Here is a 132,477-nt window from a genome sequence, read left to right as displayed (position 1 = left end):
CCATAACATACAAGTACAAGGTGAAGCAGCAAATGCTGATGTAGAAGATGCAGCAAGTTATCCAGAAGATCTGGCTAAGATCACTGATGAAGGTGCCTACACTAAACAACAGAGTTTCAATGTAGATGAAACAGGCTTCTATTGGAGAAGATGCCATCTAGGACTTTCATAGCCAGAGAGGAGAAGTCAATGCCTCATTGAACATTCTGAAAATCCTAGGGCCCTTAAGAATTATGCTAAATTTACACTGTGCTCTGTGAATTGAGTGACAAAAATCTGGATGACAGCACATCTGTTTATATTGTGGTTTACTGAATATTTTAGGCTCACTGTTGAGACCTGCTTAGAAAAAAATTTTCTTAAAAATATTATTGCTCATTGACAGTGCACATAGTCACCCAGATATATTATAATATAATCAAATGAAATGCATTTGAGGTGGAAGATGAGGATGGGTAAACTCATAGCTAGGATAGGCGTTTAACAGACAGCACGCTTTAGCATTCTGTATGTAGACTGGAGAATGATGATAGGAAAGAGTCACTCCTATGAAGATGAAGAGACCTCAGGAAGGAGGCTAAGTGTTATTAATAGGAGGTGAGAAAGATGACTTAAATGGCAGGAGGATGAGATGGGGGACCAAAGTTCTGAGAACATAAAATTGTTATTCCTAGACAGCCCAGTATTCTGACATAGAATATAAAGAAACCTATATCGAAGTTCTCCTACTCTGTCTCTGCACCATTGAAACTATTCCTACCAAAATATTTATTTTTTTCTGCATATAAATTATTACATTCATGGTAGCCCCTGCCATCAGTAATAAACCGCAGCTAACCACCATTACTTTTGACTAAATTCCCCATACTTACATGCTTTAAGTTTTCTTGCCTCCTCCACAATCTACTTGTGGGAATAGTGACTTTTAAAATTCGATTTGTGACTTGCCTTTATCTTACTTGTTAATTGTTTTTTTCTTAAAATTATAGACATAAAACTAGATACTTAGAAGGCATTTAGTTTGTGTGTGTGTGTGTTTTACTAAAAGCGAGACTTATAGTTCCGCTTTTCTCTGAGCAATGATCAAGTAGGTCTTTGTTGGACCATCTCTACTGAATGGAATGGGTTCCCTCCTCCTGAGGTGGAGGCTGCCCATTCTACTGTTGTCTGGCTTTAGTTACTAGAGAGTTGTTGACCTGAAATCTGTTTTGCTCATCTACTCATTTTCCCCCTTAGTTCTACTCTGAAACAATATGAAAGAAATCTACTCCTTCAATGTGGCAGCTCTTTAAAGATTTGAAAAGCGTTTGTTTTTTATTAGCTATTTGTCTAAACCTTCTTTCTCTTTACTCCAACACTGCCCAATAGAACTTTCTGCGATGATGGAAATATTCTTTACCTGTGCTGTCTAATCAATAGCCATTAGCTCCGTGTGGCTATTGAACATTTGCAATGTAGTTAGTGAGACTAAGGGACTGAATTTTAAAATTTATTTAATTTTAGTTAATTTAAATTTGAATAGCCAGATAGGTGAATGGCTACTTTGTTAGTACAGCTTTAAACTCTCTGGGAGTTAGTACATTGTCATGTGGCTATCTTCTTGGCTGCTTGAAAAATCTTATCCAATATGGTAAAAATGTATAACTATGCCTTGGATCTGTCTAGAGGCCAGTCTCACATGGGTATAACTAGGAAAAGCACAAATGCAATCCCCAAAGCCCTGATGAATAATGTCAGTTTTTACTTAAGGTTTCTTAGAAGGGGTAGAAGATGAGGGTTATATCTCTCATTCCGTATCTCCAAAATAGAATTTTTTTAAAAGTCCTCATTTAGTCTCTCCCTGAAGTCCCTCTCCCTAGTGGCTCCCATAGTGGTTAGCAAGTCTCCCTTCTCTTTTCCCCTCTTACTCAAAAACATCTTTCCTCCTCCTCTTTGAGCCATACTTCTCCATTCACTTTGAGCACCACCGTTTGCTCTCTTCTGCTTTAAGAAAGAGTTCTTAGGTATGCTATTGCTTCTCCACTTTCCTTTCCCTTTCATTATCTCTGTTCAGTAAAACCAAGAAGCATTTTCTGGACCCACCCTTCTTGGGAGTGATAAGGGCTAGAGGGTTGTAAATACTTACAAAATATTTATAATTTTTTCCTTTCTCACATAATTCCCAACCTCCTTCTAGAAGTCCTCTCATCTTTGCAGAAGAATCTTTATTTAAGCCTTCCTTTGCAGAACAATCTCTAATGTCTTCTTTTCATTCCAGATCAACACTTGACAAATCTTAAAGCTACTTCTACACAGTTCCTTTATCCATTTTTCTTTGTTTTGGTTTTTCATCTTTTGCTTCTATGTTATTTTTAGTAGGTTTGTCATCTCTTTGCCAGTCTTCTAGGCATAAATAGGCTGTATCCACTAAGGGGGCAGCATTTATTTCCCACTGCTGTCACCCAGGGCCTCATCCTCCCTTGATTCCCTCTTTGATTCACCATTTTTTGTCCATACTCACTTCCCTTTATTGTCTATTCTCATCTTTTCCTTATCCATATATGTGTGTGTGTGTTTGTATACACACATATATATTATTTATTTGAGATGAGGTCTTACTGTTTTGCCCAGGCTGGAGTGCAGTAGTACGACCGTAGCTCACTGCAGCCTCGAACTACTGGGCTCAAGTGATCCTCCCACCTCAGCTTCCCAAGTAGCTGGGATGATAGGTGCACACCACCACTCCCAGCTAAATTAAAAAAAAAAGCTTTTTAGAAATTGGGTCTTGCTATGTTGCCCAGGCTGGTCTTGAACTCCTGGCCTCAAGTGATCCTCCTGCCTTAGCCTCCCAAAGTTTTGGGATTATAGGTATGAGCCACTGCGCCTGCCCTTATCCATCTTTTTAATGAAATTCACTATTTTAAAAAAGATCATTTCTGGGGTCTCAGTTTTTCCAGAGGATTGCATGTAAGTCTCTGTACTGTGACTTAAAACTGTGTGTGTAGCATTGACTTCTCATGGATTGGAGGCCATGGTTTCAGGGAGCAAAATATCCTCTCATGTAAGAGTTTCCCAGCCTTGGTACTGTTAATGTTTGAGGGGATAATCCTTTGTTGTGGGGGGCTGTCCTGTACATTGTAGGATGTTTAGCAGCTATCCACTAGATGCCAGTGTTACACCTCAGGTGTGACAACCAAAAATGTCATCAGACCTTGCCAAATGTTCCTGGAGGACAAAATCTGCCCCACCCCCACCCATGTTGACAACTACTGTGCTAGAATTTTGGCTTTTTGAAATTGATTAGATGGTTATACTTTCTCACCCCACCTGCTGATTTGTTTGCTTAGCCTGGGTTTTGGAAGTGTGGTCTTTGACTTACTTGGTAGGAGGTAGCCTTTTAAAATTGTAGGTTCCTGAGCTCATTGTATACCTGGAGGTGGAATCCAGAGATCTGATTTTTACAAGACACTACCCTACCACCCACAACTGGGTAATTCTTATACCCTAGGCTTGACCCTCTTGTGGCATAGCTGCAGAATTAGCCACATTTTTTTTCCTGTAAGTCTTCCTGGTGCTCCAGCTTTGCTTCCGCTCTTGGCCCCATATGCCAACACAAATAAGGAGGCCTTAGGTTACCAGGACAACTGGAGCACAGGAAACTGTAAAGGCTCAATGCTCCCACAGGCATCACGGATTGTGGCTGTGCTGGCTTGCTTTCTCCTTAGGGACTCAGTCATACTTCCTATTTCCCATGCCCCAAACTACCCAGACTGGCAGATACCTGGGCCTGAGCCACAGACCCTGATTTTGCAGACCTGATTGTAGAATATGGAATGGGTAGGATGAGAAGTGGTGAAGGAAGCTTTCCTTCTAGCATTGATATTTCATGTCACTTCCGTGTTAACTGAATTTTGTAATGGTGAGAATTAGATTTCTCTGAGAGTTGGTTAGATTGTAAGCTTTACAGTCAGAATGCTTCTATTTATTTATATTATTTATACCTGCTTCATTGGACCTTGAGTCTTGCATGTTTTGGCATCCCCAGCTAAATATCTTCACAATTTTCTTTGGGCCAAAAGGTTTAGCAATCTACTTCTGATACACTGGGAGCAGCTAATGTTTAGCAAGAAAAGAATATTTACCAAATAATGAATTTAGGTTCTATTTACACTTCATTGAGGAAGATCATAAGGCTTGATTAAGTCCCTTGAAAGCTATGAATAAATGAAAATCTTGTACTTAGTTGCTTGAAAATGTTGAATTGATCCAAAGTTGGAGCAGGCCACCTCCATGGAACATTCATGGCAGGCCAGAGCAAGAGAGAATAGTAGAATATAAGGTAGGCTTGGTAGCTCTCTTCAAACAGTGGAAGCGCTGTCGTGGTGGAGAAGGGATTAGGTTTACTTGGTTTAGCTCCAGAAGGTGGAATAAGAACGTTTCTTTAGATAACAGTGATAGGGGGACAAATTTTGGCTTGATAAGGAAGAATTTTTGAATAATTGGAGAACCTCAAATTGGAATAAGCTAAATTGTTATTGTTTATATAGAGGTTAGGTGACCATTTGCACAAGGGTTGGATGAGATTTTGGATATTAAATTGGGATTAACCTGTAAGGAAAGGCAGACAAATTTAGCAAAATCAATTTACCCTTTCTGTTAATATGATTCTGTGGCAACTATTGAAGTCATTCTTTTTTTTTAGGCATCTCTACCATGTTTACCCCCTCAAGTCATTGAATATTAGAGTGGGTAGTAAGGTCTTTAGAGATTTCTCAAACTTTTTTCCTTAGCCCTCTGGAGATTGCTCAAGAATGCCTTAGAAGTGGCTGAGAGGGGTCACAAGAAAGATAGTTGGGACTCTGAGCCTTTTACCCATGCTTCACCCAGAACAATCTTGCCTTTATTTGTTTTACAAATTAGATTTCCTTGAAGATTTTTTTTTTCCAGAAAAAAAGGATTCTGGTGGAAGAAAAAGTTAAAGGCTCTGATATTCCAAGATCTGCATTTTAATGACAAGGAAACTGACTTATGGAATAGGAAAGTGTCTTGTCAAAGGTCACACAGCTAGTAAGTTTCAGAGTTGCGATTCAAATCTAGCTCTTCTAATTTATTTCTTCCACTCTATTAGTCTATCTTCTTATAATTCAGTACAAGTTTCTCTCCATTTCACTGGCTGCCACTGTAATCCAAAATCTTATTTCTTCAGATCTACTATTCTGTATTGACCATTCACCTGGTCTCCTTGCTATCTAATCTCATCTTCTTCTGGTATATATTATATATAGTATTGCCATTTTATTCTTCTTGAAACATTGTCTTCATCATGAGATTTCCCTGTTCAAGAACCTTCTCCATATTGGCCATAAGAACTTTTCAGGTTGACACTGTTAGCATTCTTTAGGATCCTCATTGTTCAGCTGAATATGAACCCAAATCCATTCTATTATGGGGTAATTAGTGGGCTATATAATAGTGAGATTAACTGAGTCCCCCCTCCACTCCTAGTGTACAGTTTTAATCAGGTGTGATGAGAAGATATAAGGGAAATAGAAAATCATAGCCCATAAAAAGCAAGTTGCATAATACTATATATAATGTAATCCTATTTATATCATATGTATGCATTTTTAAAAACAAGAATGAGAGGTATAGAAATTGTCTGAAAGAAAACACATCGAACAGTTAACAGACATTAACTCTGATGAGAGGAGTTGAGAAAGGATGGGAGGTAGGGGAGGAAGGGGGACTTAAAATATTTATTTCTCCTCTGAGGAGAAGCCTCACAGGAGGGAAGGGAAACCTAAGGAACCAGACCAGGCTTGGAACTGACAGATAGAGAAGGTCTTGGTAGCAAGAACTGCTCAACTGTCTTGCCTGGCTCCACTGCTAACCATTTGTTTGGTTCTACATCATTCTACTAAAGAAATAAGTAAAACCCCAGCAGATAATTTGATTGGTAAAGCTTAAATCAAGTGCCATCCATAGCTCTATTGATACAGAGAGAAAGGATCTGAGGGAAGGAGCCCCTAGGGATCCCCTTGGCTTCTTTTGTGAGAGGGCAAACATTTGGTTTTACTGTTCCAACAAGACTGCACAGAGGGGGAGAGTTAATTGACTGAAAGGACATTAGAGTACTTTGGGAAAGGGGACATGGATGCTCGGGGTTAAAAATGACAAATATCCAGGTCACTGATCTATTTCTCCCCTTTACTTCTTATCCATAGCTTGATCCTAAGCCCAATCCAGGGCCTCTGGTGTGATTTCAACACTGGAGATTGAGAGGCAATGAGTTGAGGGGATAGGGGAGAGGAGCAGTTTAAGTTGGGGCAGGTAGAGAGGGTAGTTAGCAGGTTTTACCTTTGCTTTGTCCCCTCCCTATGCTTACACAGAAAGTCTTCTCAGTGCCTGACAGTTAAAAGTGATCATAATAAACACTTATAAATTAAGTGAAAATAAAAATATTATTTATCTGGTTGTTCTAACAACCTGCTTCTCTGATGGTGGACCCTTTCCTCCCTGTGTCGTATGGAAGGTCCAGGCCTTAATCAGATTATGTACTAGAAGTGTTCTATTTTCCCACAATGGAGATTCTTCACTTTTGAATCATTAACCTTATGATAAAAAATGATTTATTTCAATTCTTATCATAGCTTGGTCTAATTTTTCAAAATTTAACTTAAGTCAATCATGAGAAGTATGCAAATTCACCCTAACTCCAGTAGATTGGAAAATAAATTCCCTAACTGCCATTTCCACTGGATAGAGCACCCATTCCTCTGGTATGGTTCCAGAAGGCTGATGGAGCAAGGACAATCCCATTTTACCAATGGACTGATTAACCTCTGTAATGATTTGTTGGCCAGCCAGTATTGATAACTAAAAAGACTTTAAAATAATTCCTTAGTTGTTCCAGAATAATTATCTTTTCAGCTTTGTTGAAATATAATTTACATTCAAGGAGATGAACCCATTTTAAATGTACAATTCACTGAGTTTTGACAGATGTAAGTACTTGCGTTATCATCTTCCCAATCAAGATATAGAAAACCTCTGTCACTCCCTCCTCTGAATTTCCATACTACCCTTTGGAGTCACTCTCCCCCAATTCCAACTCAGATATCCACTGATCTGGTTTCTATCTCTGTAGATTTGTTTTGCCAATTGTAGAATTTCATATAAATGGAGTCACAGAGTATGTGTACTGTGTTTGCCTTCCCTAATTCAGCATATTTTAAAAAATATTCATGTTTTGTGTATGTAGTTTGTCATTTTTTTTATTAATGAGCAGTATTTCATTGTATGGATATACCACATTTGTTTATGCATCTGTTGGTAGACATTTGGGCTGTTTTCCAGTTTTTGAAAGTTGTTGTGAACATTAGCATACAAATCTTTTTGTGGACATGTTTGTATTTTTCTTGGATGAATACCTAGGAGTGAAATCTTAGGTCCTATTTTAAGTGAATATTTTACTTGATAAAGAAAAAAACTGCCAAACTGTTTTCCAAAGTGCACAATTTTACACTTATCAGCATTGCATGAGAATTCTAGTTGCTCTGCATCTTCGTCAGTACTTGGTATTGTCAGTTTCTTAAACAATCATTCTAGTAGGTGTGCAGTGGTGTCTTCTGGTTTTAATTTCCATTTTCCTAATGGTTAATGTTAATGAAGCATCTTTTCATGTACTTATTTGTCATTGGAAGCTCATATTTGATGAAGTCTATTCAAATCACTTGCCCATTTAAAAAATTGTAATCTTTGGCTTCTTGTTTTTGAGTTTTAAGAGTTCTTTATTTTATGGATACAAATCCTTCGTAAGTATATGAATTTAAAATATTTCCCCCCAGTTGGTGTCTTGCCTTTTTATTTTCTGTATGATGTCTTTAAAAAAATTTTTTTTTCCTTTTTTTTTAAACTTATACTTTAGTGGATGCAAATATGGTGTCTTTTGAAGAGCAGAAGTTTTTTTTTTTTGAGACAGAGTCTCACTCTGTTGCCCGGGCTGGAGTGCTCTGGTGTCAACTTAGCTCACAGCAACCTCAAACTCCTGGGCTCAAGCAATCCATCTGCCTGAGCCTCCCGAGTAGCTGGGACTATGGGCATGCGCCACCATGCCCGGCTAATTTTTTCTATATATATTTTTAGTTGTCCCACTAATTTCTTTCTATTTTTAGTACAGACGGTGTCTCACTCTTGCTCAGGCTGGTCTCGAACTCCTGACCTCAAGCGATCCACCTGCTTCGGCCTCCCAGAGTGCTAGGATTACAGGTGTGAACCACTGCTCCTGGCTGGCTAAGAGCAGAAGTTTTAAATTTTGGTGAAGTCTAATTTTTTACTTTTTTCTTGTATGGCTAGTGATTTTGTGTCTTACATAAGAAATCTTTTTTTTTTTTTTGAGACAAAGTCTCACTCTGTTGCCCGGGCTGGAGTGCTCTGGTGTCAGCTTAGCTCACAGCAACCTCAAACTCCTGGGCTCAAGAGATCCTCCTGCCTCAGCCTCCCGAGTAGCTGGGACTACAGGCATGAGCCACCATGCCCGGCTAATTTTTTCTATATATATTTTTAGCTGTCCCCATCATTTCTTTCTATTTTTAGTAGAGACGGAGTCTCGCTCTTGCTCAGGCTGGTCTCGAACTCCTGAGCTCAAACGATCCGCCCGCCTCGGCCTCCCATAGTGCTGGGATTACAGGCATGAGCCACCGTGCCCGGCCTAAGAAATCTTTGCTTACACCAACATCACGAAGATTTTCTCCTACATTTTCTCCTATAAAAGTTTTATAGTTTTAGCTTTTACATTTAGATCTTTTTATGCTTATGATCCATTTTGATCACCTCCTTAACTTTGTTCTCTCAGCACAACAGACACAGTAGGAAAGGAAGAATCCGCAATAAAGATGACTACCTCTCTCAATAGCAGATTGTAGGATAAAAATATTAAACTTTTGTTCTGTGTATTGTTATGTTCATCTAATATTTAAATAAGAATTAACTGTTTATTAGTAAAATATTTATCAGTCATCTACTGTGAGTCAGCCATGGGAGATACAGTAATGAAAAGACTAAATAATGTCCTTACTCCTTGTTCCTGGGTTGTGTTTTAGTGAGCATCTGTTGTATTAATATATACAGTAAAGTCAAGAAAATGTTATTGCCTATATCTGATTTCTCAAATCTTCAATTGAAAGGAGAATTTTAGATTGTTAGTAATTTACTTAATATTATTATATGATAGAGTGTGAACCTCTTTCCACAAAGGGTCACTGATCTGCAGACCAAAGGGACTCTTGGGCTGCATACAGCCAACTATGATGTAGTGTCAGTTGTGGAATGGCAGTACAAGATGGAGAACCATATCAAATGATCTCTTGCTCCTATTAGTATTGAGATATAATGATCAGACTTAATGCTGTATTTTTTGGTTTAAGCAAAATAGTTTGTTTTTGTCTCCAGTTCTATTTTTGATTTTTTTTCTTTCCAAAAGAGTTAACTGACACTGTCTTTACAGAACTCTTAGATCTCTTTTCTGATAGCCAGGGGACCAGATATCTTCTATAACTAACCATTCGTATGTTCCTTAAAACCAGTCATACTTTATTTGTGTTGATGGTAATACAATTCTTCAAGTTGCTTCAAGTATCAGTAATAAGTTCTATTTACTATTAACATTTATAAACTAATACTAATATTAAATAACCATATAATAAATGGTGTTACGTCTGAGAAGAATGATATCACTATGGCCTAGTCTTGGAATGATGAGTAGGATTTAAGTAGGTCCAAATAAAGAGGGCAGATTAATTTGGATTAATGGATTTCAGGAAGGAGAGATTAAAACATCAGCAAATATTGCCAATCATGATGTGGTCCTTTGTCATCTGCCCATAGCAGATATCATTAAATGCATTATAGCATTCTTTCTTTCTGAGCCTGCACAGAGCCTGGTAAGACTAGAACTAGATAATAGGAAAAGAAATGTAGACATGAAATGGGAGATTTTGAAGGAGACACCAGTGAGACTGTATCGAAATGTCTGATGCTGCAGGTCAAGATGCGTTTCCCACGTGCAACAGGGAAACCCTTGGTGCAGAAACTGTGAAGGGTTTCTGTTGCAACTGTGCTGAATATTCAGGCATCTGAGTGGTGTGTTAGGCATCACAACCACACTCAGAAAAATAGTGCTGGGGAAGATGGTGTACTTCGTTCTGCCAGAGGGTGTCACTCAGGCTATTTCCAAGCTGAGAGAGACCCAGCACAGAAGTGGACCATGATTGTCAGCAGACTAAGCAGCAAACAGGGGCAAAGGAACATTGGCCTGGAGATCTAAGAAGCTGGAGGACCACTTGCTGAAGGGCTCCAACTCTTTCCTGCTGCTACGAAATCCCCTCACCTTGCACATCCAGATCCAAATCAGGTAGAGAAGTAGGAAAGGGGTGGCTGTCTGAGAGACTAAGCAATTTTCATTCAAGAAAGTTTGAGCAACACCTAAAAAGACTGTTTAAGTGAGAAGATCAGACCATGTTAACCTGGTTTGGAGGCTTATGAAGGATGTGGTATAGGCAACTGTGAAGATGTACAAGACCTTCATGTGAGTAGAGGGTGCCAGTCAGCTCACCCACCACCTTTGGCAAGGTAATGCAAGACCGAATGGGGACTGATGCAGGCCTGTGTACCTGTTTCCAAGAGGGGCTGACTGGACTCATCTAAGTTAGGGTAGGAACCAGAGGCATGTGGCCTAGCTGAGCAGGTAGCTCAGTGCCTTAGCTGCAAGGGAACTTCTTGCTCATGTGTACCTGGCCTGGCACCACCAGGGTCCCTGCACTGGCTGCAGCCATTGCCAAGGAAGAGCCATATTGTTGAAATGCATCCACTATACCTGGCCCTGTCAAACCTGTCAGACAGATTCTTGTGGTCTGCTGTTTTCATTGGCAGCCACCTTTTAACTCTCCTTATCCTGAGGAGCCCGACCCATCTGGATTTTGTTATTTATTCACTTTTTCTCATTCATCCTAATATTAATTGAGAGTCTGTTATGCCATACACTGTGCTAGGCACTGGGGATACAGGATTTTGTAGAGATAAGGGAATAAACACACATAAATATAATTAAGTTCGAATAATATTAAGTTTGAGAACTATTACTGAGAATGTACAGAGTATTCTTGAAGTACACATTTTAGGGGGGGACATAGTCTGTAAAGGAATTAGTGATGTTTATGCTGTGAGCTGAGAATGATTTTTAGGTGATCAGGTGAAAGGTGGGAAGAATGTTTCCCAGGAAAGGCAGAGGGAACAACATATGCAAAGGTGAGAGAGATGAAAGGAACGCAAGAACTTCTGTGTGTCTGAAGCACGGAGAGTGGGGAGGAGGGTTGTGATGTGAGATGAGGCTGAAGGGAGGCAGGGGCCAGATTATGGAGTGCCTTGAAATCCAGGACAAGGTGTTTGTATTCATCCTAATGACAATGGGAATTCATTCAAGGGTCTAAGAGGAGTGATTTTGCCAGCATTGCATTTTTTAAAAAGAATTTTTAAAAATTTAATACAGTTTAAATCAGCATGTCTGGTTTGTTTTAGCTCCTTCACTGGCAACCTTGGGCAGGGACTGCTTCAGTTTCTCTGCCTTCTTAACCAGCATTGCATTTTGAATGTTTTATAGAAAGTGAATTGGAGTGAATCAACACTAGATGCTGGGAGACAAGTTAAGGGGCTGTTACATCGATCCAAGTGAAGGATGATGGTGATTTGGACTGCGTAGGGAAGAAGCAGTGGAGAAGTGGATGGATTTGAAGCATATTTTGGAGGTATATCCAGCAAGGCTTGGATGTGGGGAATGAGGGGGGAATTCAAGGATGACTGAGGTTTTTGGTTTGAACATCTAGGTGGATGGTGATGTCCTTTACTGAGTAAAAGAATATTGGAGTGGGAAGATATTTTGGAGGAAAGTCATGTGTCTGGTTTTGGATGTTGAGTTTGAAGTGCCTGCAAGACCATCAAGTAAAGAGATCCTGTGGGCAATTGGATATATGATTTTAGAGCTGGCAGAAATGGACTGGTGATTCATTCTTGGCATATAGAAATTGGTTATTGTAGCGATGGGTATAGGTGTAATTGTAGAAAGAAAGTTGAATGGAGAAAAAAATCTAGAATAGATCTCCGAGGAACATAAGTCAACCCAAGGGCAGGTAGATAAGGAAGAGTCCATAAGAGACTGAGAAAGAGCTGCCATTGTGGTTGGAAGAGACTTGGACAGTGTGAGGTCACAGAAGGTGTCCCACTATAGTCAGCTGTGGAGAAGTGTCAGAGTTTTTGGCTGTACTCCTGGTGGTGCTACAGTCACCTGTAATATTTTATGGAGTGGGTGGGCTAGAGAGGATCAGAGGAGCTCACCCGGTGCTCCCAGCCTACCCTAAGTGTCTCTCTAATAACACAGCAGCCTTCTGCCTATCAAATCTGAAGAAAATCTGGACTCCAGGAAGTAGCAGGGGTTCAGAGGAAGGAGAAGGTACCACACAGGTGTATTACCTTCAAGGATCTGCCTTTAGCCTGGTGAGGTTTGGTAGGATCAGAGTGAATCCCAATCTGTGGACCTGAACCATCCCACAAATTTTGTTGCCTTCTTGTCACTTTCTAGAAGCTGGTCCTCACCCTTTTTCTGTGTTTGCCCTTATCTTTGCACCTCTGATTCTCTTGCCCAATTGATTGCCCTTGGCTCTTGATCTTGGTTTAGTTTGGCTAGCATTCCTTTTCAGAGGAGTAATTTCCATGCACAAATATTTATAATAACCCCTCTTCTTGGCTGGCAAGCCCTGGGACCTGTGTCTGTATTCACTTTTCTAATAAGCAGGCACCACAGAGCACTGCCCAGCTTTATAGGCCTCGATACTGGGTAGATGCTTCCTGTCCCCCTGCTGGAGGTGTTAGTGGCTCTGAGTTGGAAGTTCTGTTCTCCTCAGCCATCTCCTGCTCTCCCTCTGTTTTGCTTGCCCAAAGCATTTTATTAGGTTAATGTTAAGGCTTACTGAAGCTTGGCCAAAAATTATCCCAAAATTGCTGTCTTCTTATTCCAAAAGTCTATGATCTCTGTGTTCTGTGTATTGAGTCTGAGGGATGCTTCTACCTCTTAGCTTACTTCAGGGCCTATGATTAACATACTCTGAGTCTAAATAATGAATCTGCAGCCCAATGGTGGCTTGTAATTTCTGTATGAGAGAAGCTTAAGGGCAGAAATCTGATTAGGAGGGGAGGGAGGCAATGATATTTTCCTTGAAGTTGAGTCCACAAGAGTAATGTGATTAGCTGGCTAGGACTGATCACCAGAAAAATAAAAAAACAAAGATGTGATTAATAAAAATGTGTACTTCGTTCATATAAATGAGTTTTATAAATTTTTTTTTACTTTGTCCAATTATTGCATTTACTTAGTTTCTTCCTTCCCCAAACAAGGTATGACACAATTAACCTGAGAATTTGAAACACATGTTTTGCTGACTGTTTTCTATTTACATATTATTTTTATTTGGTTTGCTTTTTGTGGAGGGGGGAAGGAGTTCACTGCCATCGGTGCCAACAACTCTTCCTTAAATCTTCTGAGCAATCTTTTCCTTGGTGACTTGTACTGCAAAATTCTAATCATGACTGTTGTGCAATATCAAAATACCTTATATATGTAACAACAACAGTACACATGCCCACACCCAGTGAAAGAAGGCCATTTTTTACTGGCAGTTATGTACATTGAGGTGATAGGTGAGGCCATGATTATGGATGAACTCACCAAGGAAATGAGTCTGGAAAAAAGAATGCAAAAATCTCAGGACTAGAGCCCACGTTCAGAGGAGGAAGAGGATTATCATGGTAACATATCAGTTGGACACTGAGACAGAAGGATGACTAGGTGTATGAGCTGTTGTAGAAGCCATGGTAAGGCTTTTAAGAGGGAAGTGACAGTCAGTAGTGTCAAATGTGATTGAGGTGTAACTGGAGGAACTTACTGTCATCTGTGAACTAACAACTTCCTTGTGTTCTTCCTCTTCTAGATCATTTATAATCTATTCCATAAGTATTTATTGAGCTGAATACTAACTGTGGTGGAGTTGTATAAAAGAACTATAGAGTTGTGTTTTAAAGTTATGTGTCTGTTTTTTTCCTTCTCCGCTGGGGTGCTGAGATCAGAATTAAAGTTATACGTATTTATAAACAAATACACTGGTAATTTATACATAAAATTCTATCAATTTTTACAATATTTGTTAAATGGAAACTACAGACCAATTTCAGTGACATTTAAAAAAACTTTTTTGTTATTCTTTCATCCATGTGGTACCTTTTAAAAAATGTTTACATAATTTCTTATTAAAAAAGTAATACATAATTATTGAAAAGTACAGATTACATATAAATATATATATATAAATTCTAACTCTTATTGCCCCCAGAAGATAACCACTTTTAACATTTTGATTTATGTTGTGTCAGGTTCCTGCTATGTATTTGTATGTGTACATGTATGTATTTTTAATGAAAGTAAGCTTGTTCCATACATTTTTCAACCTTCTGTTTTCACTTAATGAAGTATGGTGAACAATCTTTGAATATCATCCATCTCTGGAACAATGTTTAATGGGCTGCTTGGATTTTAATGTACGAGTGTAACATAATTATACAGTGCCCTATTAATAGAAATTTAGATCTTTCCTAATTTGTTATTATTATAAGTAGGACTGTGATGAATATCTTTGAGGCTTAATCTATGATTGTTTTCTTCAGCTAAATTCTTGAAGTGGGATTGATGGGCTAATGGTAAAACTGTTTTAAAGGTTTTTGATAGCGATTGCCAAGCTGCTCTCTAAAGTTGTACTGAGTTGTACTCTCATTAGCAGCATATGAGGGTAGCATTTTCCTGCACATTTGCTAACATTAGGTATGATTATTTCCAAAAATCTTTTTTTATAGGTGAAAAAAACAGGCCTTCATTTTTATTTTAATTTTATAGCCACTTCTATAAATATATATTGCTTGGTGGCAAAAACTTACTCTTTGAAGATAAATTTTACTGAAACAGGCAAAAATTATTCTAAGTTGGTTGAATGAAGTGAATGGTTAATCTGGGTCGTATTGTTTTTGACCAAATGTTGATGTGACTGTGAAGGGGTCACCTCCCAGTTCTGCCATACACGGTGTGCCTTGTCAATAGCAGGTGAACCCTGCACATCCTCTTGCTCTCCCAGAGAAGCCTCTTAGGCCTGGCACATCTAAGAGGCCAGCTCTCCTTCCCTTCTAAAGCCCACAGCCCCCTCCCATGTGAAACTTGAGAATTGCTTCTTGCCACTCCTGGGTCCTAGGAGACTCAGCCTTCAGCACCCTGCTTCCCCGAGGAAGCACGTGCGACCCTCCTTGAGAGGCTGACTGCTGGGGCTCTGGACAGGGCAGGCTGGACAGACCCCTTGCTGCATGAGCCAATAGGCAGATTAAGTGTGCTTTTAGGGGCACCAGCAAAGCTGGGGCACCAAATAGAATTGGAGGAAAATATTTTGATATATTTTTAAAAACTTAGAAGTAATTACTATGGAAAGAAATCTGAATTTATTGTACTTCTTTGCACTTACATTTTAGTTTAGGATTAATCTGGGGGGGGGGTAGAGGGGTACCATAATCTTTTCAGTATTCTATTTTTTATACAGGTCCATTCTCCTCTTTGACTCATCCCACATTTTAAGCATGTGCTTGTCCTTGTCAGCAGCCCCCTCCCCATATTGTCCTGAGGACTGGGAAGCAGGAAATCCATAATGCTCTTCTCTCTCTGTTTTCCTCAAACTCATTTTCTCTCTTGTGTGTTTTTGGGAGAAGAGGCAAATCAGTTGTCTCTTTACTCTGTTTAACTCAGTCTGGACTCACAGTGATAGCAGTGAACTTTGAACTAGGCAATTTTTGAGTCAGGGTCTTTGCTTTCAATACAGTAAACTCATTTTTGGTTTAGCTGCCAGATTTAAGGTCTAGCCAGGAAAACAGAAATCTCTCTAAGTATTTAAAAACAGAGGGAAGTTAATACAGAGAATTAGCTAGCTGTCAAAGCAATGGAAGACCTGAGAAGCTACTCAAGGCAAGGTGAGGCAATTCAAGGGAAGATTAACAACAGCAGGAATCGTCTATCATTCCAGGCTGAAAGCAGGAGAGGAAGCCCAGGAGCCAGGATAATTTAGCATCTGGAACTTTGGAGGATCTGTTCTAGAGAAGGGGAAGCCAAAGAGCTTCTGTCCAGGTGCTGGCCAAGGCTGAGAGAAGGGGAAGAGATACTCTGGCTTCTCTCTCTCTTTCTCTCTTTTTTTCTTTTCTTACACCAACAAAGGAAAGGCAAATCTGGCTTCTCTCTTCCTCCTGCCTTCCAGTCTTCTGCCAGTGCTTCCTGTTGTCTGAACTCAGCAGGGGAGTCTCACATGGAGCTAGGACTCTGCCAGGCTCAGCGCCAGCCAGTGGAATGGGAAGCACAGCCATTTATGACTTCACATCATCGCCCTACCACGTGAGCTTGCTTTTGTGGGTGGATTGGGCAGGGAACTATATTTTGACTTCACTTTGTATCCCCTAAAGGCCCCTCAATAAATATTTCTTATGTTGACCCGAATTGAACAGTTTCTTTTCCTTGATCATGTATCAATGATCAGCTTCTCTTATTAGAGTTTTCAATGAAGAGATGAAAAATTTGAAAACCTTTACACAATGTTATGAAAACAAATTCATTTTTTTAAAAAAATTTTTTTACCTTTCCAGAAAATAGCCTCAAACTGCTGATGGTGGGATCTAGTTCACTTTTGGATATGCAAGACCCCTAATAGTTACTGTAGTAATTGACATTTACATAATGCTTTTCAATATACAAGGTACTTTTACATTTATTTTTGTTGTAAATAGGTTTTAATCTGGGGATCCTGGAATCTGTTTACTTTACCTCTGTCAGGTTAGTTCAAAGCCTAGATTTGCTTTTTTTTTCTTTTTTAGATATTTCGCATTACATTTATCATGTACTTTAAAAAGCCTAGATTTGAAAGAAAAAACATTAGTGTTCTTATCTTGTTTTCCTCTGAACCACAAATGATGGAAAAACTTCTTTGACCTTTTTGTTAGACAGTTTACCTCAGTAAACTGTTGATGGGAGATGTTCTCAGCTGTCACTTGGTGGTAGAGGCTGGCATCACATTACTCTTGGTGACCTAGCAGGTGTTTGAGGACAATGACTGACTCATCTACTCATATGGAGTCTTTGCAGTCATATAGATCATGCCTGTGGTTTTAAAATATTCTCATTTACATAAACATCTCGGTTGTTTGTTTTTAAATTATCATCCAGGAAGAGCCTAAGTCAGGTTTACAGTTCATCTTTGGTGTTTGGTCAAGATTTGCTTTGTGGAAAATCAAAATATTAATAATTTCATTTATTCTTGGACCAGAGATACCCCAACCAATCTTACCTTTGTTTTTATGACATTATACATGAAAGTATCTAAATCATGTTTCGTGGGGTTATTTTTTCTTCTGGTGCCTGTTTCTCATGTTCTAGTTCTAACTCTTCTTTAAACCTACTAATCTTGGATTACACTTTCTGTAATAAATACTTCATTATTATCTTTTGGTCCCAAATTACTGGTTTTCAGAACAGCCCTCTTAGCTCTGATGTCACCATTCTGCCCTCTGATGTTTTTAATCTCCATGATGCAGCTATGAGGGATTCATCGTGTGGGTTTATATATTCAAGGAAATCCCATCTTTCCCTTTGAGGTCCCATTGCCTTCCTTTAAGACATTTAAAATATCCAAACACCCTATATCAATATTATATATTTTTATACCTTCTTGTTTGATTAATATTAATTTTTAATTAAAAATTCTGAATAGGTAATACTTGCACACATGTTACAAAATGATAAATAGTGAAAAAAAACTCCTCTCCTGTCTTGTACCTCAGATACTTTGTTTCCCTTCAGGGACATAATCAATGTTACTATTTTCTAGTCCAACTTTTACATTTTAAGGTATAATCAATTTTCTGGCTCCTTCTTCCAACTCCCTCAATTATTAATCATACTTACTACATAGTAGGATGTATCATGGCATAATAATGAAAAATAAGTTGAATATACAAAAGTATTCAAGCAATCAGAGACTGCTTAGGATTATAACATTACATTTAGAAAACTGGTGTCTGGCATGGACTGCTTCTAGGTGTACAGAAGTCCCTAGATGTTGGGCTTTCCTTACATGAATTTTCTTTGCCTGCCCAAATACCCACTCCTTTCTCTCACATTATTGTACAAACAATGGACTGTTTGTTTGTAATAATAATGAACTGTTTGTTCAACCTTTCTGTTTGCTTTCTCTTAGCCCAAGTCTTGTTAGTCTGGGATTCTTTGGCCCCTTTGAGGGTTTCCAGATGATCCATGGGTACCTGAAACGAAACGTAAAATTTTGTGTAATATGTATATGTGCCTTTTTTTTTAATGGGAAGAAAGTATACATGGCTTTCGTTTGATGTTCTATCCCTAGTCTATCTCTGCCTTCTTTATTCTGTCTGAACCTGCAACTCCTGGTCCTTTCTCTCACTCAAAAGATGACTTTGCCTGCTCACCTAGGAATGTAGTTGAATTCCTTATTGTATATAATCTTCCTTTCATTTCAGTATATTGTAGACAATATAGAGTAGAATTTTTTCTATTGCCCTGGAATTGGTGACTAGGGTCCAAAGCTGAGGACAAGGAAGTGGTAAGTACCATACACTCTAGAGACAGTTGCTAATAAGTGGGGTCCAACACCTTCTCCAGGGCTTACAAAGAGCAGAACTGGCTCTGCTACTTCTGACCACTAACCAACCGCAACCCATACCTTACCACCCCACCTCCGTTGCCAGTTTATATAAGATAAAAGATGACTTAAGGGAGGGAGTCATGGACCTAGCAGAGAGTACTTTCCCCTCCTTTCTACCAAGTGATAGAGGGGACCATATTCGCCTACAATTCCAAGCCGTGGCTTAAGAGGACAGGGGATGAGCTCTGCATTGGAACTGAGACTGGAGTTTTAAAAGCAGATTAGACTGAATTTTTATTTTTATTTTTAATTTTTTTTCTTTTTGGACTGAGGGTTTTTTTTTTTTTTTTTTTGAGACAGAGTCTCGCTCTGTTGCCTGGGCTAGAGTGAGTGCCATGGTGTCAGCCTAGCTCACAGCAACCTCAAACTCCTGGGCTCAAGCGATCCTCCTGCCTCAGCCTCCCGATTAGCTGGGACTACAGGCATGCGCCACCATGCCCTGCTAATTTTTTCTGTATATATTTTTAGTTGGCCAGATAATTTCTTTCTATTTTTAGTAGAGACAGAGTCTCGCTCTTGCCCAGGCTGGTCTTGAACTCCTGACCTCGAGCGATCCACCTGCCTCGGCCTCCCAGATGGACTGAGCTTTTAGATGATCAAAAGGGAGGAGAGAGTGTTATGGACTCTGTCCATGACGTTGTGAAGAGATAAAAAGGAGACGTTTTTCATGCCACAGGTGAAGACTGATAGGGTGGGAGGTTATGTTTGTAGCCTACCAGGTTCAATGCACAGCAGATACATTAAATTTACCTATCACTATATCCATCTGTTGTCCCATCTTTCCTTCAGCTTCAGAGGAATTATTTCTTTTTCCTTGAAAGTGAATCCCTTCATCTGTACTCTTGTTTATCTACTGAGAAAACATTTATTTGACATCTAAAATGTCTTACTTGTGTTGAGGTACAAAGATAAAGCAGGCTAAAATTCCTTCTCATGGAATACACAATCTAGTGAGGTAGGTAGAAAAGACCTTCTTTAAAACCAATGTATTAAATTAAGGATTATGAAAAGTGGGAAAGCCTCAAAGAAGAATAGTTAGAAAGCAAGGGAAGAGAAGACTTTCATGATGATGGGAAACCCATGGGTGTTGAGAAACGTGGCTCACTTAGGGAACTACAAAGAGTTCTGTGTGTTCAGAAGGCATATGTGGCTGCAGAGGAGTCTGGAGAGGAAGGCAGAGCCAGATCCTGGTGGTCTTATTCTCTGTCCTGTAGGCTCATGGCTCTTAACAACAGTAGTACCTCCCCCAGGGGGCATTTGGAAATGTGTGGGGCATGTTTGGTTGCTATAGTGATAAGAGTTGGGTGCTACTGGCATTTTAGTAGTTGGGGGTGATGGATGCTAGACTCTGCAATGTGAGAACAGTTTCATATAATTAAGAATGTAGTCCATGAGGGAGGGAATTTTATCTTTATACCTTGACACTGGAACTACATTTTAGATGTCATAAATGTCCTGAATTCTGCATGATTTATATATCCTGAGTTCTGAACAATCTTTGAGTGTTCCACGAAACAGTTGTGTAGGGTGTTATGTAGAAATAAATCTGGTCTGTTATTACTTATCTTAACACTGGTGTTTAATCTAGTATCTTTCTTTATGAAATTGCTTCTGGTATCCTCTTTAATCCTAATTTACTCATTCCTTATAATTAGGTGGAAGCATCTGGGTGTTTCCTTGTCTTCTATCACAGTCACATCTAACCATTTACGTACTGAAATGTCTACTTTTTATAAGTTATTGTCTTTTTATTTCTCTCTTATATTACAGTTAGGACTTTTATTGCTGTTTTGAAATTATGTGTATAGATAGGTTTCATTATCTATGAATTTCAGTTTAGATTAGTAAAGGTGTTGTTACAAAATATTTGGTAGAAGGAAGACTTAGATTTGATAAGATTGAGGGTCACTATGGAGCCATTGATTTTCAGTGTTATTTTAAGCTACAGAGCTCAAACATTTTTGCTCATGAGCTCCTTAAAATAATAATCCACTAACATAGTTTTGAGTTGGAATCTAACATTTATTACCATGAGTTAATAGGAGCTAAAAGATCTTAATCATTTTATAAGTTGAAATAAGCTCCAGATTGACTGTAATCATAATAAATATTTCATGATGATTTGATAAAGCAGATTTTTCACTATCTTATTGAATAAAGCACACCAACTATGAAATAAGTTACTTAATTTTTTTATCCATGGATTTTATTCAGTGTATCTAAAATTTTTTGGTGGCTTGTTAAACTTTTCAGTTACATTTTTTTCCTGCTTGTTTTATTTTTTATTTTTCATTGACACATAATAATTATACATATTTATGGGGTACAATGTGATGCTTTGATATATGGATACAATGTGTAATGATCAAATTAAGGTAACTAGCGTATCCATCACCTCAAACATTTATCATTTCTTTGTGGTGAGAACATTAAAAATCCTCTCTCCTAGCTATTTTCAAATATAATATTGTTAACTGTAGTCACCCTACTGTGTAGTGAAACATCAGAACTTATTGCTCTTATCTAACTATAACTTCTTACCCATTGACTAACCTCACCTCATCCTCCCATCCCCCAAGCCTTCCCAGCCTCTAGTAACTACTATTCTACTCTCTACCTCTATGAGATAATTTTTTTAGAGTACACAAATGAGTGAGATCATACAGTATTTGTCTTTCTGTGTCTGTTTTATTTCACTTAACACAATGTTCTCCAAGATTATCCATGTTGCTGCAAATGACATGATTTCATTCTTTTAAATAGCTGAATGGGCCAGGCGAGGTGGCTCACGCCTGTAATCCCAGCACTCTGGGAGGCCAAGGCAGGCGGATCGTTTGAGCTCAGGAGTTCGAGACCAGCCTGAGCAAGAGCGAGACCCCGTCTCTACTAAAAATAGAAAGAAATGATTTGGACAACTAAAAATATATATAGAAAAAATTAGCCGGGCATGGTGGCTCATGCCTGTAGTCCCAGCTACTTGGGAGGCTGAGGCAGGAGGATCTCTTGAGCCCAGGAGTTTGAGGTTGCTGTGAGCAAGGCTGACGCCACAGCACTCACTCTAGCCGGGCAACAAAGCAAGACTCTGTCTCAATAAATAAATAAATAAATAAATAAATAAATAGCTGAATGGTATTCCATTGTGTAAATATTCCACATTTTCTTTATCCATTCCTCCACTGATGGACACTTAGGTTGATTCCGTATCTTGGTTATTATGAATAGTGCTGCAATCAAAATAGGGGTGCAGATGTCTCTTTGACATACTGATTTCATTTCCTTTGGATAGATAAATTCCCAGTAGTGGGATTACTGGATCATATGGTAGTTCTATTATATTATAGAACAGAGAAAATTATATTTGAGACTTTATGCTATCAGATGCTCCCAAGAGGTGGTAAGTAACTACTGGGGTTGGTAATGGCAAAGAGCTGTAATGGGAACATAGGGAAGCAGTATATGTACCTAGGAAGATAGGCCCATGTGAGAGAGCAGAAGAGACCACTGAGACCTTCCTGGACATTTGAAGGCCTGGATGGAGCAGACAGGTGAAATATGGTTCACCTGGAGCTTGAATCATCAAGAAAATAAATGTACATAGTTGCTTCTCTTGACAATTCTTAAATTACTCTCTTATGAATAATTGGCTCTCTATGAAGCAATTTCCATTGGAAAACTTTTTTTGGACTGTTTTCACAAAGCTGATATTTCTGGCCCTCAGAGTATGGTACCAGTTCACCTTTTAGAACACATATCTAGACAGGTGATTTGGAAGCTGGGATCTGATTTGAAAATATTTTAAATTTAAAACCTTTTTAACTTACAAAAGAAAGAGATGTGTGAATTCAAAGTAAAATCCCTTAACCCTTTAAACAATCATAGCAGCCCTCGGAGGCTGTTGAATATTTATGAGGAGGTTAACTGGACTCCAGGTCTAGAATCATACTGTGCACTGCCACGTGGTGGGGAGGATAGAAGGGAGCGGAGGGGAACGGGTCCTTCCATAGTTTTCAGGATTCTGAAAACTGTTTCAGATTCTGTCTCTCCCTCACTGGGGCTAAAAGAAATAATCTAGAATTTAAATAAAGTCTTTCTTTTCTTTTTATATACTTGTCTATGTTCCTCTTTTTACATTGCCTTCTCCTTTTCCCATTGAAATGTGTCATTTAAAATTATCTTTTCTAGGCCGGGTGCAGTGGCTCACGCCTGTAATCCTAGCCCTCTGGGAGGCCGAGGCTGGTGGATCGCCTGAGCGAGACCCTGTCTCTACTAAAAATAGAAATAAATTATCTGGACAACTAAAAATATATATAGAAAAAATTAGCTGGGCATGGTGGCGCATGCCTGTAGTCCCAGCTACTCGGGAGGCTGAGGCAGGAGGATCGCTTAAGCCCAGGAGTCTGAGGTTGCTGTGAGCTAGGCTGATACCACGGCACTCACTCTAGCCCGGGCAACAAAGTGAGACTCTGTCTCAAAAAAAAAAAATTATCTTTTCTGCCTTATTTGATCTTACTTTCTGTGGCTATTCTCTGCCCTCTGTTAGCACATTCTTGTGGACCTGTCTGTCTTGTGTGCAGGTGACAATCACATGTTGTCAAAGCCCTATTCTGCTGGTCAGGTCAACAGAGAGAAGACTGGAAGATATTTTGTTTCTCTGGAATCCTGTAGGCCTGGGAAGCATGTCTGGTGTAGAACAAACCTGAAGGTCCTGATTTAGCTGTGGAATACGGTCAGTTATAAAACCGTTCAGTGCTGTCAGTTTGGGGCATCAGAGCCTGTCATGGAGAAGATTAGCATGGGCCTGAATCCTATGGTGGTCTCAAAACTCAGCTAGGGTCTTGAGGCTCCTTTGAGCTGAGTGTCACTGGGGTTAGGATTTCTTTCCACTAAGGAACAGGGCAGCTTGGAAACCACAGCAGCTTCTAGCAGCTGGTTAAAAATTTGATGCTCTGCAGTTTATTTCTGGATCAGAAATGAGGTGTTTGGGCCGACCCTGTCCAGCAGAAATTAGAAGTGGTATCTGTCTACGGAGCAGTAGGAGGCCATAACAACCCTACAGAGAGAAAGATTGATCCTAGCTGGGTGCTGTGTAGGCCAACAGAGTCTGTAGATTTCCCAAGCTTTGTATGTGTGGCAGCAGGGTCACCAAATATAAACAGTGATAACATCGATCATTGGACATATAGATAACCAAAGATCTTATTTATCTAATATTTTCAGATTCCCCCTCAAAATTAAAAAGCAAAAAACAAAACCTCTCGTTGGATGTTAAAAAAAAAAACTTCATTAGGGGATTTTTATCTCCCCACTCCTTCCCACTTTCTAGTATAAGTGGCCACTTGGAAGGAAGAGGGAAGGGGTAAGATGCTTGAATGTTTAATCCCTACATAATGAAGAATCATCCTTCATATTCAGAATAATGACATCTTGTACCTGAACTTGTCTGGGAGTCTGGGTAACAGTGATGGCTGGTCCTCACTGGGGTCTGCAAGTGTTCCAGAGAGACTCATTTGGGTTATTGGTGGCCATTACACTGTAAGCACAGCTTTATACAGTAAGTTCCATGAGTTAGCAGAATATCTGTAAAGAGCTCCACCTTAGGGACCAGGAAGCCTGGATTTTAGTCTCTGTTATACAATTAAAAAGCAGAGGGGTTGGGGAAGAGGGGCAGGGAAGGAAGCTATATGACTTCCTTCTCTGGGACTCAATTTTCAATTATCTTTAAATGAGAGAATTGAACAATATGTTTATAAGACTCCTCCTAGCCTTGCCATTCTGTAATTCTCTCAGAGATTTTGTCATTTTGGATTTGTCTTATAAAACCGTGTGCAGTTGCTTTAAAAAGCAATTATTTGGTTGACTTGGTCTAAAGCCTTTTTCAGGTTGTCCTGTCACCCTTTTGACTGTTCCAACCTTCTCCGCCTTGCCCATATAGGATGAAATTCTTTTTCACTCACAGCGTTGGAAGCCTGGAACTCGAGTTACCATCTCACAGTGTTGAAGATGTCTTAAGGCTTCCATTTCTACAGGGCTCGAGACAAGAGACATTGTCAGAGGCAGCCTCTGCACATTAGAGGGATTCCAACTGTATGTTCCGCAAAGGTAAGAGCTGTGTCATTTGGCTTTCTTTGTGTTCACCACCACAGCTTGTGCAAGGCAGCCAGTGTTCGATAAATAAATATCGTGCGGAAGGATAAAATGGCATTGCTCTTAATTTCCTCCCCAAAACCACTAGGTGTCGCCTTCATCTCAAAGAAACTATGGCCCTCCTCGCTCTACACTCCCACCCGCCTCCAGAACTCAAGGAGCGCTCTTAGCTTCTTGGCACTGTGTTTTCTGAAGAAGTGGCTTGAAGAGGGAGAGGAGCTGTGGCTGTCAGCACAGGGAGGAGAATGGGCTGATGTGCATGTCCTTTATGACAGTTGGAGAAAAGTCCCCAAGGTCCCATAGCAAGTCTCTCCAGCAACCATGATATCATCCCTCACAAGCTGTTCCTCAGGCTCAGATTGGCACTCCAGACGTGGGGTGCCTGGGGTGCACTTTCTATCTAGGTTGGAAGCTTGGGAGTGGGGTGGAACCCAAGTGGGGTCCAATGGGCTCCCATTGCTGGGGGCTATGTTCTGCTTAGTCAGTCCATAAGCTTTGATCGGGTGCTAGCCTCTGCTGTGCAGGGAGACAAAAGAAAGAAGAGACCCTGAGCAGATGGTGTGGTGGAGGCCGGGTGGGGTGTGGTGGGCCTCTGAGGACGAGGGAAGGGCACAAGAGGGGGCATGGAGACAAGGAGAATGGGAGGGTTGAGTCCCAGGGAAGAAGGAGCCTCATGGACTGTATAAGGACTCACGAAAATGGAACATGGGAGCCCCTTGTTGGAGGGACCTGCCCAGCGAACAGGCATGTCTTCCTGGCGGAGTGAGAGGTCTCTGGCAGTTAGGAGGGTGGTGTGGTTCACTAGGTGGGGGACTGGAGAGGATACCAAATGGGGATTTCTGACTGCTTCCTGGAGACTGGAGCCATTGAGGCACTCTGAGAGTTAAGAGAGGGGACCCTAAGAAGAGCAGGATAAGCCAGGGGGAGAAGACAAGCCCCGGGGGCGCAGGAACGTGTGCGATGGAAAGAGAGCGGCGGGTGGCCCAGGGGCTTGGGGGGGACGGGGGCAGGCCCTCCCAGCGAGGGAACGCCCGGGAACCTCGCCGGCCCGCGAGGCCCTTGCGCGGAGCCCCCAAGCGTTCACTGGGGTGGGTCTGAGGTCCCTGGGCGCCCGGCTGGGGGTGGGGGGAGACAGCAGGCGCCGGAGGGTGGGGCCGGGAGGGGGAGGAGGAGGGGCGGCGCGGGCGGGGGCGGGGGCGGGCGGCCTGCCCGGGGAGTCACACTCGGCCGCCGCCGGCGCAGCGAGCGGAGACTGGCCGGGCCGAGGCGACCTGACCCGGACGAGCGGCGCGCGCGGGGGCCCAGGCGGGGGGCGGGAGGAAGCGCCGGGCAGCGCCGGCCGCCGGGCCCAGGAGAAGCGGAGCGGAGAGGAGCGGGGACACGGGCGGGGCCGCCGCAGCTCCGGATGGGACCAGCGCCCGGGGCCCGTTAGTCCAAGCAGGAGCTTCGGGAGAAGCCTTCACAGGGAGATTTACCCCTGCCTTCCCTCCCCTCCGGCCCAGGCCTCGCTTCGCTCCCCGCCAGCCCATGGTCCCAGTCCTTCCGCGGCGCGGGCACCCTCCCACCTTACCCCCCTTGGGCCTATTTTCCCCAGTTCCCTGCCCACCCAGCCTCTTCAGCTGCGAGGTTCCCCCTGGCCGTTTCTTTGTATCAGCCTCCCCCCCGCCCCCACCCCATCCCAGCCTCAGATCCCCTTTTCCTTCTAAGCTTTGAATTCACCAGGCTACTCCACCTCTCACTGTCCCCATCACGGCGCAGGCCCCCTTGGTCCCTCCCTTCTCCTGCCACCCTGCTCTCAGTCTGCAGCCCTTGCCCTAGGCTGGAAGCCCACTCCTTACCCACCAGGCGTCCTCCCATCTGCCCCTCCTCTCCCTGGTCCCCAGCATTTCTGTATCCCAGCCTACTTAGCTTATCCCGACGCTCTCCCTGGCCCTCCTCCCCAGGCGCCAGGTTGGGTGGTGCTTGTGCCTCCCCTGCAGGCCAGAGCAGCCCCTGGTTCTGGGGGCAGAGGGGTTGCTGCTTTATCCCCATGGCACTGCCATCACTCCTGCTGTTGGTGGCAGCCCTGGCAGGTGGGGTGCGTCCTCCCGGGGCGCGGAACCTGACGCTGGCGGTGGTGCTGCCAGAACACAACCTGAGCTATGCCTGGGCCTGGCCACGGGTCGGTCCTGCTGTGGCACTAGCTGTGGAGGCGCTGGGCCGGGCACTGCCCGTGGACCTGCGGTTTGTCAGCTCTGAACTAGATGGCGCCTGCTCTGAGTACCTGGCACCGCTGCGCGCTGTGGACCTCAAGCTGTACCATGACCCTGACCTTCTGTTGGGCCCTGGCTGCGTGTACCCTGCTGCCTCTGTGGCCCGCTTTGCCTCACACTGGCGCCTTCCCCTGCTGACTGCGGGCGCTGTGGCCTCTGGTTTTGCAGCTAAGAATGAGCATTATCGTACCCTGGTTCGCACTGGCCCCTCTGCTCCCAAGCTGGGTGAGTTTGTAGTGACACTACACGGCCACTTCAATTGGACTGCCCGTGCTGCCTTGCTGTATCTGGATGCTCGCACAGATGACCGGCCTCACTACTTCACCATCGAGGGCGTCTTTGAGGCCCTGCAGGGCAGCAACCTCAGTGTGCAGCACCAGGTGTATGCCCGCGAGCCAGGGGGCCCTGAGCAGGCCACCCACTTCATCCGGGCCAACGGGCGCAGTGAGTGTGGCCCGGGCTATTTTAGGGTCAGGGGAGGAGGGTTGCAGTGTCCCTGGAACTAGGCATTGAGGAGCTGTGTGTGGTGGTTGGGATCAAGAAGCACATGTGGACAGAGCACCGATGAGGGGGCCAGGGCTTTAAGAGGGGAGCTTGTGGACAGCCTAGGCAGGTGTGAGCAAGGAAGAAGAGTGCCGGGCAGGTGAAGCTTGTATGGGAGGAATGTGGGGGGTGGATATTGAGTTTGGGGAGCAATGTGAGTGCCCTGGAGGAGTAAATGTGCTTGATGGCCACTCTGACATGTGCACCTGTGAGCAGATCTGCCTCCCAGACTGGGCACCAAGACCCCTCAGTGGTGTAAAAATAGCGAGGACTCCATAAAGGGGCTCAAGGCTCAGCAGATTTGGTGAAAAAAGACAGGTAGAGCTCACGCTGAGAAATTCTGAGCAATCAGTGTCTTTGAGCCCAGGAAAAGGGCAGGAAAGAGTTGGGTGGGGGTTGAGGAGGGCTGGATGAGGAGCAGTGAGCAGGGCTCTGGGGGAAGGAAGGGACTTGAGAGTGACAGCTCCTTTCCTCAGGGGTCTGGAATCAGGCTCTGACTCCTGCCAGATGGTTCATATGGCCCCAGGGTACTAATGATATGGATTTCAAGGGACAGGGCTGGGGAGCATCTGCTGGGGGGTTGATAAGTTAGGGCACTCTCTTTCTTGCTAAAGAGGGAAATGCAGATGATTCAGAGAGGGGGCTGTTGGGGGCCTTGGATACTTTCTCAGGGTGCTCTGTCATGTACCTGCTCCCAGTTGTGTATATCTGCGGCCCTCTGGAGATGCTGCATGAGATCCTGCTTCAGGCTCAGAGGGAGAATCTGACCAATGGGGATTATGTCTTCTTTTACCTGGATGTCTTTGGGGAGAGTCTCCGTGCGGGCCCCACACGCTCTACAGGCCGGCCCTGGCAGGACAATCGCACCCAGGAACAGGCCCAGGCCCTCAGAGAGGCCTTTCAGGTATCATTTGAGCCAATTCTGAAGGAGGAGGGGGAAGAAGTGGTTCGTTGGAGATTTGCTGTCTCTCACAAGAACCCACAGAAACCCCAGGAATTGTGAGCTATAGGAGCGAAATGAACAGAGGCTTTCCGTGTCTAGTATCACTCTTTCTTACTTCCTCACCATCGTGACTCTTAGTGAGTCTGCTGCCAAGATGGACTTTGGCTACCTCCAAAGATCCTAGTAACACTGACTTTCCTAAGTGCCAGTATTAGGCTATACTTTAGGGAGGACAGCTAAGGAAATGATCTGATCCTAGTCCCTGGGTGGGCTTCCACCTTTCTGGAAAGGCGAGGCATAATTGTGGTATAGTTAAAGTTCAAGAAAGGATATGATCACATATCCCGCAACACACACTGAGAACTTTAGTGGTACAGAGGAGGAAGAGCCAAAGTGGGCTGGGTTTAAGGGAGGCTTTTATAAAGCAAGAGAAACTTTAAAGATATATGTCATATTCATAGTCAGAGTGGGAGAGGGCATCCAGGCAGCCTGAGCAAAAAAAAAAAACCAGATAGGAATGGGCACATTGGGTAGACCAAGAAGATACAGACCTGACAAGACAAAAGGTTTACTTAAAACAGATATAGGAAATAAAGTTACAAAGGTATAATCAGATTAAGGAAAGCCCTAAACCCTAAAACACTAGGACTTGAATTTTGGGGTCCTGGAAATATTTCTGTGAAGATAAATATACAGTAGTGACAGAATTCAGGTTGGATTAGAAGAGGGGGAGACTAGAGGCAGTGAGACCAACTGTAACAGGTTAGAAAGGAGTGCGGTGTTATGGCTTGAACTAGGGTGATCATAGCAGGAATGGAAAGAAATGGATTTGAGAAAATTTGTGCGGAAGGTTGGCATGACTCTGTTCATTTCACTCCTTTGCTCAAAACTTTCAATGATTTGTTGCCTTCTGCAGGCTGTTCTCAACCCATTTTTCCAGTCTCACCTCCTAGTGCCCTCATGATGAGTACTGCAGCTCAATATCCCTCTCTCAGACCCCCACCCCTGGGCCTTCCTGCCCCCATGATTTTGTGCTCTTTCTCCATTTGCCTGGTGTGCTCTATCTTCCCTCAACCCAAACCTCTGCCTCTCAAAATCATACCCATGAATCATTCCCTGATTCCCCACCACTTTTTCACTAACTCGTAGTACATAGTGTTTCCTACTTATTTATCCTTATTCCTCCTTTTTTCCAAAAAGAATTTGAGGTAGCTTATGGGATAACCTTAAAGCCCTTTAAACCCTGAGATTCTTTGGTTCTAAGTAGACAAGTATAAGAGCTGGACCTGGGTGGCCATTCTTCTCCGATGAGTAAGGTTTTATGTGGCTGTGATTATATATTTGGTTGTGACTGACGAGTGTGTGTCTGGCTGTGAATGACATGTCTGTTTGCATGCTTGAGTATGAGTCTGTGACTGTCACACTTGAATCTGGGGAGTGGGACAGGTTTTGTTTATGCTATAACTTTCTCCTAAAACAAGCTTCTCCCCTTTGTCTAGCTGTATAATGCTTCCATATTCTTTAAGACAGACCAGTTATTTTCCTTTCTAGGAAACAATTCATGAATCCCCAGGTGGGACTGAGTTTCCTACTATTGTGCTTCACTCTGTCTACCATAGAACTAACCATATTATTTAGTCAGTGTTTGATTCGTTTAAAGACTGACTCATTCCATTAGTATTTACTGAACACCTATTACATCCCAGTCACTATGCTAGGTACTGGCGTATGGTGGAGAACATAACAGGTATAGTCCCTGCCTTTTTGGAGTTTACATTTAGTAGGATAGACAGACAAACAAATAAGCAAAAAGTACCAGTATAGGAACACATGGTGGTAAGTGTTATGTAAAAAGAAAAAAGAACGAAAAGAATAGAGAAGAATGGAGTGGTATGAGAAGAGAATAACAAGGAGCCTGTACTTTAGCTAGTGTGGTCGGGGAAGATCTGTGACCCTCCCAGATGGGAGAACTCCATAACCTTCCGGTCTGTGTTTTTTTTTTTTTTTTTTTACGGACAGGGTCTCGCTCTGTCACCTACGTTGGAGTGCAGTGGTGCGATCATAACTCACTGCAGCCTTGAATGCCTGGGCTCAGGCGATGCTCCCACCTCAGCCTCCTGAGTAGCTGGGACTATGGGTGCACATCACCACACCTGGCTAATTTTTAAAAAAAATTTTGTAGAGAGGATCTCACTATGTTGCCCAGGCTGGTCTCAAACTCCTGGCCTCAAGAGATCCTCCTGCCTTGGCTTCCCAAAGTGCTGGTCTGTATTCTTTTTGTGGAAGAAAAACCTCTCTTTCTTCTGTGAGAATTCCTGCCAGCCAATGGTCCCCAGCATTTAGGGTAGCGGGAAGAGGGGTCTAGTTAGCCAATAATCAATTATATCCATAACTCTCAGTCCCCTCCTCACTTTAGAAAAATAAAGAGGGAGATTTTGCTACAACACAAGGGAAGGGAACTAGGCAGTCAGGAATATGCAGAGGGGCAAACCAAGGCTTTTGAGGGGGTGGGGATGAGGGGTGATGAGGTGTCCCCTGGCAAAGATACACTCATCCTTTCCCAATGCTGAAGCGGGGCGGAGGCTGAGGGAAGTTGGGTGGTCAGTTTCAGCCAAGGGTGAGAGAGCAGAGAGCCCTTCTCCCAGAGATACTTGGCCTTCTGGGGTCCCAGACCAGGCCAGCCTAGAAAAAGTGGCAGGACAGGCGAGGAGGCTTTGACACAGCTGCCCAAAGCTTTCCCAGGAGGTGTCATGCTCAAGGAAAAGGTCCCAGCTCATACTGGATACCAGCTACTGGGGGGTGAGGGCTCTGACATCAAGTATGTTGGTAGGATTTTCCTCTCCCATTCAACGGTAGCTGCTCGAGGGCAGGGATCATGTTCATCTTTGTATTCCACATGTCTAGCATATAGTAGGCGTTTAATACATATTTGTTAAATTCAATTAAGGTGTGTGTTGGGGAGAGCAGGGATAGGACTAGGAATTCTAGGAATTCGTCTAGACAGAAGTACAGCTGGCAGGTACTGTAAACCAAGTGATCAACCAGGATAGGGAAGAAAAACAGATAGAGTGGAACTAAATAAGCAAATGACCAGGCTCCGAGGATCCAGAGGCCCAGACTGGGCAATTGAGGGTTAGAAACTACAGGGTAAGAAATGCAGGCAGAGGTCACAACCTAGGTGACCAGCACGAGATTGTGTTACAGACAGGGAACACCACCAGCAAGAATGGAAGAAAGCACTGACCGAAGGGCTGTGTCAGGCAGACTCTGTTCTTGGAGACCATTCGTTGTCCATTTAGGCCACTGTTGACAGCACCTCCTGCTGTGGCCGGAGCAGGTCTCAGAGTGGGTGGGCCCACAGGCAGAGGCAGGCGCCTCCTGCCAGAACACAGTTTGTAGGTACATTCCTGGCTTCCACTCACCGCTGCACCCATTTTTGGCAGACTTTGCTTGTTTTTTTTCCACCAAGGGTCCACTATGAAATGGGACACGATACCTACCGTCACCTCTGTAGCCCCTGAGCAAGCACAGAAACTGTTTGGAGGTTTTTAAATTTTTTTGTACTGTAGCTAGTAACCACAGCAAAAACAGGCTAACATAGCGGTTTTCAAAGTGTGGTCTTAGGATCCTGGAGGCCCCTGAAATCCTTTTAGGGGGGCCACAAGGTCAAAACTATTTAAAAAATAGTACTAAGATGTTATCTGCCTTTGTCACTCCTGTTCTTCCGTAACTGTGCAGTGGAGTTTTCCAGATGCCACATGATGTGTGATGATGTCATCACTCCAACAGCTATGGAGGCATGTTTGTGTATTCTTGTGTTTTCAAAATTTATCAGTTTTAATTTCTAAGATGGTAGATAGCGATAGATATAATCCACATAAACCAAAATTCTTTGGGGTCTTCAATAATTTTTAAGAATGTAAAAGGAATCTGAGACCAAAACGTTTGATAACTGCTAGCCTAGCAAACCAAACAACCTAGAGAATTACTGTGTTTAAAAAAGTGCCCAAAAGCTACCATCAGTCTTTATTGACATATAAGTTGTGTTCAACCTGATCCTTTTCAGCTCTTTGCTGACTTTTTACATTGTTGTCAGCAGTGTCCTACCACTCTATTTTTCTTTTATTTTTGGAACAGGTGCTACTGCGTGAACCCTTCCAACCCTTTCCTCAGCCCCTCTCTCCTTTTCTCTTTTGCCTGAGAGTGGGAGAATATTAGAATCAGGCATCCAAATGCTTTAGTAAGAATAATTACATCTTGAAGCGAACTCCAGTCTAATATAATGAATGCATTTTAGAAATTGACTTCATTATTTCCTACCTGGAATGAATTGATATACAGGAGATCATATGTGATGTATCTAGTACAGTTTACCTCTATGGGTCCACACTACTTTCTATGATAAGAATGAGCAAAACTGATAGAAATGACTAGATTTCAATCTATCACTTCACAGTCATGTGTCACAGAATATACTGAACTGAAGTCTTTACCTGAAGTTGTGATGCCAGTTTCCTGTCCAAGCAGAGGCTGGTCTCAATGACTGTGTGGCCTGAGGCAGAGGCAGAGGCTGGGAGGTCCAGCAGCTAAGGAAGGGGAGACACATGTGGCCAATGGGAGCTGAGCAGGCACTTCTGGGAGACAGGCACACGCTGACTCGTGCACCAGTGAGATGCATACATGGCAGAACCCCATGTGTCATTTGCTTATCTATGAAATGTATATGGGCATGTGACACTGTGTTTGTGACACACGTCTGCTACTTAGTAAGCAGGACAGTGCTGCTTTATGGAAGCTGTTCCACACGTGTTAAATGAATGAGCTCATAGCTTTTTGCCAGTGGAATCCCTGTCTGAGTATTTCCCGTTGTCAACAGGGCCTGCAGTCTCCTTAATTCACTGGGTGGACACACTGTGTTTAAGTGGCCCAAATGAAAATGTCAACATTTTACTGGTAATATTAACAGTGATGACACCTCAGAGAGGAGCTGTTGATGAGTGTTGTCCTTGATAGTGAACAGGAACCCAGGAAGGATGGGACAGAGGAGCTGTGAGAGTTGTTGCGGCCTGGTGGATGGCTGGTGGTGCCAGGGAGTTCAGGGAGAGGATGGGCTGGGTTTGGGGATGGACTTGGCTTCATCTGTTATTCTACTATTTCCCCATCTGCACCTTCCCAGAACCAGGCCTATCTGCCTTTCAGGAGGAGTGCCACTCCCTCTCCCCAGAGGTATTAAACACACACACACACACACACACACACACACACACACACACACACACACACGTGCAACCTTCACACTCCCATGCGTATATTTTATATCATGTGTATTTTACCAAGTTCCCCTATTCTGCCTTCTCTCTTCCCCTAATGCCCGTCTTGAATCCTGTTCACTCTTCTCCATGTGCTGCTGGTACAGACTGTATTGGTGATCACATATCGAGAACCCCCAAATCCTGAGTATCAGGAATTCCAGAATCGTCTGCTGATAAGAGCCCGGGAAGATTTTGGTGTGGAGCTGGCCCCCTCCCTGGTAAGTAGATCTCTCTCTCCCCTCATGTCAGGCCAGGCTTTGAGGAAGGGTACCACTCTGGAGGCTGACGGCTGCCATCCAGGGTATTCCCTTCTGCCCTAAGGAGCAGTTAGGTAGGGATGGCACTTTGTGAATCACAGGAGGGAAGAAAGTAAACCAGAAGAGAGGAGAGGTAGACGGAGACCCCAGAGATGGGAAAAGGGGGCTGGGGAAGGGGCCTCGAGGATGTGTGGAGAGCACTGCTGAAGTTGCCACCCCCAGATGAACCTCATCGCTGGCTGCTTCTATGATGGAATCCTGCTATATGCGGAAGTCCTGAATGAGACAATACAGGAAGGAGGCACCCGAGAAGATGGACTTCGAATTGTGGAGAAGATGCAGGGACGAAGATACCACGGTAATGAAGGGGGCAGATGTCAGGCTCAGGAGTGGAGTGGGCAGAAGAGGCAATGCCAGGGCCAGCAGGGAGAGTGAGTAGGGGTCAGCGAACATGGCAGAAGCGTGCACACCTCAAGAACGGGGGCAGGGCCAGGCTGAGGTAGCTGGAGGGGATGGGGAGATAGGAGAGGAGCCCAGAGTAGAGCTTAAAGCAAGGGGTGCTCTTTTCTGTCTTAGGTGTAACTGGACTGGTTGTTATGGACAAGAACAATGACCGAGAGACTGATTTTGTCCTGTGGGCCATGGGAGACCTGGATTCTGGGGACTTTCAGGTGATGGGGGAGGAGGCAGGGAAGAACATGTCGCCCTGCAAAATCCAGCTTTCAGGGGTTCAGTGGGGGCAGAATCAAAGGTACTAGAGAAGGGACTTACTTGCTCTGCCAGAGCTGCATCCTGGCTGGGTGGTAGGCTGGGGAGAAAAGCAGCAAAATAGCTGGGGTCTCAGGGGAGACAGGTGGGAGCAGGCCTGTGGGCCCAGTTTTCTGCTTCCTCACAGCCTGCAGCCCACTACTCAGGAGCCGAGAAGCAGATTTGGTGGACAGGACGGCCTATTCCCTGGGTGAAGGGGGCCCCCCCCTTGGACAATCCCCCCTGTGCCTTTGACTTGGACGACCCATCCTGTGATAAAAGTGGGTGTGTGCAGGGACTGGGAGCAGTCCTTCCTCCCTCAGTCTCCAGTCTCTGCCCCTCACTGACCGCCACTCTTAGTCATCTTTTTACCTTTACGTCTACACCCCTCCCTCCTTCTCACCCTCAAGACCTATTACTCCCTGCACCTGTGCATCCCCCTCCTCAGTCTTACAGCCCCCCTACAGTCTTTCTCAGGGTCTCTCTCTCCCCTTCAGCTCCACTTTCAACCCTGGCAATTGTGGCTCTTGGCACAGGAATCACCTTCATCATGTTTGGTGTTTCCAGCTTCCTAATTTTCCGGTGAGTTCTAGGATTTCCACTGACCTTCTCTCCACCTGCCCATTGCCACGCAGCCTGTGGTCGAGGCCAGATGGGCCCATAATATGGGGTAGGGGTAGCAGGTCTCTTAATTTGGTGGTTATCTCCTAGATTTAATGGCATCTTCCTCTCTAGCCTTTCTCTTTAGCTGTCTTTTAGCCAAGGTGTGTGTTCCACTTTTGCTTCTAGACTGAATATACTAACTAGTGTTTTTGAGTAGGGTTAAGGTCAAAGGTGAATTTTCCATGAATACCCCCATTTTAAAAAAGAACTTTCACCTTCACCCTCTCTGTAAGTGAACATAGGGCACATTCCAGATATGTAGAGAATGCATCCTTATCTTCCAGTCCTTTCTCTCTGGTGTAACAAGTACAGGTTTAAGAGCTTCAGGGAAGCCCCTGCAACCCCAATGTTGGCTTGGGGGTGGCAGGATTGGGCTTGCCAGTCAACTGAGGTGTGCAGTCCTTACAGAAAACTGATGCTGGAGAAGGAGCTGGCCAGCATGTTGTGGCGCATTCGCTGGGAAGAACTGCAGTTTGGCAACTCTGAGCGTTATCATAAAGGTGCAGGCAGTCGCCTCACACTGTCACTGGTGAGCCCTTGTCTCAGCTGTCCCCCTGCCTCCCTCTGAGTTCCTGTCCTTTCTTACCCTGGACCTTTCCCAGCACATTGGCCTGTAATGATAGCCCTGCACCACCACCATCATCTAATGTTCCTTTCATCCTTCCGCCTCCATGTTGCCCTTGGCCCCAGCGGGGATCCAGTTACGGCTCGCTCATGACAGCCCATGGGAAATACCAGATCTTTGCCAACACCGGTCACTTCAAGGTGAACAGTCATCTGCTTGTTCTGGTCCCCACCATTTCATCCTGTCTCATCCCCATCTGCCAGCTCTGCCCCTGAACCTCTGCCCCTCAGCACCCCCCTCTATGCCCCACTGAGCTCCTGGATGCTTCCACAGTTCTGCAGTATTGCCTAGCACCTGGAAACTTCTTCTGATGTTCATTTTCCTTTCCCCTTTCACTCCTACCATCAGGGAAATGTTGTCGCCATCAAACATGTGAATAAGAAGCGCATTGAGCTGACCCGACAGGTTCTGTTTGAACTAAAACATGTACGTAATGGAGTCTGGATTGAGGGCGAGGGGTGAACAGCCATGGGGAAGAGGAGAGGGAAAGACTGTAGAATAGTAAAATTGCCTAGGAGGGCAAGGGGATTATTTATAGATGATTTTAAGTTGTAGGTGCAACTAAAAGTCCTCTTATGTAGTTGTAGGTTTCTGTATCTAGTTTTTAACTCTTTCAGTTCTCTTGTCCTTCCCATTTTCTGCTAGATGAGAGATGTCCAGTTCAACCATCTCACTCGCTTCATTGGAGCCTGCATAGACCCTCCCAACATTTGCATCATCACTGAGTATTGTCCTCGTGGGAGTTTACAGGTGAGGGACAGGTGCAGATTATGGCAGGGGTGGGGAGGATAGGCCCAAAGTTACACTGACTCTATGCCAGGTGACAGCTAATGGGACTAGGACAGATGATCTATTCCGTGTCCCTTACCAGGATATTCTAGAAAATGACAGCATCAACTTGGACTGGATGTTTCGTTATTCACTCATTAATGACCTTGTTAAGGTGAGTCTTCCCACTCCTTAAGAGTTCACCTGCTTTAGAATGCCTGTTATTCTGTCTTTGCTTGTGATTTCTTTCTTTCTAGTCCTCTGAAAGTCCTGTTCTCTCCATCTCCCCTCATTCCCATGGTTGGGTAATAATGGGTAAACAAGGGGTCTGCGGTTTATGATTGGGGGGAGTAAGTTTTATCTGCCATAGGAGTCCTGTAACTGTAGAGAATTTTTGTCTTCCTGCCCTAGACATCTCAGATCTCTTTCCATCATCTCTTTTACCTCTAGGAGCTCATATTAAAATCCCTTAGCAGGAAAAAAAATGAGTGGAGTCTCCAAACATATTTATCTCCTGTTTTTCCTCTCATCATTTTACCCTCTGACCAATATTTGGCATGTCTGCTTTTTTGTTCAGAAAACTGAAATTTAAACAGGAACATTTACAAGCAAAACTAAGAGAAACCAAGGAATATTGTACAAAACCTTTGGCATCTTCCAATATACTCGGTTTCAGCTATTTTCAAATGAGCCAGAGGCCCATAAATTTGTGGATCATAAAACTGAATCTTGCCTGGGTTGGACAGGGGTTTAGAAGCAAGTCTCACAGCCAGTGAGCAAGCCTAGTGCATCACCCTGTACCGTCCCTGAAGCTGGCTTGGGGTTTCTGCTAAGTTCTCATTCAGTTATTTGAAAAAAATTTTTTTGGCGAAAGTTTGCCATCAAATGAGAGATAAAATATTAGGTAAAGTCGATGGTAGTACTTAAGTAAATGTGTTATGATAAATATAAGAAAAACATGACTCTTGAGAGAACAATGTTGGAAAAGTGATTTACAACAAAGCCAGAAGCCTAATCATTTCTGTGATTTTGGAAGGCATCCTTGTGAGTTTCCACACAAGTAAATTCACAAATTTGGAGATTCCCAAAGGTTTTGTTAATACCAAAAGGAATTAAAAGGAAGAGTTCACAGAGACTAGAATTATGAAGTAAGTCCAGAGCTAAACATTTAGACAGGTGTTTTTGGTTAGGATACTGAATCTTGTATCCTTTTCTGTCCCACCTGAACTGACTTGGGTGGGCTCCAAGGGTTTCATTTTGGGAAGCACTATTCTGTCCTCTTATGACCCGTCTTATAGTCCCTAGAGGCAAAAGTTCTTTCCTCACTGGCCCCATGGGGCCAGTAGTTTCAGGCTTCTATATTGGCTTAGCAGTTGTTGCCTGCTTGTGCCCATTTTCCAGGTTTTTCTAATTTGCTGTTTTCTCTACTTTTTTTCTGGTCCAACGTCCCTTCTAGTAGATCACAGTCCTCAACTTTGACTTGCTTACCTACACATGGTTATGCATTAAAGTTTACAATTGGTTAGTCTTCCTTGGTTCTTCTAGCTACTCTAGATACTTGGGTCTTACGCCATATCTCTTCATAATCAGCAGCCAGGCATTGGAGGCTACCATGGTCATATCCTTCTTAGAGCTCATAAAAGTTCTGTTCCATTCACTACTCAGGAGCTTGACTGCCCTTTTCAGGTAATAACTGGTAGCTCCTCTTATCCCTCCTCTTAAACATTTTTCCCATCCCTGGTACCTAGGTATCAGGAAGTGATTACTCTTCTAGTCTATCTGCTTCCTTGGGTAGAAACTGCAAAGGATGCCTTCCAAAATCACCTTATTGTTGTAATGGTCCCAAGATCTTTAGCTAGCTAGCCAGTACCCATTTCATGGACAGAGGGAGTATTCTGAGCCAGATATGGTCCAGTCCCATAACTTGATCTGTATCCTGCAGGGTATGGCCTTTCTCCATAACAGCATTATTTCATCCCATGGGAGTCTCAAGTCCTCCAACTGTGTGGTGGATAGTCGTTTTGTGCTCAAAATCACAGACTATGGCCTGGCCAGCTTCCGATCAACTGCTGAACCGGAGGACAGCCACGCCCTCTATGCCAGTGAGGTCCACCCCCACAACCCACTTTTATATTGTTCCTCTGGCCCTGATCATTTCCACCTAGGGAGGGTGGGAGAGGGAGATGGAGTTGACAGTAATATGGGAATGGGCCCAGGCGGGCTTGGGGCTACCCTGTTTTGGAGACCTGGCCAGCCTGTTCTCTCTTTTCAGAGAAGCTGTGGACTGCCCCAGAACTGCTCAGTGAGAACTCCTTGCCAACCACAGGCATGCAGAAGGCTGATGTCTACAGCTTTGGGATCATCCTACAGGAGATAGCACTTCGCAGTGGTCCTTTCTACTTGGAGGGCCTGGACCTCAGCCCCAAAGGTGAGAGTCAATCCACTACCCACAGCTTTTTCTTCCTGGGGAAACCCTGTTCTTCATTGGAACCTTTTATCACCCTCAGAGATTGTCCAGAAGGTCCGAAATGGTCAGCGGCCATATTTCCGGCCAAGCATTGACCGGACCCAACTGAATGAAGAGCTAGTTTTGCTGATGGAGCGATGTTGGGCCCAAGACCCAGCTGAGCGGCCAGACTTTGGACAGATTAAGGGTTTCATTCGCCGCTTTAACAAGTGAGAGGGCACTAAGGGGCAGGGGCTCCCCAGGGATAGAAGCCTTGTCAGTCTTCAGTGGATGAAGTGGGACTGGTGGGGCCAGAGGGTGGGTTGGGCAGAAAGTCCTGGGAGTCTTTAGAATCTTGCAGCAGGTGCCATATCCTGGCCTCCCCCCAGGGAGGGTGGCACCAGCATATTGGACAACCTCCTGCTGCGCATGGAACAGTATGCCAATAACCTGGAGAAGCTGGTGGAGGAACGCACACAGGCCTATCTGGAGGAGAAGCGCAAGGCTGAGGCTCTGCTCTACCAAATCCTACCCCAGTGAGACCTTTTACCCTTCCTGAATATTCCTTTGGGATTCTGCTCTGTCTGGTTCTGCCTCATCAGGCTCCTGAGAACTCACTTCCAACCCTCAGAACCCTGCTTGCCACAGTGAGCCTGCCCAATGTAGACTACATGGTTCTCATTCTCTCAGCTGTGCTGCCTTCTTTCTGACTTCCCTTCTTCTTAGGACACTGCTCTACCATGCCCTTGCTTCAGCAAGTGTGTAAAACAGTCCCAACTTGAGACGCTTAGCTCCCACGTGCAGGGATCCCCTCACAACCCCTCCTGCACCAGACTGTAATGTCTTCCCAGCTGCTTTCCTTTTCCTCTACCAAGCTCAGCTTTCATGTTACAGCTCATCTCTGCTGCAGCCACATACCCTTTCCTCTCCCTCCTCCACTCCTACCCTCTTTCTTGGAGTTTGGCTCACACTGCACCCTTGCTTCCTAGCTCAGTGGCAGAGCAGTTAAAACGGGGAGAGACTGTACAGGCTGAGGCCTTTGACAGTGTTACCATCTACTTCAGTGACATCGTTGGCTTCACAGCATTGTCAGCAGAGAGCACCCCCATGCAGGTGAGAGCTGTGGGTGAGAGGCAGGGGTGGGATTAGGGACCTGGAGGAGCTTCACTGACAATAGGTAAAATTGGTTTGTTCAAGAGTTCCCACATCTGATGATGGCTCGTGGGTTAAGAATTCTTAGAAAGTCGGGAACAAGTCTCAGGGCCTCTGCTTTCCCATCCCTGTTAGGTGGTGACACTTCTTAATGACCTGTATACCTGCTTTGATGCCATAATTGACAACTTTGACGTCTACAAGGTGAGAGCTGGGGCTGCCCTCCTACTAAGACTGCTTTAAAACCCAGTCTCCCTGAACCCCACATACCTTACCTGCTCTCCATGGTCAGTTTTCCCTCCAGGGTCTCCAGCATCCTAGTGCTGGAGTGCACTTTGTAGACAAATGTGGCTCTGGCACCGTAAGTGTACATGCCAGTCTAATTTCTTGTGAATCCTTAGACTTCCCTAATCAGAACCTTCATAAGATTTAGCTCCTGTCTCCCTGGGGGTATAAATACAGCCTATCCATCTTTTCTTTTCAGTCCTCTCCAGACATGGAAGAATCATACAGGATGTAGGTACAGATTTAGTGGGGTAAGGGGCAAGATATGAAAAAAATATATAAAGCTTTTTCTTGAAGCCATTGAGTTGGCAGAGGGTTGGGTTTAATGTCCTTGGCTGTAAAAATGATCTGGATTTGAATATTGGCTTTGTTGTGGCCTTAGGTAAGTAACAGAATCTCTCTGAGCCTCAGTTGTTTTATCTGTAAGATGGGAATAATAGATTTGCTATATGGAAAGTGCCTAACATTGCGTTTGGCACATGGCAGGTAATGAATATCTTTTCCTATCCCTTCTTTTTGGACTTACTCTATAATCGCTGCTGTTTCTGTAACAAAGAATTCCCACAAGCCCTTTACTCAGATTCATCAATTGTTTATATTTTCCCCATTTGCTTTATTTTAAAAAATCAACCTATATAATTATTTTCTGAACCATTTGAAAAGAATAGTAAGTTTTAGGCATACTATTCCTTTATCCCTAAATACTTTGTGTGTATTCCCTAAAAACTGCACTGTGTATTTCCTAAAAACAATGCCATTCTCTTGTGTAGCTTCAGTCCCATTACCAGAACCAAGAGCCTGCCTTCTCCTCTCCAACAGTTTGGGTTGTGTGGCCCATTCCATGGGGCCTGTCTTGCCTCCTCGTCAGCTCTTCAGTTTAGCCTGTTTTCCTGCTTCCCATTTCCTGACAGCAGAGCCTATCTGTCCATGTCCTGTTGCAGACATGGTGTCCATTCATTCAGCAAAGACTTACTGAGTGTTCACCAGGTGCTGGGGTTGGGGGCAGGAGGATTTAAAGATTCCCTTGACATCTCCCTCCCCCGAGACTCTCAGGACTATGGCACTTGTTTTCTAGTCAATGTTCTGGCCTCCCAGGCTGTCAGGATGATCATGGTGGTGTCCAGCTTGTCTTCCTCTACTCTTCCCCATGCCCACTGATAAAGATAGAGGTGACTTTTTAATCCTCCTCTTAATCAGGTGGAGACGATTGGGGATGCCTACATGGTAGTATCTGGCCTCCCAGGCCGAAATGGTCAACGCCATGCGCCAGAAATCGCTCGTATGGCCCTAGCATTACTGGATGCAGTTTCTTCCTTCCGCATCCGCCACCGACCCCATGACCAGCTGAGGCTACGCATAGGGGTCCATACTGGTAAGGCTGACTCTCACCTAGCCCTAGTCTCCACCCTTCCCAGGCTCTCCCAACCAGCTTCTTCTCATAGGGCCAGTCTGTGCTGGGGTGGTTGGCCTGAAGATGCCCCGCTATTGTCTTTTTGGAGACACGGTGAATACTGCTTCTCGAATGGAGTCTAACGGTCAAGGTAAGATTGGCCTCAATTTATCCTGCCCTTTTCTTCTTTTCATAGTTCCTCCAAGTCTCTCAATTTGAGAGACCACAGTTCCTAAGTGCCCCATCCTTGGACATATTTTGGTTCTAGTGGACATGTGCTGGGAGGTCTGGGAGCCTTCTAGGGGTGGTTGGTTGGGTAAAGTGCTCTCTAATACCACCAATTCTTCTATTGCCTTTTCTTTGATTCTTCTTTCAACCCCACATCCCATCCTAGCCCTGAAGATCCATGTCTCCTCTACCACCAAGGATGCCTTGGATGAGCTAGGATGTTTCCAGCTAGAGCTTCGGGGGGATGTGGAGATGAAGGTGATGGCAGGCCATGGGGATAGGGTCATGGAAAGGGAGGACGAAAGTGATCATGGGGGGGTCAGGGAGGAAGAGAGGGAGATAAAGGTACTAACATAGAAGAATCTGAATTATGTCTACTGCCCTGCTTCCAGGGAAAAGGAAAGATGAGAACTTACTGGCTCCTAGGAGAGCGGAAAGGACCTCCTGGACTCCTGTAAACCCCACTTCTTCCCAAGTCAGACAATCTCCTGCTGCTGGTACCTGGGTGGGCAGTGGCCACCATCTCTCCACACACCGGAGATGGACATATTCACATGAGATGGAAAACATGCACCAAAAAAACCTACCTTATATGGAAGTTGTAGCCCTCTGCAGCTCAGCCTTGTACATATACCTGCCCCTCTCTGGCTTGGTCCCCTTCCTACTTACCTTCTGTAAATATCTGTATCTAAACCAGAATATTTTGGCCAAATATAAAATGACAACAAAAAATAAGTCATGGTATCATAGTCTGGATTAGGGATAACCTCAAGAAAAGGTTATGGGGTATGGACACGGTGACTCACAGAATCATTGAATTAGCAGCCTCAGGATGAGAGAGAACCCTTTATGTAAAGCCCCTTCATCAAGTACAGAGAGAATTAACTTCCTCCCCACCTCTCTAGTACAGACAGAAATAGATTCCATATGCTATATTCCACTTCCCTTCTCAACCCTTAGACAGGAGTCGTTCTCCCTGCTCCACCACCCTGCCCTCTTCCCTGACAGGCAAGGGAAGATATTTCTCCCAATTGGTGAAGATAATTCTCAGATTCATAGGGCAAAGGCTGCCCCAGAGACAAGGGCACTGGTGTTGAGAAGCTGCAGTTCTTCCGGAATGGTGTGTCCAATGTCCTGATGTTACTGACACCCTGGAGGAATGCCAGGATGAGGAGAGATTCCACCCTCCCCAAGTCAGAACAGAACAGTCTCTTCCCCGCCTTCTCCACCCCCGCCCTATTCTCAACACCCTCACACACCGGTAGCTGTGGTGCCCTCTGTATCCAGAAGGTTTCAGGCTGCTCCCAACGGTAGTCGTGAGGCTGTAAGGGATAGTACTGAGTAACTCCTCGCCTTCAGCCCTCTCTCTCAACCTCTGGGCCTGCCACTTTCCCACAGCTTGTCAAAGCCCAGCTGTGCAGTGGGGTGGGATGGGTTGTCACCTTTGTTGGGGCAGCAGGCCCTGCGTGCGCCAGCTCCCTTCGGTAGTCATGGTGTGTCACAGACTCAACCTCAAAGAGCTTCTTCGTGGGTTCTTGCTCTGCCTGCACCTCTTTACTATGCAGCAAGGGTGTCAAGGCCATTCTCCCCCAATTTTTCTCCTCCCCCATCCCCTTCCCTTTCCCTCAGTCTCTCACCAGATCTGGTGGTGCAGGAGCATCTCCAGCATGGCTTCACGCTTCCCTGTGAGAGGAAAGGGGGAAGGCAGAAGGTGGGTCTGATTAAGAAGCAGGCCCAGAAGAAACAAATTTGAGAAAAGCAAGAAAAATCTTGTGTTATTGCCCTTATATCCATCAGACAATCCACAGTCCCACCAGAAATTCCTTTCTCTCTTTTTTTCTCTAATGGACTCATTCTGGCCCTCTCATGCTTCACACCTCTAAGTGGCCGATGGGGGTTTCCTGGGGGCTGGTATGAGTCTTTCTGGGTGGTGCTGGAGGGCATGGGTGACTGTAGTTGCATGGTCAGCAGTCCCTGGTGTCCATGTCGGAAGAAATAACTCTCAGAGCCATCCTGCATCCTTGGAACTTGATCCAGGTGGTTGGTGGCTCTCTGTGGGTCCCAAGTTCAGTGACTATGATATCCCTTCTGATACTTACCCTTATCATAAACTACTCCCTCCCCTAGGAAACAGGGAAGCCTTCAAGAAAAGGGAGCAGGCCAAAACCTTAATACCTCTTCCTCCCAGTTGTGGAGGAGACACTGGCCCCGTGGCAACATTTCACAGAAAACCTTAGGTTTCCCTTTAACCTCTGAGGGTTTCCATAGCCCTCGGGCACCAGGTTCTGAGACTTGCAAAAATTCCCAGGGTGGTTGTTTCTGAGGCTCCCAATGGCAGTGGTGACTCCAGCAGGTATAATCAGGGATGAGATCTGCTGTGAGATTTCCAAACCTTGAAGGAGTGCAGGGGCTGCGCTCAGGGCCAGGGCTAGTGCCTGGACCAGGCCTAGAGGCAGGGCCAGGACCAGGACCAGAGCCAGAGCCAGGGACAGAGCCACGGCCAGGACCAGAGTCAGAGCCAGAGCCAAAGACAGAGCCATGGCCAGGACCAGAGCTGGAGCCAGGAACAGGGGCAGAGCTGGAGCCTGGAACGAGGCTAGGGATAGAATTAAGGTCAGTTGTAGTACAGGGATCCCCAGTAATACAGGAAACATGGGTGGGTTCAAAGCCAAGACTCCCATGGCCTATTTTGTGGGTAAAGCTGGGTCCCGCTTGTGGCTCCCTAATAAGACTGAGATCAGAGGGCTCCCTGAGCTCAGAACAGGGGGCTGTGGCCTGTGTAGATAATGCTCCTGCTTTGGCAGTGTTGATGGCTGCAGGGGCTTCAGCAGCTGATGCAGCCGCTGCAGCTGCTGTGGTTGCGGTTGCCAGAGCAGACCTAGGACCGTCATCTGAAGAAGGAAACGGTTCCGAAGTGGGCCCCTGACCTTCAGAGCTGGGCTCTACGTCTACAGACCTGAAAGAAAGCGAAAGCAAAAGCAAAAGCTACAAGGTTGTCAAAAGCGCAGCAGAGGAAGTCCGTTGAAGAAGAGGAAGTCCTCGTCCCCTTATGCCGGCAGCCAGAGCTGCGGCTCTCACCGCCACCGCGATCCTTCCGTAGACTCGGTCTCCATCTTCAGATCCCAGCTACCGGGTTGCCATAGAGACGGCAAACAACTCCTGGCGACTGCGCAGAACCAAGTTGGGCGGATGTGGAGGGTGAAGGTGGAGGTAGGTCCTCCGTGAGGCGGAAGTCTTAAACCTGGTGCGGTCTGGGAAGTCCGCTTTGCAGTCCGACTCCATTCTGCCTTAGTCGGGTTTTTAAAGTTCCGCTGGCCCAAGCCCTCGCCCTCCAAGCCCAAGCATGATTCTTTGCGGCTTTCTGAGGTGATTCTTTATGTGGATATGTTAGAGACAGGCACAGGGCTGTGGCATCAGACAATACCGTACTTGGTGTGTTTGTGGAGGGGCAACAGTTGCTTCCTCTTAATTTGCTTAGTTCATTCTCAAAAGGAGGGCAGGTAGTCTTTAAAAAATTTTTAAGTATGAAAATACATGAGCCAGCTTAAGAGCAAAATGATGAGACATATGGAGTAGTGAAAAGGTAGCAGCTCCCCCTCTCCGTGTGATTACTTCTCTAATAAAAGGCCTTCATGGACCACCCTCCTCCCAATCCCCCTTAGAACCTGGTTTGACCTCTGAATAAGGGCCAGGATTGAGCAGGTCTTAGACCTGGGTTTCACTTTCTTCCTACTCATTCAGGCTCATTTATACTCCTCCTTTCCTAGAAGCTTGACCTAGGTTAGACCACTTGTCATGAGGACTCAATGATCTGCTGACAAGTGCTTCTTTTTTTTTTTTCTTCTTCTTCTTCTTTTTTTTTTTTTGAGACAGAGTCTCACTCTGTTGCCCGGGCTAGAGTGAGTGCCGTGGCGTCAGCCTAGCTCACAGCAACCTCAAACTCCTGGGCTTAAGCGATCCTACTGCCTCAGCCTCCTGAGTAGCTGGGACTACAGGCATGTGCCACCATGCCCGGCTAATTTTTTCTGTATATATTTTAGTTGGCCAGATAATTTCTTTCTATTTTTAGTAGAGACGGGGTCTCGCTCTTGCTCCGGCTGGTCTCGAACTCCTGACCTCGAGCGATCCACCCGCCTCGGCCTCCCAGAGTGCTAGGATTACAGGCGTGAGCCACCGCGCCCGGCCTTCTTCTTCTTTTTTTTAGAGACAGGGTCTGGGTCTGTCACCCTGGCTGGAGAGCACTGGTGGATCACAGCCCACTGTAACCTTCAATTACTGGGCTCAAGCGATCCTCCTGTCTGAACCTCCTGAGTAGCTGGGACTACAGGCGTGCACCACTAGGCCCTGCTAATTTTTTAATTTTTTGCAGAGATAGGGTCTGGTTTTGTTGCCCAGGCTGGTGTTAAACTCCTGGCCTCAAGCAATCCTCCTGCCTCAGCCTCCCAAAGCACTGGGATTATAGGTGTGAGCCATAGTGCCAGCCAGGAGGTGCTCCTTTAACCACGGGTTGGGCCTCCTGAGGGTCTTTCACTCAGACCATATTCAAGGGGGATCATAACCCTGAATCAGTTTTCTTTCCTTTTTGTGATATACATCTTTGTATATTTAAGACAGGGATGCAAAATTGAGGAAGAGCAGGTTTATTAGCACCACAAAGTCCCTTTTTCCCTTCCCCATCCAAGCATCCAGGTCTGAGATCCTTGGTCAGTTTGTAGGTTCAACCTGGAGGCCACTGGAGTTGTCGGCCCCCAAGTACGTGAATATGCAGGTGATATACAGATTGTGCACCCAGCTTCCCATCGTTGATCACTGAAATGGAGCTTGGGGTTAGAGGGTCAGGATCACAGCAAAGGTTAAAGAATGAAGATCATACTGAGAAGTATGAATTAGAATTCATAGGTGAGGGGCCAAGAGCCATGGGTCACTCACCAAGTCGGTATCCATCTCCCAGGCCCTCAGCCTTTGCTATCTTCTTGGCCACAAGAAGTAGGTGTCCTAGAAGCTATAGGGAGAGGGGAGGGACATAGGTGGCTTCATTCATAGGAAGCAAAACCTCTAGCTGAGTTAGAGCTTCTCTCAGCCAAACTCTGCACCTGTTCTTCCCACCTGCTGGTCTTCTTCTTCAGCCTGGCTAATCCGAGGAATGGGCTTCTTAGGAATGACCAGGAAGTGCACAGGTGCCTGAGGGGCCACATCACGGAACACAAGACACTGGAAGCAATGACAAGCCAGAGGCCACCATGTTACTTCAACAGGCAGGATGGTATCTGTGAAATTCCTAAGGGGATGGGTCCTAAGGGCACCCCACCTGTTGGTCCTCATATAGAATGTCAGCTGGGAGGCTTCTGTCTAGGATCCGGGAGAAGATGGTTGGGGCTGCTCCCCCAGGAGCTGCCTGCTGGGCCTTGGCCACTTCATTCCCATCAGTCGCACCTGCAGCTCTTCGGACCTGAAGGTGGGTCACACATACCCAAGGGAGGGGATTGGCAACACCTCTTCCATGTACTTGGTTAGGGCTGGCAAAAGCTGGGCTGACAATTATTAACTTTATCCTTCTAAGAACCTATTTGTGGTTCCCACCCAGGGGAAAAGTTCCTGAATTTCAGAGCACAAGCAGCAAAGAGTAGGGTCAGATGGTACTGCGCATGGTTAGATAACAGGCAATATTACTCCCAGGATTCAGCAGTGCAATTGATTCCTGCTAACATGTATATGAAATCTAGCACTGTTCAGGGGAAAGCATCCAGAATGAGACTGTGGAGATTTAGATCTCAGTTCCTATTTTAGCACTGAATTATACCTCAGGTAACCCCCTTCTCTCAGCTTCATAAAATAGATCGTCTGCATTATCTCTTAAGATGTCTTGATGCTCCATTTACTCTCACCTTGTTAATACATTTCCACTTATTTCGTGTTTTCTGATCTTTAAGCCTTGACTGTTTTATTTAGGTATTAATGCAATTGCTCTGTTTGATACTAGCTGATCCTGCCTCTGACTGCCACATCCGACCTGACTGTGGATTTTAACTCTTGTCCCTTGTATCAGTGGAGGTAAGAGTTCAGCTAATGATCTTAGTTCCCCCAGCCCCAGGAAATTGGAGGTAGGGAAGTCCCAGTTTCCCAGGGACTCGAAGAAGGCCGATGTCAGTGTGTCACATTGGGGGAGAAAGAGACGAGATGATTTTTTCTGATCCCTAAGTCGCTTCTGGCAAGTGGGGGAGAATCAGAGGTTAACACCAGTGCTCATTAGAAGGCCAAAGGTCTGATAGGGGCAGAGGACTGGCTCACTTCCTGCAGGGGGCACCGAGGAGGCTGCCTGGAGCAGGTGCCAGGCCCGCTGGGCTTCAGGCAGGCGAAGGCAGCAACCGCTACGGTGACCTTGTCCCGACCTCCGCGCCCGGGACTGTGTAGGGCGGCGGTCATCGCTAGTTAGCTCTCCGGAGCCACCAGTTCGACCTCACCGCACAGACCCGGAGCTTGGGCAGGAGGGGCAGCGGCCACGGCCGGGCGCTCGGGCTGAGGCCCCGCGCGCTTTCGGGAGCCGGGAGGAACGCGGCCCCAGCCCTGGGGGGCGTCAGAGTCCGCGCGACCCCCTCCTTGCCCCTACGCTACTTCTCACCTGCGCCCCCCGCGACCCTGCGACCGCCACGGCTCTGCGCGCCGCGCGCAACCCAGCGGCCAGCACCACGGCTGCCGCCATCTTCCCGGAGCCGCGGGAACCTCCCGCCCGGGCCAGCACTGGGCTCCGCGGAGGGCCGGAGGCGGGCGGTCAGGCAGCCGGTGAGCAGCTGCCATTGGCTCCGCCCGCGGCCGGCGAGTCCTGTCGTCCCATTGGAGCGCGCTCGTGAGCACGATCCACCCCATTGGCTCCGCCGCCACTTTAGAGGCGAAATCTTTTCATCCCATTGGCTTCTGAAAACGCAGAGACAATTTCCACTCCATTGGTTTCTTCTAGTCAGCGTGAACGTTCTTTCCCCATTGGCCCCCTAACTATAACAGTTTCCATTGGAGGTGGGATTTTCTCCTCGTTGGATATGATGCCCAACGTTGGCTTGGCTTAGGTTTCGGCTCCCGAGTGGGTGGGGCTTTTGGTTCTAGGCTCGTCCTCTTCAGGTCTGGCTCCAACTGGTGGGCCGGGAGGAAGAGGGCGGGGCTCGGTCACCTGCTGCACAAAGGACTAAGTCATCTAGACCCTTTCACTGCATTGCTCAGGAGGAGGGCGGGATTCTGAGGGCATTCGGCGCTCCTTGGCTCCAGGAACTACCCGGGCTGGGCTAAAGGTGAACTGGGACAGAGTCATTATTTTTAACCGGTGGGATCGATGCCCAGCATTTTCTCCCCAGGGTCAGTTTCAGCCCCTTGAACATTTCGGAGGTTTTATTTGCTCTGCTGGAATATATTTCTACATAAGAAACATGGGGTCACAAAATGCTGATATACTCAGGCACTGGGTAACTTTTAGTCTAATATCACATAGAACACGTTACCACTGTATCTTTAGGGGTTTTTTTTCAGCACATGTCCTGACACATATAGGTGCTTAATAATTGTTGAATGAATAACATTTGGTGTTTCATTTCCTTTCATAATATATATTTCATATTATATTATTCTTCCACTTATCAATTTTTCATATTTTTACATAGTCTATGTAAATATACTTTGTAATGGCTGCATAATATTTCCATGAATGAGTTTATCATAGTAACCCTTCCTCTATGGTTGACTATTAGTTGAATTAGCTATAGATCAATGGTTGTCATGGTGCATATAACCAGTGTTGAGGAAATCTTTGTTTCTAGAGATAGTACAATCTCTTTTATATAGCTATATTATTGTTAGAAAGTCCTTTCTCCTCCTAAGGGCAGACATTTGATCCTGTCATTTTCCCCTAGAAGTCCAGGCTGCATTCCTTCCCTTGGAAGGACAGATGGCCTCCCTAAATGTAGGAAATGTAGAATGGCCTCTTCACTGTGCCCTAGAGGCTGCAGTTCTCTGTGTGCCTCTGGGACACTGGGAGACCCTAGAGCTGCCCTGGAGGAGGGCAACAGATAAGTGAATCTGGGATCTAGGAAGTGGGAGAAAACCAATCTGGAGGAGTTGGTGAGCATAAAGCATTTGAAGCTGCTTATTTCTTTGGGTTTTCATAGAGAGCAGGCAACACAGAGGTTATCCCTGTTTTTACAGATCCAGAAACTGTGGCTCAAAGAGGGAAAGTGACTTGCCTAGGGCTACAGAGCCTGTTAGTGTCAGAACCTCCAACTCCCCTAAGAATCATCTATGGCCTTCCTAGTCACTCCCCCATATTCACTGATTTTCACCCCTGGCCCAGTCTTCTCTACTCCAAGCACTTGTCATCACCTGCAGCTGTTCTCATCTGAAAGCTGCAATGCTCTGCAGCCTCTGACCACTGTCTCCTGTACTTCAATCCCTGCCGCTACATCTGCTGCAGGACCTCATTAGAGACTTCTATTTTTTTGACTGCTCCCTTTTTCAATCTGTCAATTGCTTCCTGGCGTTACTTTCTTTCCCTATGTGTGTGGTCTACTGCCTTCACATCTTCATGCCTTCTTTTGCCTTATTTTCCTGCTCATACTCCCTTACACCTTCCTGTATTAATCTAAATATTTTGCTTCTCTGCTCTAACTAGGTTCTCACTTTCAACTATACCTGAATCCTGAACTACCCACTGATCAGGTTGTTCTCCAACACCCTACATTAGCTTTCCCAAACCTTCACCTTTCTCTTCCTATCTCCCCTACTCCCTCCCTGGCCTTCTGACTACAGACCCTGGAATGGCCCCATCCCACTCTTATCCCCTCATTCCACATCAGCAATTGGCCTTATTGCCTACTTCAAAAGGAATATAAAAGTCATCAGAGGGGAACAAGATCCCATTCCCTGAAGCTCAGTGAAGGCACCATCGTTTCTGCCTTCCTCGTGGTCTTAGGAAGTAGTGTTTCTCCTGTCCAGGGCAAATCGCTTCACCTCTGCCTTGACCTCACCGTTTCCCTTCATCTCTGGGATCTTAACTCACCAGGCATCTCACCTCTCTATTCTGTATCCTTCAAGGTCTTTTTGTCTACCAGCCTCTTCCTCTTTTCCTTCCTAAAAAAGTGCTTCTTTAACTCCACATCTCCCTCTGGATATTGTCTGATTTCTCTCCTGCACTTTTCATCCAAACTTCTTGAAGAGACTCCTTCAGACTCACTGCTGTTTGACTTCTATCCCCCCTGTACCAGCGTGAAACTGTACTCTCTGAAGTCCCCAAGGACCTTCTAATTGCCAAACCCAATGGCTACTTTTCAGTCTTTATCTTACTGGTGTCCCAGCTGCATCTAACATTACTTCCCACTCTATTCTTCTTGAAACTTCCTCCCTTCTTGGCTTCCTTGAAGCTACTCTCCTTCTGATATCAAAACCAGCAGCTTGAATGTGGGTGTGATGGAGGCAGATGGCTGGATCCAGCTTCTCTCCTGCCCCCAGTAGGCGTTGGCTCTAAGGCATTAGGCTGTCTGTCCCCGGGCTAGGCTCTATTTGCCCCATACAGAGCCATGTCAGGTTCCAGTGACTTCCCCTTTATTGCTGATCTAGGCCAGCCTCACACAGACCTGCGCCAGTTGTTCACAGTATCTGTCCCTGGAGGAGGGAAGAGCAGAAGTGAAAGGGTCAGATATGGGGGTCAGATGTAGGGCCAGGCTGGGGGCTGCGTGGGCCAGGGAGCCCAGGGGGGCTAGGGTGGGGGCTGGGAAGGCCAGAGGGCCCCTGCCTCTGCAGGGCCTCGAAGTCAGAGTTGTGGATGATGGCTTCTCTAAGGACAGGCATCTCTGCAAAAGGCACATAGTCTGCTCCTGGAGGTGAAAACCAGTGAAGGCATGAATGTGAGGGGGTGGGAGTGGGAGGGGTGAGGGAAGGGAGTGTGGTAGTCCTGGAGGGGATGGTTGAGGATGGAGGTGCCTTCCTGCCTGGCCTTCTCACTGCAGACCCTGAATGGCCCCATCCCAGGTTGCTGCCTCACCGTGAGGCCTTCCTCCTCGCCGCCGGGTCTTGTCTGTCTCAAAGAAAGTCTCGTGTTCTTCCCAGCGCCGGTCACAGGCCACACAGAGAAAATTAGACTCAAAATATTTGCAGCAACAACCTAGGGCAAAAGGGCAGCCAAAAAAAGTATAGGAAACTGGGGCATCCCCATGGGCCAACAACATTCTCATCTCTTCCTCATCAACCACACACCCAAGTCTCTCCTACCAGCTCCCTATCATTACTCCCAAACTATTTGTATCCTGTCCCCACTCATGCCCTTTCCAATATGCCCCTTGCCCTAGAAGTTACCATGATGCTTGCAGGGATGGGACCCAGTGGCCGCGTGTTCTTCGTGGCTGTGTTTGCAGCGACATTGGGCCCTCCAGGCCTTGGGGTCGAAGGTGGCCCGTCTCCTGAGCCAGAACTCACCCACCTCCTCTGGGCATGACGGGATAAAGCAGAACATGAGGCAGCGGCACTGGCTCACACTGCAGGGCACAGATATGTCTGTGGGATTGGGGTGGGTGGTAGGGTGAGACCAGCACCTGATAGGGCCTGGCCTTCCCATGCCAACCCCTTTCCCCGTGCGACGTGTGTTGCACATGCACATGCACACACGCTTTCTCTCATACATCCCAAGATGTGACAGAGTACAGTTGTGTCTCCACACATGACAGGGGCTGGTCACTTCTCCCCTACCTGAGATAATCTTGTGCTCTCTCAACAAGTGTCCACAAAAGCATTTGGACTCATCCCCAATCCGGAAACAGTCCCATAGGTAATGAGGGCAGCGCCAGCCGATGTAGAGACCTAGGTGTGGAGGGATCGAGTAATAAGGAAAAGTGAAAAGGAAAAAAATCCTAAGCTCCCCTCAAGTGTTCTCACCTACCTCCTGCGGGGTGGGCTCACCTCTCCCCCCAGGTGTATTCATCTCCACCTGAAAATCCTCAACTCTGCCCCTTTAGACTTTTTTCCCCTCAAGATTTTCTCATTACCCCACAAGTGTCTTCAGTTCCCTTCCTACCTCACCACAGGGGACAGGGAAGATGGTTGGTCAGGTGTGCAGAAGAGGCTGGGGACTGGCTCCTAAGAAGCATGGTTACTGAAGGTGTCTGAAGAGGAGGAGGAGGTTGGGCAACCCGCTGCCAGGAGGTAGGAGGGGGGCTTCCCTCACTTTTCCAGGTTGGTACCTTCATACTTCCCTTTTGTGTTCCTGGTGCTAATGCCTTCTATGAAGCTGAGAAGTGCTGCCAGAGGTTCTCCAAGGGCCAGGAGAAAGGGATAGGTCAGAAGTCATAGGTGGTAAAGACCAAAAATTACAAGTTGCCAGGCTAAGAAGGGAGGCATGGAAGGAAGGTGAGGCTAAGAAATACCCCTGAGAGCAGGTACCAGCAAGAGGCTGGGTTCAGCAGTGAGGTCTGAAACTGTTTGGCTTCACGGCCAATTTCACCACAAGGTGCTGTGTAAATGTAGGAGGAGAACCAGACAGCACTATCCCATTCAGATTCTCTCATCCTCCATGAGAGCTGAGAGCATCCCAACTTCTGGCCAAGAATCCTGTTTAAGTCCCATGCAGTGGGACCTTCAGCTGTAGGACTCTTATTCCCACTTAAAGGTGAAATGTCACGTCCACCAAAAACCTGTTCCTGACTTGCCTGGTCTGTCTGTCTAGGCCCCTCCTCTTGCCTTCCAGACTGCCTTGTGCTACTCCTGTCACAGTACAGTGCATTATAATGCACTGTTCACTTGTATTCCCGTTAGTCTATGAACTCCTCAAGGGAAGGGTCTTCTCGTCCACATCTCTAATCCTAGCACAGGGCCTGGCATAAAACAGGTGCTGAAAGAACATAGACTGCCTAACTAAATGAATGAGCAGGTTCCTTCAAGAGGGAAGAGAGATCCAGTATTCCAGGCATAACCCTGATGTTCCATAAGAAAGATGAGAAAGATTTGGTGTCCCCTGGTCTTTGACTCTGGCCAGGGCCACCATCCACAATTCTGCGCCTCAGACTAGGCTTTCTTGTCTTACCCATGGCCTCTCAGGATGTAAATCCTGTCCAGATGTGGCGTTTGGCTTTGCTGCTTGATACCGACAGCCTGTGGCGTCAGTGTCCTATTACACCAGGGAGGCCTGGTTGAGAGGGCAGCGTAGGCAGTCACAATGGGGGTGGGCGGGAGCCAGGATTCTACTAGAGGAGTTCTGAATTCTGTCTGGAGTAGCAGGATCCGTTAAAGGAGCAGGTGATGTTCAGAGGAGAACAGGGTCAGTGCCCATAGATCAAGGCCTGCTTTGAGGGCCTGGGGCAGTCAAGTCTAAGCACTGGTGTGGGAATCAGAGCCCAGCATTCAGATGAAGACGAGAGTTTGAACAGGGAGATTGGCAACTATTCCTCAGATTCTGTTACAGGTTTCAGTGCTCTTAAAGAGGGACAGTTGGCATCTGGCAGTAGATTCCAGTGTGGGACCCTCTGCCCTGATTCTAAACTCCCTTCCTGTTATGAGTGGACAAGGACTGGCAGGGGAAAGATGTTATCTGGGATGCCATTTTTATTATGTACAACACAGTCTAATTCCATGATCACATAATCACATTTGCATGATAACATCTCTTTATGCATGGAATGTCTCCATACAACATACAGTTGTCTTTACAGGAAGGATGTCTCTGGCCTAGACCTCTCTCCTTAGCTTCAGACTCACAGGGCCAGCTGTCTACTGGACTCTTTCACCAGTATGTTTCATAAACACATGTATTACATCCAATTATTCCTTCCAAACCTGGCTCTCATCCTTTGTCCTCTGTGCATCCAACACATGCTTACCAAGCAGCTACACTGTTTTAGGCATTCAGTTAATGGCACCATCAATCAGTTATGTATGTCAGAAACCATTCTAGGCATTTCTCTCTCTTGCTTATCCTACATATCCAACGGTGCAAGGGTCAGTTTTACCTTGTTAGCATTTCTGTTCACTTCTCCCCACCTATACCCATTCACTTCTTACCTGGATTGTTCCCAGTGCCTCACAATGTATTCTTCCCATCTCCAGTCTTGTCTTTCTCTGGTCTATCCTATTGTCAGGGTGATGTTTCTTTCTTTCTTTCTTTTCTTTTTTAGACAGAATCTTGCTCTGTTGCCCTGGCTAGTGGTGTCAGCTTAGCTCACAACCACCTCAAACTCCTGGGTTCAAGCAATCCTCCTGCTTTAGCCTCCAGAGTAGCTGGGACTACAGGCGTGCGCCACCATGCCTGGCTAATTTTTTTTTTCTATTTTTAGTTGCCCGGCTAATTTCTTTCTATTTTTAGTAGAGATGGGGAGATGGGGTCTCACTCTTGCTGAGGCTGGTCTAGAACTCCTGACCTCAAGCGATCCTCCTGCCTCGGCCTCCCAGACTGCTAGGGTTACAGGCATGAGCCACCGCGCCAGGTCCAGGGTGATCTTTCAAAAACACAAATCTGTTCACGTGATTTCCTATTTGGAATCTCGTAGTGATTTTCAGTTGCCCTCAGGATATAATCCCAATTCTTTAGCTTGGCACAGAAATGCCTGCGCAATTCTGCCCTTCTAGAGCTGAGTAGCCTACTCCCCCCACCACTCTCTGCACTAGGTGTAATGCATTGGTACAGTTTCCTGTGGTGCCTTTCCCTGCCATGTCTCACCTTACCCCACTCTTTAATTGGCTACCTCTTCCTACTCATCTTACAGGTGTCAGCTGAGAAGTCATTCTTTCCAAGGCTTATTATTCCTCAAGCACTCCAGATTCAGTGCCTCCTTTTTCTGTTTTTTTCATGCAGCAGTCTGGGCTGACCTTGATTAGAGTAACTATTAGAGTGAATTATAATTGTTCTTTTACTTATTGGTATCTTTCATTAGAGTATAAATTATTTGAGGAATTTTGTCTTTGAACCCCTACCAGCACCACCGCCTCCACAGCTAGCTCAGTGCCTGGTACATACTTGGTGCTCAATAAATGTTTGTTGAATGAATAAAAGAAAAGCTTATGCTTGATATTCCTCCACACATCACATACAGTGTTAGGGATTTCTGACTCTCCAGGGACTCAAGATTCTCAATATTAGGAGGGGATCCCAAATATTTTTTATTTATTTATTTTTTTGAGACAAAGTCTCACTTTGTTGCCCAGGCTAGAGTGCTGTGGTGTCAGCCTAGCTCACAGCAACCTCAAACTCCTGGGGTCAAGCAATCCTATTGCCTCAGCCTCCCCAGTAGCTGGGACTACAGGCATGTGCCATCATGCCCGGCTAATTTTTTCTATATATATTTTTAGTTGTCCAGATAATTTCTTTATATATATAGATATATAGATAGATAGATAGATAGATAGATATTTTTTTTTTTTAGTAGAGATGGGGTCTTGCTCTTGCTCAGCCTGGTCTTGAACTCTTGAGCTCAAATGATCCTCCTGCCTCGGACTCCCAGAGTGCTAGGATTACAGGCATGAGCCACCGTGCCCGGCCCTAAATATTTTTGTTCAGGGTGAATGACACTTAAATTTCTGTATAAAACTGCTGTTTAAACAGGAAAATGAAGAAGTTCAGTTCAAAGAAGAAAAGGAAATACAGTGACCTTGAAGAGTAGGGAGTGGATAGGAGGTTCTGAGAGGGGAAATGGGGGTGTTGAACAGATCCTGCCTTTGCAAGAAAATAAGTGTAACAGAAGATGTTAGGCAAACAAAGCCATTTCAATATCTGAGTTGAGACTGAGAAACAAATGAGATCATTGTGACTTCCTTGGCTGGGGGGGGGGCGGGGCAGGGAGGAGGGTCCCTGCATGGGATTGGGGAAAGTAAATTACAGAGGAGGGATAAGGATATAGAATTACTTTGTTGTCTTTATATCTTAGGCCTTTTGACATAGCTCTGTTCCTATCATAAGGGGAAGGGGTATGAAAGACCAAAATAAATCCAGTGACATCTATTGAATTCAATCTAGAAATCCCAGAATTCTTATAGCAGCAGGTCAGGGTGGCCCTCTTCCTGAAGGTAATCCCTACAGATACGAAGTCAGTAACAGAGGCAGACATGTGCACTTACACAGTTCATCTGTATGCAGCATGCACTAACAGGACTGTCAAGACTACTAATTGTGGGCTGAGACTTGGAATCCACAAGGCCAGAGGACTTGGCTCTCCTCTTTGGTGAGGAGACCCAAAGCTTTTGGTTACCCAGCATGGGCCTGGCATGCAAGAGTGGCAGCCTTTTAATGGAGTGCCACCAAAGGGACTAAGGCCTTTGGCATGTCAGAACAGCAAGTCTCCTGGAGACTTTCCGGGGTCCAGTGTCATCTCTGCTTTAGGGTCTTGTTTAGGTATAGGCTGTCTGGGCCCTATATCTGGGGTGGGCCTGTCACTTTTCTGTTTTTAACAATTTTAGTTCAGCCACCTCTCCGTATCTGGGCTTTATATGAATACCCTCACTTTTTTGTCTGTGTCCTGGTATTCCTTGGCCCACCTGCCTGTTCCCCTTCCAGATTCCAGGCATGTGGTATTGCCATTTCCATATGGGGCAGCCATCTGTTGAATGGGCAGGTTCCCAGATCCTTTTGGATTGGAGGATGCCCATGGGCCTGTCACAGGCCTTTGAAAGGCCACCTGGGCTCACCTGTCTGGATGGCATTCAGGGCAGCATTCTTCTCCCATTGGAAAAGATGATTCACCTGCACATCAAACTCCTTTCTGTGCATTGTCTTAGCCACTGCCACCAGCTCTGCCTGCTTAGCAGGGACCACTGGGCTGACTGTGTAACCTGGGAAGGAAGGTTCTGAGTAACTAGTGGGAAGTGAGGACACCCTAAACCTAAGAGAAGGGGCCATGTCCAAGAGTAACTCAGTCTCCTCCTTCTGGGGCAGGTCAAGAACTGTGGACAGTGGTGAGGACAGGGGAAAGGGCAAGAGCAATTACAGCTAACTGCTTTCTTCCCCTTCTTCTTGCCCAGCTGGTGTCCAGGATGCACTGTGTGAGCAGTGTTGTCACTGGCATCCACTCCCTCCTCATCCTCTCTTGCATCTTCCTTCTGCTTTGCAGATGTGTCCATGTAGACCTGGGTTGAAGGGCCTGGAAGGGAGTGCTTTGGAGGGCTTTCAGATTCAGAGACCTGGGTGGACCCCCTTGACCGTGAGGCCTGATTGGAAGAAGACTCAGAGGAGAGGCCTTCCCCCAAGGCATCAGAGGAAGACACAGAGACAGGGCCTACTGATGGGGGATGAAGACTAAGGTGTTTCTCTGGGACCACTGAGATGTGACTATCCAGTGGATTCTCAAAGGTAGGGGTCTCCAAAGGGATCCCAGAGATGGAGTGTCCTAAAGAGGTCTTAGAGTTGGAAGGCTCCAGATGGGTTTCAGAAGTGTGGGTCCCTAATGGGGTCTGTGAAGGGGATGGCACCAAAGGGGATTCAGAGGTGTTCATCTCTGTTGGGGTCTGCGAAGGGAGTGGCACCAAGGGGGATTCAGAGGTGTGGGTATCTAATGGGGTGTGGGAAGGGGATGGCACCAAGGGGGATTCAGAGGTGTGGGTGTCTAATGGGGTCTGGGAAGGAGATGGCACCAAGGGGGATTCAGAGGTGTGGGTGTCTAATGGGGTCTGGGAAGGGGGTGGCACCAAGGGGGATTCAGAGGTGTGGGTATCTAATGGGGTGTGGGAAGGGGATGGCACCAAGGGGGATTCAGAGGTGTGGGTGTCTAATGGGGTCTGGGAAGGAGATGGCACCAAGGGGGATTCAGAGGTGTGGGTGTCTAATGGGGTCTGGGAAGGGGGTGGCACCAAGGGGGATTCAGAGGTGTGGGTCTCTAATGGGGTCTGGGAAGGAGATGGCACCAAAGGGGATTCAGACATATGGGGCTCCAAAGGGGTCTCAGAGATGGAAGGCTCCAAGAAGGTTTCAGAGATAGGGTCCTCCTGTAAGTCCTCAGCAGAGGGGTCCTTTGAAGAGGGGTGCTCCTCTGCATCCATGGTGGCATGAGGCTCTTCTGTGACCTCGTCTGCTTCCATCTAGTGGTAGAATAGGGCACAGGCTTCATTAGGTTGGGATTGGAGGGTAGGCATTCAGAGGAGAGCCTAGGATTCACAGGACATTATGGAATTAGGATAAGATTCTCAGTGCACCTGAGATACAAGAGGGAAACAAAATGAGCTCTGAGTCTTGGGATATGATGCCAGGAGGTTCACCCATGTGTCCAGACTTCATATTGGCATGCTGCTGTGGGTTGTTTGGGTGTTGGAGTTTAAAGACTGAAAGGCTGAAGTAGGCAGAATCCCATCAGTAGATGGTAGCAGAGAACCATGCCCCAGGAGGGAGCCCAAACAGAGCCACTTGGCCAGTCCAAGAGCAGGGTCCTTGGCATACCTTAAGACGCTGGAAGTCTGGCTGTGGAATTCCAGAGACTGGGGATACAAAGCCAAAGTTGAGGTTGGCTCCTGAGAGTGCAGGAGAATGCAATGATGCATAAGTCAGAGCCCTGTACAGAGTCTGGTTTTGTCTAGGGACCACACACATCCTCCCTTGATGATGTCATTGATGTTCAAGGCTTCAGCTACTTCTGGCTGTATGCTGATGACTCCTAAATCCATATTTCTAGTTCAGATCTTTTTCAGCTCTTGTACTTCACACTCATACCCAGTCGCCTGCTGGACATTTCTAACTGGGTCGTCCCACAGGCATCATAACAGAACATTGGGAATTATCCTAGTTGTCTCCTTTTCCCCAAGCACCCATCTTCAAATAGACACCAAGAACTGTATTTCCCATCTTCTAAATATTCCCAAAATGCATTTTCTCCTTTTGTTTACCTCCAATTTTATTCAAGTTTTTATCATCTTCGGCCTGGGTTGAGTAATAACTTTGCCCCTCCAATGCCATTCCCAGCATATTAATCCATTCCCCCTTTCTTTCATTCATTTATGTAACCTATACTTTTACAAAGAGCCTAATTATACAGTTTTGCTCAGGCACTGTGCTAAGAGCTGGACTTGGTTGAGTCTGGGAGAGAGACAGGTTAACCAACAATGACGATACAAATGAATTGATGTTGTGCTGGGGTGAGATTGGGATGCTGTGGGGAGGTGGGCATGCCTAATTTATGCTGGAAGGATATAGTCCTCCTTCCTGACCTAATCAAGATCTTTCTAAAATGCAAACCCAACACTGGCATCCCATGGCTTAAAAACATTCAGTGACTCAGCCTAAAGGATTAAGTCCAAATTTCTTGGCCCTGACATTCAGGGTCTGTCATTATTTGCAACACTGTCTGAGGATTCATTTCTGCCTTGACTTTCCCTGTTCTCTACCTTCTCCCCATGCTCCAGAGACACTAGATACATCCTTTCTTAAACTGATCAGAAGTGGAGGCTTGGGAAGGGAAGTAGAGGCAGAGGTAGGATGATGGGGAGAAAGATGACCAGAGTTGGCTAGAAGGAAAAGGGACCTGAGGGCGGCAAACCAGAGAATGGGAGGAGAGGAAGGGAAAAGAGAAGGAGAGGAGGAAAGTGGGTAGAGGGGAGGGTAAGGATGGAAAGTACAGGGGGAGGGGGTTGGACTGAGGGGTGGCAGGAGGACAGAGGTGTTAGGAGGGAGAACGGGATGGAAGTTTGGAGGGGGAGGGCCGTTGGAGAAACTACATACCTCTGGGCTTTGGCTTGGTTGTTACAAGTCCTTAGGTCAGGGTCTTGCCTTAGGATGGGAGGGAAAGTGTTGGTCCCGAAAGAGGGAAGGCTCTTGGTTGTGGAGGAGCCTCAGCTGCAGGTGCTGAGTGTTGAAAGGCCCTGCCTGAAAGTCTACTATTTGAGGGAGGGGACTTGGATATCTGCACAACTTCACAAAGGAGCTCTGGCCTGACCTGGGGAAGGGTGAAAAGGGAGAAGGACAAGCGGGTACGGGGCTGATGAAGGAGGGGCTTGACTGAAGCTTCTGGAACCCCTGCCGGGAGAGGAGGGATCCGTCACCAGAGCAACCGGGACGCCTAGTAGCGTCCAGGGCAACAGCAGTCTGGTCACCTCCCTAGCGGGTGAGGTCTCCTGAGGGGGCTGCATTGGGTCCGGAGGGTTCACTTCTGAAAAGGGGGGTTTTGCGGGATCTCCGTGAGCAAGTCTCTGGGTAGGATCTGCGGATATGTGTGGGTACGTCCGTGGGGAGTCTGGGGTTGTCAGGGTTCTGTAGGACTCCTTTGAGATATCCGTGGGGCGGTCGGCGGGGGCTGTGAGGGGGGCACTGGGGCTCCGCGCTTGGGGTGGAAGGGCAGATCTCAGGTAGCTGGGCTGGGGCGGAGTCTGTCTGTCCTCCAAGCCCAGCAGGACTAAGTTAGAGACCAATAGAATAGGACAGGGGCGGGCTTTACTGAGAGGGACCAGTCCAACCGGTCGGGGGGCGGAGCGACACACCGACGTCAGGCCGAGGCCGCCGCCGCGGGGCCTGGTTATCGCCGGTTCAGCGCAGCCCGGAGTCGCCCAGGCCTGAACTCCTACCCAGGTTCCCGGCCCCGGCCCCGGGCCCGCGAGGACACCGGAGGCCGCCCCCAGGGGGTGGGGAGCGGAGCCGCGGGTCAGCTCTGCGAGCGCCCCGCGCTGGCCTGTCCGGCCCCGCCCCCGCCCCGGGCCATGGCCCAGCCCTTGTCTCGGCCCCTCGTCCTATCCCGATCCCGGCCTTGGCCCCCGGCCCCGCCCTCGCCCCGCTCCCCCGATCGGCCCCGGCCCAGGCCTGGGTCCCAATCCAAGCTCCCCTTCCAGTTCCTGCCCCTGACCTGGCCCCCCTCCCCGACTCGGCCCCTGTTCCACTCCCTGTCACAAATCCCAGCCCAGTCCCTGTCCCAAGCCGACTCCCAGTGTTTACTTAAGGCCCTGGCTCAACCCCGGCCCTTGCTCCAGTCCCCATCACAGCCCCTGCTTCCATCCCACCCCCTGCCCTTGTTCAAGCCCCCGTACCCAGCCCAGCCCAACCCATTATCGCAGCCTTTGCCCTCATCTCTGTGTTTACCCAAGTCTCTCCCACTAGCACCCCCCGTCTCTCATACTCTGCCCCTCTCCCAGCCTAGACTCAGGTCTGGGCTCCAGCTGCCGCCAGCCCTATTGCTGCTGTTGCTGTTCTCTGTCCTTGGCCCAGGGGCTGGTGAGTGCAGAAGCAGGAAAGATTGAGGCAGGAATGGGGTTCCGGCAGGGAGGGGTGGGCTGGAGAGATATAGGAGAGGTGGGACCTGGGCAACTAGGTCACTGGGGAGCAAGTGGGGAGAAGTAGGGAGGAGAGAGGTCTTACACAACAAAGGGATTGGCAGGGTCAGAAGAGTGGTGATTGGCTTTGAGGCTCAGCAGGTGGTTAATAATTACTAGGACAGAGACTCCAAAATTTTCTTTTCTGGTGTCTATCCTGACCCCATTTTAACTCTTGCTTTCCAAGGGAAGTCTTGAGGGCTTTGCTTCTGCTCTTAGAGTTTGATGGGGGAGACATAGTCCCACACCAGAAGCCTCTTATCCAGTATGGGAAGATACAGCCTAAACCTTTGAGATATTGGGCATGCATTCAAATGAGGTTAAGAAAACAGTTTTGAAGATAACATGTAGCAAACAGATGGACATGGATTAACTGCTGTTATAATGAGTTTCTTCATGTAATGTGTCCTGTTCCAAAGAAGCTTGATTTACCTAGGAATAATTCCTGATACGTTTAGAGCAGGGGTGGAACTCAGAGGCCATTTTACAGATGGGGAAACTGAGGCTTAGCGAGGGAGCAATTTGCCCTAGGTTATACAGCTTGTAAGTAGCTGTGCTGGGGCTAGAAAAAGAGGTTTCCTAATTCCTATCCCATACTAGTGTTTTTTTTTTTTTTGTACTGCAATATATGCCTCATAGAAAAACAGGCCCAAGTAGGGAAAAGCTCAAAGCACAACATCTCTTCTTCCCTGTCTGCTCACAAGGTGGCTTTATCCACAAACTGTTCCTCATTTGCCAGGTTATCAGCCAAGGGCCACCATCCGATGAGTAAGTGACTTGGCTAGGAGAGGGAGAGGTCCAATTTTTTAATGGGTGGGATGTGGGAGGAGAATAGGGTCCTGGTCTAGGGGATGTACCATAACAATGGCCCCATCATGAAAAAATTATAGTCTTCATGGCCCCAGCCCCCAGCCACCACTGGTGAGTGGCACTCTGGCTAGGATGGAGATGTACCTGATGGAGTCTGGGCAATAATAGCTAACAGAGCAGCTTGGGGTCAGGGGTGGGTTCCATTGAGCTCTGAGGGCCTGGTTTATTATACAAACTTTAGGAGATCAATGCACATCAAAGGTCACAGCCCCTGCAGAGATGCGTGGTCACTAATGTGTCTGTGTATAACTGAGGGATCTGTGGGAATGCTGGCATATGCCACATGTGTACATGCTATGTGTTGGTGAGTGTAGTCACATGTATGTGCGTGGGGTGCATGTGTGCTGGAGTATCTTCTGAGTGCCTGTGTTATTGTGTGAAGGGGAGGGACATGTTGTGGTCCAGGCATGTTCTTCTTTAGCTCTATCTACTCCTCATACGGACAGATCCCTGAAGCTGTGAATGGGGCTGTGGGCTCTTTCTCAGAGGTGGATAGTTCCTAGGATGAAGGCAGTGTTGGGTGCCTCCCACAACATACGTAAGTAATCCATCCACCCCTAGGCAATCTCCTTGCAGGAGGGAGCCATGGGGGTGCTCAGCATTGGTTACTGCGGCTAGCAAGTTGGTCACTCAATGGAGGCAGAGCCAGTCAGGTTTTCAGTTTTGATGAGGGGCAGTCCATACTGTTGAGCCCAATTCATAGCTTCCATCCCTGCCATCATGGCTTCTTTGTTCATGAGCCCGTTGGGCAAGACTGGGCTGGCTAGGGAAGGAGAGTGACTAATTGCCATAGAGCATATAAAGCTGCAAGTTGTGAATAAAAACACAATTGCCCAGAAGCAGGTTCAGGTGCTTTGGGGAGAATTGTAATGCAGTTGGAAAAGAGTACCAAATAGGCTCAACTGCAGGCAGGGCTGCCCTCAGTGCTGTTAATGGTCAGCGCCTTGGCAATTGTGGCCTGGAGCGCAGGATGCTCTGTGACCTAATGGAGGTGCTGAGTTTTGTCTGAGGAGAGGCTGGCAGTGTTGCAGGACCATCATAGCACAGGCTGCACAAAGCTTATTGTTAACTGCGATCTCATTTCAGGAATGGAAGTTACCTCCTGGGTTTCCTAGCCCCATGCCTGATCCTTGGATCTTTTCCTTGGGTTTAGTTGACTGCAGTTGATAACCCAGGCATACCCTGCCATTCCAAAGAATGATATTTTGTTCTACCTGGTGTTGTCGCTAGCAGGGCCAGCCTCAGCCTGTGTGTGCATGTGCTTGCGTGCGTGTGTCCTTTGGGTGGTGGTAGGGAATTGCCCTAACTTCATCATAGAAATACTGGGACCTCCAAGAAACGTTCTTTTGAGGTTGGCCCAGAAGCTTTACTCATGTTTCCTCTGGACACAGCTTAGGCCCCGTTCAAATCTCACACCAAAGGCGAATGGGGCTGTGGACCCTTTTTCAAGCATCTGCCCTCAGAACTTCTTCCAGGTTCCTCCCAGAATTCTCAGCTCCTGCTCACTCCTTTTTCCCACTAGCCTATTTTGTGCCCTCTGTAGCCCCTGGCCACTTTGGGGATGTCTTAGCTAGTTCCGCAATTCTCCAGGGCCTACCATGATCCTTTGAAGCACAGAGATCTTTGTGCTTGTCTATCCATGTTTCCCAAAGATCATTCACAAGCTCTCTGAGAGTCTGCACTGAGGGACTGACCAACATTTCTCCTAACAGTAGCAATGGCTGATCAGATGACCCATCCTTGGTACCAGCTTTGAGGCGGAGCAGCCCTCCCCTAACCCCAGCAGAGGGTGCTCCAAGTTCTAATTTCTTCTAACAATAGTAGCCAGGCTGTTCAGCTCTTGGCCTTCTGCCTCCCCAGTTGTCACAGCCAGGGCTCCTAGGAAACCCATCTTCCCCACCAGTTGGTTCCATTTCCTTCATCCCTCTCAGGCTCTGTGAGCCTCTCTGGGTTCCGGGGCAGTGCTCAGCCTGCAAGGTGGCAGGTCTTCCTTGCTGACAGTTAAGACTGATCATGTGATCTGAACTTGACAGACTTGTACTTGGGTTTAAGCACGGCCTTTGAGCATGAGCACAGGCCAGTCTAGGGCCAACGGCCTCCACTTATGTAGGGCAGCTCCCTGGAGGGTGACTCCTGAGGTTGCTCCAGTTCAGTGCGGCCAACCTTAAACAGTGTTCCTCCTTCAGCAGCCTCCCTTTCCCTTTCTTTGTTATTTCAAAAACACTTCATTTTTGGAGTTATCGCTCCCATCTGCAGAAGGAGAGATTATCAGACTAGGTAAGCCTTTTGGGTATTTCCTACTTGCCTGAAAACTTCCCTCCAGGGGCTCCCCTACCCCTTGCCCCTGGTCTGTCCTGAAGCTGCTGAGTTGCCCAACTTCTCACCTGTCCTGGAGCCATCCTCCTGGGCTTCTCAGGGGCTTGTCTGAAGTCTCCAGGGCAGTCAGATTCCCCAGAGATTTACTCTGGGGACCTCACCTGCCATTTGGGCTCCTCTATCCCCATGCTGCTGAGCTACTGTGTTACCTGCACTATTATAGCAGTTTTACCCCCATGCATTTGCCTGGCTCGCTGCTGACATGACGTCTGCTCACCTGGGCTCTGCTCCTGACAATCATAATCAGGTATCTCTGCATTTCAGCGGGAGATGACCACTTCCTCCCCACCTCCCAACCTGGCCTGCTCTGAGAATATTCCCAAGTGGTTTGAGATTCCACTGGGTTACCAACTGACTGCCTCCCTGGGCCTCCCTCTGGGGAAACGCCCCCCTGGCTGCACATTCTGACCCTAGAGGGCCTGATGACTCTCCTTTCCTCCTTTCCTGGGGACTCTCATGGTGGCCTGCCAGCTCCTGTCCTTGCTTCTGCCACCCAAGCAGGCCCCTTGCAGCCTTACCACACTTTCCCCTCCCTTCTCCTGCCCTGAGCCAGCATACAGACAGCTCTTGTGAGGCTTCTGAGGGTTTTTACAGCTTCTGACCACAGGGGAACAGAAAGGGGAAGAAAATAAACAAGGAAGTCACACAGTTCCATACTGACTCCCAAGCTCCACAGGTGGAGTTCTGGCCTGCTCAGTGGCTTAGGAGTCTATGCCAACACACACACACACACACACACACCTTCCACACCTCTGTTTTGTTAGGCTTGGTAAGAGAAGACAATGGCTCCTAAGTGAGGGGCAGCTGTGAAGTCACAGAAAGGGTCCTGGTTTTGGATTTAGACAGAGCTAGGTTTGAATCCTCAGTTTGGTCTAGGTTTGAGCCTCAGTTTCCTTATCTGTAAAAAGAGGTTATTATTGTTTTTAGAAGGTCACTGCAAGGATTAGCCAGGTGATGGCCAGGGCAGCACGAGATCCAGTTGCTGGCTCAGAGACATTGTTGAGTTGGTGCTATTGCTGAGGAGACTGGCATGCCTGTTGCTTAATGGAAATGCCCTCTGTCCTGCCCTGCTCCTTTCTCTCTCTCCTGCTTCCCAGGAGGCCTTTTCCTGACTGATTACTCCACCTGCTCACCCCGCAAGCTGAGTCCTTTCCGCTCCTTTGCCAGCACCGAGCTCTTCCACTTCCATGTTCCTGAAGACACGTTCCTGGCTGTTTGGAATCTCATCATCTTCAAGGAGCAGGGGGGAACCTTTGGGGACCACTGCCCAGATCAAAGTGTGACTGTGTGAGTGCCTGAGTTAACCTCCTGACCCCCACTTCCAACCCCAGACCACTTTCCAAACTAAAGTGTGACTTTGTGAGTATCTGAATTGACCTCCTGACCCTGACCCCTGACCCTGACCCCACCCCTGTCCAGATTGAAGTGTGACTGAGTGAGGGCCATGACCTCTGCCCCCTGACCACTTCCTGACTACTGTATGACTGTGTGAGCGCCTGAGCTGACCTCTCACCCCTTACGGCCTGAACCCTAACCTGAAACCACTTTGTTGTATGTGTCAGTATAGGGAATCCACTTGTTTTACTGGTGATGAGTGACAGTTCTCCTTTCTTTTCCCCATTTCCTGCCTCCTACCCCATTGTCTGCTTTCTTCCTCTTCTAATTCTGGTCCCCCAGGTATTTCCGGTCCGGGGCACCCCCTGTCATCAATCCCCTGCACACACATTTCCCAGGGGACACAGCTGTGCCTGGGGTTTTCTCACTGACTCTCAGCTGGACACTGCCCAACCGCACCTCAGGCATCTTTAACGTCAGCAGCCCCTTACCTGGGGACTGGTTCTTGGCTGCCCACCTTCCCCAGGCCCACGGCCACATCTCTGTCAAGGTGGGTTGATGCTGCCTAGGGCAGGAGGGGCCAGAGCTGCCCTTCCATCACTGGTAAATTCCCTCCACAGGCTCCCTGGCACACCAGCTTTGTGCCAGGGTGGGCAACAGCACAGGGGTGGCTGGGGTGGGACATGGCTAGAGGCCAGCAGGTCACCTGGTGGGCCAGAGGCCACAATCTTCAGGAGGCAACTTGGGAATCTTAGGAAGACATAGTGGGCCAAGGTAAGCTGACGGGAATGTCAAGAGTTTGGAATCAGAGGCTCTGGCACTGGGAGTAGGTTCCTTCCTATGGGAATGCACAAGGGCTAATCAAGGTGGTCAGAAGCTAACTACAGACTGGTCAGATCTGCTGCACAAACCTGGAACTGGTCTAGTTTACATCTTGATTGATGATAGCTCTGAAGACTCTCTTAGGCCACAGCCCAGTCTTTAGTGCATCCGGAAGAATGCATTCCTCTTCCATCATAATTTCAGGCAGCTTCCCGCGCCCTATGGAAGACCATAAGAGAAGCCTTTTCCTATTAAAAGGAGGCTTTGGGAAGCTGGTGTTCATCCTGACTGTTGCCTCCCTTTCCTCTAAATATCAACTACCCAGGCACTGCTTTCACAGAGCAGAGGTTGTCCAAATCTGAAGGGCAAGTTCAATGGTCAAGACATTTCTCTGGTTTGGAGGGGAAGGAAATGCTATAATGTTTTCCTGCCACTCTCATGTGTTACACAGGCCAGACTCCCTCTTTGTAGTGAGGGGGTCTAGAAGTTTCCTACTCCCGTTCACCGGAGGAGAAGGAAGTTATGATGAGCTGGCCACTGTCAGAGTGGAATGGCCATGTGTGGGGTCTGTGATAAGGGTGAAGGACCAACCACGAGCAGAGCGGGGACTTAAGGCACAGGACATTGTACAACAAGAAAGCTAGTGGGGTTTGGTCATTGAGAATTGAGAGGGGCAGAAATTCCCAATCAAGTGTAGTTTTGACTCGGATATATTTCTAGGCTGAGTTCCTTGAGGGCAGGGACTCTATAACTGTGTCACACTCACCTCTTCTCCTCCTGTTTTGGCCCAGCATTCAGAGCAAGTGTTAATAGTGCCTTTGAATGGGCTGCGACACGTACAAGGACAAGTGCCTGGCACTGCTAGGGCTAAGGTAGCATCTCTAGCCCTCAGCAATAGGGCTGTTTTTCCTGAGAGTGATTTACAAGAGAACTCCTGTCAAGGCCTGGGAACCTCTGGATGAGAGCATGTTGGGAGCTTGCCTGGAAAAGGCTCTGGGTTCTAGGTAGGCCTTAGCTCCCATCAGAACTAAGGGATCTTCTGTTAGAAGGAATGCCTTCATAGGTTTTTGGCCAAATCCCAATGAGCCTGTCCCTGCTAACTCTAATTTGTTTTTTTTTTTTTTTTTTTTTTTTTGAGACAGAGTCTCACTCTTTTCCCTGGGCTAGAATGCCGTGGCATCAACCTAGCTGACAGCAACCTCGAACTCCTGGGCTCAAGCAATCCTCCTACCTCAGCCTCCCGTGTAGCTGGGACTATAGGCATGCACCACCATGCCCGGCTAATTTTTTCTCTATATATTTTTAGTTTTCCAGCTAATGTCTTTCTATTTTTTTAGTAGAGACGGGGTCTCTCTCTTGCTCAGGCTGGTCTCGAACTCCTGAGCTCAAACCATCTGCCTGCCTCGGCCTCCCAGAGTGGTAGGATTACAGGCGTGAGCCACCGTGCCCAGCCATCTAACTCTAATTCTTTATTACCTTGTAAGAGCTAATAGGGAAAATCCTTCTGAAGCCCTGCTCTAGTTATATAAAAACCATTCCCAGAGCTGGAGGAACCTGGGGCCTAGGCCTGGGCTGGGATTGTGGGAGCTGAGGCCTAGCAGGGAGTGGTCAGGGTTGCTCATGGCTGCCAGAATGGGACAATGGGGAATCAGAGGTAGCAGTACAGAGAACGGCTGCTCAAAACCTAAAGGGTGATTCAAAGTGCCCAGATCAAAGGGAGCTGGGCAGTGAGAAAAGAACGAGGCCTGACATGTCCATTTGCATCTAGATACAGCAAGTGGGGTCTGGAGGAGTGGTACTAAAACTGGAACACTAGCCAGCAGAGCTCCCCAGGGTCATGGTGAGACTACAGAGAAGAGGGCACAGTTCCCCCTTGCCCATGAGTGGCAGTGGGTCTGGACACGATGAGAGATGTAGCTCTTCAGTTAGGCCTGTTCTAGAGGTTGATGGGGTAAGGATTTTGTGTCTGGTTCTTCTAAGAATTTGATTAACTTCTGGAATCTTATACTGGCCTCTAGGCATTCTTAAGTTCTCCAGACCCTGGTTAGTTTCCCAGACTCAAGCCTTTCGGTTCATTGTCCAGAGCATTCCTCCATCTTCTCAACTTGTTTCCTCCTTGTACCATGGTTCTGACTTCCTTGAGGCTTGACAAACACAGGAAGTTATGTAGGTTCAGGGATATCCTTTGGTGCGGACTAAAGAGTCCCAGCGATAAGAAGGCAGTGCTGTTTCTAGGGCCCTCCTCAGCTTTGGGGATGAGCCTAGATCTCCCTTCAGCCCTTAGTCCTTTATGTACCTGCTTTGTGCCAGGCCTTGGGATGGGTGCTGGTGACACAGAGCAATAAGACGTGTATTACTAAGATACTGGAGATGTTTTAAGAGGGTAAAGGGGAGATGGCTAACTCAGCTTGCTAGCGTGGTGGAGGTGGTATTAGGATACTGTTAGGAAGTGGGGCCTGAGGTCGAGAAGGCAGGGAATGGCATTCCAGGTGGTGGGAGTAGCATGGGCCAAAACTTAGCAGGGGGAACTGAAGTGGTTCGGTGTGGGCCAGGTGTTGGGGTGGGTGAGGGAGGTGGAGGAGTGAGAGGAAGCCAGATGATGAAGGGCCTAGAAGTTTGAACTGTTTCCTTGTGTATATGGAGCCTTGAAAGGTTATAAAAGGGAAGTGACTTACTTGGTCCAGGCCACTCTCCTGAGTTCTAGTCCCGCACTTCCGCTAGACCCTGTGTCTGTATTACTCTCTACATATTCCTAGCACCCAGCACATAGCCTGGCGTGTGGTGGGGACTTGGCAAATTTTTATTGCCCTTCTGCCACCTTCTCAAACTCAAAGTGTCACAAACTGATCTCATTTCTTTGCCTTTCCTTGTCCCCTTGGTTCTGTCAACCACTTGCCCCCATGCCTCCATCTCGTCTTTCCTGTCCTGGAGCAGGTGTTCATTCTGAGGTGCCCAGCTGCCAGTCTTCCCTGAGGGGCTGGCTTTTGGGTTGTGGGTACCATTTGGCACCCAAATGGCTCATAGGGGGCAAGTTCTCCCAAACACTGGGGCACAGATTCTGCTTGAAGCTTTCTCTTCTGAGGTCTCAGATTTGAAAGTAAATAAAAGTAGGTAAAATAATGAAAAACAACTGCAAGGAACGCAAAGAAACAAATTGTACAGAAGAAAGGATTCTGTTGAACCCACCCCCTAGCACCAAGCATGACTCAGTATCTCAACTGAAGTGGTTAAAATCTGCTGATAGTGGCCAGGTGCGGTGGCTCACGCCTGTAATCCTAGCACTCTGGGAGGCCGAGGTGGGAGGATTGCTTGAGCTCAGGAGTTCGAGACCAGCCTGAGCAAGACTGAGACCCCGTCTCTACTAAAAATAGAAAGAAATTATCCAAACAACTAAAAATAGAAAAAATTAGCTGGGAATGGTGGCGCATGCCTGTAGTCCCAGCTACTCGGGAGGCTGAGGCAGGAGGATCGCTTGAACCCAGGAGTCTGAGGTTGCTGTGAGCTAGGCTGACACCACGGCACTCTAGCCTGGGCAACAGAGTGAGACTCTATCTCAAAAAAAAAAAAAAAAAAAAAAAAAAATCTGCTGATAGTGCTGCTTCTGCTTTCCTCCTCCTCCTAAATTATTTTATTTATATTTCAAATAGGTAATATATGTACCTGGTACAACATTGAAAGATACAAAAGGCATATGCAATGGAAAGTAAGTCTTCCTCTTCCCTTCTCCTTCCAGTCCCTAGTTGTCTTCCACAGAGTTAATTAGTGACTGGCTTTTAACTACTTCCTTATATTTCTTTCTTAAAATACTTTCTCTTCTTGGCCTTTGTGACTTTACAGAACTGTCTGGTTTTCCTCCTGCCCACTGCTCATTCCTCTCTGTCTTTTTCTGGCTTCTCCTCTGCTTGATCTGTACTTGCCGTGGCCCAATGCTTGGTCCTGGGGCAACTTCTTTTTTATTTTTCCATTCTCTTGCTTGGTGTCTCTGGCATAATAGTTTAAAATACCATCTGTAAGTTCATGCCTTTCATGAGTATTCAGCCAGCCTTAATTTCTTTGAATCTCAGGCTTTATATCCAACTGCTTACTTGACATCTCCAACTGGATGTCTAAGAAATGTCTCAAACTTAGTATGTACAAATTAAAATGAAGCTAAAAGTAAAAAAGTCTTCAATTCCCATTTCACTTCTCCCAGTCCAAGCCTCTTCTTTCTCTAGTTGTCATCCTCTCAGTAAATGACACTGTCATCCACCAATTACACAAGTTCAAAATTTAGATGTGATCCATGATTTCTCTTTATTCCTCATTTTCTCACAACCGGTCCATAAAGAGAAAGTCTTATTGACTTTACTTCTAAAGCATGCCCTGAAAGCATCTACTCCTGTCCATTTCCACTCTCAGCACTCCTTCCCCCAGCTTTCTCCTGGGCCACCACAATGGCCTTAAATGGTCTCCCTGCAATCTGTCCAGCACTCATTTACTGCCATGTTGATCGGTGCTGGCTGGCTGTGGGCAGGGGCTCTGCTGGGTCGTGGGCTGTTCCCACAGAGAAGGTATCTCCAGTCTGCAAGCCCTACCCAGAGCCTGGCACTGGCCACTCTACTTGGGCCTTTCTGAAGAAACCCAGAGCCCACACATACAAGGACATGCTAGGAATCCATCTACCTTGCCTTCCACTCCAGGATCTTTCAGACTATATCCATTTCTCACCTTTGCTCCTCCTGGTTTCTTGAGCTTCCTTGCTTTGGCCTTGTTCCTTCTGTGATGGCTGATGTTAGTTTAGCCTGTTGACTCAGTTTGGACTCTTTCATTTGGCTTCTGCCTGGGCAGCTCTTGAGGACCTGACTTCTGGTGGCCTTTCTCTGGCCCCATCACAGGGTGAAGGTCCCTATATCCACTGACTGAATACTCCCTCCACATAAAAGAGAAGGGGACTGAATGTGCACGTTATACAGTTTAAGGAAGGAGCACATCTTAACCAGATAGGTCATGTCCACTGATCCTTTGGTTAAGTCAACCATAAGCAAAACGTGGAGCCAAGTGTTTCTTCCCCTGGACTGTCTAGCCTGGAGATAGCCACCTCCTGAGTGTGAGCCCCTACCCTTGGGACTCATTCACTGCAAGATTGTTGTGGTGGTGATTCTTGCCTTGGGAGATGGGGTCAATGACATGACTTGTGAGGGTATTTCTGGTCCTTAGGGTTTGACACCAAAGATGAGGAACATTTACTTTGCATATCAGAGATGGAAGTTTCTGAGCAACTAGGTCAGCCTTCTTTAACTCAACAGCTACTTTAGCACCTGGCGTGAGTCAGCTAGTGTGCCAGGCACTGGGGATACAGGGAAGCAAAAGGCACAGACCCCTTTCCAGCCTTGTGGAGCTTGGCTGGAAGCCAGTGCCTTGGCTGGCTTATTCCATGCCTTGGGACTCAGTGGGATGTCAGGGCCTGGAATTTTTGTCCCAGAACAGGGTCTGGAGTATGTCCTGGTCAGAATAACCACATAAGTGAATAGTGGCTTCTGGTTTGTTGGGCCAGCATGAAGCCATTTGTCCAGAAGGTCAGAGAAGCCTAATTAGGAGCCCCTGCCTCCTCTAAACTGTGAGGTTTGTAGGGCTTTTATAGCTGCAAATGCTGCAGAAGGGAACAGTAACAAAAGTGCTCACTGAGGAGTGAGGAGGCTGTGTGGGCCAGGGGTGGTGTCAGCAGGGTAGAGGAGCAGGGGCCAAGGGTTTATCCAGGAGAGAAGAAGCTGGGGGAGCCGTGGTGGTTCTTCTCCACTAAGAGCAGACACACAGTCTGAGGCTGACGGAGCAGACTGTGGGGGAGCTCCCTGAGGGCAGCGTGGAGGGAGGGGAGTCAAAGATGTCGGGCTCTGGCTTCATTAAGGTCAGGGCTGCTCCCAGCTGGGCCGATTCATTTATTACATCCATCTGTGAGGTGTACACTCTGTGTTAGGCCCTGTGTGTGGAGGAACAAAAATAAAATAAGACAAGGTTAATGTTCTCAAACTGCTGATAATCTGGAGGTGGCCTGGGAGGTCATGAATGGCCCTTCATCAGGGGTGTTAAAGCACTTGGAAGGGAGCAGGGTGAGGAGTAACGGGAATTGAAGGGTCTGATTCGTGGTGGTGGTGGAGGGGGTTGGACTGGAGGCCTTGAAGGAGCTTTCCAATGCCCCTCAGAGAGCCGGTGTTCTGAATTCCTGAGGCCCTGGTGGGAGAATGGGTTGGTTTGAGTTACAGTGCTGTGGGGCTGGCCAGGAGTGCTCGGGGAGGAGGGGTTAGACTGGGGTAAGGGACAGGCGAGGCCTGTTGTCAGGAGGGCCTGGGCTTGAGTCCAAAAACAGCCAGCAGACCCTGCAGACTGAGGTAGGACAGAGGTGATCAGAAATGACTGCCCAGGCAGGAAGGACCCAGAGCTTAGACCTCGATCAGAGCAGGAGGCCAGAGGGGCTTCCTCCCTGGCCAGTCCAGCAGGTTCTGTTTGCCTTGGTTTAGCAGCACCTCTGCTGTCTCTCCTTCCGCCACTCCTGCTTTTGTCTCAGGGTCTCCAGGATGAGTGTCAGTACCTGCTTCAGCCTCAGCTGATTGTCCGGCGCTTGCTGGACGTGGCTGTGCTGGTTCCTGGCCGTCCCTCAGAGCAAACCCTCTCCCCCCACAATCGCTCAGCTCTGTACAAGTAAGTCGACTACTCCCCAAACCTGGCCCTTTCCCTCTTCCTTCTCTGGGCTTCTCAGCCTGCCTGCCTGCCTGGTCCTGCTCTCCCTCTGGCCAGACTGGACCCAGACCCCCCCAGGGTGGGTGGGATCCCTACCTCCCCCTCTCCCAGAGGGAAAGACCTGGCAAGGCCTGCTGTATCCCTGTCCCCTGCCCTCTCCGTGCCCCCTTCTTCCTAGCATTTCCCTCATTCTGGCGTTCCTCTCACCTCTGTTTTTCCTTTCTTACCCCCAACCTCTCCTCTGCCCAGGGTCTTTGTGCCCAGCTTCACATACAGGGTTTCGGCGCAGCTGGTGTGTGTGGGGGGCCATGGGGTGTCTGCCTGTCCCCTGATACTGCGCCTACGTCCCAAGGCCCCACCCCTGCACAACTCAAGCTCTGTGGCCTGTGGAAGTGCCTCGGTATGCCAGCTGGAGCTGGCACTGCCCCCCTGGGGACACTGGGTCTACGTGCGTGTGGAAGCACCATCCCGGGGCTCTGGCAGGACCATCCGCTTCCAACTGTGTGTGCGGTTGCAAGGTCAGAACCCCACATCTGCCCCAGCCACCCAGCCTGTGCAGACATCTATGGCTGGGAAGTGACAGTGACCCTCGGCCACATCCCTACAATCTCCCCTACTGTGCCCAGGCTCCATCACAGTCCCTGAAGTCCTCCCACTTGGAGCTCCAAGTCAGGGGAAGGCCTTCAGATCATTTGTTTGTACCTGACTTGGGACAACTAAAGGGCCTCATTACTTTCCTTGATTTAATCTGTTTCAGTTTCCTGGGGTAGGCAGGGACAGCCAGGACCTCTGGGACACTGTCCTTGCCAAAACCAGTGCAAGGCAGTGAGACAGCCCGTCAGTTATCTCTCCCAACAGTGTCTTCACTGCCCTTGGAGAAGGGTAGATGACCTTGGGTCCCTCCAACATGACCTAACATGAGCTGTCACCACTAGGAAACCCCTGTGACTATGGATGTCCTACACTCCCAAGGGACATTGGCTCCCCACCCTTTGCTAAATCTTGTCTGGCTTAGACCTGGGTTATGAGTCAGATCGGGGCTCTGAGGGCTGCAGACCTCAGCTCTGGTTTCCTCTGCTCACAGAATGCCCGCAGCCCAGCCTGTCCCGTGCCCTAGTCCCTGGAGCTGCCATGAACATGCCCCAGTCACTGGGCAACCAGCCACTGCCCCCAGAGCCGCCATCCCTCGGAACTCCTGTGGAAGGGCCTGGGGCCACATCCCCACCTGAGCACTGCTGGCCAGTGCGCCCGACTCTGCGCAACGAGCTGGACACCTTCTCCGTCCACTTCTACATCTTCTTTGGCCCCAGCGTGGCCCTTCCCCCGGAGCGCCCGGCTGTGTTCGCCCTGAGGCTGTTGCCAGTGCTGGACAGCGGAGGCGTCCTCAGCCTGGAGCTCCAGCTCAACGCGGTACTCTTTGTGGAGAGCTGGGAGGTGCCCTGTGGGAGAGCTTGGAGGGGAAGGTGTCAGGGGTGTGGGGGCCCTTACCTCTTCCAGGAAGCTTGTCCAGGTTACTTCCACCCATCCTGCCAATTAGCCCAGTTCCAGTCAACAAACATGCTCTGAGTATTGACTCTGCTAGGAATGGTCAAGTCAGAGCAATCTGAATTTTCCCAATTTTGTAGGCTTACCTCTCACGTATAAACGGCCTTTCTCTATGGTAGTTGTCCACTTTTTCTTGCATACCTCCTGTGATGGGGAGTTCATCACCTTTTAGGCCATGCAGTCTGTGTTTGAACAGCTCTGATTGCTAAAGACCACTTTCCCATCAACCAGTCTGAGGCCTGGTCTATGGCTTGGTGTGGTCTTTTATGGGACATGGCTCAAACTTTGTAGTGGTCCTGCTAAGTCAGGACGGAGCTGGCTCTTCAATCTGAAGATGTTCCTTATTTTTGTACTCAAATTCTTTCTCTGTTCTGGCTAAGACTGTATGTACTTTATGTCTGCTTATTACCATGCCTTTGGGCAATGACAGTGAGGTCTTGATTTGACCTTGAAACTGTAGAACCCAAATTAGAGGACAGCCTTACCCACATTCTTTCTTTCTCAGTACTCTGAGAATAGAGGCCCAGCCCCCCTGCAGCCCCTCACCCTTTCCCTGTCTGCATTCTTGTCCATTCCCATTAATGAGCATGTTTACATTCCACCTGTCTGTATGCCATGACACTTGCCACACACCTCTATTTATTCTGAAAGGTATATTGGCACATCTGCTCTGATCTTTCCCTCCAAATAGTTTGATTTTTTCCCCTTGGATCAGACTGGATATTTGGATCAGAGAACTGCATAGCTATAGGACATTTTTTTTTTGTCTTCCTCCTAGAATGACTTTCACTGAATAATATTAATACTTTGGCATATCGCTCTGGATTTGCATTAAGGGAAGTTATAAGCAAGTTGTATGAAACTCCTGTGGTTGAGGACAGAATGCATGACAACTCGCAGTGCTCCTTCAACCAGAATTTATCTGAGAACCTCCCCTTTGGATGCTGCGACTTTCCAGAGACTCTGATTAACTTTTATCTCATGTATTCACGAATCTTCCTCCTTTGCTTTGGTTTCTTAGAAGTCAGTATCAAATATATGGCCCACATTAAGGAAGACTTTATTTTCCTATCCTGATTAAGTTTCCCTCATGCATTTATTTTTATCCTGTTTTATGTATTTAATAAGCTGCCTCAAATCTTTCTTGACTGAGGTGAGCTTATGGCATCTTGTTACCTTTCTTCCTGTAGACAACCCCTTACATTCACTCTTGCTGATATCTGGTTTCTTTTAATCCCAGCCAGGCTGCCACATTTAATCTCTTGGGCATTCTGTTACCACCGTTTTGTGTCTAGGATCATTTCACCCAAGGAGGAGTGAGTTTCTTTACACTCCTCCTGCCTTCACGTCCAAGTGAAGATGATGGGAAACCTGACAATTACTTTGTCTATAACTATTTAAGTTTCTAAATTCAGCAACAACTCCCACCCCCGCCTCCCCCCTAGTAAGCTAGATAGGACTGAAAACGAGGGTGTTCTCTCTTCCTTGGACAGAATTGAAACAATTCTGCCCAAAGAAAAGATTCAGAATGGGCCTTTGCCTTCTCATCGGTCTTTGAAAGATTTCTGCTCTGGAGGATCTGGTGTTTTCCAGTTTTTCTGTTCCAAGGCTGGAGGAGAGAGAGCAGCTTTGGTGTGGAGAGCCCAGGAGGAATGGGCTGTCCGTTGAAGGTGTGGGTTAACAGGTGTAGAAGTCTGGCCGGGGGTGGTGGTCGGACCTGGAGGGTGGAACGGGGTTGCTGGTGGTCACCTCCATACCTGCCCTTCCCAGAGCTCCGTGCACCAGGAAAATGTGACAGTGTTCGGATGCTTGACTCACGAGGTGCCCTTGAGCCTGGGGGATGCAGCAGTGACCTGTTCCAAAGGTGGGGTGAGGAATGGGAGAGGAGAGGAGGCAGGAAGTGGGGGTGCGGGTGATGGAGGCGGAACGGGGTAGGGGGTTCAGGGAAGTGGGAGCAGGTGGGTGAGGGTCCTTGGGTCCTGACCCTACACTAACCACCCCCCTCTCACTGTTCCTTCTCCCTTCTTTCTTTAGAGTCCCTAGCCGGCTTCCTCCTCTCCGTCAGTGCCACCTCCAGAGTGGCCAGGCTGCGAATCCCGTTCCCACAAACGGGGACCTGGTTCCTAGCCCTCCGCTCCCTATGCGGGACGGGGTCTCGGTGAGCAGCTCGGGGCAGGGCGAGGGCGGGGCCGGGGCGGGGGCGACCTGCGGCCCCAGGTGACTGCGTGTGTGCGCAGGTTCGTGCGGTGCCGCAACGCTACAGCCGAGGTGCGGCTGCGCACCTTCCTCTCCCCGTGCGTGGACGACTGCGGGCCCTACGGCCAGTGCAAGCTGCTGCGCACGCACAACTACCTGTACGCGGCCTGCGAGTGCAAGGCTGGTGAGCGGGCTGGCGAGGGAGTGGGCCGTGTGGCCTTCGGGGCTGACCTCGGTGGCCTGGGCAGGGGTGGACGTGTGGGTCTGTGGGCAGGCGGGAGGGGCGGGGAGGACCAGCCTGAATTGGGGGTGGGTTTGGAGAGAATGGGAGCGCGGAGCCAGGGTGATACCCATGGCCTCGGGCTTGGCGAGAGGCCAGGAGCAGAAGTGTCTGCCGAACCCACGGCTTCGTCTGTCCTCTTCCACCCTGTGCGCTCCCCACCGTTACCGTTACCCGCAGGGTGGCGGGGCTGGGGCTGTACCGACAGTGCGGACGCGCTCTCCTATGGATTCCAGCTGCTGTCCACACTCCTGCTCTGCCTGAGCAACCTCATGTTTTTGCCACCCGTGGTCCTGGCCATTCGGAGCCGATATGTGCTCGAAGCTGCTGTCTACACCTTCACCATGTTCTTCTCCACGGTATGTGGTGGCGTCTCCGTCTTCACTGTGTCCTTGTACATGGTGGTGCGTGAGAGTCTACATTTCCAGCATGTTCTCCGTGGGTTTGGGGATGTCTTCCACAGCAGTGCTTCTAACCTATCACGGCATGCACAGAAAATGGTAAGTTGTGTAAGGGACATTGGGGTAAATGAACACAGCTGTTTGCAACTTCATGTAATTCGTGTAGGTCTCCAGCTGCCCCACACTCTGTCCACCCTGAGGGCCGAGGGGACCTTTACTCAGCACACTGGCTGAGCAACTGTCCTACAGTATGGAATTGTATGGAACCTTCCTGTTCTCTGTGTAGGGGCAGGAAATCTACACTTTCATCCACACCTGTGTGGAGTGTCTTTACCTTCATCACGTCTTTCATGCTGTGAGGGCTTAGCTACTCTGGCATGTTCTGCATTGTACTGGAGATTTCTACATCTTTAACATATTTGTCCTTATAATATGAAATGGTGTCCCCCCCCCCCCCCCCGCCCCATACAGTCACCAGGCCTCTGATTTCTCATGGCATCCTTTGGAAGATAGAGGGGATATCTATGTTGGGCAATTTATAGGACAGTCTGATTCTCAGAGTTCTGAGAAATTTTTTGGACTTAACTGTGTCCTGAGGCATTATGGGAAGTGGCAGTATATATAAAATCCCAGCTTAAAGGAGTATATTTTGATGAAAATTAATATAATTTTAAACCTCTCTCCTCCCATTACAGAATTTCCACAGTCCCTTCCCTGTGTTTTCCCACTCCTCCATAATCAGATGAGTTCATGTTATAAGCAGGCATCACAGATATAAGGAAAGGTAGAGAAGTGAGTCTATAATGTGACTTAACCCCTAAGTAGACTGTTTTCCCCTTGAGGTGCTGCATCTAGGGATCTTTTCATCTCATCTCTGGGTTCTTGGCATCTTGTGATGTACAGTGTCTGCCTGTGAGCTTTTAGATGGATTCAGACTGTCCTCAGGCCTTGGCGACAAGGATATCACAGAAACCAAGACATGCCTCCCTGGCATCCAGCGTTGCTAGATCAGACATGTGTCCAAATTATACAATCCTACTTATCATTTGGGAGAAAGCAGAGGGCAAATGTGCTGAAACCGAGGGTCACGAGTCCTCCCAGGGGTTCATCCATAGATGAGGAAGAGGCTCTAACCATGCTGTATAGAGAAACCTTGGTCCTTTAAGCTGAGTGAGAGGAACATATTCCAATTTTGCTTGGCTGGCTCCTTTTAGACCTTCTGCGACAGCGCCTCATTCTATTTTTATATTAGACACTATCACTTTCATATTGCCAGATGCCCTTTATACTGTGGCTCACCAAATTCTCTAGCAACAGCTGTTCCGCCAGCCCACTCTTGGCTACATGTAGATCTAATGTGATTCACTGTTAGTAAGAACACCTAAGTGTGTCAGGAGCCTGGAGCATGTGGGGAGAGCATGCTCATTCTCTGGACTTGACACGAGCATCCTAGGCGTTGGCTCCAGAGTGTTCTCTGCTAGATGACTCTTCTTTGGATACAGTGGCATATCAACCTGAAAGAAAAAAGACTTTTCCCTTCGTAGAAACGCTGGGAGAGCTTCAAGTGCCTGGCACCACATAAAGAGCTCTCACTTTCTTAAATACGGCCAAAGACTAAGGAAAAGCTACTGGCTTTGAGGTGTTGCCTTAAGTCCTGCTCTAACTCCTGCTCTTTCTCCACATGAGCCAAAACACAGAGCTGCTGGTCCTCCAGTTTCCCCAGCGGTTTTCCCTGTTGTCCCTCCTTTGCCATTCTTTACTGAGACTTATTTCATTCTGCAGCAGGGTCCATTTAAGGACCCATTGGTCATATTGCAGCCTTCAGTACCAGGACGGTAGATGACAGTTACCTTCCTTGTCTCCAAATAATCCAGGACAATCTTTACCCAGGAATAGCACATCTATTCCTATCCAGGACATAGGAGCAGATAGTAGGTTTTTAATTTAGGAGTTTATAGATGTCAAATATACGTAAAAAACCAAAAACAGGCTAGAAATGTAGCACTTGATTTTGTATATAGCCAAACAATTCAGATAATGATAACAGCAAAATGGCATCTACTGAATGTGTGCTATGTGTCAGACACTGCTAATTTAATTCTTGTAATAGCACTATAATTATTATTATCTCTTTTTGTAGATGAGGGAAAGTTAAATACTTTGCCTGAGGTAGACAGCGAGTATTTTACTGTACAATCTTGGTGAGCCAAGGTTCTCACTCAGGCTGACTCCAGGTGCCTCACGTGTAATCACTAAACTACATTGCCCCTCTTGCACCAGGGCAGTGAGCATGCATTGATAAATTACTAACCTGACTTCAGTTTCTCATAAATCCTAGATTATGTACAGAAACACATGACCTTGGTTTATTAGCTTTCCCCAAATTCTTAAAAGATAAGCACCAATCAGGAGATAAGAAAATGCAACCAAACCAAGTGTAAAAAACCATCAGGGAAAATGTATCAAACATTTCAGTTGTGCAGCTCTAACCCATACCGTCCAAGCCACGTATCCTTCACGGTGTTGCTCAGGCCCTTAGAATCAGATCCCACATCAGCCTTCCTTGCTGACTGCTCACATCCTGGCTGTGAGCCCACCTTCTCATGACCTCTGCTGTTCCCCAGACCGTCACAAGTAATTCTCAGTGTCCCTTGGCAAACTCCCATAACTGCTCCCAAAAGAAAATGGAAGCAGAAAACAGAAAACAAGTGAGCAACAGTAAGTTCCATTATCTCTCAAGTGTAAATATCCCAGTCTTTGTGTGGATTAAATATGTTTGCAGGTATAGTTTTACATTCTGTGGTGCCTGGATGCTCCATTTTGGAGCATTAGATGAACTATAGCTATAAAAATGGGAATTCCACAGAAAAAAAACAATTTAGGATAATTTTCCCAAATTACTTCATAAATAATGGCTAAACCTGAGGAAGTTAGATTGGATCAACTTAGATTGGAATTATATTAATAGAAGCCAATTTCTAGTCTAAATTTCTTTTCTTGAATTCCCTGATTTTTCTGTGTAGTTTCTATTACTTTTTATTGCTGTTGACAAAAGAAATACCAATCTAAAAATTAGCCCACAGTTTTTAGTGGAACAATTCCCTCATACTGCGATTTTAACTCTACCCCTGTGGATTTTTCACAACCTTAAACAATCTCTTTGACCTTTTAGTATACTTGGTGAATAACCAGTCATATATTATTAGTGAGATGATTTCCCTAAAACCTCTCCACTCCAGAGACAGTATCTCCATTTTTCTTTCCTCTTCTTTCAGTATAGAGAAATTCCTAGGAGATAGTCAGCACTCAATTAATTATTCTTCTAATGTGTCTTCAGTATTTGGTGATTCAGCTTTGCTTTTTCCTGCTGATATATATCTTCCATTATCTGAGATTGAAAGATTTGTTGTAAGTCCCTCTTGCAGAACCTTTTGGGCATTTCCTTTTATACACTTGAAAGTCAGGCACGTGGAGCCAAGTCCTTGGTTAAGCCTGAAGTGCAAAATTAGTGCTTTAAAATAAAACTCAAATCATAAAACAGTATTTGGTAATTTAGTATCCCCTAGTACTTATGTCTGGCCTTAGAGGCAGAAAACAATCAATGTCCTATAGCTAAAATAGAAAAAGACCCAAATATTGATTTGTTTAGAAACTAAATTAACTCCCAGTGAATCAGCATACATAAGAGAAAGAAAGAATTGAAAAAAAATCTCTTAGACATCTTCAAACATTAATTCTAATGCTGATATGGACCCACAAGAAAAATCTCTGAAAATTTCCCAGTAAGAACTTATTTTTTCAATTTAATAATATATTATGAAGGAACCAACCATGTTCCCAAACTAACAAGCCTTTTCAAAAGTCTAGGCATTCTTAGGCAGTCTCGACCTGCAGGAACAAAATTCTTTATCTCCAAAGTGAAGGAAAAGAAAGAAGATAGGCCCCCACGTTTAAGTCTTACAGCTTAAAGGAATGAAACTCAAAGTTTCCCAATGCCAATTAATATCCCTAGATTTTCCTTTTTATTTTATTTTATTTTTTCTAAGGTCCTAACTTCTCCCTTTCCACCTTTGTCTGTTGAAGTTATAATTTTTGCAATTTGAATGACCAGATGAAATCTTTAATAGGGTCAGAGGAAACAAGAGCAACTTCTTTTTCATCCTTTGTCTCTAGAGACTGACATTTGGGTGTGTTTTCCAGTTCTGCTGGGGGCAGCCCTGCATTTGAGCTGAATTCTGTCAGTTTTCACAGCAAACCTGGTTCACTTTCCCTCTTGCTTTTCCCTAAGGGGTGAGGGATGCTATTTGATTAAGGTTGGGCTGTCATTGCTTGTGATATGAGTTTGGGATATAATATTCCTTTTCCTGAGTCATTCTTCCTGCCCTTGCCCCCACCTTCTCATTCTCAACTATAACTCATTCTGACAGGAGACTGGTTTCTCCCATTTCCATCCTTTCCAGAAGTTGTGGAGACCCCACTGCTGCCAGTAAGTGAAGGACTTGTGGTATTGCTCAGCTATCTCTTTCCTGAGCTGTGGACTGTATGTCCCTGTCTTCTACCCACAACCCAAGGACGTGCCTCTGGAGGGCCTGGGGACCTGTCTCACTGAGGTCTATAAGGCTACCTCTGTTTTGGGATCAGAGCCCTGTGACTTAGGGTTGCCTTTTAATAGATGATAAAGAAACTGATCTGGGCTGAAAGCAGTGCCCAAAGGACCCCTTCCATCAATGATCAAGCCACATCAAAGGCCACCTTTGGGTGCCACAGCACTCAGTCTTCTGCCCAAGCTTCATTTCAGCCTGAGGTACTTAGCCCAACCCTGTCTGCAACTACATCAACTTGTTTCTCCTGCCACAAGATGTCTTCAGTAGCCATGGTTCCCAGAGGACCTCGGGTAACATGGTGGGGACGGAAATCAAGATTGAGTCACAAAATCTTAAGAAACGTTTTTTGATCTCCTAATGTCTGTTGACACGGTTCACGGTCAGCTCCAATGAGTAGATTTTGATAAAGTTTATATAGGTCAGAACCTTTTTTCTCCAGTTATAGCCTTTTCGTTTTCTTAACTCTGCTTCCATCACCACAACAACCCATTCTTCCTGACGTGGAGCAGGGGATGTTAGATGACAGGAGTGAGCATGCCCCTGTGATGTTTGTTCTCAACCTGGAGCTGTTTGTCCTCAGACATCCTGTTCAAGATCTTTTCTTTTTGATGGGCTCATAAGGCACATGATCACTAGGAAGTCCACAGAGGAATACGTGTTCTCATCATCTTGCGCCAAAGACATCCTTACAGCTATGCATGTTCTTATTGTCTGTGCATCAGTAAGTACTGAAATCACATAAATTCTACCTAGAAATTCTAAGAAAGGTGACAGCAGATGTTCTAAGATAAATAGAGCACAGGTTATCCCTGGACAACCCTTTACATGAATAAGAGAATGCAGGATGCCAGAAGCCATGGCCCTGTGCAGAGAGACACAGGGGTTGGGACCACAGACCACAGGGGGCTAATGGCAGACCTTGGTTCCTGAATTAGGATGCCCAGTATAACTTGATCCAGTTCCACCTGTGTTCCCTGCATCCCCTTCGAACCTCCTCAACAGCCTACTCTGCTGTGTTCTCCACAGTCCCCTCTCCATACTCTTCTCCATGGTGTGAGTACCATGCTTTTCTCCATGGCCTTAGGAGCTGCCTTTTTTCTTACTGTGCATCCTGCTGCCTGCATTGGGTGGGGGGATAAGGGCCAGTTACTGAAAGTCCTGACACTGAAGCTCTGTTCTGAGTCTGAGCTATCAGGGGAAGCTGGGACCTGGAGGGGAGGTTTGGGGTATGCGCTGGCCCAGAGCTTGGGCCAGGGCTGGGGATTATAGGTGGGGCCCCATGATAAGGAGATAGAATTGGCCTCAGCTTAAGTTATTTGGACCCCTTGGCCTGACACGCTCCACAGCACATTCCAGAAAGGTTAGGAAGGTTAGGAAGGGGAGGACCAGGGTCAGGGCTGCAAGATACATACAGCTGATGAAGCAGACCAGGCCTCCCTACCGCATTCTTCTCAGGAGTAGAGGAGTCAGGCATTTCCTCTGCTTCTCTGACAGCAGCACACCACCCCTGTGACCTCCTCCTCCAGTTTTGTAGACCTGGACATTTGCCTCAAGTTCTCTCAATGCCTGTCATTTCTTCCTCCAGTTCTATCATGCCTGTGACCAGCCAGGCATTGTGGTTTTCTGCATCATGGACTACGATGTGCTGCAGTTCTGTGATTTCCTGGGCTCCTTAATGTCCGTGTGGGTTACTGTCATTGCCATGGCTCGTTTACAGCCCGTGGTCAAGCAGGTCAGTCCAGAGGGGGCCCGGGGGTGGGGGGGCAACCATAGCCAAGTTTATTGAAATCCACCCCTGTCCTCGCCCTGGGGGCATTTCCGAGTACCTCTTGCCATCCTGGCCCAGCCCCAGGAGTGCTGTCACCTGGCTCTAGTCCAGCCCCAGGGTCCTCTTTCTCTAGGTGCTGTATTTGCTGGGGGCTATGCTGCTGTCCATGGCGCTGCAGCTTGACCGGCATGGACTCTGGAACCTGCTTGGACCCAGTCTCTTCGCCCTGGGGATCTTGGCCACAGCCTGGGTAAGGGTGGGGAGGGCTGTGGGGGGGTCTCAGCAGGGCTTGGGTGTAGGGCCCTGGGTATCTGGTCCCCAATTTAAAGTGGGCTTGGACTCTGTCATCATCACCTGCTGCTCATGGTGCCCACTCCAGTCTTGGCAGGTGCCTTTAGGTCACAACCGGGGCTCAGAGGAAGCCTGAGAGTGACTAGCTCTGGTTTGAGTTCCAGGGCCTCGTGTTCCTGAGCCCCACTTCTCTGCCTCCCCCAGACAGTACGCAGCGTCCGCCGCCGGCACTGCTACCCACCCACGTGGCGCCGCTGGCTTTTCTACCTATGCCCGGGCAGCCTTATTGCAGGCAGTGCCGTCCTACTCTATGCTTTTGTGGAGACCCAGGACAACTACTTCTACATTCACAGCATTTGGCATATGCTCATCGCTGGCAGCGTGGGCTTCTTGCTGCCTCCTCGTGCCAAGACTGACCACCGGGTCCCATCTGGAGCCCGGGCCCGGGGCTGTGGTTACCAGCTATGCATCAATGAGCAGGAGGAGCTGGGCCTTGTGGGCCCAGGAGGGGCCACTGTCAGCAGCATCTGTGCCAGCTGAGAGGAGCTTTGGGCCTGGCCCTGGGGGGATATGAACCCTTGCTAGGGTTCTTCCTGGGGACATGGAGCCCTTCCAGGAACTGGAGACAAGCTGTATTTCTTGAGGACATGGAGTCTTTTTCAAGAACATAGAACTCTTTCAGGGACCCGGAGCCCTTCCCAGTACATGGAGAACTTCCTGAGGGCTTGGATTCCTCCTGCATCCATAAAGTCCTTCCTAAGGACTGGAACCTATGCAGGGCACAGAGCCCCCTCAGGACCAAGTTGTCCCTCCCAGGGATATGGAACGCTCCTAACGACGTGGATTCCTTCTCAGGGAGACAAAGCCCCGTCAGGAACATGGCATCATTCCAGAGGAAATGGAGTCCATCTTGGGGAAACTGAGTCTCCAGATTTTCCCGGAGGCTCAGCCACTCTAGCCTCAGGTTTCCTTCCCAGGGGTGGCATCTGGGCTGTGCTGTGCTGGAGAGGAGGGATTGCAGGGATGGATGGGGTTGGGGCTGGCTGGGGTGGCTGGTGTCCTGAGTTGATGCAGGTGGAGTCTGTGTGTCTCCAATGAAGTATGTGCTGGTTGTGTGCTGCCTTCTTTCCTGGGGTCAAAGGTGTGGGGAAGGGGCAGGGGAGAGGGAGTCTGAGGAAATCAGCAGGGGTGATGGGAGCCCAGCCAGAATGAGCTGCTGGGAACTGCCCACCATGTATGCACTTGCCTCCCTCTCATCTGGCACCTTTGTTAATTTTCAAACACTTCCTAATGGCTGTTCCTCAATTCCTGTTGATCTCAGTGTGCAATAGCTGAGGTGTGTGCATGTGTGTGCATGTGCTGAAATTGTTTACATCAGTGAGACAAACCTCCCTTGTGATGTCCACACCCAACACAGAAGGAAGCCGAGATCCCAGGAATTTGGAATAGCAGGTACACATCTCAGATGTGCAAGAAATATCACAACAATATAACTTCTATTTTGAGCCCCTATTTTTCCTGAGTGCCAGAAAAGATTATTGGTCAATTCAGGGTTTCTTCTCTTTCCACAAGGGTCATAGCTGAGTTCTGAGGGTCTTACATGATGCCAGGATGTTAAGGGAGTGTTCTCTATGGTCACCAGTGTCCATACTTCATTTGTCCCCTGAGACTTCCATCTTCCACCTGGTCCCCAGTCAGAGGTCCCAACAGCTCATCTGGGGTACAGGGAGGTTTCTTGTTTCCATCTGCACAAGCCTTTCAGTCCTGAGGTTCTCTCCGCATCTGTCCACATGCAAAGACCCATGAGTTTGTCTGAGGCCTTGGCTACCCAGACACACCTTGAAGCCATTTCTACTCTGGGGTTCTGTTCTGGGTTTTACTTGACAGACAAGGCATGAGTTGCTCCATCTGTTAAATCCTGCAAAGCTATCCAGGGCTCCTCCCTTTGGGTACCCTCTGTGCCAGTACTCTCACTACTTGCCTCCTCTCTCTTCCTCCCCCTTTTGTTAATATGAATGTGAAAAAGCCTTACTTTCACTTGCCTTGTCTCCCAAATCTTTTATCTATGCCTTAAGTCTTTTCTGTTCCCTTCAGGGCCTAGGCTTTTGAAGTGCAAAAGCCAGGAAAACATCCTTTTGTTCTCTGTTTTCTGCAATCACATGTCTTCCTTGGGCCACTGGGCAGAGAATGTTGTGGCCAACTGAATGGTGAGAAGGAGTGAGGGGGTGTGGGCTGGGTGTCTGTTCCTATCCCAGAAATATTATTCCATCACATTAAGATGTATACAGCCAGGTCACTAGGATGCTTGGACATGAATAGCTGGGATTCAGGACAGGGTCAACAGAGCACAGAAGGCACTGAAGAGGGGAGACAGAGCTGGGACACACCCAGCGAGGAGGAGTCAGAAGGGGTTCCCTGGGGGGCGGTATTTTAATGAGGATTAAATAAGTTTCCATAATGCCAAGATGTTGGGACAGTGTTCTTTATGATCACCGGCATTCATATTGCATCCCTCCCCTGAGATTTCCATCATTCCATCTGATCCCCAGTCAGCAAAGCACTTAGAACACTTAGTACAGTGCCTAGCTTGGTACATGATGCATGTCCAATATATGTCACTAAAGGTCACCAAGTGTTTGGACATGGGGAGGGAACAGCAAGGGGAAGATAGAGGAGCAGGAAAGACTGATACTTACTCAGGGAACTCCTGTGCCTGGGGTGTGAGTGTGTGGGTGGAGTGGGGCAGTGGAGGCAAGCAGCCGTCTGTGCTTGGACAGATAGGGGGTGGTCTAGCCTTTATTCTGCCAGAAATGAGGAGCCATTGGAGAGATTTAAGCAGGAGAGTAGCATGATCAGATTGGTGTTTTGATGGCTGGGGCAGAGTGTGGATTTGGGGGAGAGTTTGAAGGGCCAGTGTGCAGTGACACAGCTGTTGCAGTATTTGAGAAAGAAATAGTGAAGGCTTCTTAATTAACACGGTATCAGTGGAAAGGAGGGAACCAATTTAAGAGCTATTAGGAGACGAACTCTGTAGGACTTAGTGACTAATTGGATCCATGGGGTGATGAGGTACAATAGAAAGTCTAGGATGACTGCCATGTTTCTGACGTGGGTGTGATGGTGCCATTCCTTGACACTACTTTGGATGGGGAGATGATGAGTTCATTTTTGGACAGTTTGAGGTGCCTGTGGGATTCCTGGGGTAGGGGGTGGGAAGTGGGCATAGTCACTGAACCAGGCCTGGAACCCTGGTCTCCTGGCTCCCAAACTGGGGATCCTTGGTCTCCTGACTTGTCTCCGTGGGGGAGAGCCAAGGATCCAAACAACCCCCACCTGCCTTGAATACAGTGCTTTGGCCAGTGGATACTGCTGCTCTCTTGCACGTATCCGTACGCACAATTGGACTAAGACCCCTGACCACATATAATTGCCTGGAGTGTGTTCAGCAGCAAAAGGTTCAATCCCTAGATGGTGATGTTGCGAGGGCTTCCAAATGACAGTTCCATTCAGCAAACGTTCCATAGAGAAAGCTCTGTGGGAGCTGCAGGGATGAGTCAGACCTGCCTGAGTCCTGCCCTGAGGAGCTCACATGGTGGTGAAATGTCACAAATGCCAGTCAGGATGGGATAGGTATCGAGTGAAAGGTCCTGACAAAGTGCTGAAAGATATAAAGAGAACAATCTCTAAGTGCAACAGGAAAGCTTGAGTGAAAGAGATGGTGTCTAGGCTAGCTTGAAAACTGGTCCCAGGTGTCATCTGAGAACAACACAAGCAAAGACATGGAGGTGCGAGAGGTGCAGATGATGTAGTGAGGGGATGGCCCATGTGAAAGGCATAGTGGAAAATCAGGGTGAAGAAGCAGGTGGGGCCAGATTCTCCGGAGGGCCTTGACGACTCAGCTGAAGAATTTGAACTTAATGCTTTGGCAATGGAGGCCATCAAAGGTTCTTGATCAGAAGAGTGATGAATCAGTGGGGTTTGACCAAAGTAGCAGAACCACTATGAGTGATATAAGGAGTTTATTATAGACATTAGACCTATGCAGTCATGGGAGCAGTTGGAGAAGTCTGTGCAAAGCTGCTACCTCTGCATTTGGGATTGGGCCTGAGCTGCTGCAGGTGAGTGGGGCTGGCAGTCGGGAAGGAAGGCTGGATTTGCAGGCAGGGCAGTAAGGGCAAACTAGAGCCCAGGAGGACGGACTAGATCCCGGTCTGGCTCTCGTGCTTTCAATCTCAGTGACACCGGTGACCTGCAGGAGAAGCTGGCACATTTTGTCATAAAGCTGCACTTGATCCAGGATTCAGACAGTTGAAGGAGGTGATCTGGTGGGGACTGGACAGGCTGCACTGACGAGGTGAGTCAGCAACTTAGTGACAGCATGCGAGCACTCCCGCAGTGTGTGGTGCTGTTGCACTTTTGCCTTCCAAATCTCGTGCACATGTCTCTCTGGTCAGCCCTAACTCAGACCCATACTGGGAAGAGAATTCTGGGAAGCACACACTTCAACCTAGTTTGGTTGACCCAGTACAAAGCCACTACAGGTGAGCTAACCCAAGCTTTCTTGGGACAATGAACCTGACAGCAGCCCACGTGAAGGGTGCAGGATGGTCCATGAAGGATGTACGGTTGGGAAAAAGGAAGAAAAATCTCTAGTAGCTCTTGGGTCGACTCTGGAGGTTGGTGTGGTAGTCATTAGGCTATTCACTGAGCTCTCAGTCCTCTCTCTCTTTCCTCCCAGACACATGATAGCTGTGCTTGTCCTCCCCTTTGATGTCAGAGGTAGTCATGTGCCTTGGTGTTGCCATTGTCGGCCCATGAGAGGTAAATGGAAGTAACATGTGGCACTTCTGAGTGGAAGCTTTAAGAGTCAGTGCAGGCTTTGTTACTCCCCTTTTCCTCTTGTCATGGTGACCAGCAGTGTTCCAGATGGTAGCTGCTTTGTCCTCCTGAGTCCCAGGGGGATGAAGACCACAGATCAGAGCAGAACCCTAGCCAGGCTCGTGTGGCCCTGCAGCGTGAGCGAGAAACCTTGATGGCTTTAAGCCACTGAAGATTTGAGGTCATGCTATCACATAACCTAGCCTGTGCTGACTGACAGAGATGGAGAGCAACAGTGACAGTGGGACACTTTCCTGGAGAGCAGGTGGCCCCCCAGCAGAGCTACGGCAGCAGCTTTTACCTCTGCATTCCTCAGGCTGTAGATGATGGGGTTCAGTGAGGGTGTCACAACCCCATAGAACAATGCGATAATCTTATCCAACTTGGGGTCCTTGGCCTTGGGCTTGAGGTACATGAAGAGGATGGTCCCATAGAAAATCACCACCACTGTGAGGTGGGCAGAGCAGGTGGAGAAGGCTTTGCGCCGGCCTGCAGCAGAGGGTATCCTGAGGATGGCAGCCAGGATGAAAATGTAGGATAAGCAGATGAGCAGGAGTGGGGCCAGCGTCAGGAAAACTGCGGCCACCATCAATGTCAGTGCATTGAGGGAGATGTCCCCACAGGCCAGTTTTAGCACTGCCAAGATCTCACAGAAGAAGTGGTTGATGACATTGTGGCCACAGAAGGGGAGGCGCCAGGCAAGGATGGACTGCAGCAGCGAGTTGGCAAAGCCTGTCCCCCAGCTCAGCACTGCCATCTGCATGCATGCCTGCCCACTCATGAGCTCCAGGTACCTAAGTGGCTGGCAGATAGCTACATAACGGTCGTACGCCATCATGGCCAGGAGCAGGCACTCTGTAGAGCCTAGCGCCAGGGTCAGGTACATCTGCAGGGCACAGCCAGGGAAGGAGATGGTCCTTTGGGCTTTCAGGAAGTTGACTAGCATGAGAGGCACGAAGGAGGAGGTGCCACAGATGTCCATTAGGGAGAGGTTGCTGAGAAAGAAGTACATGGGGCTGTGCAGGCGGGAGGCCAGTATGTTCAGCCCTATGAGGAGGGAGTTGCCCAGCACGTTCACCAAGTAGATGCCCAGGCACAGCACAAACAGGACCACCTCTAGCTTACGGTGCGCATGTAGCCCCAGCAGGACATATTCCATCACAGATGTTTGGTTTGTTCCACTCATCTCATTCCCTCTCCTTCTCCATCTGGACCACAGAACTTTTTGGAAAAAGCTCCCGCTGGCCTGGGAGCCAGGTGACCTGGATGTGTGACCTGTGGGAGGTCAGCCTCCCCTTTCTGGAATCTGGTTTCATAATCTGTATAATGAGAGAGTAGGACCTCAGGTCTGTACGCTGGCCCTCCCCACTCTGCAGTTCTGCTCGCAAAATGTGGGAGGATGTGGCACATCCCAGTCCCCTGGGCCTGTCTCTGCTTGCCCCAGGGTTCAGGGGAGACAACAGAGTAGGATTCATGTTTGACATGCTCCTTTGGAATCTAAAGTGTTCTTGGCTGTTAAGAAGAAGCATCTTTTCTAAGTTATGACTTCATATGACTGAATTATTATGCCCATAGTATTTCAGGTTCATTTATTCACTGAATATAATTTATTGAGTGCCCACTCTGTGCTAGATATTATTTCAGGTGCTGGGGCTACAGCAGTGAGAAAGGTAAGTGGACCTGTCAAAGGTGCTGCCCCCCTTCCCTGAATTAGGTGAGATGAGCTCTGGAAGGCAGGTGCGTGGTGGATAATGCTCACCTAGTGTTCCTTTGGGTCATGCAGGTCAAGCATTTCAGCTCCACAGGACATGCAAGCCTGATTTCTGGTCATCTCTCCTTAAGGAATCACAAACCAGTCATTGATTTTTAAAAGGACATCAAAACATACATATTCTAATAGAGTTACTGGTCACAGGATTTAACCCTGGTCATGAAAGCCAAGTGACTCACTTCTTGGCTTCCATATTGCTTTCTAGGATAAATGATATCAGCAATGATGCCACACGAGGAGGAAAGTCAGGCGCTAATCTGGCAGAGGTGTGGCTGTCATCAATTATAAAGGGAGGAATGGGAAGAAGCTGTAAGTTTCTCCCAGGTAGCCAGCATCGCCCTGCTGAGCTGGTCTCTCTGCCTCAGAGGGAAAGGCCAATGTTAGGTATTCACAGGAGGGAGGTAGCCCAAATGTCTCTAAAGCACAAGAGTCTTGTTAGGACTGGAAAGCTGTCTCATGGCCAGGTGGACCCTGGTCTGAAGGAGAAACAGGAGCTGAGCATGCACTTTTCTCATTCAGAATATATAATTCTGCCTCCCCACCAATTCCTAGGTTGGCTGTGAGGACAATTTTCTCTGATAGTGATGGAGCCCTGTCTGTCCTTCTGGGCTGGATTTTTTTTCTCATTCTTCGTGCTTAATTGTACCCACCATTTGTAGGGGCCACAGTGCTCACCCTTTTCTAAATAAACCATGTCTTTCCCTAGCTCTACATCTTTGCCCAAGATGGAGGCACGTCCTCCTCCCTTCCCCAGTGGGGTGTCCTGTTCACTCTTCAAGGGCCAGTGCCATGTCTCCTTTCTTCTCCCTCCTGCCCTTTGCAGAGTTACCTGCCCCCTTCTTGTGCTCCCGCAGCCCTTACCATCTCTCCGTGTCACTGTGTGGCATGTGGTGCCCTGGTCTTCTCTGCTACACTTAGAGATCAGCACTCTGCCTCCTTCCTCTCAGCCCCTCATACAGCGAGTGCCGCCAAGGGCAGACGCTCAGCAGAGATGGGATGCACGATCCCAGAACCCAGCTTTGCCTCCCAGCTTCAGCACGAACTACCTGTGATACCGACCAAGTTGCCTGGCCTCTCTGAGCCTCGGTTTCCTCCTTGAAGGATGCTGTGTAGCTCAGAGGAGACACACACTTGCAGGTGCTGCCCAGGGAGGTGCAGTAACAGATTGCTATTGAGACAGATAGAAGACTGCATCTTCAGCCACAGGTGCCTGCTGGATCTGAACCAGCCCCCTCCTGGACAAGGGCTCCAGTGTCTTTCGTGACACCCTCTTTCTCCAGAGCCTATTCCGGGTTTCCTTCCTCTCCCCTAAATCAGGGTGATTATGAGGTGACAGGTACTGGAACATGCAGGGGCAGTTGGTTAATCCAGGTCAGTTACTGACCTTAAATTTCCACGTGAACATTTACAGGCAGTGTTTCTCTTGCTGAAGTTTGGCGAAAAGATAAAGAATTCCCCGGGTGTGATGGCTCATTCATTTACTCACTCAATGAATAGTTATTGAGCACCTACTATGAACTGGGAACATAGCAGAGACATGTGGCTTCTGCCTTCATGGGGTCTACGATCACTCACTCACTCTCTCCTTACCTTGGACACCTCCCTTCCTCTCTCTGGGCTGTAGACCTTTGAGATTCTATCTGAGTGTGAGATGTAAAGACAAAGTAAAACCTGAAATCTGGAAAGATCTATAAGGGCTTTGTTTCTGCTGGGTGTGTTGTTACAAAAAGACCTGTGTTCATCTCAAAGCCTGGCACCAACACAGGTGTGGGGCATTTCAAGCAGGTGAAGGCTGGGAATCCAGCGGCTCTGCATTTCTCTTCATCACCCCTGCCTCTCTCCGAAACAGCAAATGGGGGGTGGAGGCATTTGAGGGTTTCTGTGCGCAGGATCTGGCTGCCCTCCTGACTCACACCCACTACCCGCCTCAGCCTCACCAGGCCACCCTGCACTGTTCAGACAAAGCCCGCATGCGCCAGGCTCGTCCCTCCTCTGGGCAGTTTCCTTGGGCTGGAGTGGCCTTTCTCTCCTCCTCACCCTTCAAGGCTCAACTCACACACCACCTTCTCTGTGCAGCCTTCGCAGATGCCTCCGTAGAACTGACCACCCTGGCAGCAGGAGGGGCACGCGGCTACTGGGGCAGGTTCGTTCCATTCTGCCTTGCATTGTGGTTGGTTTGTTGTGTGTCTCTCTCTGACTGCGCTGTGAGCTATTGCAGTGGAAGGGCTGTGTCTGATTCCTTATGGGCCAGGGAGCCACAGCCAGGAGCTGTCAGTGATCACCATGAACTGAACTGACCATTTATTCAGATCTGGTGCTGTTCTTCTGCCAAAAATCCTGATCCCAATGTCTTACCCTGAGATCTATGTCCTCTTCTCCCTTCAATACACCCCCAGGATGGTGCAGCCATCGTGATTCCTAGGAGAGCTTTCAGGGTTCCAGTCTCCTACCTGTACCAAGAGCTGCTCTCTCTGAAGAGCTACATCAGGAGTGCGGTGGGTTTCCTCACAAGAGTCTGATCATAACTCATTCATGGAAATTAAAGCTAGCCCATGAGACCACAGGCTTATGGCCCCAAAGAAATAAGTTTGTGTCTAGATAATACCATGCTGCCAGGTTGCCAATAGCTTTGACTGCAGCATGGGCACAGGATGGGACATCAGGGAGCAGCTGCTATTCCCTTGATGGGTCACTCAGGATGGGCTAGGTTATGCTGCAGTAACACACAACCTTGTAATTTTATCGGCTTAACATGATGAAGGTTTATTTCTTTCTCATGCTACATGTCTATTGGGGGTTTTCAGGGGGCTCTCTTCAGAGACCCTGGCAGATGGAGGCTCTGGGACATCACCAGTTATTATGACTGGGGAAGGACACACTGGAGCATCTTGCTCTGACCCAGAAGTGACATATGTCACGTTTGCCCACAGCCCACTGGCCCTGTGGAGTCCTACCACGTGCTGAGAAGCAAGAGACTAGAAATGTTGCACCTCTGCCTTTGGGCACAGTGGCGCTTCCCAGTACACTCAGCTGCTTCAGCATCTGTCTGTCAATGTCACACACCGTCATGTCCTGGAAAACCAGAGTCACAAAGTGATAGGACATAGAGTGCCTCTGAAAATAGTCATCTAGTTCCACTCCTCACTTGTACACCTCCTGAGAGGCAGAGTGATGTGGGAAGGAGCCCTGGGCGGGGAGGGAGGGGATCCAGGTTTGATTCTTGGCCATTGTTCCTATTCTGCTATATGACCTTGGTCAAGTTTCTCCTGAGAAAATGGAGCCATTCAATTAGGTGACCTCTGGTACTCTGTAACCTCTGACACAGTGCCTCACGTCTTTCTAGCAACTTCCAACCTGAGGTCTGGTAGGCCTGGGGTTACTTTGCAAGGTAAATATATCAATCTCATTGGTTGATGAATCTAATTTTTTAACAATTTAATACTTATTTTAAAGTATTTAAATACGTTATTTTAAAAGAAAGGAAAGGGACATAACAAGAAAGCTTCAGTTACAACTTCCCTGAGAGGCCTAGCTCTGGGTCCTGCCTCGCCGCTTCCTGGCTGTGTGGCAGAGGGGCCGAGGTGGGCTTGGAGTCAGGCCGACCAGGGCCAAGTCCCAGCCCTGCTTCCTGCTCAGTTTTCTCAGCCTCAGCTTCTCACCTATGGCGTGGGGATAATAGTGTTTCCTTCTGGGCTTATTTTGAGGATCCAGCGAGATGAAGCATACAAAGTTCTTAGCACGAAGCCTGGCACATAGGTAAATAGTAAGTGGTAGATGATATTATGTCCCCTTTCCTAAGAAAATATTCTATTTTAAGAATGTTTTAAAAAGATTTCATGAGAATAATCAACATGGCAGATGAATTCTCCTTACCTCCCACATCCTGGCCTGTGGCCCAAATGTACGTAGGGAGCTAGAGCCCGGTGGGCTGAGCTGAGGCTTGCAGGTGCTGAGTTCATTACCAGCAGGTGCATTGTGCCTGGATGGGCCAGGGCCCATGGGTCCCGAGGACCAGCCTCCTGCTCCCCTGCTGCATAGACAGCCCGCTTGCTCCGTGCTCTCAGGGACATTGCAGTCCCTGCCCAATTTAAAGTTCAAACTCTGCAAGTACACAAAGTTGCAGGTTTGATAGCTGTGGGACCTGCGCTTCAGAGACTCCAGGTTCCTTGCCCTGTCCCAGGGGGGCCCTGCTGGGGTGAGGCGGGCACAGGAGAGATGCTGGACAGAGAACCCGGACACTGGGTCTCACTGTAGTCCTGCCCTTCGGATGCCACAGGCTCCGGCCCACGGCTCCCCTTCACCAGGCCTGGGTGTCTGGGCTGTGAAATGGGTCGTCTCCTTCCAGGGTTGCTGTGAGGACCTGGATTCATCAAAGCTTAGAGAAAGTAAATTGCTTTGTAAGGTGTGAGATGTGCGGTGTACATGTGAGGGACTTCATTAAGTCACGGATGTAGCCAGGCAAATGAGGTTTTACAGGTTTCTTTTTTCTTCTCCTCTCCCCTTCACTCCCTTCCTCTCCTCTCCCCTCCCCTTCCTGTTCTTTCACAATAAAAAATAACTTGACACAGTTTCGAGACTAAAAAGCAGCCTTAAATAAAGCAGCAGAAGTTGCAAAATTTCATGTTACACTATGGTTTTCCTCTGGAATGTTTATCAAGAACACAAGTCAAAGTAAAAGATGGGAAGATTGTTGCCACTTATTTTCCATCTGCTCATAGAGCATTGCCCTTTTGCTACCCCATGGACAACCCGGACTCAACAGGCCTAAGACAAACTCATGACCATCATCTCCCCCGTCCCCATCCACTGCCGTCATCTCCCCATCTCAGCGTCTCAGTGGCACCTGTATCTGATCCTCCCAGATAAGCCAGAAACCCAGGCGTCAACCCACAGCCCTCGCTCTCCCTCATCTACCTCCATAATCCCGAATTTTATATCTCTAGCTCCCAAATATTATTTTATATGTATGATATATACACAGTTGACCCTTGAACAACACAGGTTTAAACTGCACCGGTCCACTTAAATGTGTATTTTTTTCAATAAATATATGGGGACATTTTTTGGAGATTTGTGACAATTGGAAAAAACTCGTAGGTGAGCCACCACCCCTGAGACAGCAAGACAAAGCCCTCCTCTTCCTCCTCCTCCTTAGCCTACTCAGCATGAAGATGATGAGGATAAAGACCTTTACGATGATCCACTTCCACTTAAAGAATAGTAAATACATTTTCTCTTCCTTAGGATTTTATTTTTTTATTATTATTTCAGCATATTGTGGGGGCACAAAAGTTTAGGTTACGTATATTGCCCTTGCTCCCCCACCCTTATGATTTTCTTAATAACCTTTTCTGTAGATTACTTTATCATAAGAATACAGAATATAATACACATAACATACAATGTACGTGTTAATTGTTCTCAGTGAGGCTTCTGGTCAACAGCCGGCCATTAGTAGCTCAGTTTTTGGGGAGTCAAATGTTATACATGGATTTTCAGCTGCACAAGGGTCAGTGCTCCTAACACCTGGGTTGTTCAGGGTCAACTGTAACCCCAAATATTTTATCTCTGTCTCCCAAATGTTTATGTACATATCTCTCCCCAGTGTATCTCGGTACCACCCTCTGTCTTCTACTGCCTGCCTGGCCAGGCCTCACGAGGGCTTGGGTGACTGCAGCAGCACCCTCTCTTCCCTGGCCTCAGGCTGGTGCCCTTCTCATCTGCCCTCTACTCTGGGGCAAGGTGATCTTCCATCTCTTAAAAATGTTTAACATCGTTTTTTAAGTTCAAAGTCAGGGACATTGTAGAAATATTAGACAATATTGAAAAGAATAATTAAGAAAATAGTAGTTACCTATAACCTCATCACCCAGAGGAGAAAACTCTTAGTTAATATTTTGTCATAGAATCTAATCAGTGACATTGCTAAAAGCAAATCCAACTGCAAACCCCCAATGCCCGCAGAATAAAGTCCAAACTCCTATCGTGCATCCAAGGCCCACAGAACGTCATGGCCACTGACAGCCTTCAGCCTGGCGTGGTCAGAGAGGTTTGAGTGTCTCTGCCTCGGGCCATGCTGCTGTCCTCTGTGTCTCTGTTCTCACCAGCAAGGAGGCAGGAGAAGCCCTGGGAGGAAACTGAGGACTCACACAGGGGCTGTTCCCTGCAGCCGGGGCAGGAGAGCAGGACTGCTGTCGGGAGCCCAAGCCCAGCTCTCCCATTGCACCGATGGTGCCACTGAGGCCAGGCCAGGGCAGGGGATGGAAATGCTCTGTGGATCTGAGTCTGTTTCCACTGTGTGTTTGCTGAGTTTTCAGAAAGGAAATCCAAGGACAGGCTGAGCACCAGGAAGGGGCAGCTATAGCGGGATCCCAGAGGGTGGGATGGGGAGGGGTAGAGCAAGCCTCCCAAAGCCACGTGAGGCTGCTGGAAGCTGCTGCTGCTGCTAGTAACGGTGGGGGTAAGGGGACTCCAGGTCCTGGGCTGCTCTGGGTGACTGGTGTCCCAGGGCTGGGCAGGTCTGGGAACCTTGGACTCTGGGCCTCATTGCTGCCTCTGCTGTCACCTGGCAGTGGCCTTTCCTGCCATCTGTGGGCTCCATCCCAGCTCTGCTCAGATTTGGAAAGGACTCCAGTCCCTGCCATTATCACCCCTACATTGACGTACTCATATATCTTTTTAGGAAACTTGTGTAGGGCCTGGGGTTGGGCAAGCCTGGACTTTGGGACAGAGTGGAACCTTGCTCTTGGAGTAACACTGGAAACAAAGAACAAAGGAAGGGCACAGGGAGAAGAGCAAAGTGGGTGGCCCCTGGTGGAGGTGGCATTTGCACTGGGCATGCAGAGTCAGGCAGTCCTTTTACACAGAGTTGTGTGCTGGGCCTGTGCTGCCTCCCGGAAAGAACAAGAATTGCACAGAGGGCAGGGCAGGGACTGCTGGGCAGGACAGGGAATGGTGAGCTACACTTGGCGGTTGTGTGGCTGTGAGGAGGGGTCGGGGAGCAAGCCAGGCAGGGCCAGCTGTGGGGGGGCCTTGGGTTCTGATCTCAAGAACTTCCGCTTTGTCCTGAGAGATCAGGGAGGGGCCACTGATGGGTTTCAGTAGAAGAGTGACACAATCACGTGCTTTTCAAAAGCACCCTTTGGAAACCCCATGGGGGACAGGTTGGAGGGAGGGAAAAGACTGGAGTCTTGAGACAGCAGGGGGCAGGTGTGAAGGCCCAGGGGGTGGTGTGGCCCAGGGCGATGGCGGGGCAGGAGCAGAAGGCTATTTGGGAGCTGTTCTGCTGCAGGATCGGGGGACCTGGTGTGCTGCCTTTTTCTCGTCCTCACGGGCCTTGGCACGTGCCAGCCTCACCTAACCGGAGGCCGCCAGTGCAGAGTCCCGCCCTCCCTCACCTGCAGGCCTGTGCCCTGCCCCACACCTTCCTGGCAGCCTCCTTCACCTCCTTGTTCCTCAGGCTGTAGATGACGGGGTTCAGCATGGGCGTGACCACGGCGTAGAGCACGGTGAAGACTTCCTCAGAGATGTGGGCCTCCTTGCTCTTGGGCTTCATGTACATGAAGATCACGGTGCTGTAGAAAAGCAGCACCACGGCCAGGTGCGCTGAGCAGGTGGAGAAAGCTTTGCGGCGCCCGGCAGCCGAGGGCACCCTCAGGATGGTGGCCAGGATAAGCGTGTAGGACAGGCAGATGAATGTCAGGGGCACGGGCAGCAGCAGGATGGCGCCCACCAGCAGGAAGGTCTCGCTGACTGAGGTGGCACCACATGCCAGCTTTAGCACTGCCAGGATCTCGCAGGTGAAGTGACTGACCACGCGGTGGCCACAGAAGGGCAGCCTCATGGCAATGACTGTCTCCGTGGCCGACTTGAGGAGGCAGAGGACCCAGGCGCCGCCCGCCAGCAGTAAGCAGAGCTGGTGGCTCATGAGCACGGGGTACCTGAGTGGCTGGCAGATGGCCAGGTAGCGGTCATAGGCCATGATGGCCAGCAGCAGGCACTCCGTGGAGCCCGTGGCCAGGCTCAGGCACATCTGGACGGCACAGCCAGTGAAGGAGATGGTCTTCCGGGATGACAGGAGGTGGACCAGCATCAGGGGCACGAAGGTGGATGTGTAGCAGATGTCCAGGATGGAGAGGTTGCTCAGGAAGAAGTACATGGGCGTGTGCAGGTGGGCGTCTAGCATGCTCACCGCCACGATGGCTGAGTTCCCCAGCAGGGTCACCAGGTACATGGCCGAGCACAGAGGGAAGAGCAGGTGCTCCAGGGCTGGGTAGCCAGAAAACCCTTTCAGAAAGAACTCAGACACTGCTGTCCTGTTGACCAGCTCCATGCTGAAGAGTCCCGAAGGGACGTGCAGCTGGGATGGAAGGCGAGAGGGTACAGGGCGGCAGGAAGCTCACAGAGCCCCTTCTGGGACAGGGGCGGATTGCTGGAGTCTTTTCTTTGACTGCCACACTTTCTCTCTGTGACTTTGGGCAGTCCCCTTACCCTCTCTAAGCCTCAGTTTATCCATGTGAAAAGTGAAGATTGATTTAGATTGGCATTCCCTAAGAGAACGTTAATGGAAATGTTAGCAGGCAATCTGAAAAATCAATTTAAGGCAACTCTGGATTAATAAATACAGCTATTTTTTTATTTTTTTTTAATTTCAGCATATTATGGGGGTACAAAAATTTAGGTTATGTATATTGCCCTGGCTCCCCCTTCCTCCCCCCAATCAGAACTTCAAGCGTTTCCCTCCCCTAGACGGTGTGCATCACACTCATTATGTATGTATACACCCATCCCCTCCCCTAAATAAAGCTCTTTACTGCAGAGCATTTAATATGCTAATATGATTTGTAACTTTCCAAAAGCAGTGTGGAGTGCACGCTCCCCAAACTTCTTTGACCATGCATCGCCCTTTCACAGAACACACATTAATCTACTGCAGGTATCAACATAGTTTGGGAAACAATGGGCTGGATCAGAGGTCCATAAACTTTAATGTGTACACACTTTTCTTCTTCTTCTTCTTCTTCTTCTTTTTTTTGCTGTTAGGCCACTCAACGGATCACTAAATCCTTCCTGATGTGGACTCTCTGGGTGTCACTGGGCCTCCACCACCCATTGAGGTTCCAGGCTGCATGGTCCCTGTGGATACTCCTTCCTCTCCAGAGCTCAGCCCCACACACTGAGACCTACCTCCAGGACTTAAGGGCCAATGGGCAGCAAGGAGGTCTCTGATCTAGTCCTGGGCCTTCAGATAGAAGGTCTTGTCTCAACTTGACTGTGTCCAGAGTCACTATGGGGTCAGGAGGAGTGTGAGCTGCCAGTTTTCCCCAAGGCACAACTGGAAAACTCTGGAAAACTCATCTGGGTTCCCAGAGGGTTACCCCCATTTACAAGAGTGGCAACAGAGACAGGCACTGTGCCAGGGCTGGGGCAAGGCAGATACAGCATTGTGCCTTCCCTGCAGCCCAGTGACTGGGTCAGGCCACAGCCTCCTCTTTGCATCGTTCCATATACTACACTTTATCCCCTAAAGTCACCGGGAAACATCAGTAGCCATTGGCTACCTGTTGGGATATGCATACACCCACCTACATGTGAATGCACAAACACCCGTGTGACATACAGGTACACATGTGCCTGTGGGTGTATATGCCACACGTAGGCTCATGTGTGTACGAGTGTGGTCATTCACATGAGTGTATGTGCATAGGCACCGCTCTCTCACTCTCTCTTACACACACGCCCAGAACCTGCAGTGCATGCCCTTGGCTGCGTGGCCAGGGGGCTTCAGGGAGCTAAGCAGATGGCATCATCCCTGGAAGGAGGTGCATGGGGACCACGGCCAGGCAGGGGCATCACTAGGAAGGAGCAGTCTGAGGGGAGGGAGCCAACTGGAGTGAGCCAGAAGGACAGAGGAGCCCAGAGCAGGGGTCACACACCAGCCCGGTGTCTCGTCTGCTTCCCAGCCCGTGTGCCAAGGACTTGAATCTCCTGGCTCTTCTCTCCTTCAGCTGGGGGCTGGTGCCTGGGGGAAGAGGGAAGGAGGATGGATGTGACCAGATGCTGTGGAACTCTGGTTCCCAAAGCAGGGCCAGGAAGCTTTGTCTATAGAGCTCACAAGGTCCTTCCTGCCTTTACCTCTCTCTTGGCTGAATGCCACCTAAAACCCAGCTCGAATGGCACCTTGCCCAGGCAGCCTTCCTTTACCTCTCCCAGGCCACCCTGAGCCCTCTCTGCTTTGTGCTTCATGGCCCCGTGTTTGTGCCACTCTCACTCACTCGCGGCCAGGTGCCTATTCCTGCCGGCTGCAGGATGTCTCCCAGCCTGGGACAGCCAACTTCTCCCTGTCTTGCTGTGACTTCCTGTAGCTAAAGCAGACTGGGAATGGGCAGCTGGCTGCCAAACATGGGCTGGTCCCAGCCTAGATGACACCCTGGCAGAACTGGGAGGGGTCTCACAGATCAGCTAGACCACCGTCTTGTTATACATGGCAAAACTGAGGCACAGAGAGGGGAAGGGGCTTGCCCAGCATTGCTTAGTCAGTTGGAGGGGGAAGCCAAGGCCACAATAATTCTCAGAGTTCTTGACCCCTTCCTCTGCCTCGGCATCCCCATTCCTCACTTACCTTCAGGTTCATGTCCCTGGCTCCTTGGAGGACGCTTCAGAGGATTTGAGACCAGGGACTTTCTCTGTCTGGAGCTAGGGGGACACAGGTTACAAAAGTGGACACGAGCCTCCTCTGGGCAGGGAATCTTGGTGGGCAGGACACAGGGGTTCACACCAGCCCAGCTTTCCAAACTGTGAAAACCTGCCTAGACTTTTGTAGAAGTCAGTGAAGTATTTGCAACTCAATAGAATTAAATGGATCTTTTAGAATTTGGTAGAATTATACAAAGTGCTTCGAACTCAGTGGGGTTCTCCAAAGTGTGGCAGGTTTTGTAGGATTAGGAAGTAGAGCGGCTGGTGCTTTCCCGTGGGTAGTCAGCTGCACCCCGACAGCCTCTGGGGGAGCAAGAGGGCCAAGTGCAGGCGGCACCTTTCTAAGCTCTCTGTGCACCAAGGGACTGCGCAATCCCTGAGGCGATTTAGAGGGAGGAGAGGAAATGTGCCCGGCTTAGACACTTTGGGGTGCTTCAGGGATGATGTCCCAAAGACCCAATTACACAGAATCTATTTAGAAATCTTAATTGGTGTGGAAAAGTTGGAGAAAGTGGCTCAGGGGCAGGATCCATCCTCCTCAGTCAGGCCCCAACCCATGCTGGTCCAGGAATATTTATGGAATGAATTAATGGATGGATGGATGGATGGATGGATGTGCGATCATATGAATGCAGAAGAAAGTTTCAATGAATAAATTTAAAAATGAATGAATGAGTGAACAAATGATTGGCAGAGTTGCTTTCCAGGTGGGGAGTTAGAGGTGTTGGCTCAACTCTCACAGGGATCTTACGAGAGTACAAAATCTGGACAAGGGGGAATAGGGGAGTGGACGGGATGAAGAGACACAGCAGAATTATGTCCTTGCTGGCCGTCTTGACCGATCCTCATGGTACAGACTGGAGATCTGCCCTGGAGAGGGGAAGGGCACCTCACTTAACGACGTGGAAGCACGGCCTTGGGTTGACTCTGACACTGAGTTGTCCACCCTTGAATCCTGCCCCCTCGGTCACTGCAAAGCTGGTCTGTCCAGGTCCTCTCACCTCCTCGTGGCCCCTCATCCCTGCTTGGAACATACTTCTTGAGGGAGGTTCCTTCTTGTTTTCTGAGTCCATACCTTGTGATCATCTATTAACATATGTATGGCCTTTTAGTATGTTTTTTGTTGCAGCTTTATTGAAGGATAACTGATATATAATTGCATATATTGAAATCATATAATTTGATGCATTTTAACATATCTAGGCAGTCATGGAGCCATGATCCCAATCAAGATAATGAACTTATCTACTATCCCCCAAGTTTTTCCCATGCCCCTTGGTAATCCATTTCTCCTTTTCCCCAACCAGGCAATCACTGATCTGCTTTCTGTAACGGTAGGTTACTTTCATTTTCTAGCATTTTGCATAAATGGAATTATGCAGAATGTACGCTTCAAAATCTGGCTTCTTTCACTCAACAGAGTTATTTTTGAGAATCATCCGTGTTGTATGTATCAATAGTTAATTCTTTTTAAAAGTAGCATCTTTACTGAGCTATAACTTAAATGCCATAGAATTCAGCCACTTAAAATGTACAATTCAATAGTTTTTAGTATATTCACAGAGTTGTGCAACCATCACCACAATTAATTTTAGAACATTTTTATCACTTCCAAAAGAAACCCTATTCCCATTCGCAGTCACTCCCGGTTTCCTCTTAAGCCTCCTCCAGTTTATATAAATGGAATTATAAGATAGACCAGCCTGAGCAAGAGCGAGACCCTGTCTCTACTAAAAATAGAAAGAAACTAGCTGGACAACTAAAAATATATAGAAAAAATTAGCTGGGCATGGTGGCGCATGCCTGTAGTCCCAGCTACTCGGGAGGCTGAGGCAGGAGGATTGCGTAAGCCCAGGAGTTTGAGGTTGCTGTGAGCTAGGCTGATGCCACAGCACTCTAGCCTGGGCAACAGAGTGAGACTGTGTCTCAAAAAAAAAAAAAAAAGGATATATGTCCCTTTGTGACTGGTTTCTTTTACTTAGCATAATGTTTTCAAGGTTCATCTATATTGTAGCATGTATCAGTATTTAATTTCTTTTTATTGCTAAATAATATTTCACTGTAATGGGTATGTTCATCAGTTGATGGACATTTGGGTTGATTCCACTTTTTGACCATTACGAATAATGCCACTATGAACATTTGTGTACCAGTTTTTGTGTGGACATATATTTTCATTTCCCGTGGATATTCTCCTAGGATTGGAATTGCTGAGTCATATGGTAACTCTGTGTGTAACCTTTGGAGGGACTGCCAGATTGTTTTCCAAAATGGCCGTATCATTTTACATTCCCATTGGCAATGTATGAAAGTGCTGATTTCTCCACATTCTCACCAACAATTGTTATCATCTGCCTTTTAGATTATAGCCATCCTTGTAAGAATGAAGTGGTATCTCATTATGGTTTTGAATTGCATTTCTCTAATGACATTGAGGATCTTTCAAATGCTTACTGGCTTGTATATCTTCTTTGAAGAAATGTGTATTCAGATCTTTTGCCCATTTATAATTTGGGTTATTTGTCTCTGTATTATTGAATTGTAAGAGTCCTTTATATAGTCTAAATACAAGTCCCTTATCAGATGTGTGATTTGCAAAAATTTTCTCCTATTCTGTGGTTTGTCTTTTCTTTTTCTTTTCTTTTCCTGTTTCTTTTCTTTCTTTTCCCCTTCCCTTCCCTCCCCTTCTCCTTCCCTCGTTCCTTCCTTCTTCCTCCCTCCCTCCTTTTCCTCCTTTCTTTCTTTCTTTCTTTCTTTTTCTTTCTTTCTTTTTCTTTCTTTCTTTCCTTCTTTCTTTCTTTCCTTCTTTCTTTCTTTTTTTGCTTCCTTCCCTCCTTACTTCCTCTCTTTCTTTCTTTCTTTTCTTTTTCTTTTCTTTCTTTCCTGAGTCACGGTCTTGCTCTGTTGGCCAGGCTGGAGCGATCCTACTGCCTCAGCCTCCCGAGTAGCTAGGATTACAGGTGTGAACCACTGTGCCTGGCTTGTCTTTTCAGTTTCTTGATGGTGTCTTTTGAAGCATAAAAGTTTTAAGTTTCAATTTTGTCCAACTTAACTTTTTTTTTTCTGCTTGTACTTTTGGTGTCATATCTAACAAACTTAATCCAAGGTCACAAAGATTTATGCCTATAATTTTTTCTAAGAGCTTTGCATATTTAGGTGTTAGATACATTTTGAGTTAGTTTTTTTGCATACAGTATGAAGTAAGTGTCCAACTGATTCATTCTTTTGCATGTGAATATCTAGTTGCCCCAGCAACATTTATTGAAAAGACAATTGAATATTCTTGGCAATTTGTTGAAAATCAATCCTTCACCCATTATTTAATAGGATCGGTTTTTCTTGTTGAGTTTTAGGAGTTTTTTCTATACTATGGATATTAATCCTTTATCAGATATTTGATTTAAAAATATTTTCTCCTGTTTTGTGGTTTGCATTTTTACTCTGTTGATATTGGCTTTTGATGCAAAAAATCTAAAAATTTTCATGAAGGCTTGGAGTAGTGACTCCCACTTGTAATCCTAGCACTCTGGGAGGCTGAGGTGGGAGGATCACTTGAGGTCAGGTCAGTTTGAGACTAGCCTGAACAAGAGTGAGACCCTGCCTCTACTAAAAAAAAAAAAAAAATTGAAACACTTAACCAGGCATGATGGCAAATGCTTAAAGTCCCAGCTACTTGGGAGGCTGAGGCAAGCGGATTGCGTGAACCCAGGACTTTGAGGTTGCAGTAAGCTATGATTATGCCACTGCTCTCTAGCTGGGGTGACAGAGCTGTAATGTATTATGATCACACCTGTGAATAGCTACTGCACTCCAGCCCAGGAAACATAGTGAGACCACCTTGTCTCTAAAAATGTAAATTAATAAAATAAAATAATTATTTTACATTTCTCTGATTACTAGAAACATTAAATGTATTTTATTTATCATTTTCGCTCTGCCCCTTTTCCTTCCTTTCTTTCTTTCTTTTCTTTTCTTTCCTTTTTTTTTTTTTTTTTAAGAGATGGGGTCTTGCTCTGTCACCCAGCATGGAGTGCAGTGGTCAGATCATAGCTCACTGTAACCTTGAACTGACATTTTATGTCACTTGCCTCTTTTGTTTATGATATCTTTTCTTACATAGAAGTTTGACTATTTTGAATAGTCAGATTTCTTTCTTTTTCTTTTTTGTCTCTTGCGTCATATCTCCAACATTTTAAATACATCCTCCTTTCTATATTTTCTTCTAAAACTTTTAAAATTTTGTTTTTTAATTTAAATCTTAATTTATCTGGAATTTATTTATTTATTGAGTGAGGTAGGGTTATTTACTTGCCACAGTAAAATTTACTGTAAAGGTCATTCTTCTCTCACTGATTTAAAAATGCCACCTTTATCATGTAGTAATAATTTCTAGTACGTTTATGAGTCTCTTTCTGGACCCACTGTTATGTTTTAAAGAAATTTTATTGTCTCCTGCTGTCCTCACACCACACTGTTTTAATTACTGTAGATTTATAGTGCTTTATAGCTTTCCATTGCTGTCTGCTAGGCCAAATTCCCTCTTGCCAGCCTTTTTCAATAATTTCTTGGCTATTCTTGCACATATTCTTTTCCAGATAAATTTTGCAATCAGCTTGTCACATTTCATAAAAATTCTGGAATTTTGCCTTTAATTTATTGGCTAATTTGGGACACAATTGACATCTTTACAAAATCAAGTTTTCTCATCTGAGAGCATTGTTTGTCTCTCCATTAATCCAAGTCTTTTATTGTGCCCTGATCACATGGTTCTTCTCCTTGTTATATGTTAATGAAGTGATTTACATCAAGATATTTTTTTCCTAATGTTGCATTCTCTTTGTACTTCTGGGATGAACCCTTCTTCCTTGTCACATTATCCTTGTCATGGACTCTGCATTGATTTGAGGTGAGCTAACCTGCTCCAGCTCCCCGGCGCCCCCTGGTGGCCATTAGGCCATTCTCCATGACCTGTGGGGACGGGGTTGGAACAGCTGCGAAATCCTGGACTCCATGGCTCCGGCCCAGGCAGATGACTATGGCAGCAGTGTCATAGGTCTAGGAATCTGGTAAACATAAAATCTGTGTGTCTCAGTGAGGTGGCTATCTATTTTGCTTTCTTGGCCTCTGCTAGTTTCTTATTCCTAGGAGACCCTGAGGGAAAAGAACGTATCTGTGTTAAAAGAATCTCATCTCTCAGAATCCAGCAGTCCATTCACTATGTCCTTTTCACTAAGCTTTATAATTATCTTTATGTCTTTTTCAATGAGAGTAGACCCTCAAATATTGTTTGACTTTTATGACTCTGGATAGCTTTTCATATTAGTAAACTTATAAATCAGAAAATTATGTCCCAACTTTGGTCCAGAAAGATCTTGAGTCCCTGGCACCAGCCCAGTTTGGAGGCTCAAGAGCTGTTTGGAGAGTTTCCTGAAAAGTTGTGGAAGACAGGACTTGTACATGTTTAAACAAAAAAAATTCTTCTTTTGCTTTTATTATTATTTGAAATTGACACATAATAACTGTACATATTTATGGGCTACAGTGTGGTGTTTTGATACATGTATGTAATATGAAATGATCAACCCAGGGTAATTAGCATACCATCATCTCAAATATTTATCATTTCTTTATGTTGAAAACATTCAAAATCCACTCTTCTAGCCATATGAAAATATACAATAAATTGTTGTTAATTGTTGTCACCCTACATGCTACAGGCCTGTGGTCCCCAACCCGTGGGCTGTGGGTCTGTGGCCTGTTAGGAACCAGGCCGCACAGCAGGAGGTGAGTGGTGGACAAGTGAGTGAAACTTTGTATTTACAGCTGCTCCCCATTGCTCACATCACCGCATAAGCTCTGCCTCCTGTCAGATCAACAGTGGCATCAGATTCTCATAGGAGTGCAAACCCTACTGTAAACTGCGCATGCGAAGGATCTAGGTTGCTCACTCCTTATGAAAATCTAACGCCCAGTGATCTGAAATAGAGCTGAGGCAGTGATGCTAGTGCTGGGGAGTGGCTGCAAATACAGATTATCATTAGCAGAGAGGTTTGACTGCACAATAAATGTAATGTGCTTGAGTCATCCCAAAACCATCCCCCCAGTACGTGGAAAAATTGTCTTCCATGAAACTGGTCCCTGGTGCCAAAAATGTTGGAGACCGTTGCTATAGACCACTAGAACTTATTCCCGCTATCTAGCTATAATTTTATATCCATTAACCAACCTCTGGCCATTTCTCTCCCCCACCATTCCCAACCTCTAGTAGCCACTATTCTGCTATTTATGAGATCAACTTTTTTAACTTCCACATATGAATGAGAATATGTGGTATTTGTCTTTCTGTACCTCACTTATTTCACTTAACATAATGTCCTCCAATTCCATCCATGTTATTGCAAATGACAGGATTTCTTTTTAATGGCTGAATAGTATTCCATTGTGTATATATACCACATTTTCTTTGTCCATTCATCTGCTGGTGGACACATAGTATGTTGATTCCATATCTTAGCTATTGTGAATAGTGCTGCAATAAACGTGGGAGTGCAGATACCTCTTTACATACTGATTTCCTTTTGAATATATACCCAGTAGTGGGATTTGTAGATGATATGGTAGTTCTATTTTTAGTTTTTTTTTCTTTCCATTAGCATCTCATGAGTGCATATTTTTAGTTTTTTGAGGAACTTCCATACTGTTTTCTATAATGGCTGTACTAATTAACTTACCTTACCACCAACAGTGTATAAGAGTTCGCTTTTGTCTGCATTCTTGCTAGCATTTGTTATTTTTTGTCTTTTTGATAACAACCATTCTAATTAGGGTAAGATGTTATCTCATTGTGGTTTTGTTTTGCATTTCCCTGATGATTAGTGATGTTGAGCATTTTTTTTGTATACCTATTGGCCATTTGTATGTCTTTTTTTCGGAGATGGCTATTTAACTCATTTTCCCATTTTTAAATTAGATTATTTATTTTTTTGCTGTTCCACTGTTTGAGTTCATTTTATATTCTGTATATTAATCCTTTGTCGGATGAATAGTTTGCAAATATTTTCTCCCATTCTGCAGGTTGTCTCTTCATTCTGTTGAATGTTTCCTTTGCTGTACAGAAGCTTTTAAATTTAATATAATACCATTTGTTTATTTTTGCTCTTGTCACCTGTACTTTTGAGGTCTTCTCCATAAAATATTTGCTCAGGTCAATGTCCTGAAGTGTTTTCCCCATGTTTTATTCTAGTAGTTGTATAGTTTGGGGTCTTACATGTAAGTCTCTAATCTTTTTTGAGTTGACTTTTGTATATGGTGAAAGACAGGGCTCTAGTTTCATTCTTCTGCATATGGATGTCCAGTTTTCCCAGTGCCATTTATTAAAGAGACTGTCCTTTCCCCAGTGGATGTTCTTGGTGCCTTTGTTGAAAATTAGTTGGCTGTACATATATGGATTTATTTCTGTGTTCTCTATTTTGTTTCATTGATCTATGTGTCTATTTTTATACTAGTACTGTGCTGTTTTGATTACTATAGTTTTGTAGTATATTTTGAAGTCAGATCATGTGATGGCTTTAGCTTCAGTCTTTCTGCTCAGGATGACTTTGGCTATTTAGGGTCTTTTATGGTTCCATATGAATTTTAGGTTTTTTTTCTATTTCTGTGAAGAATGTCACGGCATTTTGATAGGGATTGCATTGAATCTGTAGATCACTTTTGATAGTACGGTCATTTCCACAATAGTAATTCATTCAATCTGTGAACATGGGGTGTCTTTGCATTTTTGTGTCCTCTTCAATCTCTTTCATCAGTGCTTTATAGTTTTCCTGGTAGATATCTTTTGCCTCTTTGGTTAAATTTATTTCCAAGATTTTTAGAAAATAAATTCTTATCAGCACTGAAAAACAAGAGAAAGTGCTATCAGCCAACCAGAAATGTTGAAGATTTCCTGAAAAATGGTAAACAGATGAGATTAGAGTATTGGAAGAAACCACAGCCAGACAAAGTAAGGAGGGGATTACTATAATAAGGGGAGTGGTTCTGAAGGCATTATCACCTCAGAGGCAACAGTTATAAGGAAGAATAAGAAGAGCCTGAGGCAGTCATCAGGATGACTGATTAGGGACTTTAATTTGCAGCAAAAGTGTGGGTTGAGGCAGTGGGCATTAGAGATATTTGCCCTTAAGCTGAGTCAGTCATTGTCAATGCTTGAACTCCAGACTCAGAGAAGTCCCTGGAGGAATGGAAAGCATGGATATTATCCTCCCAGCAACACTTCCAGCTTCTCCATAATAATTCCTGGAGAAAGTAAATGGAAACTGCATCCACAGAGAGGCCAACATGGAATCTTAAATGAGAAGATGAGCCTACCAATAAGAATAAGCACACACATAAGGAAAACTAACTCCATAAAAGAGAGAAACCAAAACCAACAAAGAAAAGCTAATATTGAAGGAAATAATTAATAAAGTAAGTGGAAGACTTTGAAAGAAGTGTAATTTATATCATCAGAGAGACAAGAATGGATTTTTCATCTATGGAACAATAACAAGTTTATGTGAAAATAAAAGCCAGTTAGAGAGTCTGTTGATCAGTGAAATAAAGAGAAACAAAATAAAACCAACAAACAAAAAACCTCAGTGAATAACCCCAATATGAATGAACACATTTGATAAACAGATTAGCAAGCCAGAAAGTCAAATTGAGGATTACTCCCAAATGCAATGCAAAAAGCCAAATATGTGGACAGAAATATCAAATAATATGAAAGATATAGTCATCATTTCCAATCCAGATAATAGGAATTCAAGTTGGATAGAATGGAAGCAATAAGGGTTGGGGGAAGAAATTCTCTCTTCCTCATACAGAAGAAAATGTATCAGGACAGAAGGTATCATACCAAAAGTTTCCACCAAACAGGCTGAAGGAAAACAGACAAAAGACAAAACCACTCATCAGAGTGTCATTGATAAAAAATTCCTGAAGAGCTCTAGAGAGAAAAAACAAAAAAACAAATTTCTTACAAAGGCTGCACTCTAGCTGGGGTGAGAGAGCAAGACTCTGTCTCAAAAAATAAAAAAAAATTAAAAATAAAAAAATAAAAAAATGAAAAAAAATAAAAATTTAAAAATTTAAAATAGATAAATAAATAAAATAAAACTTATTACAAAGGATCAAGAATTGTATCAACTTCAGACTTCTTATCATGTATCCACTTGGATGTCTATTAGGCATTGAAACTTAGCTTGGCTGAAACTCAACTATTGGTTCTCTCCCAATCTCCTAGACTTCCTACATCCCAGTGTACTTTTTAGTTACAATTCTAGTAGTCATACTTATCTCTCTTTCCCTTACCAACCTAGTTACTCCATTGACAAGTCTTTTTTTTTCTTTTTTTAAAAATTTCAATAGATTTAGGAGGTGCAAGTGTTTTTTTGTTACATGGATGAACTGTATAGTGGTGAAGTCAGGGCTTTTACTGCACCTGTTACCTGAATAGTATACATTGTACCTGATAGGTGGTTTTTTGATCCCTCACTCCTTCCACCCTCTCCCATTCCAAGTCTCCAAAGTCTCTTATACTACTCTGTATGGCCATATATACCCATCGTTCAGCTCCCTTATAAGTGAGTACATGTGGCATTTTTTTTTCCATTCCTGAGATACTTCACTTAGGATTATGACTTCTAGTTCCATCCAAGTTGCTGCAAAAGACATTATTTCATTCTTTTTTTATGGCTGAGTAGTATTGCATGGTATATATATAGCACAATTTTTTTTACCCACCCATCAGATGATGAGCATTTAGGTTGATTTCCTATCTTTGCAATTGTGAATTATGCTGCAATAAACATATGATTGCATGTCTTTTTGGTATAAAGACTTCTTTTCCTTTGGGTAGATATCCAGTATCGCTGCATCAAATGACAGGTCTACTTTTAGTTCTTTGAAGAATCTCCATACTGTTTTCCAAAGAGGTTGTACTAATTTACATTTCCATCAACAGTGTATAAGCATTCCCTTTGCACTGCATCCACACCAACATCTATTGTTTTTTGAGTTTTTAATAATAGCCACTCTGACAGGAGTAAGGTGGTATGTCATTGTGGTTTTAATTTGCATTTCCCTGATGATCAGTGATGTTAAAGCATTTTTTCATATGCTCGTTGGCTATTTGTATCTCTTCTTTTGAAAAATGTCTGTTCATGTCTTTTGCCCCTTTTTTAATGGGGTTATTTGTTTGACTCCACCAGGAAATCATGTGCTGAATCTGCCTGCCTTTCTCCTTTTTTACTACCACCTCATCCTATCCAGTGTCATCTACCCCAGACCACCTGCCTGGTGGTGCTCACCTCTTTCCATTCTTCTGCTTGTTTACACCCCTTCCACTCTCTTTTTCTAACAATGTAGTCCTTCTTTTCTTCCCTTAAACAAGCCAAGCTCATTCTTTTTTTTTTTTTAATTTCATTTTTACCACTTCTGGCATGAGTGGGCTGGGGTCCTGCCCCCTCCCCACCAGAAGTCCCAAGCTCATTCTTTTTTAATTTATTTTTTATTTTTGAGACAGAGTCTCGCTTTGTTGCCCAGGCTAGAGTGAGTGCCGTGGCGTCAGCCTAGCTCACAGCAACCTCAAACTCCTGGGCTTAAGCAATCCTCCTGCCTCAACCTCCCGAGTAGCTGGGACTACAGGCATGCGCCACCATGCCCAGCTAATTTTTTCTATATATAATTTTAGTTGTCCAGATAATTTCTTTCTATTTTTAGTAGAGACGGGGTCTCGCTCTTGCTCAGGCTGGTCTTGAACTCCTGACCTCGAGTGATCCACCCGCCTCGGCCTCCCAGAGTGCTAGGATTACAGGCGTGAGCCACCGTGCTCAGCCCCAAGCTCATTCTTATCTGAGTTTTTTTTTTTGTTCCTTCTACTTGGAAAACTCCTGCTCAGCCCCAAGCTCATTCTTATCTGAGTTTTTTTTTTTTTTTGTTCCTTCTACTTGGAAAACTCCTGCACTTTTAAAATTTTATAGTTTTAGCTCTTACATTTAGGTCTTTGACTTATTTTTGTATTTGGTGTGAGATAAGGGTCCAACTTTTTTCTTTGCATTTGGATGTCCAGTTGTTCAGACACTGTTTGTTGAAAGCACTATTCTTTTTCCATTGAATGTTCTTGGTACCCACTTCTACATTTTTCAAGAGATTGTGAAGAATTGGTATTAATTCTTTAAATGTTTGGTAAAATTCATCAGTGAAGACATCTAGGCCTGTGCTTTTCTTTGTGGGTAGCTTTTTGATTACCAATCCAATTTCTTTACTGATTATAAGTCTAATCAGATTTTCTATTTATTCTTGAGTAAGTTTTGGTAATTTTTGTCTTTCTAGAAAGTTGTACATTTCATCTAAGTTATCTAAATTTTTTGGCAAACAATTGTTATAGTATTTCTTTATAATTCTTTTTATTTCTGTAAGGTTAGTAGTAGTGTCTCTTCTTTCATTTATGATTCTAGTAATTTGATTCTACTCTCTTTTTTTCTTGGTTAATCTAACTAAAGTTTTGAAATTTTGTTGATCTTTTCAACTTGTGGTTTTGTTGATTTTCTTTATTGTTTTACTATTCTATATTTCATTAATTTCTTTTCTTTTTTGAGACATGGTTTCACTCTGTTCCCTGGGCTAGAGTGCAAAGGTGTCATCACAGCTTATTACAAACTCAACTCCTTAGTTCAAGCTACCCTCCTGCCTCAGCCTCCCAAGTAGCTGGGACTACAGGTGGACACCACCACGCCAGTGTAATTTTTTCTATTTTTAATATAGACGGGGTCTCACTCTTGTTCAGGCTGGTCTAGAACTCCTGACCTCAAGCGATCCTTCCACCTCGGCATCCCAGAGTGCTAGGATTACAGGCGTGAGCCACGGTGCCCAACCCATTATTATTTCTTTTAATTATTTTAGAAGTATATTTCTTAATTTCTCAACAAATGTAGGTTTTGGGATAAATCTTTTAATTTTTTTAATTGATTTCAGCTGGATTTTCATTGTGGTTTCAGTGTAATTTCATTGTGGTCATAAAATGTGGTTTGTATGATACCCATCCTTTAAAATTTTTTGAGTATTGCTTTATGACCTACTCTCTCATCATTCTTCATAATTATCTTCTGTGTGCTTGAAAATACTGTGTTGTTTGTTGAGGGTAGTATTTCTATATATGCCCATTTTATCAAGCTTCATAATTATTTTGTTCAAATCTAAATCCTGACCGACTTTTTGGCTTTCAACTACTTAAAGATATGTGTTAGAATCCTTTTCTTTATTGTGAATTTGTCAAATTCTTCTTACAGTTCTATAAATTTTTGCTTTATATATTTTGACACTATGTTATAAGACTAGAGTTGGTATATCTTCCTGGTGAAAATTATCTTTTTTTATTTTTGAGACAGAGTCTTACTCTGTCACCTGGGCTAGAGTGCCAGGGCGTCAGTCCCGCTCACAGCAACATCAAACTTCTGGGCTGAAGCAAAACTCCTGGGCTGAAGTGATCCTCCTGCCTCAGCCTCCTGAGTAGCTGGGACTACAGGTGTGCACCACCACACCTGGCTGATTTTTCTATTTTTAGTAGAGAGAGGGTATCACTCTTGCTCAGGTTGGTCTTGAACTCCTGAGCTCAAGCAAGCCTCCAGCCTTGGCCTCCCAGAGTGCTAGGATTATAGGTATGAGCCATCGTGCCCAGCCAAAAATAATCTTTTATGTTTATATAGAGACCCTCTTTATCTTTTTTTGCCTTAAAATTTACTTAATTGTTAATATAATTATACCAGCCTTCTTTGAGTTAGTATATGCCTTACATATCTTTTTTATCCTTTTGCTTTCCACTTTTCTGTAATTTTACTTGTGTTTTAGACCTTTCTGGTAAACAGTGCATAGCTTTAAAAATGTTTTTAAATGTGGGTATAAAGAGAGAGGAATGAGGCCCAAGGAAGGTCACTTCAAGGTTCTAGTGACCAGGAGGCTCATGTCATCAGGCACGGAGACCAGAAATCAATCTCAGAACATCCCACCCCACCTCTGTCCCTGACCCTAAAACCTCTTCCTTCTTCAGGGACCTCATTCTCTGAATCCCAACCTTCTCCGCTGGTGACTCTTTGGAGAATATAAAGCTCAATGTTCTTGCACATTTATAATAAAACCCTCTTTGCTATAATCTGCCCTCCAGCTGCTGCCTCATAGCTCTCCTCCTCTTCACTGCAAGTTTCTCAAAGTTATTCCTGCCTGTTCTACCAGTCAGTTGCTCAATCCGGATACACAGGAGCTATACTCAGCTCCTCCTTCTCCTCAATACTCCTCATCAAATGAGTCAGAAAGTCTTCTTAATTCCATCTCAAAAATATATTTTAAATCTGTTCCACTGGCTGCTGTCCCTGCCTCTGCAGGGACACAGGCACCCATCGTCTCTTGCCTGGACCTCTGTACCTTCTTCTGGGAATGGATTTCTGATCCTTTCACAAGCTGACCGAGTTCCTCTTCTCTTCTCTAAGTCCTCACATCCTCATTTGTTCCTCAGCCACAGCGCTCTGGGATCTGCTGAGGTTTGGGACCTCCAAGTCCTTCAACCTGAGTTGCGTGGAACACCCACCCAAGCCCCCCAGTTTCCATAGCTCCAGCCCCTAAGATTACACCAGAGGAATGACTCACTGTCACTGGGCACCACCCCCGGAAATGCTCTGTTGGTGCGGCATTTTGGTGCCTGATGCTAAAGGCTGATGTGCTGAGCTCTGGGGACAGCCTCCCGGAAGGCCAGTTAAGCCGGGCTAATGGAGCCCTGCTATTTGCAGTCTTCATAACCAGTCAGGTTTCCTGCTGGGACTCAAGCCCTTGGGTGTTCCGGATCATCCCAGGTTTTTTCCCTACCCGTACAAAGGCATGCAATTGGATTGTGTGACTTAGTGTCCCAGGAAGTTCCTCGTTCTTGCCTCTGAAGAAATGATGTCCCAGTGCAGGTGGGAGAATAGGCCTCAGAGTCCTCAAGCAGACGGCACAAAAAGGTGTGTTACTTGGCCTCTACTTTTGGGTTTCTCAACAGATGCACTACTGGTGTTAGGAAGGACAAGTCTTCCTCCTGCAGGACCGTCACACTCATTGCAGGGTATTTGCCCTCTCTGGCTTCTGCACATGAAGTGCTCAACCAGTCATCCTGATAATCCCAAATGCCCCCACACATATCCACATGTTCTCTAGGAAAGTGGCTTTGCCCCAAGCCTAATCCAAAGGGATCAAGTAGACACCCACAGGCACGGAAGCCACTGAGATAACAAGGTGCTGAAATCATCCGATGTTTTTAGGTCTGTCTTGTTCCCAGGACCCAGAGCTTCCGCTCTCTGAGGTCAGTGACTGGGTTTGATTCATCTCCGCTTCCCCCACCACAGGGCTTGGTCCAGAGCACCAGGTACAAGGCGTGGTGCTGTCCAGTAGAAATACAATGCAAGCCACAGATGTCATTTAAAATTTTCTAGTGGCCACATTAAAAAAGTAAAAAGAAGGAGGTGCAATGAATTCTAATAATATATTTAACACAAATATATGAAAGAATGCTATCATTTCAACATGTAGACAAGATTAAAAAGTTATTAATGACATATTTTATGTTCTTTTGTGTACTAAGTCTTTGAAATCTGGAGTGTGTATTATACCTACAGAAATCTCAACTCAGATTAGCCAAGTTTCAAGTGCCCAATAGCCACGTGGCTAGTAGCAACCATATCGGACAGCACTAGGAAACCCTATTCACCTACTTTCCCCTCAACTATTGCTACCTATTTTTTTTTAAATAGAGATAGGGTCTCACTATATTGCCCAGGCTGCTCTCGAATTCCTGGCCTCAAGCAGTCCTCCAGCCTCAGCCTCCCAAGTAGGTGGGACCACACACTTGGCTATTGCCTTCTTCTTCCTCCCAACATTTTTCATGTGTGGAACGTTTCAAACATAAAGCAACGCTGACAGAATTGTACAGTGAATAGCCACATGCTAACACTCAATCTCTACAGTTGCTAACCACTTGCTACATTAGCTTCATCACATATCCCTCTTTCTGTCCAACTCTCCATACCATTGTTTGATTATTGTCTACTTTCTAGAAGACTTTTTTTTGAAAGTGTGTGTAGGATAGGTTGAAAAACCCCTCAGGAAAAGATTACCTTTTGAACATTGTCCTAGGAAAGCCTAATCAGGAGTTTTGCAAATTTAGGACAAAAGCATCTGAAAGGTTCTTTTCTTTTCCTCTTCATTATCCTTTTGTGCCCTTAGCCCCAATTTCCTTTCCTGTGGATTCTCAGAGACATGGCTTCTCTTTCCCCTCAGAGGGCAAGCTTTCTGCTCAGGTCTCTCAGCCTAGCGTGGCATTGTGCTGGGTTAGAGGCAGCTCAGCCATTTACTACCGTCCGACTCAGAGCGAGTGCTTTGACTCTCCAAGCCTCATATATAATGTGAGGACAGTAGGTTTGTTGTGAGGTTTAAATGAGATAAGTTTGTAAAATGTAATTATTGAACCAATTACTAAAATAGTCTGTTGGGAAGGAAAAGGAAAGGAGTTTATCACTTATGAATGACTCTCCTTTGTGCTTTTCTTGTGAACACTTAGGTCCCAGAATGTACACAGTGTCGAAATAATTTCTATATCTGTCTCCTGTCTTGGGTAAAAACTCTTGGAGAGTGTAGACTGTGTTTTTTTTTCTCCCCAGCCTTAGCATCAAACACAGGGCCTGGTTCGACAGATACTAGTTAAATAAATGAATATACTTCTAAGTGTCACAATTATTCTTAGATAATAGTTTCAGAAAATTACAGTGACCTGCAAAATCAGAGAGCAATGAACCTTAGACTGCATAGATCAACCCGTTTCCAAGTTTTGCCCCATTTAGCATGAGGGGAAACTGAGGCTCAGGAAAGTTTACTATGTTTACCGCATATGCATGTCTAGAAGCCCAGGATATCCAGGAGAGGTGGGAGAAAGCAGCCCCCTTGGATTAATCAGCCCCCACATGTCCCTGAGGACAGCTAATCTGGGACACCTCTTCCACTCGTTGGCATCTTTAAAGTGACACCAATGGAGCGTATGATTCTGGGGTCTGGCTACTCTCATCTTTGGTGATGCAGGGGGTCACTTGACTACCATTCAGACCTATTCTATCTGGGTGGTTGAGTAGAATGCTTTCTGAATATTTTTCTAAAGCTGCTATAACTCTTGTTGCTTTCATTATTATACAAGTACAATGTTTATAGCTGCATGTTTTAGAAATATAGAAATGCCAAAATAACAATCAATCACCTATAAACTCACCGTTCAGAGAGAAGCCCTGTTAACAGTGCATTGTGTAGCTCTTCAGACTTTTGTCTATGTACGTTTATATTTGTAACACGAACATTCACAGCCCTAACTAGCCTATGTGCGAATGGGGTCATGTTTTCATGAGTACCCAGATTTTGCAGGTTTTGTAGACCAACTCCCGATCCTGCTAACACCAGTGCCTCAGTTCATTCATCTCCACCCCCGTCCTCCTGCGGTTTCTCCATTTAGTTGTGGAGCCCCCCAGGGGCGGCCTTGGACGTTTTGCACCCCATGCCTCTTTCTTCTCTCTTCTTCCCTTTATTCCTTGGGGACAGAAGGGACAAGCCTTCTGCGCCTGGAATTCATGGTCTTCATCTACCTTATAGCCTCAAACCTCTACTACGTGGCTGTCACACGTGGGATGGGGTGGCTTTCTACCTTAGAGACAACTCAATGGGCAGGTCCTCCCCTGGTTCTTGAGTCAGTATGTTGAAAGGGGGAGGAAAAAAGAACTTGGAAAATTGTCTCAAAAAAATGGCTTCACTTGCAGGGCAAAGGCCTATTTTGAAGGCCAACAATTGCCTAGTAACTCCTTCTCCTTGCATTCTTTCTGTAACTATTCAAATCTCTCTCCAGATGGATGCCCTTGACCAACTAGGAAGAAACTCACATACTTAGAAAGGCAAAATAAAAAAGCATGTTAATATTTTTCAAAATATTACCTCTATCACATATAACAACTCATTCAACAGATGCTTGCAGCAGGTTGTTTGCAAGTTTCACAGGATCAATATCCACTGAAGTGTGGCCTGGACTTATGATACGGGTTTCTCCCATTTAGACCCATGGTGGGTCACTTCAGTTATTCAGGTCTTCCTCTGCGACTCTCAGCGAAGTGCTGCCTTATTTTTTTTGTTTTTCTTTTTCCCATATTGGTCTTCCACATCTCTTGTTAAGTTTATTCTTAGAAATTTTATACTTTTTGTTTTCAATTTCAATGATGTCTTTATGTTTTTGAGTTAATTATTACTATTATGTAGGAAAATTGCCTCTTTTTGTATTTTTATTTTTAAATTATCTAACTCATTAGTTCTCCAACATATTCTTTTAAGTTTTCTAGATATGAAATCACATCATCTCCAATATTACTACCTTTTATTATATGTTCTTAGTTAATTGTACTAAGCTAAGTAAAAATGGTGAGAGCAAGCATGCTAGCTTGTTTCTGGTTTTAAGGGGAATGCCCATTTGTTTTTCAGCATTAATCATTTTGGCTACTGGTTTGAGATATTTTTCCTTTTAACCATGTTAAGAGAGTATCCTCCTAATAGTATACTTTTTATTTATTTTTTTGCTCATTTGTAATACAGGCATCCCTGGAAGATATTGCCGTGCTCTGGGTTAGGCAAGGCTTAGGGAAAGCTGTGGCTGGTCGCAGGTTCTATCCAGACCACTACAACTTTCCCCGTATCAGCAATAAGGCTGTTTCACCTTCTTATCATTCGTGTGTTCACTGGAGTAGCAGTTTAATTTCCCTGAAGAACTTTTCAATTTCATTCACAACTTGGCTAACTATTTGGTGCAAGAGGAATAGCTTTTGGCCTATCTTGGCTTTCAGCCTGCCTTCCTCACTGAGCTTAATCATTTCTAGCTTTTGATCTCAAGTGAGAGACGTGTGACTCTTCCTTTCACTTGAGCACTTAGAGACCACTGTAGGGTTAGTAATTGGCTTTATGTTAATATTATTGTATCTCAAAGAAGAGGGAGGCCCTAGGAGAGGAAGAGAGATGGAGGGACGGCTGGTTGGTGGAGCAGTCAGAACTCACACAACATTTATTGATTAAGCTCGCCGTTTTATATGGGTACAGTTTATAATGCCTCAAAACAATCATAATAGTAACATCAAAGATCACTGATCACAGATCTCTATAACAGATGTAATAATAATGAGAAAGTTTGAAATATTGCAAGAATTACTAAGATGCGTGACACAGAGACATGATTTGAACTCATGCTTTAGGAAAAATGGCGCCAATAGATTTGCTCCATGGGGGTTGCCACAAACCTTCAACTTGTAAAAAATGCAATATCTACAATGTGCAACAAAGTGAAACTTGATCGAATGATGTACGCCTGTGTTTATCAGGAATGCAGAGGGAATTTTATCAAGTGTTTTTTTTGCCATCTGTTGAGATGATTATGTGCTTTTATTTTTTTCATTTATTTATATAACTAAGTACAACAATAGATTTTTAAAAGTATGAAACCACCCTCACATTCCTAGAATAAATTTTATGGATGGCTAGTCTCCTAATATTCTTCTAGGGATATAAATATGTTATTATATTTATTTGTAAGGAATTTGAGACTTATCTGTATTGTTTTTGTGCTATGGTTGTTAGGTTTGGTATCAGGGTTATGCTAGTTTTATAAAGGAAATGATATAAATTAAAAAAATAAGAGATTTCTTTCTCTATTTTTTGAATCAGTTTAAACAGCTACTATTTTTGTTTTTAGGATTGTTTTCTTTATCTTTTTTCTTTTAAAAAATAGACTTTAGTTTTTAGAGCAGTTTTGGGTTCACAGAAAAACTGAATGGAAGCTACAGAGATTCCCCCCACTCGGCCTCCCCTATATACATTTGTTATAATCAATGAACCTACATTAACACACAATTATCACCCAAAGTCCATAGTTTACATGGGGGTTCATGCTTGGTCGTGTATATTCTATGGGTTTGGACAACTGTATGATGACATGTATCCACCATGATAGTGTCTTATGCAATAGTTTCACTGCCCTAAAAAATCCTCTGTGTTCTGCCTCCTCCCTTCTTCCAACCCCCGGCAACCACTGATCTTTTCTCTGTCTCCATAATTTTGCCTTTTTCCAGAATGTCATATAGTAACACTCGTCATATGCAGCTTTTTCAGATTGTCTTCTTTCACTTAGTAACATGCGTTCTTCCATGTTTTCTCATGACTTGATAGCTTGTTTCTTTTTAGCACAAAATAATATTCAATTGTCTGGATCTACCACAGTTTATTTATTCATTCAGCTACTGAAGTACATGTCATTTGCTTCCAAGTTTTGGCAATTATGAATAAAGCTGCTCCAGCCTGAGCAAGAGTGAGAACCTGTCTCTACTAAAAATAGAAAAATTAGCCGGGCATCGTGGAGTGTACCTGTAGTCCCAGCTACTCAGGAGGCCAAGGCAGGAGGATTGCTTGAGCCCAGGAGTCTGAGGTTGCTGTGAGCTAGGCTGATGCCACGGCACTCTAGCCTGGGCAACAGAGTGAGACTCTATCTCAAAAAAAAAAAAAAAAGAATAAAGCTGCTATAAATACACATACGTAGATTTTTGTTGGACATAAGTTTTCAACCCATTTGGGTAAATTCCAAAGAGTATGATTGCTGGATTTTATGGTAGAGCGTGTTTAGTTTTACGTGAAACTGTCAAACTGTTTTCCATAGTGGCTGTACCATTTGGCTTTTCTTTATCCTTTTAATGTTAAAATTTCACCTGGATATGCGTAGATGATCTGGCCTCTTTAAATAATTTGCCTACTACTAAGTTCACCTTTTGATCTAAAGACTTAATTCTTCAGGCCAGGAAGTTTTCTTTATTTCTTAAATGACTGTTTCTCCATGGGCTCTGTTCTCTGCTTGTAAAATATCTATTGTACAAGTATATTTGATTTTTGGAATTTTCTTCTGTTTTGCTCTCTTTTAATATCTTTATTTATTTATTTTTTCAGGGTTATAGGGAAGATTCCCTTGTCTGATTTGGTTTTTAATCTAAAACAAACTTCTTGCTTTTGCATATTTTCCCATATTCATATATAGGTTGACCTTTGGAATCGTACTCAGAATATAAATTAGGAATTTTACTGTTTTTATTTTTTAGATTCCAGTAACCCTAGTGATAAGGATACAACATCTTTTATCTTTTTTCATATGTCTAATAATTTTTCTCTATTTGGTCACTTTCTGGAGGGACCTAGATCTAATTTATTTGGGATTCGAAACGGCTTCTATAAAAGATTACGTAGATCATTTTCAAGCATGTTGGTTCCAGACAATGGGTAAAGAAGAAATATTGATTATAGTTTAATTTTCTAGACTGGGAGATCCAATGGGCCATGATTAGGGCAGGCAGAACTTCCGAGAAGAGGAGAGAAGTTGGCTGCTGTGCTGGGCAACTTCTTTTCAGCGTTTGCTGAGGCAGCCTGAGGTTGACTGGAATAATGTCTCCCTTCTCTAACTGGCATGAGCACCTGGGTTAGGGAGCTGCTGGCCAATGTTCCTGCTTTTCTGTGCAAATCAAAAGACGGGCTGAACCTTGGCCAACTTCTCTGTGAGCAGACACTTGCAGTTCCCAATGTTGCTCAATTTGTTTCCTGCCTGAGCCCCCCTCACCCTTGTTCCTAGTTCCAGCTGTCTGTTGTAGGCTTTAGGGAGGCTCCTCTGGGCCATATCCTCCGTTACTTCGCAGGAGTGCCCTTCCTAAGTCATATGTCCATCAACTTGGTTCCATTTGCACTCTATCTTGTCGAAATTCATTAAGCTTTACGCAACTCTTTACTGATTTCAGGTGTGGAATAGTTTCTTTCATCTTTTAATTTATTTTTCCATTTCAATGGGAATTTGGAATACAGAGGAGTTAAATGCATGAGATCAAATTATGATTTATAAATAAGAATCAGGGTATCGTAACTTTCAACAGAGTACAGAACTGATTTATTTACAGTGTCACCACTAGGTGGTGCCACCAATTAGTGAAAACAATGTGATTGCTATTGCTGCACAAGCAAGAACCACCTGCAGCTAGTACAAGCAGTTTGTGAGCTCGTCTGGAACTTGTAAGCACTTGTGCATATGTACACGAGTGTGGGGACACACAATTACTGCTGTAATGCTGATTTACAAGCGTACACATGCATGCAAGTATATTCACAAGCCTGTGCACCCTGGAAAGCATGAGCATGAAGCTAAATGATAAGAGCTTATCCATCAAAAGGCTTGCCCATCAGCCGCATGGTCTGGAACTCCTGTTCCTTAGCGAGGAAAGCTGCTTGCGGAGTGTGTGGAAGGCCACACCCTGGGGGAGAAAGACAACGACAAGGCCACAGAACAGCTTTTCTAAGGCAGAGAATCCCTAGACATAGCCACAGTTTCTCTAAAGTCATTAGTCCTGCAAGCCCTTGTGTCCAGTCAAGCTTCCAAGAAGGTTTCAGTCACTTCTGAAGTCACTTGGAGGACTGTAGTCTCAATGCCTGGCCCCCTCGCCCCGAGTGCCCAAAGCATCTAGGAAAATGTCTGCCTTGGGATCCTGTCCTCTGTCTAGATGGGACCTGCACCTAAGAAAATAGATATCGTGGGGGGGGGTCCCCCAATCCCTGCCCCTCAGGCTCATCCACACCCAAACATCCTCTTCCCGTCGTCTCTGTGGAAGGCCCCCAGCTGATCTCAGGCTCTCGCTCTGGACAGCCCCCTCGCTGCAGCACTGATGCTGTATTGAGTACCTGCTGTATACAATAGCCCACAAAGCTGGGGGAACTTATGCATGTCCCTTCCCTTCTCTGGCCTCTGTTTCTCTATCTCTCAGTGAGGGCTGGGTCTGGGTGGTTCCAAGGGCCATTTGTGCTGACTAAAGTTCAAGTCCACGGGTTGCAGGCCCCTGCCCCCACTTCAGTGGCTGGTGTGGAGTGGGAGTCTCCTTGGAGAAGTTCTGAAGAAGAAAATTCCATTTGACTTCCTCCTCCTCCTCCTTAGAGCAGACTTCCCTCCTTAACTTCCCCCACAGGGAAGGCAGCTGGGCTCCCGGGGGCCCAGCAGTCTGCAGGAGGAATTCTTACTCCAGCATCATTAAAAGTTCAAGTGACTTCCCCCAGGGCCAAAGAAGCCCTGAGATTCATTAGACCCGCTGCCCCGCTGAGCCCAATTTGGTTGAAGGGAATGCGTAGCCTTTTCATCCAGTGAGGGTTTGCACTAAGGGTTTAAGGCCTCCCTGAAGGAACGCTGCTAGGATTGAGTCAGACGGGGAAGGGTCCCTGGAGGTCACCTCTTGCCCTGGGACTCCTACAGAGGAGGAGACAGGCTGGGTCAGGGGAAGGGGTTTGCCCAAGGTCCCTGGGGTGGAGTTGCTGCCAGAGCGCGGAGCAGCCTTGCTGGTGCCTGCAGACATCCCTCCAGGTGGCAGGGAGATGCGCACAGGCCCAGGGGGAGCCTGGAGGGAGGGGCAGGGACACAGCCTGGAGGACCCCCTGGGGAGCCAGACACAGAGCTGGGGCTTTGGGGGCCCCACTGCATGAGAGGAAGAGCTTCGAGAACAGCCCAACAAGCACGCAGCAGAAAGGGCTGCCCAGGGAGAGTGAGTGCCTGTCCCTGATGCCTGGGAACAGGACGGGACTCAGGACCAGGAAGGGGAGGAAAGGGTGACTGGTTAGATCCTGGCCGCTCTAATTTCTCCACCAGGCAGGACTGGCATTCACGGCTGCTGGGCAGGGAGCGTGGGACAGAGCAAGGGGCATACCCTTTACGGCCAATTGAGACTGTCGAATTGGCAGCCGGAGGCTGGGACTGGGGCCTGGCCTCTGAGCCCAGTGGCCTCCTTCCTGGCTCCCAGCAACCTTGGGGCGACTCCCAGACCCTCTTGCCTCCCAGACCCAGCAGGGCAGAGGACCTCTCCGGAGGGTGAAAGTCTGCCTGCGCTGCCTCCCTGAACTCAGGATAATTCACTTGACAGAGCCTGACTCTTAGCCCCGGAGGACTCTGCAGGCTACAGGATGGGAGGGTGGGAATCACAGACTCTCAGATGACAACATCTCCCAAGTAATCTAGTCTGAATCCATTGCAATAGTATCAATGACAAGCATGCGACAGGAAATGGTTTAAGTGCTTTATGTATCTCAACTCCTTTAATCCTCAGAAAACCCTAGGAGGAAGGTGGGATTAGCCATTTCACAGAAGAGGAAACTGAGGCACAAAGAGGTTAAGTAACTTGTGCACAATCACAGAGCAAGTGAGTTGTGTGGTTCCACAGCCCATGTTCTTAGTCTCTGTGCTATCCTGTCCCTCCAGGAGGAAACTGAAGCCCAGAGGAGGGACGTCCCTTAGCCAGGTGCCAGAGTGGAGCAGGCCTCAACTTCTTACCTCTACACTCAGGGCTCTTCCCTCAACCATCCCAGGCCTGACAGTGTCTCTGTCTCTCCTGGCCTCCCTGCCAGGCCTCCGCAGGGTTAACGGCAGCCCGGCCCTGCCCTTGGCCGGCAGCTCCAGCCCAAACAGACTTCGCCCACATTCCCTGGCTGCTGTCCAGCCCAGAGGAGCTGAGACAACAACGTCCAGTGGCTGTGAGGGCCGAGCAGAGGCTGAGCAAGGAGCCATGAGCGGCGAGGGCCCATCCAGCTCCCAGGTGCTAGGCCTCCTGGGGAGCAGGGCCCCAGCGGGATGGGTCCTAGGCGCTGCGGTGGCTGTCCTGCTGCTGCTGCTGCTGCTGGCCACTTGCCTTTTCCATGGACGGCAGGACCACGATGTGGAGAGGAACCGTCCTGTTGCAGGGGGAAACCAAGTCCGGTGGGCCCAGCCATGGCTCTTCCGGCACCAGCGCCACCCAGGAAACTTTCACCTTCACCGTCACCATCCTCGTGGCCATGTGTCTCACGTGCGGAACGTGGGCCTCCACCATCACCACCCCCACCACGCTCCTCACCACCCCCACACCCACCACCCCCACCGCCAGCACCTCCGCCACGCCCACTGAGGCCACCACCGCGGATGCCATCCCTGCCATCCTGCCATCCACTGCCAGGACAAGCGGACCCGCCATGTAGGATGCATCTCTGGAGTGAAGGAGGGGTACTGTGACCTGGGTCCTGCTGGGGCTTCATTTGCATACTATGCCCCAGTGCACCGAGGGACGCTGAGGGGCCCTGTAGACACTGGGGATTTGGGGGTGGAGATCAGGGGTGGTCCTTTGGGACTGGACACCCACCTTGTGACTCTAACTCCCCGTGGGCCCCAGAAGTCACAAGGGTGTCTTGGCAGAGCCAGCGCACAGGTAGGTTTGAAGTGCTCATCTTCCGACTTCCTCAAGAGGCAGCTGCAAGCCTCTCAGGCAGTCACAGGGAGAGGCCCTGAGAATGCCCTTTTGGTTTCTAGAAGGCGGTGTGGGGCTCGCAGTCAATTCATTGGTGCCTTAGTCCAGGAAAATAAAAACCACTAAGGAGCTTTTGTGAAGAGGCTCTGGATTGCGACACAGTGGGAGGGAGGGAGCCGCCAGGCCTGAGACTGTGCTGCCCTGTGACCTCCCTCTCTGGTGTGAAGTGCGTGCCTGGAGCTGGGCCTGGGGGGCCTGGGGCCTGGGGCTCCGTGCTGGTGTGGAATGGAGAGAACTGGGTGGGCTTTGCCTGAGCCCCGAGGGAGGATTCAGGGATTGCATGAAGCCCTTCCCAGGGAGGGCCCTCTGTGCACCAGAGGAGCTGTGGCCAGGGACACTCTGGGGCCTCAGAGCAGTGTGCGAGCCGCTGAGCCTGGCTCCCCAGGGCTCTACTGTCCTTTTTCCAGCCCATGTCCAGGGCACACTGAGCTCCGGACTCCATAGGCTGCGTGGAATTCAGTTTCCTTGGCCAGGGTTAGTCCAGCCTGAGTCTCCAGCCAGCCTGCCCCTAGCTGGTGCCTGTGTGTGGGGGGTGGGTTAGGAGTGAGGGCGTGGAGTTCTTGAAATTGGAGGATGGGGAGCTGGGGTGCTGGGGTGCTGGGTGCCCTCAGGAGAGTGCTTGCCTCTCTGGGTCTCAGTTTCCTCTTTCCTAAATGGGATGGCTAAGAAAGACTCCCCCTTGCCAAATCCCTCTTGTTCCCAAATACTCTGTGAACAGCTGGTGGAATCCATAGTGAGGAAGGAGGTCTGGTTCTGAGGCTTTGGCCTGTGCCTGGGAGCTGGGTGGCAGTGGGGGGCGAACAGGCCCCGGGGCCAGGCCAGCAGCAGGCAGGGCTGAGGAGCCGGCCAGGAAGTCAGGGGCCTGGTGACTCCCTGGAACGGAATGTCCTCTTTCCTTGCTATTTCCTAGTAGATTCTCTGTGAGGGCTGGAGGAGGGGGAGAGAAGGGGACAGACATAAATTCACACTAGGTTTCTGAAATGGGAAGTGCATTGTTGATTCTGTCTCTGCAGTGTCCCTGAGTCCAGCCAGAAGCATCTCCACCCTGATTTTACAGATGAATCAAATCAGGGTAAGAGGTTCCTCCAAATCTTAGAAATGGAAAAGGAAACCCATAAAGGCAGAAGACAGCAGGGCTGAGCCATCGTCCTTCATTCTAGTGTAACAATGCCGAACCACTCGCACCCACAGCAGGCGGCCTACACTGCGCATACCCATGAAGAACAGGCAAAGAATTCAAAGGAACAGATGATCAGGCTCGAAACACAGCCCCCTGGTGCCCTCTACCCCCCAACCTGATGTTGGCAATTCAGTCAGAAACACAGGTGCAGATCAGCTGATCATTTCCTTCCCTCTGCTTCTGGCAGCCCAGTTCGTACCAGTAACCCAAGGAGTCTGCCTCCTGTCACCGCCCACAGCGGGCTGCACATGGGGGAGGGCCAAGGCCCCCACGGCCCAGTCGCCTTAGCCAAGGCAAAGAGAGAGAACATGACAGGGCATCATTTTCTCGGAACAGTCAACTCTCCCATTCTGTGTGTAGGAGTTTCTTAATCCTCAGGCCTTGGAGAAATTGAAAAGGACACAGGCTGTGTGACCTCGGGTCAGCCCTCCGCCCTTTCTGGGCCTTTCTTTGCACCCTGATCAGTAAAACTGCAGAATCAGGTGATCACTGTGTGGTCACGTGGTACCTGGAAGGAGCACGGAGCTAGGAGTGGCAGGGGGAAGTCCCTCCTGGGCTGTCTGGTGTTCTAGATATCACGACTAATTTGCAACGGGCCATGGGCAGGTGGGTCATTTAACCTGTGTGACTATCAGCATCTTTGTCTTGAAGATGGAGACACAGGGCAGATCACATGAGACAATGCCCGGCTGTGCCCAGTACCTGGAGTTACTGTTTCTTACTACTCCACGTCTCAGAACATGGACAAAGTGGAGCTAACAAGCCAGTGTCCTTTCAAGAGCTGTTGGGTGTGCGAGGGCTCTGACCTAGTGAGGGCCATGGAGTCCCTTCTGGCAGATGAACTGAGTGTCCCAGGCCTGGCTCATTCCCCTCCTCCTCCCCTCCAGGGGGCGGGGCAGGAATGGCTTGAAGTGGGGAGGGGTGGGGTAAGTGCTGTCACTGAGGAAGGCAGCTGTGCGGGTCCTGGGCCCCCACTCACAATTGGAGGAAGGAATTCAGGAAGTGCTCACAGCTGCTCAGACATCTCCAAGCCAATTTCCCAGCAGGACCAAGGCTGCAGCACCCAGGGAGGAGCGTCATGGTCCCTGGGGCGGCCACCAGGCCAGGAGGCCACAGCACCAGGTACAGCCAGGGCTGGTCCTTGAGGAGCCCAGGGTAAGTCTCCACAGCACCTGGGTGTGAGCAGCAGCGGGCCTGAGCAGGCAGCAAAGCAGGCTGGGCAAGGCCTGCACCGAAGAAGGCTTCTCCCAGGCCCTGCAGTCACTGAAGGGGCCGGGATTCCAGCGGGAGCACACCCTGCTCTGTCTAAATTGCACGCGCCCAACAACATGCAGAGAAGGAGGCCAAATGCAAAATGCCCCTGCCCCCAGCCCCTGCTGAAGGCCAGGCCGCCTGTGATGACCCGTGAGCGCTCTCAACCTTGCCCAGAGCTGGCTCTTGCCCTCTTCTCCCTCTGCGTCCCTGCGGCCGACTGAAGGACTGGCCCAAGGTCCCTCCCAGGGAGGAGCCCGACTCCCCCTGGATCCGCAGGAGGGGGAGTACTTTGTCTTTTGACTGAGTGTACAATCGCTCTTGAAATCCGTAGGCGTCACCAGAGGACCAGGGCTGGCCAGGCTCCCTCTGAGGAGTCTTTGGCCCCCTCGTCCCCACCTCCTTCGTGTCCAGGGAATCTTGTGCTCACAACATCCAGGACGGTGGTGCTTCTAGAAGCTGCCATGGAGTTGACCACAGCCTTCGGAAGCCTGGCCAGAGGCTTAGAAAATGGAGATCTCTGAGATTAGAGCAGTAGGGCCACATGAGGGTGTCCCGCGGCAGAGGGCAGGCACAACCCAGCGCCTCAGACCAGCATCTTCTTGGAAGGCCAAAGGAGAGTGGCTGGAGGAGCACAGGACACCTGCCACCAAAAGCCACCAATGGATGTGGGGCTGAGGCTCCAGGAGGACCCAAGTTTGCTGAGCGGGTTAGCGGCCACACGGGCCATGGAAACGGCAGTGATTGGGGTGGTGGTGGTGCTGTTTATGGTCACTGTGGCCATCACCTGTGTCCTCTGCTGCTTCAGCTGTGACTCAAGGACCCAGCATCCTCAGGGTGGCCCTGGCCGTAGCTTCACGGTGGCCACATTTCGCCAGGAGGCGTCTCTCTTCACGGGGCCCAGTCGCCACGCCCCGCCAGCACCCAGTGCCCGGGACTTCTGGACCTTCATGTGAGGCCTCACAGTCCCTTGGATCTGCTCTGCTGGTGGGTCACACTCATGCACCCCTCAGCAAGCCTTCCCTGGCGTCCCGCCTCTCTGATCCTGCATCCCTGCCCTTCCCCTCCTGCATCCTCTGTCTCCCATCTCCTCCCATCCCGGCTTGCTGTGCCCTCCAGCCTGGGGGACCCAACATGTCATGGCCAGGTGGGGGTCAGCTCTGACCTCAAAGCTCCGCTGGGCCCCACCCACAGGATGGGCTTAGGAGGGGCCCCAGGAGTCGGTGAACAGACACTGCGTGGGACTGCATGGCGGGCCAGCTCTGCCGATCTACACCCGGCACTGACACATCACTGGGATTTATTGTAAACAGAGTGCTTGGGACACTGGTTCTGTTGCCACCAGAGGAAGCAGCGCCCCCAAGTGGACATTTTCAGAAACCACTTCTCTGTGCCCCTCACGGAATATTTTTGCACATTGCGCAGAGCCCAACCCTGAGGCCTGCTCCCTGCTCCCTGCCAGTTGCCTGAAATCAGTCCTGAAATTCTGAAACCAAAAAGCTGCTTCCTGGGGACAAATGATTTATTTTGTAATTGGAAGTGTATATCCTTTTATGGGTCATTCCAAATCTGGTTTGGAAAACCACAAAAAGAAGCAGAAGAGAAAACAAGAGTCACAGAAAGTATGAGATGTTTTATTAACAGGAAAACCAGAAAGAAGACTTTGAAACATATTTTGAATGATATTTTATTGCAATATTCTAACAGGTCACTTCTATTCTTAGAGAATGTGAGTGACTTGCGTCACTTAGGAATGATACAAAAATTATGGACTGAAAGATAATTCCAAAAAAGTTAAAATGTTATGTTACATTCAGCGCATGTAACAAAGCTCTTGTTTTCATCACAAATAAAGAGGTATTCAGTTTTTATTAATAGAAAATCTGTTCTCTCTTTAGCCGTGGAATAAATGCCATGCCATATTTAACACATTGACTGCTGCACTAGAAAAAAATTTTTTTCCTTGGGGCCGTGGAGTTTTATTACAGAAATAGAATAAAAACTTTGAAAATAAAATGATCCTTTCTAATTTAATGAAAAAATTGTTATTTTTTTATTGTTTTCTGTGCATGAGTTATATGCAACTTGAAAAATAGTTCACGTGGCTCCCAAGGTGAAGAGACGTGAGTTACGTATGCTTCACGAGGCCCTGGGCTCAAAACTAGCGTGAGTTATATACAATTCACATGGCAGTTAATGTGTTAAAAAGTATG

At 46.8% G+C, this 132,477-nt stretch overlaps 9 protein-coding genes and 1 long non-coding RNA gene across 17 annotated transcripts; 5 read left to right on the top strand and 5 right to left on the bottom strand.

Annotated features, from left to right (window-relative positions):
* Window positions 1-11,639: 11,639 nt before the first annotated feature.
* On the top strand, window positions 11,640-16,594 carry LOC123646153. The gene is made up of 2 exons (XR_006737810.1): window positions 11,640-11,780; window positions 16,365-16,594. It is a non-coding gene; the product is annotated as an uncharacterized LOC123646153 (long non-coding RNA).
* Window positions 16,595-24,769: 8,175 nt separating this feature from the next.
* NPR2 (natriuretic peptide receptor 2) lies at window positions 24,770-43,335 on the top strand. Of its 4 annotated transcripts, none has more exons than XM_045562842.1 (22): window positions 24,770-24,932; window positions 27,398-27,673; window positions 28,471-28,676; window positions 34,132-34,245; window positions 34,507-34,642; window positions 34,861-34,955; window positions 35,180-35,613; window positions 36,103-36,223; window positions 36,385-36,459; window positions 36,668-36,745; window positions 36,965-37,069; window positions 37,191-37,262; window positions 39,030-39,189; window positions 39,360-39,515; window positions 39,595-39,763; window positions 39,923-40,069; window positions 40,523-40,646; window positions 40,821-40,889; window positions 42,168-42,342; window positions 42,413-42,511; window positions 42,755-42,846; window positions 42,981-43,335. In XM_045562842.1, the coding sequence occupies exons 1-22, from the start codon at window positions 24,920-24,922 to the stop codon at window positions 43,044-43,046; spliced, it is 2,982 nt and encodes a 993-aa protein (XP_045418798.1). In that variant the 5' UTR covers window positions 24,770-24,919; the 3' UTR covers window positions 43,047-43,335. The 4 variants fall into 4 exon arrangements, with proteins under 4 accessions (XP_045418798.1, XP_045418799.1, XP_045418797.1 ...); XM_045562843.1 differs by lacking the exon at window positions 24,770-24,932 and adding an exon at window positions 26,010-26,065; XM_045562841.1 differs by lacking the exon at window positions 24,770-24,932 and having other exon boundaries at window positions 26,190-27,673; window positions 35,180-35,312; window positions 35,529-35,613.
* An 86-nt stretch (window positions 43,336-43,421) lies between these two features.
* Window positions 43,422-45,830, bottom strand: SPAG8 (sperm associated antigen 8). The gene is made up of 7 exons (XM_045562844.1): window positions 45,667-45,830; window positions 44,764-45,544; window positions 44,466-44,640; window positions 44,226-44,271; window positions 44,031-44,145; window positions 43,848-43,910; window positions 43,422-43,739 (listed from the first exon to the last, which is right to left on the bottom strand). The coding sequence occupies exons 1-7, from the start codon at window positions 45,699-45,701 to the stop codon at window positions 43,545-43,547; spliced, it is 1,410 nt and encodes a 469-aa protein (XP_045418800.1). The 5' UTR covers window positions 45,702-45,830; the 3' UTR covers window positions 43,422-43,544.
* Window positions 45,831-47,212: 1,382 nt separating this feature from the next.
* On the bottom strand, window positions 47,213-49,430 carry HINT2 (histidine triad nucleotide binding protein 2). 2 transcript variants are annotated; one of them, XM_045562838.1, is made up of 5 exons: window positions 49,208-49,430; window positions 47,897-48,037; window positions 47,695-47,799; window positions 47,518-47,590; window positions 47,213-47,397 (listed from the first exon to the last, which is right to left on the bottom strand). In XM_045562838.1, exons 1-5 carry the CDS (start codon window positions 49,286-49,288, stop codon window positions 47,306-47,308), a joined length of 492 nt encoding a protein of 163 aa, XP_045418794.1. In that variant the 5' UTR covers window positions 49,289-49,430; the 3' UTR covers window positions 47,213-47,305. The 2 variants fall into 2 exon arrangements, with proteins under 2 accessions (XP_045418794.1, XP_045418795.1); XM_045562839.1 differs by having other exon boundaries at window positions 47,213-47,408; window positions 49,208-49,366.
* A 2,722-nt stretch (window positions 49,431-52,152) lies between these two features.
* Window positions 52,153-61,467, bottom strand: FAM221B (family with sequence similarity 221 member B). Its single transcript, XM_045562837.1, has 6 exons — window positions 61,244-61,467; window positions 58,527-59,613; window positions 58,228-58,371; window positions 53,308-53,418; window positions 52,918-53,115; window positions 52,153-52,726 (listed from the first exon to the last, which is right to left on the bottom strand). The coding sequence occupies exons 2-6, from the start codon at window positions 59,611-59,613 to the stop codon at window positions 52,563-52,565; spliced, it is 1,704 nt and encodes a 567-aa protein (XP_045418793.1). The 5' UTR covers window positions 61,244-61,467; the 3' UTR covers window positions 52,153-52,562.
* A 527-nt stretch (window positions 61,468-61,994) lies between these two features.
* TMEM8B (transmembrane protein 8B) lies at window positions 61,995-88,486 on the top strand. Of its 4 annotated transcripts, none has more exons than XM_045562832.1 (13): window positions 61,995-62,722; window positions 67,164-67,353; window positions 67,744-67,951; window positions 74,765-74,898; window positions 75,187-75,455; window positions 76,022-76,347; window positions 78,253-78,346; window positions 78,517-78,640; window positions 78,720-78,862; window positions 79,139-79,317; window positions 85,549-85,695; window positions 85,865-85,981; window positions 86,231-88,486. In XM_045562832.1, exons 1-13 carry the CDS (start codon window positions 62,215-62,217, stop codon window positions 86,594-86,596), a joined length of 2,805 nt encoding a protein of 934 aa, XP_045418788.1. In that variant the 5' UTR covers window positions 61,995-62,214; the 3' UTR covers window positions 86,597-88,486. The 4 variants fall into 4 exon arrangements, with proteins under 4 accessions (XP_045418788.1, XP_045418789.1, XP_045418790.1 ...); XM_045562833.1 differs by having other exon boundaries at window positions 62,006-62,722; window positions 86,227-88,486; XM_045562834.1 differs by lacking the exons at window positions 67,164-67,353; window positions 67,744-67,951 and adding an exon at window positions 71,871-71,926 and having other exon boundaries at window positions 62,006-62,722.
* A 2,613-nt stretch (window positions 88,487-91,099) lies between these two features.
* LOC123645674 (olfactory receptor 13C7-like) lies at window positions 91,100-92,086 on the bottom strand. The gene has a single exon (XM_045562116.1). It carries the CDS (start codon window positions 92,084-92,086, stop codon window positions 91,100-91,102), a length of 987 nt encoding a protein of 328 aa, XP_045418072.1.
* Window positions 92,087-100,000: 7,914 nt separating this feature from the next.
* LOC123646146 (olfactory receptor 13J1) lies at window positions 100,001-101,052 on the bottom strand. The gene has a single exon (XM_045562831.1). It carries the CDS (start codon window positions 101,001-101,003, stop codon window positions 100,065-100,067), a length of 939 nt encoding a protein of 312 aa, XP_045418787.1. The 5' UTR covers window positions 101,004-101,052; the 3' UTR covers window positions 100,001-100,064.
* Window positions 101,053-127,001: 25,949 nt separating this feature from the next.
* On the top strand, window positions 127,002-127,437 carry HRCT1 (histidine rich carboxyl terminus 1). The gene has a single exon (XM_045562829.1). The coding sequence runs from the start codon at window positions 127,060-127,062 to the stop codon at window positions 127,435-127,437; it is 378 nt and encodes a 125-aa protein (XP_045418785.1). The 5' UTR covers window positions 127,002-127,059.
* A 3,489-nt stretch (window positions 127,438-130,926) lies between these two features.
* On the top strand, window positions 130,927-132,225 carry SPAAR (small regulatory polypeptide of amino acid response). Its single transcript, XM_045562830.1, has one exon. The coding sequence runs from the start codon at window positions 130,927-130,929 to the stop codon at window positions 131,218-131,220; it is 294 nt and encodes a 97-aa protein (XP_045418786.1). The 3' UTR covers window positions 131,221-132,225.
* The last annotated feature ends 252 nt before the right edge of the window (window positions 132,226-132,477 follow it).

Source organism: Lemur catta, chromosome 10, assembly GCF_020740605.2.
Source record: "Lemur catta isolate mLemCat1 chromosome 10, mLemCat1.pri, whole genome shotgun sequence".
Lineage (NCBI taxonomy): Eukaryota > Metazoa > Chordata > Mammalia > Primates > Lemuridae > Lemur > Lemur catta.
Note: the sequence above shows the minus strand (reverse complement) of the source record. Positions and strands in the feature narration are given on the sequence as shown.

Excerpts from the sequence above, each read along its gene's own strand:
- HRCT1 (XM_045562829.1), top strand. The coding sequence starts at position 127,060 with ATGAGCGGCGAGGGCCCATCCAGCTCCCAGGTGCTAGGCCTCCTGGGG.
- HINT2 (XM_045562838.1), bottom strand. The coding sequence starts at position 49,288 with ATGGCGGCAGCCGTGGTGCTGGCCGCTGGGTTGCGCGCGGCGCGCAGA. Across the intron at positions 47,591-47,694 it reads CTGAAGAAGAAGACCAGCAG|CTTCTAGGACACCTACTTCT; the intron begins GTGGGAAGAACA and ends CTCTCCCTATAG. Across the intron at positions 47,398-47,517 it reads GGGAGATGGATACCGACTTG|TGATCAACGATGGGAAGCTG; the intron begins GTGAGTGACCCA and ends GCTCCATTTCAG.
- LOC123645674 (XM_045562116.1), bottom strand. The coding sequence starts at position 92,086 with ATGAGTGGAACAAACCAAACATCTGTGATGGAATATGTCCTGCTGGGG.
- NPR2 (XM_045562840.1), top strand. The coding sequence starts at position 27,007 with ATGGCACTGCCATCACTCCTGCTGTTGGTGGCAGCCCTGGCAGGTGGG. Across the intron at positions 36,224-36,384 it reads GTCGCCTCACACTGTCACTG|CGGGGATCCAGTTACGGCTC; the intron begins GTGAGCCCTTGT and ends CCTTGGCCCCAG. Across the intron at positions 37,070-37,190 it reads GTCCTCGTGGGAGTTTACAG|GATATTCTAGAAAATGACAG; the intron begins GTGAGGGACAGG and ends GTCCCTTACCAG.
- TMEM8B (XM_045562832.1), top strand. The coding sequence starts at position 62,215 with ATGGCCCAGCCCTTGTCTCGGCCCCTCGTCCTATCCCGATCCCGGCCT. Across the intron at positions 67,952-74,764 it reads ACGGCCACATCTCTGTCAAG|GGTCTCCAGGATGAGTGTCA; the intron begins GTGGGTTGATGC and ends CTTTTGTCTCAG. Across the intron at positions 76,348-78,252 it reads TGGAGCTCCAGCTCAACGCG|AGCTCCGTGCACCAGGAAAA; the intron begins GTACTCTTTGTG and ends TGCCCTTCCCAG.
- SPAG8 (XM_045562844.1), bottom strand. The coding sequence starts at position 45,701 with ATGGAGACCGAGTCTACGGAAGGATCGCGGTGGCG. Across the intron at positions 45,545-45,666 it reads ACGGAAGGATCGCGGTGGCG|GTCTGTAGACGTAGAGCCCA; the intron begins GTGAGAGCCGCA and ends GCTTTCTTTCAG. Across the intron at positions 43,911-44,030 it reads GGCCTGCTGCCCCAACAAAG|CCTCACGACTACCGTTGGGA; the intron begins GTGACAACCCAT and ends TATCCCTTACAG.
- SPAAR (XM_045562830.1), top strand. The coding sequence starts at position 130,927 with ATGGATGTGGGGCTGAGGCTCCAGGAGGACCCAAGTTTGCTGAGCGGG.
- LOC123646146 (XM_045562831.1), bottom strand. The coding sequence starts at position 101,003 with ATGGAGCTGGTCAACAGGACAGCAGTGTCTGAGTTCTTTCTGAAAGGG.
- FAM221B (XM_045562837.1), bottom strand. The coding sequence starts at position 59,613 with ATGGAAGCAGACGAGGTCACAGAAGAGCCTCATGCCACCATGGATGCA. Across the intron at positions 53,116-53,307 it reads AGAGCACAAGATTATCTCAG|ACATATCTGTGCCCTGCAGT; the intron begins GTAGGGGAGAAG and ends CCAATCCCACAG. Across the intron at positions 52,727-52,917 it reads CCATCCCTGCAAGCATCATG|GTTGTTGCTGCAAATATTTT; the intron begins GTAACTTCTAGG and ends CTTTTGCCCTAG.